The following is a 144179-nucleotide window of genomic DNA, read 5'->3' on the forward strand; positions in this document are numbered from 1 at the left end:
GTAATGAATAATAAAAAAAAAAGAATTAATCAGTTGTGGCAGAGATAATTAACAAATAGAATAGGTTCAAGCAATAAACATTAAGAGAAGGTAACAGGAGGCTTAATCCAAAAAAGTTATATTTTTTCTTAGCTATCGCCCATTGGACAAGGTGGACTCGAGCAAACTCCTCAGTTCAGATCGATGGGTTCTAGTGGGATCATATGATAACATCTTCTAGAAAGTTTTCTCATCGCCTCTTTGATGTAATGAATGATGGGAAGAAAGTCTGCGGTATTATTGAATACTTGGGTCTTACGGAAATTTGCATAATAAACTTATTGGAAAGTCTACTTGACTATACTGCCTCCATTTAACCTAGTAGATGTAATGTAGTATTTGGGAGGCAGATTAGCACCTTTTGAAACAAATACAGTTTATCCATACAGCCCCATATACCTGCTCTAGACAATATGGTTTATCTATAAAGATCCACGGATCAGGGATCGTCATTCTATCTCAATATATGAACGCAGATTCCTGCCACCTAAGGATTCGTGCTATTGATACATCTGAAAATATTTAATAGACAAATTTAGGATTAGCAGCTGAAATAGAATCTATGCATAACTGTATCGTTTCGTTAAAAGTTTTTGTACAGTTAAACAGAGTTTGTAAATGTTTACTGAATCCAAACTTGCTAAATTAAACATGTAATTTAATTTGAAGCTGTTAGATATTGTTTTTAAAAATTTAATCTCTGTGATTATATGTTTGATGTTTGGAATCCTTTGACTTGACTTGGCTCATAGAGCACAGGGGTAGAGACAGATAGAAGCTTTCCTCGGCCTAGTATAAGCTGGACCAATAAAAGTTAGTTATGATTGGTTAGATTGGTCTCTTTGGGTTAATATAAATGTGTGCTATTTGTGAATGTTATTATATTGACGTTAAATTTTGATGCTCTGGTGTAAAGTTGATCTCGCCTACTAATTGCACTCTCTTTTTACCTCTATAGCGTACCTGCAGATCCCGTAGAGGAAATCTAAGCTCTATACACAACTATCTGGCTAATAACCGAGTGAAATGTCTGGGAAAGTGTGTTTGTACAAACCAGCAGTATGCATGGATTGGTGTGTACAAAGCCAACACTGTAAGTGGCACAGGAAGGCAACTTTTCACATAGGTACATTCACAAGAGGTTGGTCCATATTACAGCCACACACTCCACATATTTATGAAAAGAAAACATAATTTTAAAGAAAGGATTGCAGACCAAAGATTATTTGTCGGACATTTTTTTCCAGTGGCATATAGTGTGGTATAAATATATATATTATAATATAGCAAGTTAACAGGGCCAACTTCTCCTGGGTTTAAAGATTACTTTTTTTAGTCTGTAAACATTATTTTTCCCAGCAACCTTTGGGCACGTTTCACATATTGCAGTTTAAAGTATTGAAACACAAACCAGAAGAATAAACCTACACTATGGGCTAGATTTGAAAAAGTGGGGGTGTTGCCTATAGCAACCAATCAGATTCTAGCTGTCATTTATTTAGTACCTTCTACAAAATGACAGCTATAATCTGATTGGTTGCTATAGGCAACATCCCCACTTTTTCAAACCCGCAGCTTAGTAAATCTAGCCCTATGTCTCTCCAGTGCTAACTCACCTTAGTTTATTATAACCTTTAACTGCTATTTAGTAACCTCTCTGAACACAGCACCTCCTGATTGGCAGGATGTTTTACAGGTCAGGATATCTCGCTACTGTACCTCACTTCACAGGCACAATCACTTTTTACTTTGGCAGAGTTGCAGGCTGAAACCTTGACCGATATGCAGAAACCCAGATTACCCAAAATTAGCAGTGACCTCTTCCAAGTATTCACTTTAAGGCCTTCTTTTCCAGCTTTTACTAGAGCCACATGCAGTCTCACTGCCACACCAACTGACACCTTAGAGTCTATATTCATAATCAGATCTCTGCTATGAGCTGTGCCGCCATCACAGACCCTGTGTCACATCGGCCATGCCAGATTTATGTACTAGATTTTACACACTTTACTTATAGGAGGAAAAAATGTTATATCATAACTGGAAAGAATTTTACATTGTATTTTCTTGAACTTCCTCCATCTTTTAGTGTAGAAGATACGCTAATGTGGATAGAAGCAGGGTGGACTACACCAACTGGGATAAAGGACAATTTCGGAGATGGGGAAAATGGTGCACTGCAATCAATTTGTCAAGTAAGTGAAAGTGAAGAATATAAAAAATGCAGTGAATTAGAGGGAAAATCATTGTGGCCAAATGAAAATTGAAACATTCTGAACATTTTCTGGACTTTGGCCTAGCAAAATTACTTATATGAAAATGTTTTAAAATAATATAGCACAATATACAGTATTCCGAATGCAACATTTTATTTTTTTGAAGACATAGTTTGCCCTTTTATTTGAATTGTATATGATTTATTTTATTCAATTTTCTTTGGTATTTTGCTTTTTTTCACAAAACTGCTTTGACAGCTGCAGTGAAGCTGTTTTGATGTATATTGGTGACCAACTTTGAGAGCATTTAGAAGAAACTGTAATGTGGGAATATTCTGCTCTGTCATTAAAACCTATTTTTTTTTCTTCTCCTATCAGATGGCAAATGGCGCTCTTTAAACTGCAAATTTCGACTGCCATTTATCTGCACTGTCCCGCAGTGAGCGGAACCCCTGAGTCCAAAGCTATGGCGTTCTAGACCAATTTAATGCAAGTTCTTTTAAGCTCTGTTTGCACTTGTATTGCAATAACTATTTCAACATTAATGCTCTGGGAATAAGCTACGTATGATCTGCACCTCTCACTTCAATCTGGACCTGCAAATATTCATTCTCTCTCTTAAACATGCTCTATTTCTCCTGCTTTGAAGATGAAATATACAATAATAAAAAATCACAATGCAATGTAAACTGGCCTATGGTGTATTTGTGTATGAAATAACTAATGTACATGGTCTTTATGTACAATGCTGTGTAAAATATTGGTGCCTTATAAATAATAATAATAATAATAATAAATTATATTTTGCACTATGCTAGAGAGATCTAGAATCATCTGCACCCTATCTATGGTGCCATTCTATGCCTCCCAAAATGTAGTTTCCACTCATAGTCATCAAGCCTTATTTATAAATAAGATTGTGTCTATTTGATGGAACTTGGATATCCTTTACTCTGTGCAGTCAATCTTCATTTTCTGCATTTATAAACAAGTTGCAGCTGAAGACATATGAACCATCCCGAGAACTTGGATACGTTTCAAAAAACATTTGAGTCAATTGTCACGCAAATATTAGTCTACTTGGATACTCAACAGAAAGTCATCTCTATAACCTACCTATTATACTTTTACGTTCACCTTTATACTCCCACAGCATCCAGCTTGGTGACAAGGAGCTGCAGGAAGATTGTGTTACTTACACTACTACCATCACTATTACATCATTTCACAAGACCCTTTTATCGTCTTGTGGTTAAGCGTTTGTAATGGGTCTATTTGCGAAAAGGAGAAAAGCCCTTTCTCTAGCACAAAAAAGGATATTTTTGCCAGTGTTAATGCTTCTTCCTATATATTAATGGTTTACTACTGGGTCTATCAGAATTTCCCCTAGTCTGTACAGCTTCAAACGGGCAATGATAACTCACCTATTCTTGGCCTAATAGCATTTACTTAACCATTTCTCTATGCTTGGTTGCTTCACCCTCTCTAATTCCTTATCCCATCTCTTGACCCAGATCCCTTCACAGACTCCCCCTTGTGTCTGCTGTCTGCCTGCAATCCCTATTTTTCTGCTCCAGTTACACTGCCCACCTCCTCCTTGGGCTTTCTGCCCTTGTCTGCACTCCGGCATAGCTTTGCACCTCTTTCAGTAGCTCCTTACCGGTTATCACACTTCTGGGAACAGATTCTCACCTTGTGACGACTTTCCCCTGCTCACTTCTCCCCTTCCAACCTTCTTATAGCAAGATACTATTAGCTGTACTTGGAACCCTCGGTGTTATAGTGTTGCTTGTTTATTGTTCTGTGCTGTTATACCTTATACAGTCTTATTGTTTGTAATCTCTACGGTGCTGCAGACATCTTGTGGCGCCTTATAACTAAAGGCTAATGATAATAATATCTCTGCTGATTGGCTCCAAAATAATTTTTTATTTTTAAATATTTTTGATACATTTTTTGAACATTTAATTTGCAATTTATTTATTTTACTAGTGTGGGTCACACAGATGGACCCAAGTGTATTATTACCGCTGCTAATCAGTATCCCCAGGCAGCTGAGTATCACATTTTCTCAGTAAATTGTGGCAATAGGAGAATTTCTACCGATATAATAAACATTGATGGAAGACCAGCACTATTGCCACATAACAGTAAATAGGCTCGTGAGCATCTTAATGCTATATCTGAAGATCTCACTTTAAAACAGCAACACATATGGACATTGTTTTTCAAAATAAAACAAAACATTTATGGACTTTTAACAGCAGCCAATTAACCTACTAGTATGTTTTTAGAGTGTGGGAGAATACAGGAGCAAACTTATGCGGAGAACATACAAACTCCACGCAGATAAGGGTCCTGGGCGGGAATGGAACTCAGTGCTGTAAGGCAGAAGTGCTAACCACTAAGGCGCCGTGCTGCCTAGACACATCATTTATCCATTATGTGACTCCTTACACAAACAGTGGTCACTTTATCTAGCTGTCTATTGAAAGTGTTTAAGAGATTTAGGGGTATATTTACTAAACTGCAGGTTTCAAAAAGTGAAGATGTTGCCTATAGCAACCAATTAGATTCTAGCTGTCATTTTGTAGAGTGCACTAAATAAATGAAAGCTCTAATCTGATTGGTTGCTATAGGTAACATCTCCACTTTTTCAAACCTGCAGTTTAGTAAATCTAGCCCTTAATGTTCTTACGTGACTGACTTTTAAACAATATGTGCAGTCACAAGCAATTTATGGGAAAGATATGTCTGTACCAGTAAACATACACCCCACCTTGTTATACTATATTCACTGACCCTGCCTTGTTGCTAAATAAGTGTCAGTATCCAAAGCGACAAATACCTTATAACAGTACAATGTACATCAATTATTTTGCAGAAATGATCTCAATATGCAGGGATTGTCCTATTCCAAATGGTTTTCTGCATAAGTGTTGTAAAGGTGTATATAAAAAAGAATGAAGTGGTCCTAGCTTCCTTACCACATAGAGCAAAGTGCAGCTAATATTGTAGCAGAGATTCAATTCTTTCGTTCCCATCTTGTTTGGTTCTCAGGGAACATTCCACTCACTCACAAAACTCTTTATATCTTCATTTGATGCTGCCATTTTCAGGGAGCTCCTGCCCCATAGTTCCCATCAGTGATGTGGTTTGTGCCAATAAGCTGCCACTAACAAAAATAAATCCGAACATGGTATTTATTATACATGTGCACTGACCCTCGTGCTTCGGAACTGGTGTCAGTTCTAAACCACGTTTATGTTTCGGGTTTGCTACTGGTTTTGCAATAAAATTGCGAAAGGTTTTGATTTTGCTTTTGGATCCGGTTTTATTTTAAAATTGTGAAAAATGGGGAAAATAATGTCATTTCGAGCTGTGTTTGCTCCAATATTACTATTTATAGCATTAAAATTAATTTCCAATCTATCTTCTAATGATCCCTTCACAACAGTTCCAATTTTCACCAATGTTGGCCAAAGTCTGCAGCGAGCTGTCTTAATGAAGGATTTTGTAACTTTGCCATCATTGCATTTGCTGTCTCTGATTCAATTAAAAAAAAAAAAACTGAATAGTGTTGATATCCCACTTTCATTGCACTCAAACCTCCTTCGCATGTTCAGATTTACAATTAATGTAATTGAATAAATAAATAACCACACGGACACCAATGTAAATTTGGCAAAATGTCACAGTTTTAATTTAAACAACATTGGTGATGGAGAGAGCAATGTGAGTCAGCTAACAACTAATAGCAAATCCAAACAGTGCAAGGTCAAATTGCCATTACACTATTGGTCCCAGGATATAATCCCTCAGGATGTTACAGTTTCCTAGTAACTGTCCTAAGCTTTTAGAACTAGCAGGACAGGTCTTCACCTAAAGCAGCACCTTTCCAGTAGAGTAGGACGCACTCAGAGGTACTCAGAGGCCCCAGGATTTAACTTAACGTTGTAAAAGCTTATGAGCAGGAACCGGCAGCACAGAGAAATGGGCCAGTAGCACGCCCCCACGTCCACTTAGGAAGCAGCAATAATTTAATTACAGCCGCTTGCCCCGACTGCCTGTTACTAGCCAGGATGCAGTGATATTGCGAGGCGTCCCGATTGCCCTGGCATCAGAGTGAGTACATCCTTTCTTGGGGACCGCCTCTGCTGCATGTCTCGGGCAGTCCACTTTACCCCGGGGTTGGACGAAGCTTAACCCAGGGGAATGATTTTTCAGCCCTCCCTCCCTCCCCTTATAGATTTCCGAGTCCCCTGGTTTGATTCAGAAAGGCAGCATTACAGCACATAACATAAGATTAAAACAAGGTTCTCTTGGCTACGGGTATGTAATCTTTGAATTTTTATAGTATGGGTGCAGGCCACCTTAGTCTATTTACTTTCAAAAATGTCTAACACTATTCATTCATACTACTGTCCATCCAATGACCTCTGCATGTTAATTTAACTACAGTCGTGCTCCTTGAATGCCTATTACTAGCAAAAAATCAGCGGTAGTCTTAGAGGTGTCCTGGCTGCAAGGGCGACGGCTGGTATGCGGATGTGGTCTGGAAACACTCGAGCCTTCGAGATGGCTCGTGACATATGATTGGCTGGTGCAAAATTTGGTGTCAGAGTGAATACACCCCTTCTTGAGGGCCACCTCTGTGTCAAGTCTCGGGCAGTCCCCTTTACCCTGGGTGTTGGGTGAAGCTTTCCCCCTGGGGACTGATTATACGGTTCTCTACCTCCATCACATAGCGAAAAATCATTAGCCACCATATCGTCATCTCACCATGCATTCTTTGCCTGTGCCAAAATCTGTCCTCTTAAATTTCTCAGAATGTGGACTATCAATTGCATTGTCAAGACATGTTTTGGGCACCCAAATCTGCATAAATGTGAGTATTGTACATAATTACATGTGTGGCAAGGGCAACTATTGGCCTATATGAACTGTTTGTTTTACATATTTCTTAAATGTCACTAACAGAGCATAAAATTATTATTTATATACATTTCATATTTATATATATGGGTCTTGGGGATCACTTTCGCAGCATTACAGCAAAGAGCCTATAACTAAAACAAGGTAGGTAAGCCCTGCTCTTGGCTATCAATAAATGCTCTGGCAATGGACTGTGTGCGTAATCTTTGAATTTTTGTAATATGGGCGTAGACCACCTTCATCTCTCGGCATCTTCATTTATTTATATTGCGCATGGTTAGGAAAGCCCTGCTTTTGGCTACCAATGAATGCTCTTGCAATGTTTTGTGTGCGTAATCTTTGAATATTTGTAGAATAAGTGAAGGCCACCTTTGTTTCTCAGCATCTTCATTTATTTATATAGCGACAGCCAATTAGGTAACTCTTTACAATTGAGTGTCTACTTGTCTAAATTTTTACTGATGCCTCTGTACATCTAATGAAATCTGATTGTTACAGCCTCTTCCCTCTACATGATGCATGCTGTGTAGTTTGGATGCAGTAAATATTGCTAACATGTTCAGATGGTACCAAAATACACTTGGCAAAGATAGTGTCTGGTGACCCCAATAAATGCAGAGACAATTCTGACCAACCAGAATAAATGCAGAATTAATGTGAAATCTTTCACAATGTACAGCCTTTTTTCATGACCCCAGTAAATCCAACAGTTATTCTGGTAACTCTTGTAGATGCAGGGAGCATTATTTTGACCCTTGTAAAATCAAAGTCCACTCTGGTGACTCTGTTGCATTGTAGAGCAGTGGTGGAAGTTGGGGTGTATACAATAGTATGTCATACCACTACTTCTCCTACTGCCTTCATTGTAAAACAATAAACTTACATTCATTTACATTCCTATTACATTTTCCATAGCACCACTTCCAAATTTCAACTTTGACCACTGATGTAGAGCCTAATCAAGTCGCCCCAATAAATGTCCAGGCCAACTTGGTGACCTTAGTGAGGTCTAACTTATTCTGCTTACCCCAGTAAATGCAGAGCCCATTCTGGTAACCCCTTGTACAATGTGCAATCAATTACGGTGGTCCCTATAAATGATTATCCCTTTTACAAGGTATAGCTCATTCTGATGACTCCAGTACATACTGAGACAATTATGATGTCCCCTTTACAATGTCATTTCCATTCTGGCAATATTTTTACATTAGAAAGCCAATTTTGATAATGACAGTAAAATGTACAACCTATTCTTGTGGCCCTAGTACATGCAAAGGCCATTCTGGTGACCCCACTAAGTGCAGGGCAAATTTTGGTGACCCCATTAAATCCTGGTGACCCCAGTACAATCTACAACCCATATGGATAAAGGACAATGCATACCCCATTCACTGGAGCATATTACACACCAGTACTGCACTTGTTATAACACCCACTAGGGTCTTGGAATGCCTATTAGAGTTTTAGGCTGACACAACTCCTCCAGTATTGCCTTGAGCACTCATTGGCTGCAGAAGTTCACAGTAAAAGAGAAAAGCGAGTGCCCAGTGGCAACCAAACACAGAGTTTCTAGAGGGGAGTTTTCAGGTGTCAGAATAAAGCTTATTGCAATAAGCCAGCAACAAACACATTTTTATACTGAAACTGTTTTGCTGGAAATAACATTTTATAAAAAAGTATAAAAATAGTGTAAGATGTTATCTCATAAAATGACTGAGGCTAACAGTATAAACTCTCTGTAACCTTGTAGAAATAACCATATTACATAAATACAGATATGATCTGAGCAGTGTGTCTCACAATGATTAACTGACATGCCGTTGATGGCTTATTATTATATGGTGTATAGCCCGTGGAAATCTCCAGATCATTCAGGTAGTTAGATCCATCACAGTGAATCCTTTTTTTAGAGTTTATATGTTCTACAGTCATCAAAGTTTCATCAGTTCCATAACTAAATTTATCTTTATCTTCCTATCTTAATTGTCATCCCCTTATGTAGTCTACTTACAGGAGATGTACGTAGAGGGAGCTTTAAACTAAAAAACACTTTTGGGACACAACACCTTTGCCACTGATATGTCACATTACAGACTGAAATCCCCTTTATGAAGTACTCATGGCACGAAGAGTTCTGGCTGTTCTAACCAATACTATAAAGGTGGATCTAATAAACTGGTCACTGAATGTATATGTTTTTGATAAGCCATCAGTGGGATTTCACTTTATTATTGTGAGACTCTCTGTTACAGCCTTACAGGAGACCAGAGATGTGAGCAACATTTCAGAGGCCCTTATCTAAACGGACTGCAATTCTCAACCACTGAGGAAGTGAGCAATTTCATCTCAGGGACCTCAGAGGGAGCAAGTTATTAAGGTCTAATCCAACACACAGGAAATGTGATCCAAGTGCTCAAGAGTGGGGGTTCTGTGCAAGTAAAAACCCCACCTTAGTTTGTGCCTGGCAGCATCAGCCTATTTCTACTCAGAATATTAGATGGAAGGACAAACCATCATATAGCACCAGCACCTGTTGACTGTGATTATTTTAGACAGTTGTTGCAGAGTATCACAGCTCATGGTGAATCCCGTCAATGTCTGAGAATCTCTACATGATCTGATACTCAGGCTTTCCTGAGTCTAATGGACCCCCTACCCCGGTCCTCACCAAAAACCAAGACAGGATGGATTTTGCTGCCGGGAATCCGCAGATCGCGGCCCTCAGGGCAGCCCACTGATGTGAAAGAGGATGATGAATGGATACAGCTCAATAAACACAGGCATTTAACATAATTCACACATATAAGTACAAAAACAACAAAATGGAGATTAGCTGCTATTTTTATAGGCCTGTCACGCATGGGTTTTCTATGGGATTAATATATGATTATTGAGGTTTTTTTTTTAAGACTTCTTTTCCTTTCTTGATATATCTATAGTTGAGCTCCTTTTCAATTGTTATGATATTGATTCATACAATATACAGGATGGTGTACCCTGTACTATAAAGTGTGAAGATACTGGGTTTTCTGGCCCAATTCTATCCCCCTTCACACAGGCTGGCCACCCATGGGTGTCTTACTATGCCAAGGAAGCCTACCCAGTACCTTCTAAGGTTCATATAGTCAATCAGCCAAATGCAGTTAGGAATTAAAACAATACATTTATCGTAATAAAACCAATCACTAGAATATTATATACACAGTAAATAAATGACAGGCAGGTTTACCACATCATCTGTCCCTTACCCCACTAGTCTAAGGAGTTACAGTCACCTGGCTGTCCTGACTTGATGACCCATGGATCTTCTGATGTATTTCACTGGTAGAGAACGGCAACTCAACACCAGATCTTGCACCTTCCAGGAATCAAATCACAGAATGAATATCCTCTCCCCCCATCGAGTGGCTCCTTTTATCTAGGGTCAAATTTCCACAGTGTTTTCCTCTCCCTGGGCAAACCCCTGGCTCTCTCCCTCTTTAATCATTGGTGGGTGCTGAATCAGGGGGCTGGAGGGGGGAGTGGAGATGAGCTGTGCTTTCACAGAAGCCCCCTGCTGGGTTGCAGACAAAATGCCTGGACTAGTCTTATGGAGAACAATGGATATTAATTGGCCTCCCCCACCTACAAAGATAGGGTGGCAGTCAGCCCCTCCTAAAATTACCCATTACACTACTTTGTGATTTCACAGGGTCCCTAGCTATCCCTTGCTTCCTGTAAAGAAAAGTAGAATTAATGTAGCTACAGCCCCCTCACCTGTATCCTGGAAACTCATCCTTACCCATAACCCACCTGGCTTCACTTTAAGAACAATCAATAACAGCTTCACTGCAATATCAACAATATACAATAAACAATATACATATTTGCAATGAGCTACAATGTCCCTTTATCCACATGTAATTAGACACTGCAGTTGTACTCTGTTGAGCTGGGGAACAAAAGCAAGGGCTATATAATATATATGCTATAATCCACATTTTGCGATAAACGAGGGACAGGCTGGTTAAGGTGTTATCAAGCTCGTTTCGTCACATAAAGTAAAAGAATATTAGATGCCACCAATCTGGTAAGATGCCCTAGAGCATCATCTTAATGTCAGAACGTTCTATTTTCAATTGGTTCCCGTCCAACTACAATACACCGGACCTATTTTACTAAGCAGACTGGATGTACACAATAAATCCCCTTGGTTTTATACCGGTGTACCTTGATGGTCTGTTGAAAACCATACTGCGAGCTGGGACTCAAGCGCATAAGACACAAGGATATTTGTGTTCCATTACCTCTTTCTACCTACTGAACTGTTCTCATCGTGCTGTGTTTATTATCATTTATATTCACATGCGTTAGCTAAAATGTACAGTTATATTTTCCTGCATATTTTAGATTACTGATTGTGTGGTAGATGGGTTTATTCTTAAATTTGCCAGATGGAATAGTTAATCATGGATAAGACAGGATAAGGGGCCTGGGCTAAATAGGGAGAGTAAATAAACTCCATATCATCCCTTTTTATCATTTGGCCAACAAGGTCATTTCATGATAGTACCCTGGCCCAGACTCCTAGGTACTATCCCCAGGGAACCAACGGTCACAAGCCAGAAGGGGAGAACACTCCGGGATTTGCCTAGTCATGTTGCCACCTATCACAAGCGAGATACCGTCCTAATACACCTCCCAATAGCCCCATGACCATGGGAATAATGAGGGTTATATAAAATGTGTAAAATGATCTTGTGTGGCGACTAGGAACTGCGATCCGTCACGTGCATATGCTGAGCTTGTAAGGAACTATTCTGCCTGCTATCTGGACATTGCTCTGCCAGTTTTGCCATCTGCTGAATAATTTACATTTGGTTACAACGATTCACCGAGGTGAATTAGAAAGAACATACCGGGACACGCGGTCTTCACAGTCTGCGTAGCACAATTCCAAGTGAACACCTACTCTCTGCTTCCGAGAGACACCTACGCAGCCGCGCCTAAGGGAGACAGAAAAATCATAATAAATACGCTGTGTGAACACCACAAAGTACAAACACTTACCACTTTAGAACCACTGCATTTATAAAAGTAAAATTTTCTGTTCCCCTAAAATACTGATCGGTTTTATGGTTTAAATTAATCATGAAAGTGAGGAGACGAAGCGACATCACGTGTCAGGACCACCTTTTTTACATGTGACATTTTTGTGTGTTGGAAGTTTTTTTTCCTACTTTGAGCAAAATATTGATAAAACTTTTCTTGCCTCTGCTACCACCTATTGAAATATCCCTGTGTGTGCCTCTTCTCAAGGAATACCCATTTGGTGTTACATCTTAGTTTAATTCATAAGGTGTACTTATTTCATAAGGTGTAAAACAAACCACTTCCTATTACCACTGCAGAAAATACATTCACACTGTCCCCCTGACAACACACATAACTACGGAGACTACCATTAATATGGTAAAACCAATGATCTGGCTGTACACTAGATTTCTAACCATTTCTAACCTTTGGTATATATTATTAACAGATCAAGATCTAGCTGAGAGATTGGACCAAAGGGTATCTATAAGCTGGAGAAGAGCAACCAATATAAGACATACTATCATACACAGTCATTATGTCTCTAAATTAGACAGATTTAGACAAAAGATTAAGGGCCTGATTCAGGGTATCATTTGCAAAATCACCCTGCGCATGCCCAGAACCGAGTCATACACCAGCAAATGCAGCCACGTCCTATTCATCTTCATACACAAAGCACACTTACTACAGCCTACGATTTCCAGGAGGAATTGGGGCGGAGGAAGAGGCGTTTGGCCTTAGTCAATTTACAGTAAAGACCTGACAAACTCGGGCGCACGCAGCTACGGCCGAATCAAGCTTTGGGCATCTCAAAGCTACTTGTTTATGTGCCTTATCTCTTGCTCCAGCTACAGGGCTAGTCTAAGTCCTGATTAGGAGTGATGACAGTCTTCTATGCATGCTATAACATGTGTTTGCAATCAGGGGCAACTGTAAAATGTAGTTTATGTTCAGTAGACATTAAGAACTACCTATTTACATATACATATTGGATATCACAGAGGATTAAAAGCTTATATCATTGGAAGAGGTTACTTTGGGCAAGGGGAGGTGATTCACACCACCATTATTTAAGAGAGAGAACCAATACATTTTTCTAATGGGTACAGTATCACTAAGAGGATTAAATAGAGATAGTAATTGTTCAGCTGTTTTTTTTTTTACATACGTATGACATTTAAAAAAAGTATTCTTATTTGTCAATTCTTTAAAAATAATAAACATACTCAACATCTTTTTACAGGAACAATTTACACATGCATCCATTATTTCTTTGAAATCAACGTTTTATTTGCGTTATTATTATTATTATTTATATTTTTACTATTATTAATATTACTATATGACACTTAATTAAAGCACATTAATAACATTCATATTTGTATTTTTATTATCATCACCTCAACAACTTGACTGTTTATCACATTAATAACGTAGCACCATATTTCAAAGTAATAAACAAAATAAAATTATTTTTATTTCAATTTGTAAACATATAATTGGCTGAACATTGAAATGAGATAATTATTACCATTAATTTAATTTCCTTGAAATACTCCGTGGTAGCCTACATGAATGGGTTACCGCCCTAGTCAGCTGAGTAGTATATTGTGTACCTCCTCTGCTCCCCTGGTGTTTTCGAGAAGCTTCCCAAGCCATTTCCTAAAACTTAAAACAGACAACAAGATTGGGAATATTGAGGTGTGATGGAGTATTTCAAGGAAAATAATTAGCAGTAATAATATTCTCACTTTCTTTTCAACTACTTGGTTGCCTACATGAATGTGGTGTACCAAATAAATACATTAAAGAATGGGCAGGCTCAAGAACAAGTCACCCTGATAGTGGGTATTGAGTAAGTGCTTGAAGGATTTTCTTTCTGAACTGAGCATCAGTAGAGGATGCCACATCCAGCAGATCTAGTCAGATAAAGGTGTGAAGCGTTGACCACGCTGCTGCTCTGCAGACATCTTCCAATAAGGCCTAAGCCCTGTGTGACTAGGAGGCTGTCATCATCCTTGTAGAATGCTCACTTAGGATCTCCGGCACATCACATCCGTTCCCCTGTACAATGACATTCCTAATCCATCTTGCAAGAGTTGGCTGCAAACAATATCTACATAACATGACATGACCACTGGACAAGATCATTATACAATTCTTTTACACTCTTCAGGCATAGGACAATGGACATACCCAATGTCAGCTGACCACCGGCCATGACTGTAATGCAAATCTATTATACTCTACATCGGTTATGGGTGACAGGTGGCTCTAGGTGCACGTGCAGCCCTCCATGTCTTCACCTGAGGCCCCCCGGCACCTTCTTGCTTTATTGGCAGATTTGTTTGTTATAACTTGTGACACTTACATTATCTTATATTAAAATGATTGTTGTTTTTAGAGACAAGTGTCTCTTTCTTTGATTAAATGTATTGTTTTAACTTATTACTGAGATTACGGGTAATGTGCAGCAGTTTTGAAAGTTAAAGGGCCACCCATGTGGTGTTCCGGGTTGTCCATCATTGATCTAGATTGACATAAGATATTTTTTATTCGTACTCATATGTACTCTTGTATTTTATCAGAAAGTCCGGGTACATAGGACAATACAAATATCCGATATGACATAGTCATCATATAATAATATTACGTTGTATACAGCTATAGAATACTACTCCCACCCAACAGGACATGACCACCGGATATGGTGATGATACAATTACATTACACTCTGTACAGACATTGGGCCCTACACCTACTTAACATGACAAGATCACTCGATGAGATAATAATGTAATTCTGTTATATATAATACAGACATACTACACTATGCCAACAAAATGCATATTTTTTGATAAAAAGACAACATAAAATTAGTATTCATTATTAACATTTATTTATATAGCCCTGACATATTATGTAGCGCTTTACAGAATATATGCAATCTGTTCTTACTCAAGTAGAGCTTACAATCTATATTCTACAGCATGGACACAGGCAGACAGGGGTTGATTTTGTCAGAAGCCAATTAACCTACCAGTATGTGTTTGGGCTGCGTGAGGAAACCGGAGCCCCTGAAGTAAGCTCACGCAAACATGTGAAGAACATACAAACTCTGGTCAGAACTGAATCCATGGCCCCAGTGCTGTGAGGCAGCAATGCTAACCATTCTGCCACTATGAATAAAAGAAAAGAAAAGAAAACAACTTTCATATCTCTGTATGATTACAGAATGTAAATCCATCTTAAACTCAATATTTTTATGGGCTTTGGTTTTTAATTTATTTGTTATTTTACTTTTTGAATGTTTCCATTGTATATACTGATACTGTATATAAAAATCCAAATGTAAAGGTTTTTGCTTTAATACATAAAAAGATGAAATTCTACGTAGATTGAGAAATGTCAGTTCAAGTTGTTGCAGTTGTGTAATGAGGGATTGTGTGTGTGGCTATAGATTAGAAAATGTACATTTTCTGCATGGTTTCCATGGTATATCTAAGTTATGTACTAATATATGTAAACCCGCAACTTCCTAAAATCATTGTATATAAGGGAGAACAAAGGAGACATCTGAGAGAAGACCTTCCGAATTGTGAGGACACAAAGGACTCAATTCTCTGAAAAGGTAAAACAACCAAATTTAATGTCAGCTCTGAGAACCAACGAGAAGTGTTTGAAATAACCGCTATTTATTCTTCTCAACAGACATGTTCCGTCTCCTGTTGCTGCTTTTGGTGGGGACCATCTATGCTCAAGAATCTGGTGAGTTGACAATCTATACAATCTACCTGTATAAGAAGGTGCTTGCTGGGAGTATGTGTGCTTTAATAGTTGTTTTTAACATACTGATATTTATACTTTTCATATTTTATAAAATATCAAATATCTTACGGTAAAACAATACTTTAAATGTGTTTTAGTTTCACTGATCTGTTATCAATTGTATTGTTATTGTTTTCCAAATTAAGCAACATTGTGGAAGTTGTGGATCAAATGGGGTCAAAAATGCACCTACATTTTCTAGAAATATGTCTCTTTTCTCATTTACTTTAGTTGTATCAAACGGTATGAATGAATACAAACAGAAAGACAGTTACCTAGTGTAAAATACACCATTGTTAAGTTCTAAAGTCTTTATCTTATTTAGAGAACTATGTGTACGGTGATATAGAAGAAAGAGCTGATCAGGATGACATAGAAGATACAGCTGATCCAGGCAGCCAGGATGATGGAAGTGACATGTCAGATGTCCTGCTGACCTCCGACCTAAGTCACTGCCAGTCGCATGAATGCCACAATGCCACTCTGGTGATTGAGAAGGGATTGGGGCACACTGGTGCTTGTCCTGACAAAGGGTCCTGTCATTATCGTGTTTTTAACTGTTTGAGGGACTTCTGGACGGCTCAGGTTGGTGCCATTATGGAGGATATTTCTATAAATGGATGCTGTGTTTTCAGCTGCTGTAATAAATGTTTGCTGTATAGAGTTAAATTATTGAACATTGAGTTTAATAAGAAAAAAAACAGGTACGGTTTTATTACTTCAAGGTGACATTGAAACAGTCATTACTTTCAAAATGTGTATTCACCCATTTTATGCAATGTTTTGTTGGATAACGTAATACGTTTATGGAAAGTCCTCTATTTTAAAATATAAATTGCTGCATATGAATTAATTATTTCAATTCAGAGCGATTAAATGCTGCACTTTAAATGTGTAGTGAAAAGTCCGCATGTGACACCACCCTAAGGGTCATGTCTACAAAAGAATCCCAATTCCTGTCTTTGTTGGTTAGATACATTCTCTAATAGAGTGGATCCGACAGCTCCTCTTCCTTAATTGTTACAAATTTGAAAATTAAACTGTAGAGCTGTTGGCAAATGTGACTCACGATTACTCATGTCACAGTACACATTACAGTTTAAATGGTTTCCAGATAATATCCTGTTTATCAATATTATTGAATTAAATAATTAGCATGGACTAAAATTGACAATTTAACTTTACACCACCTGTTCCTTCAACTTTCTTACTTGGATTTTTAATTGATTGCAACTGAGTTAAAACAAGCACACGCTGCAGCTGTCACAAAGCAGAGTTGGGGGTAAATGTATCAATGTCCGGATTCTTCAACTCTGGCGAGATCGGCGTCTTCAGCGCTTAAATTTAAAGTGGCGCTGCCTTGTAAAGGGAAACTTCCCTTTACAAGGCAGCGCCGCTTTAAATTTAAGCGCTGAAGACGCCAATCTCGCCGGAGTTGAAGAATCCGGACATTGATACATTTACCCCTTGGTCTACTTTCATCCACTAACGTTTCACTATGGTCACCAACTATACCTTTGGGCCAGAAGAACCAACAGAGAAATAATTTTGCATAGGCAAATAGTTATTAGCAAGTGCATATTTATTTTTAGGTTTAGTTACTAATTAATGAACTTTTAATTCTTTGTTATTTTTACACCATTCTTCTATCTGTACTTTACTTCTTTCAAATTCCAAACATATTATTTGGATATCAGAATCCTTTCACTCCATATGCTGAAGCCATTGTACCAGAGGGCAACTAACACAGAGCCATTGGCAAAATAAACTTAGAAATGAATGGACATATTTTGGGTCTACTCCCCCATAACAAAATGATCACATTTTATGCAAAACTTGCACATTATTATAATTTCAAATCCTCTGTTGCTGTTCACTGGGACACTGCCAAGTCCCTAAAACATAAGCACTAAAAACAACTAAAATAGAACAATGCTAGATTGTAGCTTAAAGAAAATCACGGTAGATAATTAATATATAAAATTGGCTCAATCAATAAACATAAACAAGGTGTAACCGGGTGCTTAATGCAAAAAAAAATATTCTTCCTTGGATATCACCCCCTTGGACGAGGTGAAGTAGAGCAAACACTTCAATTTAAAGTTATAGGGCTAGATTCAAATAGACGCGAGGTGCTGCCGGACATCACCTCCATATTCAGCTGTGTATCTTTTCGGCTAATATGGTACAGAAATATCCGCTCATTTTCTATGGAATGTCTATGGGACTTGAGGGAAAATTAGCAGAGGGAGATTAGATTTTATTTTCTGTCCTATTTGTAGACGCTACTATGTTAACATTAAATTTTGATGCTCTGGTGTATTGTTGATGTCACCTATTAATTACACTTTCCTATTACCTCCATAGCGTTCCTGCAAGTGTCGTCGAGGAAATCTGAGTTCTCTACACAACTTTAGGGCTAATAACCAAGTGCGATGTCTGGGAAAGAGAACATGCAGAAACCAGCATTACGCATGGATTGGGATGTACAAAGCCAACAGTGTAAGTGGCACAGAACGGCAACTATTGACCTAGGTTCATTCACAAGAAGTTACAGCCACACACCCCACATATTTATGAAATGGCTACTTTTATAGGAAGGATTGCAGACCAAGGTTTATTTGGTCCACTACTTCTCTGTTTCCACCTCTGGCTCCCTCTCTCCCCCCTTCCACCCTTCCAGTTGGGGTCCCACAGGGCTCTGTTCTTGGCCCTTTACTCTTTTCACTATACACCTACTCCTTTGGTGAGCTCATTAGCTCCATTGACCTCCAGTATCACCTTTATGCCGACGGCACCCAACTCTACTTCTCCTCTCCTGACCTCTCTCCATCCCTCCTCTCTTGGGTGTCCATCTGCCTCTCTGCCATCTCCTCCTGGATGTCCTCCAAATTTCTGAAACAACATTGCTAAAACCGAACTTATTGTCTTCCTCCATCTAGAACCTCCTCCCGTGGCATATTGTATTGTATGAGTATGTATATTATAATGTAGCAATGCCACCATCTCCTGGGGTAATAAGGCGGCACACAGCAGAGATAGTTCCAGAAATTACCGTCTTCAGTCTGCAAGCTAATTTTTCCAGCCAGCAAGTTGAGTTTCAAATTTACAGTGGATGTGTTTTCTTCAGCATAGGGCACGTTTCACACATTGCAGTTTCAGGGATTGACACACAAACCAGAAGAATAAACCTACACTATGTCTCTCCACTACTAACTCACCTTAGTTCCCCTCTAACAGTTAGGTGAACCTGGAATATATGCCCCGCAAATACACACATTTCTGTATTGTAAGCTTCCTGATTGGCTGGATGTCTCACGGGACAGGATGTCTCCCTACTGTACCTCACTTCACAGTCACAATAACTTTTTAATTTGGCAGACTTGCAGGCTGAAATCTTGTCTTATAGCCAGAAACCCAGATAAGCCTAAATTAGTAGCAACCCATCCCAAGTCAACAAGTATTCACTTCAAGGCACCCTTTTCCAGCTTTTACTAGAGCCACATGCAGTCTTACTGCTACAACAACTGACACCTTAGAGTTTATATTCATAATCAGATCTCTTCTATGAGCTGTGACTCTATCACAGACCCTGTGCCACATCTGCCATGCAATATTTATGTTTTAGATTTTACACACTTTACTTATAGGAGGAAAAAATGTTACATCATAACTGTAAATAATTTTATATTGCATTTTTCTTGACCTTCCTCCATCTTTTAGTGTAGGGGATATGCTAATGTGGATGGAAGCAGGTTGGACTACACCAACTGGGCTTATGGACAATTTCGGAGATGTGGAACATGGTGCACTGCAATGAATTTATCAAGTAAGTGAAAGGGAAGAATATAGAAATGCGAAGTGGATTTGGGGGAAAATCATTGTGGCCAAATGAAAAGTGAAACATTTTGAACATTTACTGGACTTTGGCCTAATAAAATTATGTATTTAAAAATGTTTCAAAATAGTGTAGTACAATATACAGTATTATACATGCCTCAAAGAGACAACTATTTTGGAAAACAAAATGGACTGAATACTAACAACTACAGGATAGCTTGCTGATAAAAAATTTGCTAATTAGTACGTTGGACTAATTTTTCTTTTTCTAACCATATGCTAATACTAGATTGATATCTGCACAAAAACGCAGGGTATAGCTCAAATAGGAACTTGGCTAAAAACTAGAGATGGTCACTGACCCCCGTGTTTTGGTTTTGGATTCGGTTTTGGATCTGGATTACCGTCGTGTTTTGGTTTTGGTTTTGCAAAACCGCCATTGCGTGTTTTGGTTTTGGTTTTGGTTTTGTTTGGTTTTGTTTTGCTATTTTTTGGGAAAATCCATGTTTTTGGGCCTAAATTAACCCAATTTAGTGCTCCAACTGTTTTAGAGACAAGTAATCTAATTGTTGAGGTAATAAATCATCCAAAAAAACAGTTTAATTCTTCGTTGGTAGGCCTATTCTACACACAAAACAGATTGTCTTCCTCTCCATCTATGCATATTGGCAATGCAGCCATCGTCTTTGAATGTATATTACACCCTACACTTATAGTTAAATATGTAAAGAAATGGAAAAAGCCAGTTTGGTTTCTGTCTCTCAAGGCCCCCCTCCACTTGTATAAAATACCAAAAAATTCAGCCATTATAGACTGTACAATATTAATTGACATGGAGAAAGCCAGTTTGGTTTCTGTCTCTCTAGGCCCCCCTCCACTTGTATAAAATACTAAAAAATTCAGCCATTATAGACTGTACAATATTAATTGACATGGAGAAAGCCAGTTTGGTTTCTGTCTCTCTAGGCCCCCCTCCACTTGTATAAAATACTAATAAATTCAGCCGTTATATACTGTACAATATAAATTGAAATGGACAAAGGCAGTGTCACGGGCACTAGGAGTCTTTACCCAGGGATCACCAGATGGTAGGCTTACCAGAGCAATGTAGATGGTAATAAGGTACTCTGGTAGCTGGGTGATCACGGAACATGAAATGATGACCGATGAGATGCTCAGGAAAGTCTATGACTAGCAACACTGGTAATACTGAGGTAATGATACACAAGGAACTGTATGGACAAGGACACGTGAAGGTAGTCAGTGGTCTGCGATAGCAAGTTGTACCACTGCTATAGTGAGGAGGAATGTCCAACAGAAACAAGGAGGTGATGAGAGTCAGCGGTCTGCGGGTAGCAAGTTGTACCGCTGTCTGAGTGAAGGAATGGAATCCAAGTGGAGGTATCCAGGTAGTCAGTGGTCTGCGGTAGCAAGTTGTACCACTGCTATGTGAGAGGATAATGGAACAGGTGATACCGGAAACAGGGATCAGTGGTCTGACATCAGCAAGTTGTACACTGCATATATATGTGAGGAGGTGCACGGGGAAAGACTGCAACACAGGATATACACAGGCACCTTATACACGATCCACAGTAATATGCACAATATAGGTATATATATATATGTAAATGACTGATCAGGTCTGCAATCTAGAAAGTCTCTTGAAGTAGTCCAGCACAATGATAACACAGTCAATGATGGCAATAGACTCAGCGGATAGCAGACTCCAGAGAGAACCAAACACAGTCCAGCAAGATATGCAATACACAGCACAGTCAATGAGAAGTATGCATACCGTGGTTCAGCAGTAGCAGTCAGATGGGATTGCAGCGGTACCTGAGCGGCTGGAGACCGACTGGATAGGAAGTCCCTGGATAGGAGAAGCAGCGGTCTAGCAGGTGCAGCGCACAGGTGAGTAGACCGACAGGGACACGAATCCACAGGAGTCAGCAACACGTGGAACTGGACTCATGGGAAACCCAGGAGAATGGAGATGATCCAGCAGAGGGTAGTAGAAGAGATACAAATCCAATGCTGACAGGAGGGTAGAGGCCAGTGGAACACGTGAAGGCGTGGAGAGTGGATCAGCAGGAGATGGACGATAGCGCTGACCACAGCGGCAGGACTCAGCGGCACACGGAGGTAACCAGTAGCAACCACAGGAACCAACAGCGATGGGAAACAGGAGTGCAGCGCAGGGCAGGAGCTGTAGATCACGAAGTGTAGCAGATGGTAATGAAAAGCGGCAGTCTCGAGGAAGCCACAGCAAAGATGAGATGAGAGTGTAGTGCACGGAGGCAGCGGATAGTAATCAGCTGGCAGTCACGATGTTGAACACAGGCGAGTTGCAAGCAGGAGACTGTAGTGCACAGAGGCAGCGGATAGTAGTCAGCTGGCAGTCACGATGTTGAACACAGGCGAGTTGCAAGCAGGAGACGGTAGTGCACAGAGGCAGCAGATAGTAGTCAGCTGGCAGTCACGATGTTGAACACAGGCGAGTTGCAAGCAGGAGACTGTAGTGCACAGAGGCAGCGGATAGCAGTCAGCTGGCAGTCACGATGTTGAACACAGGCGAGTTGCAAGCAGGAGACTGTAGTGCACAGAGGCAGCGGATAGAAATCAGCAAACAGACTTGATGAGAAGCAGGTGAGTGAGGTAAAAGCTGGAGTACACGGAGGCAGCGGATAGCAATGAGTAAACAGTCACATTGATATAAAATAACGTTGAAGTGGTGTAGAAGACTGTAGTGCACGGAGGCAGCGGATAGGAATCAGCAAACAGTCATGATGATACAGTTGATGGTAGAAGTGGTATGGAACCACAGTAGTAGAAGTGGTTTGGAAACCACAGGAATCAGCAGCACTGAATACACAAGTAATACAGGAACACCTTCAGAGACTCATGAGGAATGAGACTCCAAGATCAGGCAACGTGGTAGTGACCACAGGTGCTTAATATAGGGAGGTTGCCTGATCTGCCAATTAAGTTAAAGGGGTATACACTGAAGTATAGAAAAGGGCTGCGCATGCGCAGACCCTCAGGATGGTGGACGGCCACGGTTCCTAAATGTCCGGGAAGAGGCACTCACGGTCCGGTGAGTGACAGTACCCCCCCTTTTAAAGGTGGGCACAGAACGCCTGGAACCGGGCTTGTCCGGATTTTTGGAGTAAAACTTCTTCAAAAGGGCAGGAGCATTAAGATCTTCAGCTTTGATCCAAGAGCGCTCCTCAGGACCAAAGCCCTTCCAATGAACGAGGAAGTGGAGGACTCCTCGCGAAATTTTTGCATCTAGTACCTCGGTAATCTCAAAATCCTCCTCCTGATGGACTTGAACTGGCTGCGGAGCTGAGGGAGGAGTTGAAAAACGGTTGATAATAAGAGGTTTGAGCAAAGATACATGGAAGGCATTAGAAATCCGAAGACTCTTAGGAAGAAGGAGTTTCACACATACTGGATTGATAACTTGAATGATCCTATATGGACCAATAAAACGAGGGGCGAATTTCATGGATGGAACCTTCAAACGAATATTTTTTGTGGATAACCAGACACGATCTCCAATTTTTAGTGGTGGAATAGCCCGCCTCTTCTTATCAGCGAAAGATTTATATTTGACAGATGTCTTCTTTAAACAGGTTCTAACCTGAGACCAGATATTTTTAAAGGTCTGACAAACAGTCTCCACCGCAGGAACTTGGGTGGGCGGGAGGGCAGGAAATTCCGGAAAAGACGGATGGTGACCGTAAACCACAAAGAATGGAGTTTTGGATGATGACTCATGGTACATGTTGTTATGGGCGAACTCAGCCCAAGGGAGTAACTCTACCCAGTTGTCTTGATTGGCTGATGAAAATATCCTTATAAAAGTCTCAAGATCTTGATTGACACGTTCGGTTTGTCCATTGGATTGTGGATGGTAAGAAGATGAGAGTGCTAATCGTATGCCCAAGGTTTTACAAAGGGCTCGCCAGAATCTGGACACGAATTGTACTCCTCTATCAGACACAATCTCAGATGGACATCCATGGATACGGAAGATCTCTTTAATGAAATGTTCAGCCAGGATGGACGAGGAAGGCAAACCAGACAGAGGGATGAAATGAGCCATCTTCGAAAATCTGTCCACTACCACCCAAATAGTATTATGGTTCTTACTAGGTGGTAAGTCAGTAACGAAATCCATACTAATATGGGTCCATGGTTTGGACGGAATGGGTAGTGGTCGCAGCAACCCTGCTGGGGTTCTGCGGGAGGATTTGAATTGCGAACATAATTCACAGGAAGCAATGAACTCTTTGACGTCTCTCCTCATTGAAGGCCACCAGTAACTTCGAGAGAGGATCTCAAAAGTCTTGTGTTCACCGGCGTGTCCAGAAAAACGAGAGGCATGGAACCACGAAAGGATTTTCCTCCTTAAAGTAGAAGGCACGAGGGTCTTCCCAAATGGTAGCGTTTTGGTGGATGAAGCAGCCAGTGAGATACATTTGGGGTCTAGAATGGTATGGTTGGAAACCTCTTCAATATCAGAGGACGTAGCAAAGGCTCTAGATAAGGCATCAGCTTTTTTGTTCTTGGCAGCTGGTTTGAAGGTAATTATTAATTCAAAACGGGAAAAGAAAAGAGACCATCTTGCTTGACGAGGGTTCAAGCATTGGGCAGACTGGAGATATGACAAGTTCTTATGATCCGTGAAGATCGTCACCGGATGGCGAGCTCCCTCCAACAAGTATCTCCATTCCTCTAATGCGGCTTTGATAGCCAGTAATTCCTTGTCTCCGATGGTATAATTCTTCTCTGCGGGTAGGAGACCCCGAGAATAGAAGGCACAAGGGTGGAATTTTTGCTGTTCCGAGCGTTGGGAGAGAATAGCTCCTAAGCCCACATTAGAGGCATCTACTTCTAGGAAAAAAGGGAGTGTCACATCAGGCTGACGAAGGATTGGAGCCGAAGAGAAGGACTCTTTTAATGTTTGAAAGGCTTGAATAGCCTCAGTAGACCATTGCTTAGGATTAGCCCCTTTACGAGTCAGGGCCACAATAGGAGATGCAATGGAAGAAAAATCTTGAATGAAGCGTCTATAGTAATTGGCAAAACCTAAAAAACGCTGGATGGCACGAAGAGTAGTTGGCTGGGGCCAATGTAGTACAGCATTTACTTTGTCAGGATCCATCTTCAGACCAACTCCGGAAACAATATACCCCAAGAATGGAATCTGGGGTAATTCGAATGAACATTTTTCTAATTTACAGAACAATGAATTTTTCCGTAGCCTGGAGAGGACTTCTGCCACATGTTGGTGGTGAGAAGGCAGGTCCTGTGAAAAAATCAATATGTCGTCCAGGTAGACGACGACACATACATATAATAAGTCCCGAAAAATCTCATTAATGAAGCCCTGAAAAACAGCGGGGGCATTACATAGCCCGAAAGGCATTACCAGATATTCGTAATGCCCGTCTCTGGTGTTAAACGCCGTCTTCCATTCGTCACCGGAACGGATTCTGATTAAATTGTAAGCACCACGAAGATCCAACTTAGTAAAAATACGGGCTCCCTTGATGCGGTCAAATAGCTCAGTGATCAACGGAATGGGATACCGGTTTTTGATAGTAATGGCATTGAGTCCACGAAAATCTATACAAGGGCGTAATGATCCATCCTTCTTTTTGACAAAGAAGAACCCAGCTCCAGCGGGCGAGGTGGAAGGTCGAATGAACCCACGCTGGAGGTTCTCCCGTATATATTCAGATGTAGCTTGAGTTTCAGGTAACGAGAGTGGATAGACCCGGCCTCTGGGAGGAGTCTTGCCAGGAAGAAGATCAATCGGACAATCCCAAGAACGATGAGGAGGAAGACGTTCAGACTGAGCTTTATCAAAAACATCGGTAAATGAAGCATATTGAGGAGGGAGTCCCGGTGAAATAGCTGAAATGGAAGCTTGCTGTACCTTGAGAGGAATGACTTGGGAAAGGCAATGATGGTGACATTCAGGCCCCCAAGACGTGACTTGAGGGGTGCGCCAGTCAATCTGGGGAGAGTGACACTGAAGCCATGGAAGGCCTAGGACAATCGGACTTGTAGTAACAGGAAGAATTAAAAACGATATCTCTTCATGATGCAGAGCACCAATCTGAAGGGTTACTGGAGACGTACTCTGGGTGATGAGACCGTTGATGAGACGTGATCCATCGATAGCCGTCACAGTAATGGGAGTTTTTAAGGTAATCATTGGTAGAGACCATTGATTAACTAACGATTTGGAAATAAAATTTCCTGCTGCTCCGGAATCAATCAATGCCTGTGACTCAAAGGTCTTGGTAGCAAAGGAAATAGTCACATCAAAAGCGCAGACTTTAGATTTCATAGACGATGGAGAGGACTCCAGGGACCCTAACTTCACCTCTCCAGAACTAGTTAGGGCCTGGCATTTCCCGATCTCTTAGGGCAGGAGCTGAGGACATGAGTGGAATCAGCACAATAGATACAGAGTCTATTCTTGACTCTTCGTTTCCTCTCCTCAGAAGATAACTTGGAACGTCCAATCTCCATGGGAATCACAGCGGGTGACACTGGACGAAATTGAGGGTTAGAGCGAAAAGGTGCTTTAGCAGAAGTCGTTTTCTCAGCCTCTCTTTCACGAAATCTCATATCAACACGATGGCATAGAGAGATCAAATCTTCAAGTGACGAAGGAAGCTCTTGGGTAGTCAGTGCATCTTTAATTTTATCGGAAAGCCCCTGCCAGAAGGCGGCAACTAGGGCTTCAGTGTTCCACTGAAGTTCAGAGGCTAAGATCCTAAATTGAATGACGTACTGGCCTACAGTATGAGATCCTTGTCGCAGACGGAGGATGCTGGAAGCAGCGGAGGTCACACGACCTGGTTCATCGAACACACTTCGGAATGTAGAAATGAATTTGGCACTATCTTGTAATATTGGATCGTTCCTCTCCCACAGAGGGGAGGCCCAAGCCAGGGCTTGTCCTGAAAACAAAGAGATAATATAGGCCACTCTGGAACGATGGGTAGAAAAATTTTGAGGTTGGAGCTCAAAATGGACTGAACATTGGTTAAGGAAACCCCTACAAGTTTTGGGGTCTCCATCGTACTTTGACGGAGTAGGCAGGTGAAGCGTGGAAGCTATAGACACCTGGGATGGCAATGGGGAAACGGAGGAAAGCACAGGAGCTTCAGTAGTAGCTGTCACAGTCTGTCCAGATGTTCCTTGGGAGGTTAATGACTGATAACACTGAAGTAACAGCTGTTGGCGGGCATCCTGTTGCTCCACACGGCTAACCAGATGTTGCAGCATCTCTTTGGCGGTAGGTTCCACATCTGGGTCTGTCATGGCCTGATCTTACTGTCACGGGCACTAGGAGTCTTTACCCAGGGATCACCAGATGGTAGGCTTACCAGAGCAATGTAGATGGTAATAAGGTACTCTGGTAGCTGGGTGATCACGGAACATGAAATGATGACCGATGAGATGCTCAGGAAAGTCTATGACTAGCAACACTGGTAATACTGAGGTAATGATACACAAGGAACTGTATGGACAAGGACACGTGAAGGTAGTCAGTGGTCTGCGATAGCAAGTTGTACCACTGCTATAGTGAGGAGGAATGTCCAACAGAAACAAGGAGGTGATGAGAGTCAGCGGTCTGCGGGTAGCAAGTTGTACCGCTGTCTGAGTGAAGGAATGGAATCCAAGTGGAGGTATCCAGGTAGTCAGTGGTCTGCGGTAGCAAGTTGTACCACTGCTATGTGAGAGGATAATGGAACAGGTGATACCGGAAACAGGGATCAGTGGTCTGACATCAGCAAGTTGTACACTGCATATATATGTGAGGAGGTGCACGGGGAAAGACTGCAACACAGGATATACACAGGCACCTTATACACGATCCACAGTAATATGCACAATATAGGTATATATATATATGTAAATGACTGATCAGGTCTGCAATCTAGAAAGTCTCTTGAAGTAGTCCAGCACAATGATAACACAGTCAATGATGGCAATAGACTCAGCGGATAGCAGACTCCAGAGAGAACCAAACACAGTCCAGCAAGATATGCAATACACAGCACAGTCAATGAGAAGTATGCATACCGTGGTTCAGCAGTAGCAGTCAGATGGGATTGCAGCGGTACCTGAGCGGCTGGAGACCGACTGGATAGGAAGTCCCTGGATAGGAGAAGCAGCGGTCTAGCAGGTGCAGCGCACAGGTGAGTAGACCGACAGGGACACGAATCCACAGGAGTCAGCAACACGTGGAACTGGACTCATGGGAAACCCAGGAGAATGGAGATGATCCAGCAGAGGGTAGTAGAAGAGATACAAATCCAATGCTGACAGGAGGGTAGAGGCCAGTGGAACACGTGAAGGCGTGGAGAGTGGATCAGCAGGAGATGGACGATAGCGCTGACCACAGCGGCAGGACTCAGCGGCACACGGAGGTAACCAGTAGCAACCACAGGAACCAACAGCGATGGGAAACAGGAGTGCAGCGCAGGGCAGGAGCTGTAGATCACGAAGTGTAGCAGATGGTAATGAAAAGCGGCAGTCTCGAGGAAGCCACAGCAAAGATGAGATGAGAGTGTAGTGCACGGAGGCAGCGGATAGTAATCAGCTGGCAGTCACGATGTTGAACACAGGCGAGTTGCAAGCAGGAGACTGTAGTGCACAGAGGCAGCGGATAGTAGTCAGCTGGCAGTCACGATGTTGAACACAGGCGAGTTGCAAGCAGGAGACGGTAGTGCACAGAGGCAGCAGATAGTAGTCAGCTGGCAGTCACGATGTTGAACACAGGCGAGTTGCAAGCAGGAGACTGTAGTGCACAGAGGCAGCGGATAGCAGTCAGCTGGCAGTCACGATGTTGAACACAGGCGAGTTGCAAGCAGGAGACTGTAGTGCACAGAGGCAGCGGATAGAAATCAGCAAACAGACTTGATGAGAAGCAGGTGAGTGAGGTAAAAGCTGGAGTACACGGAGGCAGCGGATAGCAATGAGTAAACAGTCACATTGATATAAAATAACGTTGAAGTGGTGTAGAAGACTGTAGTGCACGGAGGCAGCGGATAGGAATCAGCAAACAGTCATGATGATACAGTTGATGGTAGAAGTGGTATGGAACCACAGTAGTAGAAGTGGTTTGGAAACCACAGGAATCAGCAGCACTGAATACACAAGTAATACAGGAACACCTTCAGAGACTCATGAGGAATGAGACTCCAAGATCAGGCAACGTGGTAGTGACCACAGGTGCTTAATATAGGGAGGTTGCCTGATCTGCCAATTAAGTTAAAGGGGTATACACTGAAGTATAGAAAAGGGCTGCGCATGCGCAGACCCTCAGGATGGTGGACGGCCACGGTTCCTAAATGTCCGGGAAGAGGCACTCACGGTCCGGTGAGTGACAGGCAGTTTGGTATCTGTCTGCATCAGATCCTCTCTCCACTAGGAGTAAAATAGAAAACTATTCAGCCGTTATATAATCTAGAATATAAATAGAAATTGAGAAAGGCAATTTGGTATCTGTCTGCATCATAATCATCAACATCATCATTAGCGCCCTCCTCGCCTACACAAATCTCCCCCTCATCCTCTTCTAATTCCAAAGTGGCATCCTCAATTTGGGTATCACCGGCTACACTCGGGCTATTAAGGCACACATCAGCAGAATGCTCACGATTAGACATCCCACTGTTGGATGGACTCTCCACAGGGATTGTTGTCATTTGTGAATCAGAGCAAATATTCTCCTGTAATGCCTCACTGTTATCTTGCAGCTCGGCTTTGACGCGTAACAGTAGTTGTGCACCAATTGTAGGCTGGGTAACTTTTTGGGATCTGCCACTAATAGCCAAAGGTGAAGGCCTCATTCTCTCTTTGCCACTGCGTGTGTAGAATGGCATGCTTGCAATTTTTTTTTTATCGTCACTTAACTTTTGCTCAGTTACACTTCTTTTTCGCTTCAATACAGTAAAAATTTTTTTGGTTTTTGTTTTTTGCACTAATTTGAAAACACTCTGTTGTTTGACATCGCCTTGGCCAGATGACGTACTGGGAACACTAACATCAGGACTGGTGACAGAACCTGGTTGCTCATTTAGATCATATGTGGACTGCTTTGAATCCATTCTGAGCGCAAACCGCTGGGGAGTGCTAAAAATTATTTAGTAGATTCTGCTGACAGTTATGACTTTTGACAGCCAGAAATATTAATGCACAATTAGGGAGGACACCCCAAAAGCACTGAGGAGTGCTAAAAATTATTTAGTAGATTCTGCTGACAGTTATGACTTTTGACAGCCAGAAATATTAATGCACAATTAGGGAGGACACCCCAAAAGCACTGAGGAGTGCTAAAAATTATTTAGTAGATTCTGCTGACAGTTATGACTTTTGACAGCCAGAAATATTAATGCACAATTAGGGAGGACACCCCAAAAGCACTGAGGAGTGCTAAAAATTATTTAGTAGATACTGCTGACAGATATGACTTTTGACAGTCAGAAATATTAATGCACAATTAGGGAGGACACCCCAAAAACACTGAGGAGTGCTAAAACTTATTTAGTAGATACTGCTGACAGATATGACTTTTGACAGCCAGAAATATTAATGCACAATTAGGGAGGACACCCCAAAAACACTGAGGAGTGCTAAAAATTATTTAGTAGATACTGCTGACAGTTATGACTTTTGACAGCCAGAAATATTAATGCACAATTAGGGAGGACACCCCAAAAACACTGAGGAGTGCTAAAAATTATTTAGTAGATACTGCTGACAGATATGACTTTTGACAGCCAGAAATATTAATGCACAATTAGGGAGGACACCCCAAAAACACTGAGGAGTGCTAAAAATTATTTAGTAGATACTGCTGACAGATATGACTTTTGACAGCCAGAAATATTAATACACAATTAGAGAGGACACCCCAAAAGCACTGAGGAGTGCTACAAATTATTTAGTAGATACTGCTGACAGATATGACTTTTGACAGCCAGAAATATTAATGCACAATTAGGGAGGACACCCCAAAAGCACTGAGGTGTGCTACAAATTATTTAGTAGATACTGCTGACAGATATGACTTTTGACAGCCAGAAATATTAATGCACAATTATGGGGGACACCCCAAAAGCGCTGGGGAGTGCCAAATATGAAGAAAAAATAATAAACCTCTATCCTCCTCTCTGCACTAGCGATTTTGGTTAGAGCAATTGCAAGAACAATATTGTATTCTCTGTCCCTGCTCTAATTAGCCTATGACTACACCCTGCTCTCTCCCTCTGTCAAATGGCGATGGATTGCTGTGGAGGCGTGTATTTATAAAGTTGAAGTATCGCGAGAACCGAGTCCCGAGATCCGACAACGTCACAATGACGTTCGGCCTCGATTTGGATTCGGAATGGGCGGGAGAGTACCGAGCTGCTCAGCTCGGTACTCGGATACCCAAAGTTCGGGTGGGTTCGGTTCTCGGAGAACCGGACCCGCCCATCTCTACTAAAAACAGACAGTGTTAGCATTCATGTGAAATGTGAATTCATATTCAAATGTTGGTTGATCTGTATTTCTCAAGTGATTAACCATAGAAGAGTCCGTATACTATTGATTATTAAATGTATATATTGATTATACACAAACATGAAATATTACCTATCAAGCGCTTTGAAAAACATATTTATACCAATTTTGGCAATTCAATTCTAGTTCTTTTATAGCATTTTTTAGCATAAGTGGTAGTGATAATTATAAAATATTTGTTTAATATAATTATTCATCATTGTTTATTGGGGATGGTGCTTTAAATAAAAAGTTATATTTTACTGATTGGATACACAATATTATTTATGAATAATAGAGTGGAAATTAAATAAACCTCAGTGCAGTAGTTTACAATTCATAGTATTATGAAGGCAACTTTTTATTTTTTGAAGACATGTAGTTTTCAACTTTGTTTAGTTTATTTGATTTGTATATGATTTCTTTTAATTCAATTTTCTTAACATTTTTTTGTTTTGCTTTTATCACAAAACTGAATTGACAATTGCAATGCGTCTGTTTCGATATAGATTGATGATCAGTTTTTGTGGATATGTTCTGTTCTGTCACTAACAACCCTCTCTTGTTGTCTTCTATTAGACGGTCAGTGGTTCTCCTTGAGTTGCAACACTCGACTGCCTTTTGTCTGCACCATCTGAGAGTCAGCCGAACTTCTTTAGCTCACAGCTCTGGCGATCTAGACCTATTAAAATCTACTTTTCATGCAACTTCTCTTAAGCTCCATTTGCGCTTGTATTGCATTTGCTATATAAACATTGAAGCTCCAGGAATAAAGTATGTAAGACCTGCACCTCTCAGTTGAATCTGGAACTGCACATATTCAGTCTGTCCCTTAAACATGCTCTGTCGCTCTCCTGCTATGTAGATCACTTATTCAATAATAAAAAATCACAATGCAATGTAAACTCTTGTGACTTGTGTTGTTATTGTGTACAAAATACCTATAGTACATGTCCTTAACGCACAATGCTGTGCAAAATATTGTATCTTACAAATAATGAATAATAATAATAATAATAATAATAATAGATTATATTCGCTCTGAGCTGATAGAGAGTACAAGGGTCAACTGGGCCCTAACTAGGGTACAAGTCTATGGCCCCCAAAATGTAGTTTCCACTCCAGTCTTAATCACACTGCATCATGTTCAAATATTTAACAGCCGCCTTTCATGGAAATCCATACCCGATTGATAGGTAGGATTTTAAGTGAAAGAACTTGGATATCCTCTATTCCGTACAGCCAATTTTCTCCATGTGCGAACAGATTGCTGCTGAAGGTAAATGAACCATTATGAGCAATTGTAGGATACATTACAAATAACATTTGAGTGAATTGTCACTCAAATATATGTCTTCTTAGGTTGCTTAACAAAACATCATCTATATAACCTACCAAATATACCTGTAGTTGTCTAATCAAAAATCCACATTTTTCTTTATACTACCACAGCATCCAGCTTGGGGACGGGAAGCTGCAGTCAGTGCAGACAGATTACATCACTTCACTGCAGCACATGACACCTTTATAGCCTTGTGGTGAAGTTTGTTTTTAGGAGCTGCTCCAGTGATATTTTCTCAGCAAATTGTGGTGATAAGAAATTCTCTGTCACTGTGATATGCGTCAATAGAAAACCAGCCCTGTCATTACTTAATAGGAAATGGGCCCATTAAAACCTCCTTGCTACATTTACAGGTCTCATATTTAGACAGCACCAATAAAACAGAACATATATGAAATGTTAGTCATGGAATATTGAGATATATATATATATATATATATATATATATATATACAACAAACAGTGCGCACAGCAAAAACTATAATAACAGTTAATTTAGATATTGTGCCAGTTCATAGTAGATAAATGTTCCACAAGAAATCCAACACCAGCAGATTGTGTTCTGCGAATCCTTCCCTTTTTACCACTCTATCTCCACGGGGGAACAGCAAGATCCTAGAAATTCAAACAAACAGGGGCGCTTCCATGGTGTATTATCCAAGCTATAAGATTTATTCAAAAGAATAAAATTGCACGTACCAAAGAGTAAAAGGTTTCAGGTATATGAAGTCTTTTGAGATGAAACGCGTAGAGGTGCTTGTGGATCTATGCTGATTTTAGCTACTTCGATTATGACGTCCGTTTATGGAGACTAGAAGCTAGCTGTGTTGTAACATATACCTGAAACCTTTTACTCTTTGGTAGGTGCAATTTTATTATTTTGAATAAATCTTATAACTTGGATAATACACCAAGGAAGAGCCCCTGTTTTTTTGAATTTCTAGGATATATATATATATATATATATATATATATTGTTCTTGGACATTACGTCAATATTCTATTCATGTGAAGGGAATGTATCCATTATGTGACCCCTAACACAGACGATGCCCACTTTATCTAGCTGTCTCTTGAAGGTGCTTAAGTAGATTTAATTTTCTTACTTGACTCTAACTCTTAAACAATGTGCAGTCACAAGCAATTTCTGTCTGTATAGGTAAACATACACCTTACACAACACACAGTTACACAATATTCACTCAATCCTGTACCTAAATAGGTGCCAGTATCCAAAGCAACACCGGCCTAATAACTGTACAATGTGTAACAATTATTTTACAAATAAATGCAGATATGTTCACAGTGTGCAGGGATTGACCTAATCTAAATAGTTTTCTGTAGACGTATTTTAAATGTTTATATAAAAATAAAAATTGGTCGTAGCCCCCTTATTACATCTAAGTGTAGCAAAACATGTAGCAGAGATTCAGATCTATCATTTCCATCTTTGTTTGGATGTCAGGATACTAGTCCATTTATGTCTTCATATGATGCTGTTATTTTCTGAGAGCTCCTGCCCCATTGTTAACATCAGTAATATGGTTTAGAACAATACGCTGCCCGCTAACAACAATACATCAGAACATGGTGTTTCCATTATCATGGTATTTTTGCTCTTGTTATATACAGCGCACCACAGTATCGCTCACTTTGAGAGATCTACATGACAGCAAAGGCTGACATTATAGATCAGATGTTAAGTCCGTATTTATTATTTAAAAATAAAAACAACAGCAACCCTGGAATAAAATAGTGAGCCAATATAAAATGTTAACATATACATTTATTTTAAAATGCAACCAATTTGGACGATAATTATTATAGGAAATAATCAGTAAACAAAAAATATCAGTTGTCAGCCCAAATATGCCAGATATGTCAAAGAAATGGAGATATCTGCACATACTGGTAATAGATCTGATAATGCCTAAGGATCACTGGTTATACATATGGAACAAATGTAGCCACCAGCAATGAATTAGAGGAGTTATATTAACAATAAACAGCATTATTGCATAAGGGTAGTTTGGATGTAGTACATATTGCTAACACATTCAGATGGTACCAGTATATACTTGGCAAAGATATTACCTGCTGACCCCAGTAAATGTAGAGGTCACTCTGACCAACCAGAGTAAATGCAGAATTTATTTGGGTGAACCTTACACAATGTGCAGCCTATTTTCATGATCCCAGTAAATGCATCCATTATTCTGGTAACCCTTGAAAACGCAGAGAGCCTTATTTTGACCTTTGTAAAATCAAAATACATTTTGGTGATTATTTTACAATGTAGAGCAGTGCTGGAAGTGGGGGTATATACGTTGGTATGTCATACCGCCCCTTTTCCTTATGTTATTTTATTTAAGCTTGCAACCTAATACAAACAAACTAAACAAAGTGTAGCACCCAAACATAGAAGAACTTAAAAAAACATACATACCAGGGGTTAATGCCCCCTAAAAGTCCAGCATAAGTCCATAATAAATATGATAAAAGCAGAACATAAAATCAAATAAGGGTGCCTACACCAAATAAACAAATTACAAAACATATCAAACCATATCACAACTCATATAATAAATATTTACAGTTTTCAAACAAAGAAGAAGTAATCGAAGCTTGTAGACATATGCAAAACCATATTTGAAAAAAAAAAAATACTTATATCGTAGAAATTCTATTGGGAATGGAAAAGAGATAGAGAGGTATACCAGACTTTGGCCCCCTTATGGGGGGCCAGTTTGTATTAACTATCCAGCGACTATTATAACTCAGTATGATTACAGAGTTTAGGTCCATCTTAATCTATTTATGGACTTTCATTTAATTTGTTTGATATGTAACCATTTGTATGTTTCCAATGTATATACAGATACTGTATGTAAAATTCAAATGTAAAGGATTTTGTTAGATTACATTACAATGTGATATTCTACTAAGATTGAGCAAAAAACAGTTGAAGTTGTAGCACTTGGGTAATGAGGGACTGTGTGTGTGGTTATAGTTTATCAAATTAATACTTTGCATCATTTTTGGCATGATAACCAAGGTATATCTAAACTGTGATCTAATACATGTAATCCCACAACTTCCTAAAATCATTGTATAAAAGGGAGAACAAAGGACACATCTGAGAGAAGACCTTCCGAATTGTGAGGACACAAAGGGCTCAATTCTCTGACCAGGTAAAACAACCAAAGTCACATGTCAGCTCTGAGAACCAGTAAGAAGAGCTTGAAATAACCGCTATTCATTCTTCTCAACAGACATGTTCCGTCTCCTGTTGCTGCTTTTGGTGGGAACCATCTATGCTCAAGAATCTGGTGAGCTGACAATCTATACAATCTACCTGTATTAGAAGGTGCTTGCTGAGAGTACGTGTGTACAATTATTTTTAACATATTCATATTTGTGCTTTTCATTTTTAAAGACATATAAAGTAGGCTTACAGTAAAATAATACTTTAAATGTGTTTTATTTTCACTGATCTATTGTCAGTTGTATTGTTATTTGTTTTCCAAATTGAGCAACACTGTAGAAGTTGTGGATCAAATGGCTCAAAAATGCACCTACAGTTTCTAGAAATATGTCTTTTTTCTCATTTACTTCAATTGTATCAGACCATATAAATAAATAGTAACTAAACGACAGTTAACTAGTGTAAAATACAATGATTTCAACCATTGCTAAATTCTGAATGCTTTATTTATTTTTAGAGAATTATGCTTATGGTGAGGAAAGATCTGATCAGGATAACACAGAAGATACAGCTGATCCAGGCAGCCCGGATGATGGAAGTGACATGTCAGATGTCCTGCCAACCACCGATCTAAGTCACTGCCACTTACATAAATGCCACAATACCACTCTGGTAATTGCGAAAGGATTGGGACGTGCTGGTGTCTGTCCTGACAAAGGGACCTGTCATTATCATGTTTTTAACTGTCCGAGGATCTTCTGGACGGCTCAGGTTAGTGCCATTACTGAGGATATTTCTATGAATGGAAGCTTGTGTTTTCAGCAGCTGTATGGAGTTGTATAGAGTTAAATTAAATTAAAATTAAATGAAACACATGTTATTTTAGTTGTTACTGGCAAATATAGTTCTTAAAAGTATTTTCTATGAGAATTAGTTTTTAACTATGTAAGATGATTGGAATCCTTTAATGATTTGTCTCATAGAGCACACGGGTAGAGACCAATGGTAGCTCTCCTTAGTCTAGTTCAAGCTGGAGCAATAAAAGTTAATTGTGATTGGTTAGATTGGTTTATTTGGGTTACTGTATAAGTGTCCTATTTGTAGATGTTGCTACATTAAATTTTGATATTTCAGTATAAAGTTGATGGCACCCAATAATTACTCTTTCTATTACCTCCATAGTATGCCTGCAGATGCAGTAGAGGAAATCTAAGTTCCATACACAACTATTGGGCTAATAACCAAGTGCGATATCTGGCACAGAGAACATGTACAAACCATCATTATGCTTGGATTGGTGTGTACAAAGTCAACAGCGTAAGTGGCACAGAAAAGCAACTTTTGACCTAGGTACATTCAGAAGAAGGTGGCCCATGTTACAGTCACACAGCCCACGTATTTATGAAAAGAAAACATAATTTTATAGGAAGGATTGCAGACCAAGGATTATTTGTCAGACAATTTATCCACTGGCATATAGTGTGGTATAAGTATGTATGTTATAATGTAGCAGGTTAACAGGGCCACCATCCCCTGGGATAATAGGGTGGCACACAGGAGAGACAGTCCCAGAAATTACTGTTTTCAGTCTGCAAACATATTTTCCCCACCAGCAGGTTATGTTTCAAATTTTACGTGGATGTTTCTTTATTATCAGAATAGGGCACATTTCACAGATTTCAGTTTCATGTAATGAAACACAAACCAGAAGAATAAACCTACACTATGTCTCTCCAGTACTAACTCATCTTAGTTCCCCTCTAACAGTTATGTGAACCTGGAATATATGCCCCACAAATACACACATTCTTGTATTGTAAGCCTCCTGATTGGCTGGATGTCTCACGGGACAGGATGTCTCCCTACTGTACCTCACTTCACAGTCACAATAACTTTTTAATTTGGCAGACTTGCAGGCTGAAACCTTGCCTTATAGACAGATTAGCCTAAATTAGTAGCAACCCCTCCCAAGTCAACAAGTATTCACTTCAAGGCACCCTTTTCCAGCTTTTACTAAAGCCACATACTGTCTTACTACCAAATCATCTGACACCTTAGAGTTTATATTCATAATCAGCTCTCTGCTATGAGCTGTGCCTCCATCACAGACCCTGTGTCACTTCAGCCATGCCAGATTTATGTACTAGATTTTACACACTTTACTTATAGGAGGAAAAAATGTTACATCATAACTGGAAATACTTTTACATTGTATTTTTCTTGACCTTCCTCCATCTTTTAGATTTATGGAACCGCTAATGTGGACAGAAGCAGGGTGGACTACACCAACTGGGCTAGTGGACAACTTACGAGTTGCACTGCAATTAATTTGTCAAGTAAGTGAAAGGGTCGATTATAGAAATTAGTGAATTAGCAGGAAAAGCATTATGGCCAAATGAAAAGTGGAACATTCTGAACATTTTCTGGACTTTGGCCTAACAAAATGACATTTTTAAACATGTTTTAAAATTGTGTAGTACAATATACAGTATTACGAATACAACATTTTATTTTTTGAAGACATATAAATGTCATTGTTGTTTAGTTTGCCCTTTTATTTGACTTGTATATGATTTATTTTATTTAATTTATTACATTTTCTTTTACCTTGACATTTTCTTGTTGTTTTTTCTTGTTGTTCCTGTTTTGCTTTTCACAAAACTGCTTTGACAACTGCATTGAAACTCTTGATGACTACATTTGAAAATCTGTTTTGTGGGTATATTCTGCTCTGTCACTAAATCCCATCTCTTGTTTTCTCCTATCAGATGGTCAGTGGTACTCTTTAAACTGCAACACTAACCTGCCATTTATCTGCACCATCTGAGAGTCAGCGGAACCCTTGAGGTCATAGCTATGTATTACAGTATGCTTTTCATAAGTTCTTGTAAGCTGTGTTTGCACTTGTTTTGCAGTAACTTTTTAAATATTAAAGTTCTTGCATAGTATGTGTGGGACAAGGAAGTATGTGACCTGCACCTCTAAGTTGAATCTGGAACTGCATATATTCATTCTCTCGCTTAAACATGATCTATCTCTCCTGCTGTGTAGATCACTTATACAATAATAAAAAAAAATCACATTGCAAAGTAAACTGTAGTCACTGGTGGTGTTATTGTGTACAAAATACCTAATGCACATGTCCTTAATGCACAATGCTGTGTAAAATATTGGTGCCTTATAAATAATGAATAATAGTAGATTATATTTGCTTTGAGCTGATAGAGAGACCGAGAGGTAAATGTATTAAACTGCGAGTTTCCAGCAGGTTTGAAAAGTTGAGATATTGCCTACAGCAACCAATCAGATTGGGATCACCAGAATGGGCTTTGCATGTAATAGGGGCACACGAATAGGTTGTACATTTTACTGTCATTATTAATATTGGCTCTCTAATGTAAAAATATAGTAAGAATGAATATGACATTTGATTTTATTTGATTGGAATGTACAAGGGTCAAAATAAAGCTCTCTGCATTTACAAGAGTTATCAGAAAAACCGTTGCATTTAGTGGGGTCATGAAAATAGGCTGCGCATTGTGAAAGGTTCACTCAAATGAATTCTGTATTTACTCTGGTTGGTCAGAGTGACCTCTACATTTACTGGGGTCACCAAGCACCATCTGAATGTGTCAGTAATATGTACTACATCCAAACTACCCTTATGCAATAATACTATTTATTGTTTATATAACCCCTCTAATTCATTGCTGGTGGCTCCATTTATTCCATCTGTATAACCACTGATCCCTAGGCATTATCACACCTATTACCAGTTTGTGCACATATCTCCCTTTCTTTGACATATCTGGCATATTTGGGCTGACAACCGATATTTTTTGTTTACTGTTTATCTCCTACAATAATTATCGTCCAAATTGGTTACATTTTATAATAAATGTATATTTCAACATTCTATGTTTTATTCCAGGGTTGCTGTTGTTTTTATTTTTAAATAATAAATACGGACTTAACATCAGATGTATAATTTCAGCCTTTGCTGACTAACAGCTGTCATGTGGATCTCTCAAAGTGAGCGATACTGTGGTGCGCTGTATATAATAAAAGCAAAAATACCATGATAATGGAAACACCATGTTCTGATGTATTGTTGTTAGCTGGCAGCGGATTGGTCCAAACCACATCACTGATGTTAACTATGAGGCAGGAGCTCTCTGAAAATAACAGCATCATATGAAGACATAAATGGAATAGTATCCTGACATCCAAACAAAGATGGAGATGATAGATCTGAATCTCTGCTACTTGTTTTGCTACACTTAGATGTAATAAGGCAGCTCCGACCACTTTTAATTTTATATGTACATTTAAAATATGTCTACAGAAAACTATTTAAATTAGGTCAATCCCTGCACACTGAGAACATATCTGCATTTATTTGTAAAATATTTGTTATACATTGTACAGTTATTAGCTATTTGTCGCTTTGGATACTGGCACCTATTTAGCTATAGGATTGAGTGAATATAATGTAACAAGGTGCGATGTATGTTCACTGATACAGACGTTTCCTGGGCATAATGTGCTTGTGACCGCGCATTGTTTAAAGAGTTAGAGTCAAATAAGAAAATTAAATCTACTTAAGCAACTTGAAGAGACAGCTAGATACAGGGGACATTGTCTGTGTAAGGGGTCACATAACGGATACTTTCCTTTCACAAGAATAGAATAGAATAGAATATTCATCTAATGTCCCAGAAAGATCTATCTATAAATGCTCCCTAACCAACATTCCATATATGTTCTGTTTTATTGTGAGCTGAAAGAGAATGGTCACACATGTTGTCTAACAGTGAGATCTGTAGATATAGCATGAAGTCTCTAATTATTTACTGTTAAGTGGTGATTGGACTGGATTTCTATTGATGCTTATCGCAGTGGCAGAAAATCTCCTATTACTACAATTTACTAAGTAAATATCACTGAGCAGCCGAAGCCCATTCTGGTGACCCCAGTAAGTGCAGGGCCAATTATGGTGACCCTACTAAATCCTGGTGACCACAGTACAATCTGTAACCAATTCTGCTGACTTCATTTCAATTGAGACCCAATGCATTGGTGGCTAGTGGAAAATGCAGACCTCATTGTTTTGTGGATAAAGGAAAATGCATTTACTGCAGCCTATTATACACCAGTCCTGAACTTGTTGCAACACCCACTATGGTCTTGGAATGCTATTAGTCTGAGTTTTAGGCTGACACAACTTCTTCTCCAGTATTGCCTTGAGCACTCATTGGCTGCACTTGCAGAGAAAAGACAGTGCCCAGTGACAACCAAACACAGAATTTCTAGGGAGGAGTTTTCAGATTTTGGAATAAAGAATAAAGCTCGCTGCAATAAGCCTGAAACAGACACATTTTAATACTGAAATTTTTGACTGGAAAAAATATTTAAAACAAAAAGTATAAAACATTGTAAGATATTATCTCATAACAAGACTGAAACTAACAGTAATAACCATTATGTTTAATTCTCTGGTAGAAGCAGATACTCTCAGGTGTTGCAGAGTATCACAGTTTGGAGCTGATGGTGAAAGTCAACAATGTTTGGGAGTCTCTACAAGCTCCACTGCTTTCATTTTCCTGCATGGCACAATTGGCGGTCTCTGACCAGAACCCAGATTCAATGGGACCCAAATAGTGACTATGAAGCTGAACCGGACCTCCCAAGTCTGGACTGTCATGGTGACCACTGGACGGGTGGGGTACCTTTTTACAATGCCCATCTCGCCGATATCAGATATGCTGACAGGAATACACCGAAGGTATTTTAAGAAGTTGCTGCCTGTACAATGTTATTTAGAAAGCCTAATACATTACACTGTGGGGCCTCATTAAAATACCAGGTTAAAAACAGCAAACATAATGTGCGGCATGAAAGTGACGTCATCCTTAGCAGCCGCCTTCTTCATTCGTATCTGGTATCGGCGAGATGGGCATCGTTTTAATGACTACCACCGCACTGGGCAGGTGGAAACCCTACAGATGGCACCACACAATGTCATGGCCTAACAAGCAGTGCTATTCTGGATCCTTCTGGGATTTTTAACAGCTCTATTTTTTATTTATTTTCTATATGTTTAATATATATTTTTGATTTTTTTTTTAAGCCTTTTTAGTCTTCTTTTCCTGTCTTGATATATATCTATAGTAGATCTCCCTGTACTGTAAAATATACGAATATTAGATGCCATCCATCTGGTTAGATCCCCTATATTTTTTATAAAATTATTTTGAAATAAATCTTTATAAAACTGATTTGGAATGTTAAATAATCACTTTTTAATAAATTAAATAGAATTTGGAATTTTTGTAACAGTTACTGTGAATCTACAAAAAGAGCCTCTTGTCTCTTTCTTTTCTTTATATATTATATGCTCTTGGGCACCTCCTGCAACACTAATTATACATAGGATTATTCCTTAAATACTTTCTTGATAAATGAGTGGAACAGTGTATTTCACATTTGATATGATATATAATATGTTCTGTGCGGATGTTAAAAAAACATTTTTCCTAGACGAGATCCTCTATAGCATCATCTTATGTGTCATAACACATAACAACAAGCTGCCCAATTACTGCCAGGGAAAAGCTGACGTTTTGGTGCCTTTTAAAGTCAGAAGTGCTCCATAGTCTCTTAAAGTCCAGTTTATGTGTGCTAATGTATATAAATTAAATGAGCAAATAAGGAATAAAATCTGTATTGAAATTAAACTTTACATGCCTAGATTTATGTAAGGAAAGCCTACTTATTTACAAAATCAATGAACAATAGTTTAATAGGCAACTAACCAAAAACAGAACCGATTTGGTACTAAAACAGAGCAGAAACACTCTCCCATGTGAGAGCTTCTCCCACATATTGAATTGGTTCCTGTCCAAGTGGAATACACCGGACCTCTTTTACCAAGCACACTGGATGCACAACACAAATCACCTTGGTGTTATACCGGTGTACCTTGTTAGTCGGCATAGCACACTTCTAGGTGAACGCCTACTCTACGCTTCCGAGAGACACTTCTGCAGCTGCACCTAAGGGAAATAGAAAAATCAGAAGAAGTGCGCTGTGTGGACATCACATCAAAGTCCAAACACTTAGGGGTAAATTTATCAAGCTGTGGGTTTGAAAAAGGGGAGATGTTGCCTATAGCAACCAGATTCTAGCTATCATTTTGGAAAATGTAGTAAGTAAATGATAATCGGAATACGATTGGTTGCTAAAATACTGTTCTGATATATGGCTTCAATTAATCATGAGAGTGTAGACACGTCAGAAGTCAGGATTACCTTTTTTACATGCGGTATTATTGTGTGTTGGAAGCCTTTTTTTTTGCTTTGAGCAAAACATTGATAGAACTCTTCTTGTCTTTGCTATCACCTATTGACATATCCCTGTGTGTACCTCTTCTCAGGGAATACCCAATTTTTGCTACATCTTAGTTTCATTCATAAGGTAGAGTTATTTCATAAGGTGTAAACCAAACTACTGCCTTCTATCCAGTAGACATTACCACATTCACACTGTCCCCCTGAATACACACATAACTATGGAGACTACCACTAACATGGTAAAACTGATGATCTGGCTGTACACTAGGGCCTGATTCATTAAGGGAAGGAAAGAAAAGAAAAGGAGTAACTTTGCACCTTGACAAGACCATGTTGCATAGGAGGGGGAGGTAAACTTAAAATGTGGGAACAGATTTATAGTTTGTCAGGGCTGGACTTGGACTAAAAATCAGCCTTGACATATAAAGAACACAGGCCCCCTCTGTTCCAGATAATAATAATAATAATAATAATAATAATAATAATAATAATAATAATAATAAATTACTGCACTTTTTGCAAAGCTCATTGTTATTCGGTGTCCCGTGAGATATAAATGTATTACGCGCAGCTTGACTGTCTATTTGCAGCATAGGTCGCCAGAAAGGGCGTGACCCTATTGTGTTGGAGGCATGGTCAAAATGGGGCTTTGATACATTCATTATAATAAAATATTACGTTTATCACACAAGCCCCAGGCACATCACGGCACATCCCCCAGGCACATTATGACACCCCTAACCCACTGTACTTATCTATGCTTCTGGTGTTGCTGAACGTCCTGTAGAGTAAGCAGAAAGCTCTTAGTCTCACGAGATTACCAAATCTGTGTCATATCCAGGGGCGCACCCAGGGGGGTTCATGAAGCCTGGAAATCCACCACTCAGCCTGGGGCACCGTATGCTTGCCCGATGTATATGATAGGGATGATAATTACCTGTGTGTATGATGCGGATATAAAGATTTGGAGAGCAGCCCAACACTGTCTTAAATTACAGACATACTCCCATGCATACTGGTCATGCTCACTGTCAGCATGGCGTGAAAACCCCTCTCTATAAATCCTGCATTTGCCCCTGCTATCGGCTCCCTTCCCCTAAGTAGAGCTGGATAAAGGCTCGGGGGCCCTAGGGTATTTAAGACAGGTAGGCCCCTATTATGTAACATGGTTTTCATTTTCTACACATTTTCGACAAATACACAGGCAATACTGTGTTCACTACTGTTCGGCAGGGGCGGGCTGGGCCGGGGGCAGGGGGCATCGGTCCCCTGGGCCGCTCAGTCTTTCATATTACCTGTGGCCACATCACAAAACAAGCGATGCGGCCGCGTCAGCGCACAGGCGGCCGCATCACATGACAGGCAATGCGGTCGTGTCATCAATGAAGCGGCCGCATCGCATGTCATGTGATGCGGCCGCCTGTGCGCCCCCCGGGCTGAACTGTGCCAGCCGGCGCCTGCTGTTAGGTGCACACAGCTCTTCCTTCATAAGCAGTGTGAAGCGGGACATACCTCCCAACTGTCCTTACAGTCAGACCAAATTCTGACTAAGCGAGACAGTCACCCAAATTCTGGACTGCCCCACCAGATTCAGGACAGTTGGCAGATTGTCCTGCTCTCTCTCCTACCTGTTTTTGTCACTTTCACCACTTGTGGCTGCTGTTGTCTTTAGATCAGTTCCTGCTCATCTGGATCCTGGAATGTTGGATGCCCTATTTGGAAAAAAAAATGGGTACATGAGATTTAGAAAACTCCAACCAACCCCGGCATTAAATCAATATAACATCCATGTTTGATTATTAGGCCTCCTTCCTGCCCCAGAATTAAAATAATAGTACTCAAAAAAATAGATCCATTTCCCTCAATCCAGCTCGGATATTATATTAATAGCACACACATTTAAAATATACACAGATTTTCCTCCAACCAGCCCCAACATTAAATGAATAGTATTTCTATTTAATAAACCTATTTCCCTCCCTCCAAACAGCCCCACCAATAAATTAAAATGTCCTGCCTGTCACGCTTCTGGTATCACAAACGAACCCAATAGCCAGGTATTTCTGAATTCAAAAGGATTTATTTTGGTATACAAATAAATCTCCAGTGTCCAACAAATAAAGTCCAAAGTAACAAGAGGTTAAAGGTCTGGTGGAAGTATCAAGTACTTGTAGTCCAAATCACAAGGAGGCAAGGTTCTGTGGAAGCATCTGGTTCAGAGACAAACACAATACTCGTGCAAAGGCTTCATAACAGGAAGTGCCTTTTCTAGGCCCAAACAGGAAATGGGATCCAAGATGGAATCTTCATGAGACAGTCCCGGCCATCTTGGATAAGGGCTATTGTAAGGGCAAGTTCATAACAGAGATCCAAGATGGAAACTTCATGATGCAATCACGGCCATCTTGAATGAGGGCAAAACTAAGGGCAAGTACATAACAGGATGCCCCCTTCTCAACGACGTCCTCTGGACGACTTAGGACCAGGTTTCCCAGGATGCTGTCTATGAAATGCTTTTACCAAAAGTGGGGCATGAACATCCTTTGCAGATTGCCAAGAGTCATCTTCTGGCCCATAACCCTGCCAACGTAGCAGATACTGTAATTGGTTTCGAAACATACGAGAGTCCAGGATCTTTTCGACAATAAATTCCTCATGCTCATCAACTTGAATTGGCTCAGGAGGAGGCAAAGAGCGACCAGGAAATGGATTCTTAACTGAAGGTTTTAGTAATGATACATGAAAAACAGGATGTACCTTCATGGAATCAGGAAGATCCAATCTAAAAGCCACTGAACTAATCTGTGCAATGATCTTATATGGACCAATAAACTTACTTCCCAACTTAGCAGATGGTACCTTCATTCTTAAATGTCTAGTTGACAACCATACTTCATCACCAATACTAAAAGTTGGAGCAGCCCTTCGTGATCTGTCAGCATCACGTTTATATCTTTCTTGAGCAGTTTTCAAAGTCTCTTTTAATAATTCAAGATTATTTTGCATAATAATCAGTCTATCTTCCACAGCAGGAATTGGAGAGTCACAAGGTAGATTGGGACAAATATTTGGATGATATCCTAGATTAGCATAGAAAGGGCTAAATCTTGTAGATGAATGTTGAGAATTATTGTATGCAAACTCAGCCATGGGGAGGATATCAACCCAATCATCCTGTAGGTGACAAATATAACATCTGAGATATTGCTCAAGTGTTTGGTTTGTTCGCTCCGTTTGTCCATTTGACTGTGGATGAAATGCAGTGGACAAGTTCACCACAATGCCAAGGGATTTGCAAAACTGTTTCCAAAATCGTGATGTGAATTGAACGCCTCGGTCTGACACCACATCATTAGGAACGCCATGCAAACGAAAAACTTCTTTTATAAGTAAGTCGGCTGTTTCTTTTGCTGTAGGAGTACCCTGGCAGGGTATAAAGTGAGCCATCTTTGTCAGTCTGTCAATTACCACAAAGATAGTGGTCATATTCTTAGATCTCGGAAGTTCTACAATAAAATCCATGGAAATGGAATCCCATGGACGTGTAGGTATTGGCAAAGGTTGTAGTAGTCCAAAAGGAGAAGCACGAGGAGTCTTAAATCTGGCACACGTTGTACAAGAGGATACATATTTTGCTATATCTTCCTTATAGTTGGGCCACCAGAATGAACGGCTTAACAGTTCTTGAGTTTTCTGAAGTCCTTTATGGCCTGCTAATTTAGAGTCATGGAATAGTTGCATGACCTTTAACCGTGCTTTTTCTGGAACGTATAGTTGATGTGCCATATGCCAGACTCTGTTGTCATAAGATAATTTAACATTTTTTTGGAGGATTCATGAGGGTAGAATCCATATCATATCCATTCTTGATCTCTGTTAATAACTCCGTTGTACAAATAACCCCCAAAAAATTTGAATCAGGAATTATTGTTTGAACAGGCTTTACCTGTTGAGGATTCTCCGCATAAGCTCTTGAGAGGGCATCGGCTTTTCCATTCTTCGATCCAGGTCTATAGGAAATTAGGTAATCAAAACGGCTTAAAAAGAGAGCCCATCGAGCTTGTCGGGGAGATAATCTTTTTACTGATTTAAGGAATTCCAAATTCCGGTGATCGGTGAGGACTATCACTTGATGCTTTGCACCTTCTAAAAGATGTCTCCATTCTGAAAAAGCAGCTATAATGGCAAGAAGTTCTTTATTTCCCACATCATAGTTTCTTTCAGGAGCAGTCATTTGCCTTGAATAAAAAGCACAGGGGTGAAGTAACATTTTTTCTCCTACTCTTTGTGAAATTACTGCTCCTATAGCTGAATCTGATGCATCAGTTTCCAAAACAAATGGGAGTGTAGGATCAGGATGAATTAATATAGGAGCTGACGTGAACTTAGTTTTCAAAATGGAAAAAGCTTTATCAGCTGCTGGTGACCACTGAAAGGAGGAAACCTTTTTTGTGAGCTGAGTAATGGGGGCAGCAATTCCAGAAAAGTCCTTTATAAAACGTCGATAGAAATTAGCAAAGTCCATAAATCGTTGCACATCTTTGATGTTTTTAGGTATGGGCCAATCTACCACAGCATGCACTTTACAGGGATCCATACACAGTCCTTGAGGGGATATAATGTAACCCAAAAATTTTATTTGAGTACGATGGAATTCGCATTTCTCCAACTTGATGTATAATTGGTTTATACGTAGCCGTTGTAAAATAATTCGAACATGTTCTTGATGTTCTGGTAAAGAATTAGAAAAGATAAGGATATCATCAAGATATACAATAATGAACAGATCAAGCAAATCTCGAAAGACATCATTTATAAAATGTTGGAAAGTAGCAGGGGCATTACATAACCCGAACGGCATCACGAGGTACTCATAATGTCCATACTTTGTTCGAAAAGCCGTTTTCCATTCATCACCTGGTCGAATGCGTATTAAGTTGTACGCTCCTCTTAAATCAAGCTTTGTGAAAATACTTGCTGTCTGCAGTCTTTCCAATAATTCTGGGATGAGAGGAAGTGGATGTCTGTTCTTTATAGTAACTTTATTTAATTCTCTATAATCAATGCATGGCCGCAAAGATCCATCTTTATTTTTTACAAAAAAAATAGGAGCCCCTGCTGGAGATTTTGAAGGACGTATAAAACCTTTAGTTTCATTTTCCTCCAGGTAAGTCTTTAGTGTCTTTAATTCAGGATCAGCTAATGAATAAATCCGACCAAAAGGAATAGCAGCCCCAGGTAATAGATCAATGGGACAATCATATGGTCGATGGGGTGGTAATTTGTCAGCATTTTGTTTGTTACAGATATCTGCAAAATCCTGATATTGAACAGGCAATTGTTCCTCCACAGAAGAGGGGGACACTGAGATCTGACTCTCCTCCTGTGCAAGCAGGACCATACCGATAGGATCTTGAAACGTTAGGGTTTGAGACTCCCAGTTAATGGCTGGGTTATTGTTAGTGAACCAAGGGAGACCCAAAATTATGGGAAAATTTGGAGAAGAGATGAGAAAAAAAGTGAGTTCCTCCTTATGATTGGGTTCTATCATCAAGGACATAAGTTCTGTCTCATGTGTGATGGGACCAGAATTCAGAGGGGACCCATCAACTGTCTCCATCAATACAGGGGTCTTTCTTTCTTGAAATTCTATATGGTTTTGTTTAGCAAAATCTATATCCATGAAATTACCATTGGCTCCTGAATCCAGCATTGCCATGGTTGAAATAAGTTGAGAGTTTATCTTAAGTTGTATTGGTATTGAAAAATGATTCTTTATTCTTCTGTTCTCTCTCTCCAATGTAGACAGTGAAGAGATTTGAGGAATAATAGCATTCAGTTGATGTGAGCAGCATGAAATAATAGATTCCTGGTCAGAGTCTTTAGGTTCCATTAATGTAGCAACTGTCTTGCGAGGTCGTTGAGAACAATTAGAAACATAATGTCCAGATTTACCACAATACAAGCAGAGATTTTCTTGTCGTCGTTGATCTCTTCTTTCAATAGAAATCTGTTTGCGAATGGTATCTATTTGCATTGGCTCAGACTCCTCAATTTGTTGTGTTGCAGGAGTTCCAGAGTAATTTGATATTGCTGGTTCTGGATAATTAGGACGAGTCCACATGGAACCCCATCTATCTTGTTTCCTCTCCATTTGACGAGCATCAATACGAATACAATGTTTAACAAAGGCTTCAAATTCAGTGGGTGCATCAGCTCTAGATAATTCATCTTTAATGAACTCAGATAACCCCTTTCGATAAACAGACAGCTTAGCTGCCGAATTCCAATCAGTGTCCAAAATCCATCTTCGGAAATCAGAGGTGTATTCAGCCACTGAACGTCTTCCCTGACGCATTTTTAATAAAACTGACTCAGCAGTAGCACTTCGATTTGGATCATCAAATATCTGGTTCATTGCATCCATAAAATTAGAAAGATTTTGTAATATGGGACTTTTTGCTTCTATCAAAGGAGAAGCCCATGCCAAGGCATCATCTTTCAACAATAAAAGAATACAACGTACTTTCTGTACATCAGTCAAAAAATAAGTAGGATGTAAATCAAAATGCATATTACATTGATTAATAAAACCTCTGTATTTTTTACGATCACCTGAGAATCGGGCCGGAGGTAGTGGGAGTGTGGGCTGATGTACTGCAGCTGAAGGTGCTACAGCATTAACTTCTTGAAGCCGCACCTGTAGTTCTGTAATAACTCCATTTTGTAGCGCTATTTGATCTTTGAGTTCATGAACATTTATTTGCAACTCCGTTACGTGTTGATTTTGCTGTTGAAAATTATTTGTACACTGGGTCTCCAGTTCTTGAAATTTTGCATGAAATTCCTGTAGCTGTCTTGAAGCAGAATGCATGTGGAAACTCAGATCCGCAAGTCGCTGTAAAGCAGATGGTTCTGACCCGGCGGGCTCCGTCATTTTGGGCACGAGTATCCTGTCACGCTTCTGGTATCACAAACGAACCCAATAGCCAGGTATTTCTGAATTCAAAAGGATTTATTTTGGTATACAAATAAATCTCCAGTGTCCAACAAATAAAGTCCAAAGTAACAAGAGGTTAAAGGTCTGGTGGAATTATCAAGTACTTGTAGTCCAAATCACAAGGAGGCAAGGTTCTGTGGAAGCATCTGGTTCAGAGACAAACACAATACTCGTGCAAAGGCTTCATAACAGGAAGTGCCTTTTCTAGGCCCAAACAGGAAATGGGATCCAAGATGGAATCTTCATGAGACAGTCCCGGCCATCTTGGATAAGGGCTATTGTAAGGGCAAGTTCATAACAGAGATCCAAGATGGAAACTTCATGATGCAATCACGGCCATCTTGAATGAGGGCAAAACTAAGGGCAAGTACATAACACTGCCATTACCCCACAAATAAAACAGCACCAATTGAATAATTAGCCCCCACCTTCACTCCACCATTAAATTATTAGCCTATCTCCCACATTATATTTCCCTCCTTCCTCATACTTTCCTCACGCCTGAGTGTGTCCCTCCAATTGATATTAAGAAAATAAAGCAACTTTTATATCTATGTATGATGTAATATGTATGATTACAGAGTATAGGTCCATCTTAAACTTAATCTTTTTAAGGACTTTGATTTAATTTGTTTGTTATGTTACTTTATGTATGTTTCCAATGTATATACAGATACTATATGTAAAATTCAAATGTAAAGGTATTTGCTAGAATACATAACAATGTGAAATTCTACTTAGATTGAGCAAAGACAGTTGAAGTTGTTGTACTTGGGTAATGAGGGACTGTGTGTGTGGTTATGGTTTATCAAGTTAATACTTTGCATAATTTTTAGCATGATTACCAAGGTATATCTAAACTGTAATCTAATACATGTAATCCCACAACTTCCTAAAATCATTGTATAAAATGTAGAACAAAGGACACATCTGAGAAGACCTTTCGAATTGTGAGGACACAAAGGGCTCAATTCTCTGACCAGGTAAAACTACCACAGTTACATGTCAGCTCTGAGAACCAGTAAGAAGAGTTTGAAATAACCGCTATTCATTCTTCTCAACAGACATGTTCCGTCTCCTGTTGCTGCTTTTGGTGGGGACCATCTATGCTCAAGAATCTGGTGAGCTGACAATCTATACAATCTGCCTGTATTAGAAGGTGCTTGCTGGGAGTATGTGTGTACAATTGTATTTAACATATTCATATTTATGCTTTCACTTTTAAAGACATATAAAGTAGGCTTACAGTAAAATAATACCTTAAATGTGTTTTATTTTCACTGATCTGTTGTCAGTTGTATTGTTATTTGTTTTCCAAATTGAGCAACATTGTAGAAGTTGTGGATCAAATGGCTCAAAAATGCACCTACAGTCTCCAGAAATATGTCTCTGTTCTCCTTTACTTTACTCGTATCAGACCATATAAATGAATAGTAACTAAAAGACAGTTACCTAGTGTTAAATACATTGATTTCAACCATTGCTAAATTCTGAATGCTTTATTTGTTTTAGAGAATTATGCTTACGGTGATGAAGGATCTGATCAGGATGATATAGAAGATACAGCTGATCCAGGCAGCCAGGATGATGGAAGTGACATGTCAGATCACCTGCCGGCCACTGACCTAAGTCACTGCCACTTACATAAATGCCACAATGCCACTCTGGTAATTGAGAAAGGATTGGAACGTGCTGGTGTCTGTCCTGACAAAGGGACCTGTCATTATCAAGTTTTTAACTGTCCGAGGAACTTCTGGACGGCTCAGGTTAGTGCCATTACTGAGGATATTTCTATGAATGGAAGCTTGTGTTTTCAGCAGCTGTATAAAGTTAAATTATTGAATATCAACTTTAATAAGAAAAAAAAACAGGTACGATTTGATTACTTTAAAGTGACATTGCAACTAACAGTCATTGCTTTGAAAATGTGTTTTCACCCATTTTATGCAACCCTATGTTGGATAACGTAATCGTTTATGGGAAAGTCCTCTATATTGAAATATAAATTACTGTATATAAATTATTTATTTAAATTTGGAGCAATTAGATGCTGCCCTTTAAATGTGTAGTGAAAATTACCCATGTGACACCAACCTAAGGGTCATGTCTGCAAAAGAATTCTTTGTTGGTTAGATACATTCTCTAATAGAGTGGATCTGACGGCTCCTCTTCCTTAATTGTTACAAATTTGAAAATTAAACTGTAGAGCTGTTGGAAAACGTGACTCACCAACACTCTTTTCACTGTCCTGACATCACTGAGGGAACAAAACACCAATTGTTCTTTGTGCTTACAGAATCCTGTATCTCTGTTCTGTCAATGACATGAGATAGAGGGTCAAGGTTGTATACACAGTTTTACATAGACTTTTGTAAATGAATCTGCCCCGTGAAGTGTAATCGGATAATTTGATAAAATTTGTTCAAAAGTTTTATCACCTAAATGTCTCATTGACTCTTTGATGTAATGAAGGAAGGAAGTTTGCAGTGTGATTGGACGCCTGGTTCTTCTGGAATTTTGCATAGCAAACTTATTTGAAAGGCTATTGAATTATACTGCCTCCATTTAACCTAGGAGATGTAATGTAATATCTAGGAGACAGATCAGCAGCTTTTGAAAGAAATACAGTTTACCTATACATCCCCATATACCTGCTATAGAAAATAAAGTTTATCAATATAGATCCTTGGATCTGAACTAAAAGAGCGAACATGAGAAGAATAAAACAGTGCTGGGGGATCTCTGTGTGTTTGTTCCTTTTAGGATAACCCCACCCTTTCACGCACCTGCTATAGCCTATAAATTGATTGAGCAACTTCCATTTCTTTTTTTGTCTGAGAGGCATGTTGGTGTCAGTAGCTGAGGGAGAGTACTGACATTGGATTGCTATTTGGAGGCTTCTGGGGTACCTCTTTGGTAAGTTATCTCTCAATTTTAAAACACATATGTATGGTCCAAATATATGGGACTCTCATTGTTTAGAGTTAGGACCATCCTATTAGCAAAAGCGCCGTGGAGAGGCGGGTGGCTTCAACATATATTTGCAAATGTGTGCAACTAAGACTTTTGCATTTTTATCTACAGTAGAAATAACAGATCTGTTGCTGGCTATAGCAGTGTGCTGGGGGAAATCTGTGTGTTTGCTTCTTTTAGGATAACCCCACCCTTTCACGCACCTGCTATAGCCTATTAATTGATTGAGCAACTTCCATTTCTTTATTTGTCTGAGAAGCATGTTGGTGTCAGTAGCTGAGGGGGAGTGCTGACTTTGGATTGCTATTTGGAGGCTTCTGGGGTACCTCTTTGATAAGTTAGCTTTCAATTTAAAAACACATATGTATGGCCCAAATATATGGGACTCTCATTGTTTAGAGTTAGGGCCACCCTATTAGCAAAAGCGCCGTGGAGAGGCGGGTGGCTTTAACATACATTTGCAAATGTGTGCAACTGAGACTTTTGCATTATTATATACAGTAGAAATATCAGATCTGTTGCTGGCTATAGCAGTGTGCTGGGGGATCTCTGTGTGTTTGTTCCTTTGAAGAATTAAACATTGCAAGATTTCACAATTCTATATGATAGCAGCTCTGACTATCTGTATCAGGGAAGGGCAGACTATCTTAATATATGAACATAGATTCCTGCCACCTTGGATCCTATGCTATTGATACATCTGAAAATATTCAACAACAGGCAAATTTAGGATTAACAACTCAGATATTATCTATGCATAACTGTATAGTTAAAACGTTTTTGGAAATGTTTGCCGAATTCAAACTTGTTAAATTAAACATATGTTATTTTAGTTGTAACTGGCAAATATAGTTCTTAAAAATGTTTTCTCTGATAATTAGTTTTTAACTGTGTAAGATGATTGGAATCCTTTAATGACTTGGCTCATAAAGCACACGGGTAGAGGCCGATGGTAGCTCTCCTCAGTCTAGTACAAGCTGGAGCAATAAAAGTGAATTGTGGTTAGATTGGTGTATTTGGGTTAATGTAAATGTGTGCAATTTGTAGACGTTATTACATTAACATTAAGTTTAAAGTTGATCTCATCTATTAATTACAATTTCCTATTACCTCCACAGAGTGCCTGCAGATGCAGTAGAGGAATTCTAAGCTCTATACACAACCTTTGGGCTAATAACCAAGTGCGATGTCTGGCACAGAGAACATGCAGAAACCAGCATTATGCATGGATCGGGATGTACAAATACAACACCGTAAGTGGCAGAGAAAAGCAACTTTTGACCTAAGAACACTCACATAAAGGTGGCCCATGTTACAGCCACACAGCCCACATTTTTATTAAATGAAAATGTACTTTTATAGGAAGGATTGCAGACCAAAGATTATTTATCAGATATTTTCTCCACTGGCATATAGTGTGATATGAGTATGTATATTGTAATGTAGCAAGTTAACAGACCACTGGCTCCAGGGGTTAAAAGGTGCCAAACAGCAGAGACAGTACCAGAAATTACCATCTTCAGTCTGCAAACATATTTTTGGCACTAGTTGGTTGAATTTCAAATTTACTGTGGATGTTTCTTTATTATCAGCATAGGGCACATTTCACACATTGCAGTTTCAAGTAATGACACACAAACCAGAAGAATGAACCTACACTATGTCTCTCCAATACTAACTCATCTTAGTTCCCCTCTAACAGTTAGATGAACGTGGAATATATGCCCCACATATAAACACATTTCTGTATTGTAAGCCTCCTGATTGGCTGGATGCCTCACGGGTCAGGATGTCTCACTACTGTACCTCACTTCACAGGTACAATAACTTTTTAATTTGGTAGAGTTGCAGCCTGAAACCTTACCAAGATTAGTCTAAATTAACAGCGAACTCTCCCAAGTCAACAAGTATTCACTTCAAGGCCTCCTTTTCCAGCTTTTACTAGAGCCACATGCAGTCTCAATGCTACACCTTAGAGTCTATATTCATAATCAGATATCTGCTATGAGCTGTGCCTCCATCACAGACCCTGTGCCACATCAGCCATGTCCGATTTATGTACAAGTTTTTAATCACTTTACTTATAGTATGAAAAAATGTTACGTCATAACTAGAAATAATTTTACAGTGTAATTTTCTTGACCTTACTCCATCTTTTAGTGTAGGGGATACGCTAATGTGGATGGAAGCAGGGTGGACTACACCAACTGGGCTTGTGGACAATTTCGGACACATGGAACATGGTGCACTGCAATCAATTTGTCAAGTAAGTGATAGGGAAGAATATAGAAATGAGTGAATTAGATGGAAATTCATTGTGGCCAAATGAAAAGTGAAACATTCTGAAAATTTTCTGGACAATTGCCTAACAAATTGACATATTTCAAAATGTTTTAAAATTGTGTAGTACAATATACAGTATTATGAATGTAACATTTTATATTTTAAAGACATAAAAGTCAACGTTTTTAGTTTGCCCCTTTATTTGACTTGTATATAATTTATTTTAATCATATTTCTTCTACCCTGAAATTTTGTTGTTGTTATTTTTGATTGTTGTTTTGTTTTTTTCCACCAAACTGCTTTGACCACTGCATTAAAACTGTTTTGATATAGATTGATGACCAGCTTTGAAAAACTGTTTTGTGGGTATATTCTGCTCTGTCACTAAATCCCATCTCTTGTTTTCTCCTATCAGACGGTCAGTGGTACTCTTTATACTGCAGCACTCTCCTGCCTTATGTCTGCACCATCTGAGAGTCAGCCGAACCCTTCATAGCTATGGTTCTCTACACCAATTACAGAATGTGTTTTATGCAAGTTATTTCAAGCTGTGATTGCACTTGTTTTGCAGTAACCTTTTAAATATTAAAGCTCTTGAATAGTATATATAGGACATGCAAGTCTATGACCTGCACCTCTCAGTTTAATCTGCACCTGCATATATTCATTCTCTCGCTTAAACATGCTCTATCTCTCCTGCTTTGTAGATCACTTATACAATAATAAAAATTTACAATGCAATGTAAACTTTTGTGACTTGTGTTGTTATTGTGTACAACATACATCATTGTATGTCCTTAAAGCACAATGCTGAGTAAAATATTGGTGCTTTATAAATAATGAATAATAATAGATTAGATTTGCTCTGAGCTGATAGGGGAGTTGATCCAAGATGTCTCTATTTGTGGTGCAATTTCTATGGCCCTCAAAACATAGTTTCTACTGCAGTCTTAATCGCGCTGTCTCATGATCACATATTTAACAGCCGCCTTTCGAGGAAATCCATACCCTATTCATAAGTAGGCTTTTAAGTGACCTTGGATATCCTTTATTCCATACACCCAATCTCCATGTATGAACAAGTTGCAGCTGAAGGGAGATGAATCAACATGAGCAATTGCAGAATACTGTACAAATAGTGGACCTGAGTCATTAAGGTGAGCAAAGCATAAAAATGAGTAACTTTGCACCTGGGCAAAACCATGTTACGTTGGAAGGGGGTGAAAATGTAAAATGTGATGGCAGATTTATATAATTTCCCTGCAGCACATAACACCTTTATAGCCTTGGGGTGAATGTCCCTTTAGGAGCTGGGAGTCATTTGGCTGCTCCAGTGATATTTACTCAGTAAATTGTGGTGATGAGAGATTTTCTGCCACTGCGATAAGCATCAATAGAAATCCAGTCCAATCACCACTAATAGTAAATAAGCCCATTAGATGTTTAATGCTATATTTACAGATCTCACTGCTAGACAGCATCTATGGCCATTCTTTCAGCTCACAATAAAAGAGAACATATACGGAATGTTAGTTAGGGAATAATGATAGATAGATCTTTCTGAGACATTAGATCAATATTCTATTTCTATTCATGTGAAAGGAATGTATCCATTATGTGACCCCGAACACAGACGATGCCCCCTGTATCTAGCTGTCTCTTCAAGGTGCTTAAGTAGATTTAATTTTCTTACTTGACTCTAACTCTTAAACAATGCGCGGTCACAAGCACATTATGCCCAGGAAACGTCAGTATCGGTGAACATACATCGCACCTTGTTACACTATATTCACTCAATCCTGTAGGTGAATCAGTGCCAGAATCCAAAGTGACACATAGCTAATAACTGTACAATGTGTAACAATTATTTTACAAATAAATGCAGATATGTTTTTAATGTGCCGGAATTACCTAATCCAATAGTTTTCTGTCTAAGTATTTTTAATGTGTATATAAACATAAATGTGGTCCTAGCTGCTTCCTTACATTTAAGTGTAGCTAATATTGTAGCAGAGATTCAGTTCTACTTACTTAGAAAACATTTTATATCTTCTTTTGATACTGTTGTTTCCAGAGAGCTCCTTCCTCATATTTCATGTCAGTGATGTGGTTTCCATTATCATTGCATTTTGGCTCTTATAATATACAGCACATTATAAAGGTAGGACAAGGGGAATGGGAATAGTTGCACCAGTAGTTGATTGAGTGATTATACCCTTCTAATGTAGTAATTAAATTAGGATAATTTGAATCCTTAATTTATTTTTAGGGGTGCATCAAAACCTTAATTATATTGAGAAAACAAGGAGAGAAAGAAAAATAGATTGATGAGACGCACTAAACACTCTATTAATAGAAATATATTGGAGCAACTAGGATTAATTATAAAACATAACTTTTATTATCATTCTTCTCTAAAAACAGCGAAATCTCCCATAAAATAAATAAGTGAAAATGTGATTTTAAAAGCTGGTCACATCTCTTGCATCTCTATATCCATCAATCATATTGAGGCAAATAACTGAATTACTATCTAAATCTATGATAACTAATATAATTGTCCCCTGTGGAATGTAAATGTAGTCCAGGTATTATTCGTATAATGCCTTAATAAAAGTGGACTAATACAAAAACCAAAACCAGTGCTATGTTATGCACTAAATTAAGTTGTTGAGACACTAAAATTATTGTGTCAATAATGATATAATTTGTGTTTGTACACAATAGAAGGGATTATAAGCGTGTTACTTTTAGGTATATTTAAAAATACTGATATACAGGTCGCAATTTAAGTTGACATCAAAACAGGCTGCCGTTATTACAGCTGATCGTGATTTCTTAGCACACTGTTGGGGACTTGATTTGTCATTCTTAAGCTCAGTCAGCATTTATTATCAGTCAGGCAAGTGAGTTTTGTTTATTTTTTTTTTCGTCCTACTGCCGGTTTTATCACCTCCGTAAATTCGTACCCCACCCGCTTACAGTACATTCCACGATATTAGACGATCAAGGAAGACACACGATTTTAGTTGGATCTATCTCATAGACATCTATTTCTATAGCTACTCTCTATGCTCAAAACATGGGACAGGACCCCTTTTTTAAAGTGATTACTTCTGCTAACCATAGTTACATGATTATGATTTAAATAGTTGTGATCAGTATAGAACCAAAATCAGATAATAGGAACTGCCATGCTATTTGGTTTCTATACTGATATGACATTAATCAAATATGTTAATTTCTGTATCAAGTTTATATAGATTACACAAATCAATTATATAATTTGATTTATCATTTAGTCCAAACTATATTTTATGCTATACCATATTATTTATAGAGTATGGTACGTATTGTGTTACAAACTTTTTAAACTAGGATTTGATAGTAGAATTCGGTACACTGTTAACTTAAATCATTATTGATAAAGTTTTTACATTCTTAGATTATTAGACAACTAGCTATTGATTATTGGACATCTGAAATTATTTATATTATTTATATTTTGTTGACAATTATTATTATTAATGGTTATAATAGATACCTATCTGTTTTTTGGTAGTATCCACTCAACCATCTCCCATGTCCACTTGTGGGTCTATGCAGGCTAACTTGGTCCACTCTAGACATGATAGGTCCCAAATGGCGGTGTCCCCACCACCGGTACTCCTGGCGTGACAATTGGGGCATTTGCTCTTCTCCAACAGTTGCCTCTTGAAGTTCTGCCACCTCTCCTTGATCATGGTGATATCCTAGCAGATAGGTGCTACCCTCTTAGCTATCACCTCTCAAACCCTCAGCTCTTCTGGAAATGTTATTTTCTTTTTTTAAAACTATAGCGTAATAATACGTTAAATTTGTAGTTCCAATGACATTTTTCTAAGTTCAGGAGCTGCATTTTGTGCCTTGCTGTTAGGAAAGGTTTCTTTCGTGAAACTCTTACATAAAACTTCTGGTAACGGAGATAGCGTCAGTGGATTTTGAAATTTTATAACCCCAAGATTCAACTAAACTGTGCAGTTCTGAAACTGTGATCTTTGGGTTACTCTTTGCCTCTTTAACCATCCTCCTCACCATACTGTATGTGGAGAACATGAATACTCTTTATGGCAAATTTCAACTGCTCCATGCTTTTCTTTTATTGCACTGATTGTGCTTAATGGTAGTTTCAAATGACTACTACATTTTTTTATAACTATTTTGTGTCTGTGCAGGTCGACATTGTTTTGTCTCATTAGAGTTTCCAGCTCTATGGTTTTAGCCATGTTGATAGATGACAAAGGGATTTTACATGTGTGTAACCTGATATTTATACTCCAGGGAAACAGAAAATGGCCATAACTACAATGGAGTTCGTGGAGATTAGAAGCCATAAAAAATATGTTTTTGAAAGAATTCACTGTCCTTAAAATAAAACAAGACTTTGGTAGGAATAATGTCTGTTGTATAAATGGTAAGCAACTTCTCCTAACATTTTCCGAGGAACATTTGAATAATTATATGTATTTATTTGTTTTTGAGGGGTGCCAATAATTCTGGTGTTACGTAGAATCAAAGATTTTGATGGCAGATAAGAAACGCTTGGCCCATCTAGTCTGCCCATTTTTGAACCTATAGTAACCTCAAGCTCTATTTGATCCTTGATTATTTGTAAGAATATCCTTATGTCTATCCCAAGGATATTTACATTGCTTTACTCTATTAACCTCTACCACCATTGATGGGAGGCTATTCTACTTTTCCACTACCCTTTCTGTGAAGTAATTTGTCCTGAAATTTCCTCTGAACCTACTTCCCTCCAGTGTCAGTGCATGTCCTAGTGTTCTAGTACTTCTCTTCCCCCCAGTGTCAGTACATGTCCTAGTGTTCTAGTACTTCTCTTCCCTCCAGTGTCAGTGCATGTCCTAGTGTTCTAGTACTTCTCTTCCTTTGAAAAATACTTCCCTCTTGTACCTTGTTAAAACCCTTGATATATTTGAAAGTTTCTATCATACGATTCCCCCCCCCCCCCTCTATCCCCGTTGCCTTCTCTGCTCCAAACTATACATATTAAGATATTTCCAGGTAGGTTTTGTGATTTAGGCCATGCTCCATTTTGGTTGCCCTGCTTTGTACAGTCTCTAATCTATTTATATTCTTATGGAGATATGGGGCCTGAGTCATTAAGGGATGCATGCTGAGCGCATCGTGCAGTTGTTCTCAACGACACATAAATCAACTCTGCATATTCCCAGAGTCAGCAAGAAACAGATATCAATATACGTGGGGTGTTGACTATGGGTGTAGGTTCACTCTGCTGTACTAGACCAGACTCTGCAGGATGCGGACAATATGAAATCTCAAAAGAATGCACAGAAAAAAAATATATTGATGAATTACCTGTCAATAATATAGTCATTTATGATTTGAAATGGAAATTGTATAAAAAATATTTTTATATAATGTTATTTTCCCATGGAAAAACATTAGGGTTAGGCTGTCCTTAATGTCTACTGTACATAAAATATTTTTTTACAGTTGCTCCTGATGGCAGACACATGTTATAGCATGAATACAATACTGATGCTGGACTTAGACTAGCCCCTTAGCTGGTGCAAGAGATACGGCAGAAAAACAAGAAGCTTTTACACACGCAGAGGTCCATTCCGACGTGACTGCATTCGCTTGAGTTGGCACACCCACAATGTGCATCGAGTACGGGCCCCGTTGACTCTCCGTAATCCAAGACCATCATAACTGCCATTTGCGTTGGCATACGCAGCGGGCTTGCTTTCGGTGACGGCAGAGTGTCCTCGTTCTGGGCATGCGCAGAAGGGAATTGCATACGATACACTCAAAAAACAGAGATACGTTTCTTAATGACTCAGGCCCATGGCCTCCAGAACTGGACATAGTAATCTAGATGAGGGTGTGTTCGGTTCTCGGGGAACCGAGCCTGAGCATCTCTAGTGTATATAGGGATGTTGACTGACCCCTGCGTTTTGGTTTTGGTTTTGGCAAAACCGCTCTCACGTGTTTTGGTTAATTTCCAGTAATTTCCAGTCAATTTTAGCCACCTCACAGGACACAATATTATTTTCATCCAGTTTAGGCCAAAGACTGCAGCGAGCTTGCTGGTTACTAAGCAACAGAGCAACGGCACAAACACACAGCAGTTTATTGCACATCTATGAAACATATCCACACAGCAGTGACAGAAAGGAAAAGTGGTGCCAGATAGAATTGTCCTCCCACCCTTATGTTGGATATTAAAAAGGACATGTACAGTTTAACAAGCCAAGCACTTCGGCGACAAGGACTGCCACTGAAGTGGCTGAAGTGGCTGAAGTGCTTGGTATGTTTGGGCCCCCACAAAACAAGCTACCAATGAGCTTAAGGCAGCTAAGCGAACAGTGCTGTCAATGAACTCTACAGTGACAAGATGTTGTCATCATCCTCATTCTCATCAGTGTGTACATCATCCTCACACAATATTAATTCCTCCCCAATGATGTGATTGCAGGTAAAGGTCTTCCTTGTGGAGTTTGTAGTTTATTTTAGGGAAAACTATTTCTGAGTACACACTGGAGGATAGGCAGCTTAGGTACTGCAAAGCGAGTTTGTAGATTGGTCTCCAAATTGCTTTTTTTCCTCCCAGTATGTAAGCCCTCTTGTGTCTGTGTGAGCAATGGCGTTGTATCTCCTGGGGAGGGAGGGACATATGGAATTCAAAACCTGTGATATCCGACGATGAAATGATGACATTTTGCCTCATCGTAGGATCCGAGAAAGCGGGAGAGTGGGAGAGTACTGTGCTGGCTCGGCTCAGTACTCGGATCTACACAGTTCGGGGGGGGCTCGGTTTTCTAAAAATCGAGCCTGCGCATGTCTGATTCATACTTCTCTGCTGTGCTATTAACAGTTGCATCTTTAAAGGTGTTACCTGATAGTTTTCTTCACTTTTTCTTCCCTATATTTAATTCAGAGATGCATCAGGGAAACAGAACACTGATCAAGAGTGTTATTCCAGCTCTCTAGTAGGTGTTTAGCATCCAAAATGGAAAGATATTTAAAAATGTTGAAACTCCTATGTATTTTTTAACATGATAGTAACAGGTACTATGTGATTATGGGAGGTTCGGCTGGAGGGCAGGGGGTCACCTATCCTCTGGTCCGTTCCCATAGTGGTCTAGCTTGGCTGGGTTCCTGCATTTTTTTTTTCCTTTAAAATAGGCTGCTGAGTTGAATCTTACCCCCCGGGCTAAATTTTTTCAACCCTCCCTTGTATGTGATGATGTTTTCATTTTTCTGAACCATGTGCAAATAGAGCGGTATTTTGTAAAAATGCGAAGAGCAATGATGTGTTGTAACCTACACCAGTCAGATATCAGTCTCAGGTAGTGAGGCTAATGAAAGCCAACATGTGACTTTTTGCTATGGGTTACAGAACATTATTGCATTTTAAATAAGTTTCATAAAGTATTCAGTAAACATTTACCTAGAGCACATACTGTGTACAGTATAAGAGCTGCACCATTGTTGAACCTGTTTATGTTTAACATCTGCCCCTTATATCTCTAACCTCCTCTCCATCCACCCGTTCCCTGCGTTCAGCCAATGACCGTCGCCTTTCCTCTGCACTGACCACCTCATCCCATGCCAGAATTCAAGACTTCTCCCGTGCTGCCCACCTCCACTGGAGCAACCTCCCTCCCTCCATCCGCCTGTTCCCTAATCTTGGCTCCTTCAAACAGGCTCTCAAAACCCATCTGTTCCTTAAGACCTACCAGTCATCCATATAACCTTCTCCTTCCTTGTTCTTATCACCTCCCACTTTCCTGCCCCCTCTTGTACTTGATCCCCTCTACTGACTCCCCTTGTGCCTGCTGTCTGTTTCCTCTCCCCTTAGTATGTAAGCTCTTATAAGCAAGGCCCTCTTCCCTTCTGTCTCAATACATTTATTTTACTTCTAAACCCCTGTATTTGCAGTGCTTGGAGATATTGAAGTCTTGGCTATATTCGTTTTACTCTGTACTGTTGTACTTTGTATACTGTCTGTACTGTATTTTGTATGGCGCTGCAGATACCCTTTGGCGCCATATAAATAAAGAATAAGAATAAGAATAAGAATAATAACTGTATACTCCTTAAAACTGTTTAAACATTAAAAAATAAAATAAACAATTTAATGACAGTGTGTATATCTACCCATAATGTATGATCTTATGTCAGTTACTAAGATTTAGTAATGGGCTCTTACACAAGTTGCAAAGCTGTTGTGCTTTAACATTAATCTCTTGGGGTTCTGATGCCACAGCTGTACAGTAATCTGATATGAGCTGAGACACAATGATACTTACATCAGTTCCTCAGTCTAGTAATCTTGGTGGCTTCACAGATAGTGTCTTAGATAAAACAAGCAGTGCACACCATTCCCACTTCAGTGGATAACTGCGTACCAGATATATAATCTTTAAAGCTTATCTGTATATAATCCAATAGTCTGTAACAGGTCCACTTTCTTTCAAATCCACATTATAGCTTTATACCGCAGGAGCTGCCAGTGATGTTGCGCTCCCCGCCCTGGGGATATATATACACACAGAGTATAGTGAAATTTATATTACAATACCTTTATGGCATGTGCACTGGTGCATTGAGGCAGAGTAAGTGCACAATGACTTTGTATATATCCTGAAAACATTTATATATGTCTCTTCTTGAATGAGCTTCCGTTGAGAGTGTATTGTTGGTGCCTGTATTGAAGAATCTGAAAGTTGTTCTCTACCCATAGCAAATTAAAGCAATACAAGAATGCACTCACACAGAGCATCCAATGTCAGTAATTTGAAATGCATATAGTGCACTACATCATACTTTGAATTTAATGACATTTTATTCTTCAAATTTCATTTTGCTTTATATATATGTGTTTTTCTTGCACTGTTTGGTGTTTGATAAAATGTGCATTAAACTCAATTGTTTATCTATGTATTAGGATAAACTGAGAGATTTAAGAGAATTCAAAACTCTCTGACAAACTTACTTAGAGATTGATGTCATGTTATTGACTCTAGCAATATAATACACTTATACACAAGTATAACAGTTTAGATATAAAGGTATTTTCCACTTTAGTTCTTCCTGTATTTTTTGTATAGTTAGTACCTCTAACTTTACATACCAGGGGCTGGTATGTAGAGGAGATGTCAGACTGACATACAAATAGCTAGTGCCGTACGGGGGTGAAATCCAGAAGGCACCAGAGTAGGTATAGGAACAGAAGGGGGTGAGGGGGGCAATGACTGGAAACTGTAAGAGGAACCACAGACAAAACACAAGCAGGAGTAAGGGATGGTTGGGAATACACAGACACAGTTTTGGAGGAGAATCAAATCTAAATTTCCACTTTGACCATTGTCCACTACCATATATTTCCTACTGTCTAACGTAGCAGCTCGTGTTGCTTATAAATACACCTTCATAGTTTCATTACAGTTAGTTGCCTCTTATAAAATGTTTTAGTGCATCTTACCCCCATCACGTATGATCCTGTGTCAGTTTGAAATGGTTTAGCAATGGGCACTGTGGCAACAAGTTGTAAAAGCCATTGTGCACTAACATTTATCTCTGTGGGTCCTGAAGCCGTTCACTGCTGGACAGTTATCCGATATGAGCAGTTATACTTACACAAGTTCCTCAGACTAGAAAACCTGGTGGCTTCACAGAATATTATCTTATCTGTGGTTTGACACCTGCCACTCATGTAATAACGACAAATGTAAAATAAAAGAAGAAGATAAAGTTTGACTGTACTATTACTATTATTATTATTATTATTATTATTAGCCTTTATTTATAAAGAACCAACATGTTACACAGTGCTCTACATTAAACGTTTTACAATGACCGGAAACAGAAGGCAAGAATGTCCCTGCCCAAGTGAGCTTACAATCTGAGTACATACAATTGTAACTGGTGATGAGGAAAGTGTGAGTGGCTACTGCAGAGTTTGTATGAGAACAGTGAGTATGGGTCACAGGATGAGGGATAGGCTTCTTAGAAGGAGAGTCAGGGACTGATATTGGGAAGCATGGGTAACAAGAGGCATAGAGGAGATCATAGTTCACTTGGAATGTCTATGTCTATGTAGGTGGACAGGTGTCAGAGAAAGTGTGGGTAAAGCAGAGATATTGAAGATAAGTAGGTCATGGTCAATAAGCTAGACAACTGAGCTAGATAGGAAGAATTGGAAAAATTAGATCAAGTATCTGACCAACATTGTTTGTCTTTTATATCAAAGAAATTCACAGTGATTTCTCATAATGCTTAAAAGAGTTTTGGGAGAGATTTTCAAGTATTTTTTCGGAGGGCCCTGTCTGAGAATTTTTTAAACTTGCTATGTTTGTAAAAAGTACTGTTACCAGTACTAATACCTGGAAGGGCAGCACTGTGGCACAGTGGTTAGTTTTGCTGCCTCAGAGCACTAGGTTCATGAATTTGATTCCGAACAGGGCCCTACTTTTTTGAGTTTGTATGTTCTCACCATGTTTGCATAGGTTTGCTCCTGGGGGCTCCAGTTTTCTCCCACATTCCAAAGCATGCTGGTAGGTTAAGTGACTGACAAAATTGACCCTAGTCTGTCTGTGTGTGATAGGGAATTTAGATTTAGCCACAATGGGACATAGACTGATTTGAATGTCTAAATATTCTCTACACAGTTCTGTGATTTGTGCTAAATAAACAATATTGATAGTAAATAAATAAATTTACAATGCTGCCTCTGATCTTTTAATCCATGTCCAGGCACCCCTTACTATACTGACTCTGGTTCCTATGGTAGAGAGTTCTGGGAGGGAGCCAGTCGGTTTCCTTATCCCAATTGGTAGGTCTTTTTTTTACTGGATGGCTGGGAGTCTCTGCCCCTTTTCCCCCTTCTCCCATGGACCTCTTGTTGGTTGTGGCTCCATACAGTCTAGAGATAAGGGATCCTCACAATGTCTTAGTATCCAGCGAACAAAGAGGCATAATCAGGGGTTGAATTAAAGTCTTAACAATGAGCCAGTACCGAGCACACCTTGGACAAGAGATATACTCAAGACAGTATTTGTTAAGTTGGAATTCCTAAGTACAGTTTAGGCTCTTTCAGTAAAAATGTAACATATAGCATAATTTTTGAATTGTGATATTAATACAGTGCATCCACTCTACCCTTTTTTTAAACAAAATGGGTTCCAATCTCCCACCCCTTGTCACAAATGCCCTCAATCCCCCTTTCCTCTTTACATAATGTCAAATTCCTTCTAAACATTCAATTTCAACTAATTTACAGCATATAAAACAACATATTAGCAAGTACTGGTACATAGTTCAACAAGTAAGTAAACTTACAGGAAGAACAAAATAGATTGTAGGGGTTACAGTCTGATTTTGGGAAGACCAGTAAGGGGGGAATTGCAATAGTCATTGCGGGAGATGATGAGTGCATGAATTAAGGTTTTTGCAGTGTCTTGCGTGAGATATGTGCGTATTCTGGAAACGTTCTTTAGATGTATGCAACATGATTTAGATATAGTCGATGTGGGGAACAAAGGATAGTTGTGAGTCAAGGATTACACATAGGCAGCGAGCATGCGGGGTGGAATTTATGGTTATGTTATCAACAGAAATAGAAATATCAGACAGGAAGCTTCTGTTTTTGGGTGGGAATATTACTAATTCAGTTTTTGAAAGATTGAGTTTGAGTTGGCGAGAAGACATCCAAGATGAAATGGCAGAAAGACAGTCAGTAACGCGATACAGCACAGATGGTGAGAGAGCTGGAGAGGATAGATAGATTTGTGTATCATCCGCTTAGAGATGATACTGAAATCCAAAGTAGCTTATTAGTTTTCTAAGAGAGGTGCTGTAGATAGAGAATAGCAGAGGACCTAGGACTGAGCCTTGTGGAACTCCAACTGATAAAGGAAGCGGAGCAGAGGTGGATCCAGAGAAATTAACACTGAAAGAGCGATTAGATAGGTAGGATGAGAACCAGGATAGGACAGTGCCTTCAAGACCTAAGGATTGTAGCATTTCTATGAGGAGAGAGTGGTCAACGGTGTCAAATAAAGCAGTGAGATCCAGGAGAATTAGAAGAGAGTAATAGCCTTCAGTTGTGATCAAATCATTGACAGCCTTGGTCAGAGCAGTCTCTGTGGAGTGTTGAGAGCGAAAGCCTGACTGAAGAGAATCCAATAGGTTGTTTGCTGTAAGAAAGTGTGTGAGGCTAGTGTAGGCAATTCTATCAAGAAGCTTGAAGGGGCATGGGCACTGAGCGATGGGGCGGTAATTTGAGAGAGATTTTGGGTCAGAATTTTGTTTTTTCAGAATAGGAGTATTCACTGCATGCTTAAATAGTAATGGAAAAATACCAATAGAGAGAGAGAGATTACAGATTTTAGTTAGAGGTGGAATGAGCATAGGAGACAGGGATCAACCAATTTGTGAGGGTATGTGATCAAGAGGAAAGGAGGTATAGTAGGAAGATAAGAAGAGAGTAGAAACTTCCTCTTCATTTGTGGAATCAAATGAAGAGAGAGTGTCAGAGGGTGCTACAAAGGAATTGAGCTGATTGCTTGTCGGGGGAGATGATACCATTTCAAGTCTGATCTTATAAATTTTGCCCTTGAAATAGGAAGCAAGAATCTGGGTACTGATGGTAGTCGGAGGGCCTGGGGAGGGAGGGTTTAGAAGAGATTTAAATGTGTTAAAGAGGTGTTTGGGGTTAGAAGCCTGAGCATAGATGAGAGATTGGAAGTATGTTTGTTTTGCAGTGTCCAGAGCATTTCGATAGGAGTGGTAGATAGCAGTATATGTGACGAAATCATTAGAGGTACAAGATTTACGCCAGTGACGTTCTGCTTTACGAGAAAGTTTTTGTAGAGTTCATGTTACTTTAGTGTGCAACAGTTGGCAATGAAGTCGGAGCGGAGTATGGAGAGTCGCTAGAGCCACTTGATCAAGGGCAGTTGCTAGGGTTTGTTGAAAATCATAGCGTTAATCATGCGGGTGTGAGGAGGCTTGGAAGAGTTTGACAGTGGGGAGGGTAATGAACTGGGGGGTGAGCGAGTAGCTAATAAGGTTGTGATCTGAGAGGGGGAATGGACTGTTAAGGGAATGAGAAACTGAGCATAGTCTAGAGAAAACAAGATCAAGGCAATGGCCACCCCGATGAGTAGCGGATTCAATCCACTGGGAGAGGTCAAATGAGGATGTTAGAAAGAGTAGTTTGGAAGCAGCATTGGAACATGGATTAGCAATAGGGATGTTGAAATCACCCATGATGATGGTGGGGATGTCAGAGGATAAGAAGTGAGTGAGCCATGCAGAGAAGTGTTCAAGAAATTATTGGTGTGGTCCAGGGGGGCGATAGATGACAGCAACACGCATAGAGAATGGGTTAAAAAATCCTAAGAGTATGTACTTCAAAAGATGTGAACGTGAGTGATGGGAGATTTGGTAGAACTGTGAACATGCACTGTGGGGAGAGAGGTAAGTAGTCCAACCCCACCTCCTTGTTTGCCTCCAGGTTTGGGGGTGTAGGTAAATTGGAGACCCCCATGTGAAAGGGCTGCAAGTGAGGCAGTATCTGATTGCGTGAGCCATATTTCTGTTATTGCCATAAGGTTTAGGTTGTTTGAGAGGAAGAGGTCATGTATGGAGGTAATTTTGTTTCAAACAGAGCGTGCATTCCATAGAGCACATTTAAAGGCTTTGGAAGAGAGGGAAGACAGGTGATGCGTTTGAGGTTTGCTGGATTTCTGTAGCAATCAGATATATGTCTGTTCAATGGAGAGTAATAAGGCACAGGTGATAGAGTAGCTGAGTAATTGCAGAGTCGTGAGAGAGGAGAGTGGTTCAAACTCAGTTTCATTTCTTCATACTTGTGATGGCAGAGAAAGCCTTGAGTAGAATTGAAAGTACAATGATGAGATATAGGACTGAAATAGCTGTAGAATGGGTAGGGAGTGGCTGAGCAAGTAGTACAGCAGGATGAATAAACAGAAGGCATGTTGCAGGGAAAATAAATTAACAGATAAAACAAACTTTCATGAGTTGAGTAGAAAATAAGATCAGAGTCCAAAACATGGACATGTTGTGTGAAGCTTGTAGCCAGGGAGAGATGGAAACATCAGGAGTAGAAAATGGAGTTTCAGGTGAATACTCACTGTTGTCCTTGTGTAGCTGTGATAATAGGCAGACTCATAGCAAAACTCAGAAAGGATCTGCTATGGGCATTGCTCAACTTAGCTTGAGCTCATCACCAGAGGCCTCACTGCCCTTTGTTCCCACAGAGGAACGACCCTCTAAAAAGAAGTATTGAAACCCTGAGGGTCTGAAGAAGAGCAATCCATTGTCTCAGACAACACGTGTTTTGAACTATGCCACAGGCCAGGTGACAGAACAGCCATCACTATGATGGGATTAAGAAAGGGAAGGCTTGTTACAAACAGACACGGTTAGCAAATCTTAAGTCTGTTTGGACCCCCTCCCCTCTCATATGGTGCAGGAGATATACCTCTCTGACATTCTTAAATATCCATGTGTTGGAGTGTCTATTTATGGAAAAAAATGCATGCGTCAACCCCTTTCTATAAGAAAAATAAATTCACCCCAGTATATCTTGAGAGTGTAAAGTATAATAATCATGATTAGATCAGTTTTTACCAGTGCCTAGGTGTGTTAATACCCACATAACAATACCATGAGGAGTATGGGCAATAATATGTCCCAATAAAGTGTCAAAAATATGCAGAGTTGTTCTTGGTAGGCACTGGATTACTCACGACTGATAGGCTTGGGATAAGAGCTAAAATTCACACAAATAGTGCCACACACATACAGAACACTGTGCAAATCCACATGACCTATCCATTGGACATCATCATAATATGCTACTATTAACCTATATAGATATAGAACACTGTGGAGATCCAACATGAGCTAACCAAGGAGCATGATATTAATACAAGGCAATTATACTCTATACTGTCTATACATAGCTCACCTCAAATACCCAATAAAACATTAGAATTAGATATTAGCAAAATATGCTACTATTAACCCATATAGATATAGAACACTGTAGAGATCTAACATGAGCTGGTCAATTAACATGATATTAATACAAGTCAATTAAACTATATACTGTCTTAGCTCACTTCAAATATTCAACATAACATTATAACTGGAAATCATCATAACAAAATACTTTTATGCTCTAAACAAACAGACTACACCTACCCAATATGAAATGATTACTGGATGTGATAATAATATAATATGTCATGTGATAGTAATATAATTCTATTTCATTCTGGACATAAGAAAACAAATTCTATGTATGATTACTGACAATAAGTCCACTTCAAAGTTTTTTTATGGCTTTGGTTTAATTTGTTAGTTCTGATACATTTTATAGGTTTTCAGTTCATCTAAATATATGTATAATACAAATGTAAATGGTTTTGATATAAAACATGCAATAAATTTAGATTGAGCCTGTGCAGTCACAGTAAAAGCTGTAATTGGGTAATGTGCGTGGTTTCAGATTATTGAATTTACGCTTTGCAACATTTTTATCATGGTTAATGACGTTAACCACAACTTCCCAAAATTACTGTATAAAAATTGAGAATGCCGGCGTCTCAATACTAAGGACACATCTGTGAAGACCTTCAGAATCGTGAAGGCCTAAAGGGTTCAAATCTCTGGAAAGGTAAAACAACCACAGTAACATGTCAGCTCTGAGAACCAATGAGAAGGGCTTGAAATGATTGCTGTTCATTCTTCTCAACAGACATGTTCCGTCTCCTGTTGCTGCTTTTGGTGGGGACCATCTATGCTCAAGAATCTGGTGAGCTGACAATCTATACAGTCTCCATGTATTAGGTGTTTCACTTACTGAGAGTATTTGTGTTGTACTTTTTCTTTATAGATGGGCTCAATGTTATATCTACTGTTCCTCAGAATAAATCTCCCTCTTCTTTTCATTTACTTTAATTGCAATAGAAAATATCAATTACTAGTAACACTAAGACAGTGACCTAGTTAGTGGTAAATGCTTTAACTTTTCAGAGGATTGGGCTCAGAATGATTTTGATTTTACAGAAACAACTGATCAGTGTGACTTAGAAGAAACAGCTGATCCAGACTGCCAAGAGGATGGAAGTGACCTGACAGATGACCTGCTGACCTCCGACCTAAGCCTATGCCACAACGCAACAGTAGAGAAAGGAACGGGTCATACTGATATCTGTCCTGACAAAGGCACCTGCTCCTTTCATGTTTTTTCTATAAGAAGATTTTTCGGGAGGGCTCAGGTTTGTATGATTACTGAGGGCCATTATTGAATGAAGGCTTGTCTTTCAGGTAGCTGTAAAATATGTTTATTGTATAGCGTTAAACTATTCAAAATCAAGTTTAATTACGGAGAAAAATACGTTTTGATTAATTTCCTTATTTTTAATTATTTTTCTGTAAATGTGACTTAAAGCAAAACATGAACAGCAAAGACGACAATGAATCAGATATCGTCATGCCATTCAAACATTCAAATTGTGATTTTACCAATTTTAACACAATGTTCACTTGTTCCGTCTCTGCCTCCGTTCTCCCCCTTTCCTCCTCCTACCCTTGCGTCTCTGTCCGTCCTACCATCCCCTTAGATTGTATGCCCCTTCGAGCAGGGCCTCCTCTCCTCCTGTTCTCCACCATGTTAACTCTGCTCTCCAGCTCCTTGTCTCTTCCCTGAGGTCCTCCTGCCCTTCTACCCCTCCATTTACCCCGCTGGGGGCTCTCACCTCTCATCTAGCTGTACATTGAGCTTCCGAGTTACTGTGTTTTTTGTTAACTTTACCGTGCTGTCTCACCCTGTATTGTGTTTCTGTCTGTCTCTGTATGGCGCTACGGATACCTAGTGGCGCCCTATAAATAAAAATTAATAATAATAATAATAATAAAAGGACAAAACCCTATTTAAAAGGTAAAAATGGTTACTCATGGTTAGACCCTAAGGGACTGGGTCATTACGGAGAGCAAAGCAAGAGAAGAGGAGTATAATTGATCCTGGATAAACCATGTTACAATGCAAAGGGTGCATATTGGTTTATTAGTTTCCACATAAGTTAAATACTGGATGTTTTTTCATGTAGCACACAAATACTTGATAGCTTTATTTTACATGAAAAAACAATCAGTATTTAACTTATGTGCAAAACAGAAATCTAGTTTGCACCCCTTGCATTGTGACATGGTTTTGTCCAGGAGACTGAAATAAGATACCTCTTCATGTAAGATCCTTAATGAATCAGGCCCCTAATTACTATATCACACACTGCAGTTGTCACAAAGTAGAATTAGTCTATTTTAATCCACTAGAGTTTCACAATAGTTATTATGCTAGTACACAAAACCAAACAAAGAACATTTTAAACATCAGACAATCTTAGCGTTAACATTTCACGCATTAACATTTGTCAAAGGATAAGTGACCCAAATTAGTTAGAATTATTAGCAGTTGTATATTTATTTTTGGGTCCTTGTTAAAGAAATACACATGTTATTATTTGTTTTTACACCAGCCTTTCTTCTCTAGTTTCTGCTTCCAAGCTCCACACATAATATAGGGATTAGCACTTCTGTCACCCCATATGCAGTCAATGCTCGAAGTCAGAGGGCAACTAACACGAGGGACACAAAGCTTAATGATTTACTACATATAATAACAAGTCGTTACCTGAAGTATTACTCATAGCTAGTTGTGTTTTACTTCATCTAATTCTGCTACACATCCACTGTGAAATGCCTTCAAACTTTACGATTTAACTCCTAAAGTGGATGGGGCCTGTTTTTCTGACTGTAGATTTGTTGTTTTTTTAGTTTGTATGATTTTACTTTGCTTTGCCAAAATAATCCTTTCTGACTGTAGATAGTTGTTATTGCTTCTTTTATCTATTTTGCTGTATTTTGCCATTGCCAAAATAATCCTTGAAACAAAAACCTGTTTGGGGTAAACATAGATAACTGTGACCTATCGTAGTTGGACATGGAGAATATGGAACCACAGCCATCTATCATATTGATTAATTTTGTCTACTAGTCCACTATTTCATTTAAAACACAATGCCTTTTTTCCAGAGGAACACATTTTTTTCATTCTATTCCTTAATCTATAAATGAACACAGCACTCTTTAAACACAATTTACAATAATACAGAGCATTTTATTAAAAGTTCTTCTGAACTAACTACCAATATGAGGTCAATAAAGGTATTCCTTAACCCCCTATTAATGACACTTTGCTACATTTCTATTTAGAGTTATTTTGGCTTTAAGTACCAAAAAAATCATTTTTTTTTTGTAAACCATCTGACATTTATTTCACTGCACCCCAAAAAAGTGTCTTACCCATCTATAGGGATTTTTTTCCTGAAAACCATTTAGAATATTTGAAAATGATTTAGGATGATTGGAATCATTTAATGCTATAGATTGAATAGTAGATAGTAAAATATATTAGCTTTCTTCAGTCTAGTGTATGTTTGCCCAATGGATAAGTGAGATTGGTTTGGCTGTAAATTATGGATTTTCTGTAGAATTGATCTTGCATGGTAATGACTTTCTTATTGCCTCCATAGAAAATCTGCCGTAGACATAGAGGGACTCTAAGTTCTATACACAGCTGTAACGCTAATAACCAAGTGCGTTGTCTTGCAAAGAGAGCATGTGTCAACCAGAACCTGGTATGGATTGGTGTGCGGAAACATAGAAGAGTAAGTAGCAAGGTAGGGCAACCCATGGTTCTCCCTATCCACCATGCCCTACATATTTATGAAATAAAAATATATTAGGAGTGCAGACTAATGATGATCTGTGAGACTTTTTGTCCTGTGGTATATATAGTGCTGTGTAAGTAAGATGGAGATATCTGTGTAAAAATTTGAAATGAGGCATAGTGAAAGCATAGCTGTGACGCATACGTTAAAAAAGCATCCCATCAGAGTCTGGTATATAAATACCAGAGTGTCCTGGTTGCCTAAAATTATAGCTAGAACAGCTACAAGAGGAGAATTTAGTGATTATGAAAGAGGAGCAATGGTTGGGTCAAGTTTAGCAGGAACTTCAGTGGCCAGGACAATTCAGCTTGCTAATATTTCATGAGCAACGGTGTCTCAAGAGTTGTTCGCATGGATCTCTGAAGGAAAAACATCATCCGTAAAGGGCAACAGGGGCAGAATCGCATTCTCCACAATCATTATGTCCAAGCAATCATTGTAGGTGCAAAAAAAGTGACTAACTACAGATCAGTTGACTGTAAATGTCAACCTGAGAGGAGAGCAGCCAGTTTCATTAAAATGGTCTGACAAGAACTCTGCAGAGCAGGATATCATAGACTGGTTGCTGTGTATTAACCACTCACCACACCTGGCAATGCACATTTGAGAGTTAAGGGGTGCAAAGAGCACAGGTAATGGAGAGAGGTCAAGTGACTCATCCTTTAACATGTTCTCGACAAATGGATGAGGGCACGAGTGGCGCCAACCTAGAGAACACTACAGCCCTGCTGCTTGTTTCCAACAATGAAGGGTTCAAGTGGTTCTATAATGTTGTACAATGCACTTTCCTGCATGGTTTGGGTGCAGTCTATCCCTTACATGGCAATGTCAGTTCTAATGGACACTTAAAAGTACTGAAAGGATTACCTTCACCATCTTCTGGGGTAAAAGTATACCACACCCCACCCAAGCCAATGAGCACTCCCTTCAAGACACCCTTTTCTAGCTTTTACTGGAGACACATGCAGTGAAAATACACCGTCTGTTATAATGACTAGGTATCTTCAATCAGCTGTGCCTCCATTGCAGTACATGTATCATATCTGCCATGCAAGTTCCATGTTCTAATTTTTACGCACTTAGGATACAAATGTTATGTCTTAGCTGGAAACCTTTTGACATTGTGTTTTTCTTGACTGTCCTCCAACTTGCAGAATTGTAATTACATAAATGTGGATAGGAGCAGACTGAACTACACCAACTGGGCTTGTGGACAACGTAAGAGATGTGGAAAATGGTGCACAGCCCTCAATTTGTCAAGTAAGTTTAAAGTGAAAACTACAGAAATGCAGAGAAATAGCCCTGGATATATGAATGCATTGCACAGCAGAGAGCAAGAGGAAACCACTGCCATCTAGTGGCCTCATAAAATGCCCTAGTACATATTTCAAAATGCCTTACAATAGCATAGAAGAATTTACAGTGTTTTGAATGCAATATTTATTTTTGCTGCAAAACTTACAAATTTATTACAACTTTGTTTAGTTTCCCTTATATGTATTCTATTTTTTTCTACACCGACATTCTTTTTTTGTTTAGTTTTTTTCATGAAACTACTTTGAGACATTAATGAAACTAGTTTTAAATAAAATGTTGATCAGCTATTCAAAAGACTGAAAGCAATTAGAAAAACTGTTCCGTGGATATAACCTGCTCTTGTTTTTTTTATCTCTCAGCTGGAAAGTGGGTCTCCCGCAGATGCAGAGCTCGACTGCCCTTTGTCTGCACCTACTGAGAGTTAGCCAACTCCTAAATGCACAGCCATAACACGCTTAACCAACTATATCTATGGGTTGTTGTTTTTTTAATACTGCATTTCTACTTTCATTGCTCTAGTTTTTTATTTTGCATTATAGCATTAGGTGTGTACTATGCATAGTTGCCTACTTTTTGGACGACTCATCCAGGAGGGGCACAGCTCCTGTCATTGTGAGGTGGGGAGGGCCATGATGACACTATTTACATCAAGGTCCCGCTTACCTCTGAAAAATGTGAAGAGATTCCGCAGGGTGGTCTGCTCTGCCGGGAGTCAGGGAGAACTTCTAAAAATTTGCAAATCTCTCGTCCATTCCAGAAAAGTTGGCATGTATGGTGCTGTCAGCCGATGACCTCCACTTTAGCCTGGCACTGTGCATAATCATTCTGTCTCCCCTGCTACGTAAATCACATATACATAATAATAAAAAAACAATGCAATGTAAATTATTATGACTTGTGTTTTTACTATATATAATGCTTAATGTGTATGTAAAGTATTGGTGTTTTAAAAATAAATGAAAAATACTAAGTAATTTTTGGCCCTGAGCTGAGAAAGAAATCTAGAATCAAACTGGGCCCTATGCATTGTGCACTACTGTACCCCTAAATGTAGTTTCTGTTCCAGCCTTACCACTATGAGAAATTGCAGGTACACTAATGCTGTAATAGGAGGTGGTCTATGTATATGCTATAAAAACTCTGTGCGCTCCACTAGTACACCTAGAAACAGTTACACTTATCCCTTGTGCGGATTTCCATGTTGTCCAGTAGATTAATGTGTGGGGTGGTGTTATGGAGTCTGAGGTTTTATTCAAGGATGAGGAGTGGGAGCTAGAGAAAACAAGGAGAAACCTGCTATATGTGTAAGTAATTATACTTATAGAATTGATTGGGAAATGCAGACAGAGTAGAGGAAAAGTAGAGGTGACGACAGAAGGAGATACGGGAAGGAAGAGGAGATGATTAAAAAGCATTATAATATAAAGGTATAAAAGAGAAAATAATGGAAATCCAGAGGGATGACGGTCAGTGGGGAGTAGAGTAGAAGAGAGATGCTATCAATTAGCATGCTGTTATTACAGCAGCATTGAAGCAAAATAAATTATAGTTAATGCCAGTGTTGAAATAAAATTTGGGTTATGGAAGCATTAGGGTTTTAAGAGAATAGATGTGCAGAATAAAACTGAGTATAGCTGATAATAAATAACACAAAAGGGCAATATAAAAGCAAATGTAAACAAACAGGAAGGTGCAATTCGGAGGTCTATATCAGGTTCCCGGATGCACTGGAAGCTGGAGAGTGAAGCAGAAGCTAGAAATGAGCAAACAAACTCATGTTTAGATCTTATTTCCAAAACTATCCTTGTGTTTTGGTTTTTCCCCAAAAATGTAAATTCAATGAAAAAAATATAGAAAGGATGGTGATTCAGCGCTCCCTACACATATGGATCTGTGTATACTGCAGCCACGCGGGACCGGAGGGGAAAATGGGAAGGGGAAGGGGAAGGGGAAGGATGAAGGGTGGCTCAACCCTTAGACACAGTATTAATAATAATAATCCCTGGGCGCATAGACAATGTACCTTGTATAAAACAATTTAATAAATCATATAATGGTATATTTATACAGTGCTGTACATAAACACATGATTAGCAGTAATAAATGACCTTTTAGTGGTAGATCACTACCAGCCCCTTGCATATAACAACCATAGGTAGCAACCTTAGAAGGGCAATAATGAAAAAAAATACATATGATAATTGTATATCAGCTAGTAGCCAACCGGGCTGACCGTGTGTGCAACAACGCTGAGTTATAGTCCAACAAGTATCTTGTATTAATCACAAACAATGTCCAAATGTGGATTCCATAAATCCATACCTCCTGGGTGAGGATATGTAACAAGTAAAATTGGTGCAGGCAGTAAATGATCCCCAAATAGGGATAGTTCAGTCCCGAAACAAATCCTGGTTTATGAGTATTTTTATGCCAGACAGGTCCATCGGGTGAGCCCAAATATGGAGACTGGTTGAAGGACTTACCCTTAGTGAAGCGGATTGCGAATCACAAAGTTGTGGATAGTCCTAACCTGAAAACGCTCCCTTGTGTTTTTTGGGCCCATTGCCGTGGAGATGTTGTCACGTCCTGTTGCCTGGCGGAAGTGTCCGTCTTGAAATGAATGTTCTTGCGCATGCGCATGCGACTGTGATACCGCCGCTCGTAGCGGTGGGTTTGGATATGGTTGTTCTCAGCGATAACTGCAAAGAACAGTGCAGTGTGTTATTATGTGGCTTCAACCAACGCGTTTCACCTTGGGGCTTCCTCATTGATTGTTTTATACAAGGTACATTGTCTATGCGCCCAGGGATTATTATTTATTAATTTAATGAAAAAAATGGCTAAAAAAACACGTAATTTTGAGCTTTTTGTTCCTACAAGAGTATTTGACATTAACATTAATATAAACTCATTTAAAGTAAAATTTATAATGATCACCTCACAATTATCTATATTAGGGGTCATTTAGTAGTTGGACACATTAGCATCTAAAATGTACAAGTGAATTGCCAGCTGCAAAAATGCCCATTACGTGCTTATTTTGAGATGTATGTATCTTAAGATAAGTGCAATTCAAAACAGTTTGTTGTGTCATAAACAGACACATCTCCAGCGTATTCAGCACAGGGCTGAGCTGCCTATGGGAATCAGGACTGAAAAAAAATAATTAAGGGGGGAAAAAAAACCCTCTCCCAATCCTTAGTTCTCCCCTTTGTTATACTGCCAAATATCAGTGAAATAAAAACCATTTGAAATAGTGCAGCCAGGACAATTAAGCCTACTGTGCATGTGAAAACAAAAGAAAAGCTAGTCTAGCGCTGTAAAACAAACAATATATAAATCACTATGTGTCATGTAGACCTATTTTGGGATAAGCTGGGCTTCCCCACTTCTTTTCCATCTTATTTTTTTCTTTTATAGTAAACCAAAGTTTAAAGAGTAAAAAAACATACTAAACAATGCGAACGTGGTCCTCTTGGAGCCATGACGCGTAAGACAGACTGGCATGCTTGGTAAAAACTGTGACGTTATATAGCTACAGAGTGCGTTGGTAGTTAGTCAGCGGTGATACAACATCATGGATTTTTCCTCAAACTCCATAGTTAGCAGTTGGAGGCTTTGTACTGGTATCCAAAGATCCCAACAAGCCGGGTTACCAACCAAGTCCCCCAATGGTACCCAACATTAACACTAGGGTTCAGTGATGGCTGAGGGACTTTGAGATAAGAAGGTTGAGGATGGATGGAAGTTTTCAGAAGATGAAATGTGTGATCCTGAGTGCACAGGAGATGGGGAGTGAGAGGAGTGGGAAGATGTAGTTGAGGTTAGAATGATATAGAGGAGTAATGGCATGGAGAGAGGGGTGTGAGAGGATGGTGGGGATTGCGCAGGGTCCAGGTTTAGATAAGATGTCACAGTAGTTGGAGAAGGAGGATGGGTTCGGAGAAGGGCATGGGAGAATAATATATAAGTGAGGGTTTTACTTTGGTAAATACTGAATGGTGAGGTAATGCAGGAACTTAGGTTTATTGGGTGCAGGAGGGCAAAGATGAGGGGGTTAGGTGGTGTGGAGGAGAGATAAAGTGAGGAGATGTGGAGAAATGAAGGGAGAGAGATGCAGAGAGACAGAATAGTAGAAGTAGATGAGGTTGTCAGAGTAAGTAGATGGAGCATGTGGGGGGGGTGCAGGAAAAATAATAAAGTGTGATTAGGGGGTGTTTAGGGGCAGCTGATTGAGATAGCACAGGACAATGGATGAGGAGGATGTGTAAGAGGGTAATACTGTGGAAGGGAAGGAGAAGTGGAGACACAGCACAGACAATAGATATGCACTAAATTAGAATAAGATTAATGAACAAAACTTGGAAGAGCATGAAACTCTGGAGATATGAGGAACAAAATAGTACAGGATTAATAACTATAACATGGCAGATAATAAAAGCATAGAGAGAATATGATAACGAGAAGATACTGAGTATAATAAGTAACAACAAAATGGCAAAATAACAGAATAACAATGTGGTGAAAAAAATATAACCAAACATGATACAGCAGATCATGAAAGTAATGGCAAATAATATAGTAGAACATGATTAAAATAACACAATGGGCCTCATTTAGAGTCAGGAGTAATGTACTTCAATTTAGAGTTGAACCTCTGTCCTCACATTTTACACTTCCCCCAGCAGTGCAACATGGTTTTGGCAAAGTACAAATATGCTTCTTATTTGCTTTGTTCTGAATTTTAAATATAGTCCAATGTGGCAGAGTATGAAGGCATAGGGAGTTTATACAGTAATGTAGAGCAGGCAAAGCATAACATAGCAGAGGAAGGTTACATGAGCAGATGTGCTGTGGAGCTGGTCACAGAGAACATTGAAGGACAGAGTGAAGTAGTGATCACGGTGTCAACAAGTCAGGACTTATCTCCTGGAGCTGTATATGCTCTTTCAAACCCTCCAAAGCACCTTCCTGATTGGACCACCAGGCGAAGGAACACCAGATATCTTCAGATGGACAAATAATAAACTCTCTGCTTTCATTCCATAGTAAAAAAAAAAAAATACAATGAACATAGCGTAATCCTGTTTAACTTGTGAGCACTTATCTTTTATTGGCACACTCACATTCATAAATAAATCGATAGGATAAAAACCACAATAACAAGCGTCCACAATTAACAAGCAACTGTCACCCGGGATTAAGCTGTGATACTGCTATCATGACAAGCCTTCATCCAAATATCACAGTTTATGTGGTAACGTTATTCCCCCAGCTTCACATTGACGCGTTTCAGCTCCTGTGGAGTCTTTCTCGAGACCTCTGGACTTAAAACTATCTATATCTCTGGTTATATGTACTGCAATATTGAAAGATTGTCTGTATCCCCTACAATTGGGAGGAGGGAGCGCCAGTGTTCACCCTCTTTTGGTTTATTTGTTATCTGTATTTGACAATTGTTTGGTGTAGTTGTCTTAAGGTGAGGATGGGCAACAACTTTCATAGGGCGCTGGTGGAGTCTTTATTTGTTTATATATACTAAGTACTTCATGTTTATTCTAGAAGCTATATTATAGAGTTTATATTATGGCAGACTTTAACACATATTTGTTTTTAATTATGTATAAATATGTACTCCTGCTGTTATTTATACCACACACCTGCCTGCCCACCTCTCCTCATAGATCCTAGGGGTCCTTCCTCCCATTATGTAAATGAAGCTTTTGCTTTTATGTCCCCCACAACCTCTACTTACAGATCTCTTGGCTCTATCCTCCCTTCATAGACACCTGTATTGCTATATATTGTACCTCCCTCAATGCTCAGCTCTTTTCAGAGGCCCCGCAACATACTATTCAACTCTGGAGGATAGAAAGGAGGAGGAGAAGGAAGGAGGAGGATCGAAGACAGATGGGTGAAGCAGACCTGGAAACAGGGCCGGATTAACCATAGGGCTAACTGGGATACAGCCCAGGGGACTATGGCATCCAGGGGGCCCTTGAAAGTGCTCAGCAGCAGTATAGATTGGTCGGGGCGGGGATGCCCCCGGCGCGATCAGTGCTGCTGAGCACTTTCATTGCTATCCTTCTCCGGCGCGCTGTAGTCTCCTTACTGAGGAGATCTCCTGAGTCTCACTCTCACGAGATCTCCTCCGCCGGAGAAGGAGGTAAGTGCCGGGGGGGGGTTTGGGTGGGCAGCTCGGATCACGGGGGGGGGCCTCACGGGGGAATGGAGGCCTCCTTAGCCCAGGGGCCTCCATTCCCTTAATCCAGCCCTGCCTGGAAATGTATGCTCGGTGGCTAGTAAAGGGGGAGGGGTCAGCCACCGGGAAGCACAGAAGACAATCCACCAACGTGTCTAGAAAATGTTCTAAGATTTTAAACTAAATCTTGAAAAGAGATCCCAATGAACGGATCACAATTCATAGAGCTCACAGAGTGTTGAGACACAGATGCCTCTCAACAGAGGGACATAGAGATGTCATCTGCAGATTTCACTATTTTACGCAAAAAGAAGCAATTCTCAAATAAGGGTAAGAGGGCATAGACTCGTAATGGAGATAAAATACCATTTCCAATATCTCTCATGGCATACCATACAGCAACATAGACTCCCTCATGGATGAACTTTGCAAATCCCAGATCAAATATTGTTGGGTCATTCCATTCAGCCTACAAGTGGTCCATAAGGAGAAAGTGACATTACTAAGATTACCCTCTGATTTAGAAGGCTTCTGTTCTACCCTAGCATTAGAAAAGGTTTCCCTGCCTTATTGGAAAGAGGGGTTCTCTCAAAATTGTACAAAAAAAACTTTTTTCTCCCAAAGGTGGAGTAGGGAGATTTTCTCCCAAAATCTACTACCTACCATGTTGTATAATAATCATTGGCACACAGTTTAGAAAAACAAAAAAAATCAAGAACTTCAACTATTGGTTCAGTGATAGACAGCACCTGAGTTTTTCTATAGATCATCCAATGACGGCCTACTAAGGATGAACACAATTTTCTTGAGGTTAATTCGAATGATTGGAAGAGTTCCTCAAAAAAAGACCAAATATCTCACACTAATTGACAGATGCTAAGTATATATTTACAAGGTCTTTATCCTATTCTACAGTTTAAAGGTCTTTTATTTACTTCTGTTCTATTATATCTCACTATAGAGAGAAGTATAATAGCGAATTTGATCCCATTTATATATTCTCATTATTATTCGATTTGAGTTAAAATGCAGATTTATGTATAACAGATTATTGATTGTTTAACTCATTGATTCTCTTATCCATCCTAATTTCAATATCCTCCTTTGTTAATCTTTGTATCCAGTTCTATATATTTATGCTTAGGTTGCCAGAGTTGTAGTCACCAAATGACCCCTGACCACATGTACATTCGTCTCGGTCCATGGGTTTGGCACTCCCTCCCATGGTCCCGGGAAGCTGTATTTTACCTTCTGTGTTTTGTTTCTTTTCCTACTATTAATATATATAAGGAACAGTAAGATGCCTGGGATCTGGAAAATGGCTTAGAATATGTCAAGAAACTATGGAAACCTCTCATTTAAAAGAAGATAGTCCCCTCTTTCAAATCATGTACACCCTAGTAGTTATTGTCTGTTGATCACACCTTAGTGTAACAACCTACACTTGACAAAGTGCGAATAAGTCCAGAGGTGGGGGGCGTGTTCTAATGGCCATATTTCCCAAATTATTGCTTCAATAAACAAAGGAGTACTCTCACTTTATGCTTTAGGTTGTCTGTTTATAAACATGAGCTACCCATATTATTCCTGCACAGTTTATGCATTCCATTCAAGACCGTACAAAAGTGCAAAAAAAAAGTCGACACACAAAATTTCGACAGGTACAATATGTCTACAAATCAAAATGTCAACTACCAAATCGTTGACATGGACAAAAGGTCAACATTGACAAAATGTTGACAACCAAAATGTTAACAGGTACAATATATCTACAAATAAAAGTGTTGACTATTTAAATAGAGATCTTTTGATATGTTAACTATCTTAACATCCATAAGTGTATATATCGAAAGTCTAGCGCTCAGGTTAGGTGCACACTCGAGAATTTTCCGACCAATCTTATCTACAATGATTGAACCTACGACTGAAGGTCCGACCAGTGGGGCGATTCATGCATACAGACACCACACAATTTACCTTCAGATCTGTGCTCTTCATCTGGTCCTATAGTCGTTTAGAGAATGACAGCACAATATCATTGTTTTAATTCATTCATTCATTCCTGTCACACTATCCACATGTCATAACGAGTTTCATCGGCTTCTGTGACTCTGAAACAAAATATGCAGTGTCAGAACGAATAAATTGTTGCATATAAAGTAATCTCTACATTTAGTGACCAGGACATGTTCATTGGCGGCATGGGCTGAAAAGACCATGATCATGAGTGCATACACCCTACATGATCAGAAAGGTGATTGGAATGAGATTATTAAACAGTACAATCAACCAAATGAAATGACAATCTGCACTTTGGAACAACTGTGGTTCATTCTGTAAGTATGCACACTAACACAATATGTGGCCGAGTGGTGGTTTATTGGGTGATTGGCACAATAATTGTATGAAAATAGTCTATACAATTATATAATATTTTTATTTTATATGTATTATTATCTACATTACATTTAGGGCTAGATTTACTAAGCTGCGGGTTTGAAAAAGTGGGGATGTTGTCTATATCAACCAATCAGATTCTAGCTGTCATTTTGTAGAAGGTACTAAATAAATGATAACTAGAATCTGATTGGTTGCTATAGGCAACATCTCCACTTTTTCAAACCCGCAGCTTAGTAAATCTAGCTCTTAATCTGTATTCTAAATCACAGCCTCTTTAATGTTTATTAATAATAAAACATAGATTTGCACGCTAAGAACCTAAACTGTATTATTTGTTTATTATAATAATTTATTTGCTTGAATACCAATCAAGTGAAAATTATAATTTAATCTCCATATTTTATTAATTGTGTACAGTAATTATTGCTTTTTGGGAATTGTAACCTTATTCCATTATATAATATTTTTATATTTTATTGTATTTTTGTGAAATGTTTTCATTTATATTACAAGTGTTGTAAGGTATTTATTATAACCAATATCAATAAAAGCTGAGGTGAGCTTAACCCCAATATAGCTATATTGTGCACAAAATTCTCCTTTATGTATATGCTGACAAAAAGATGTATTATATTTTGTTTCAAAAAGATTACTTTCACTACAAAAAAACATTTTAAAAGAAATAGATCTATTTGTGTTTTTGGATTCTTCTGCTACGGTTTTCCTCCACTAAATATACTACTGAGTTCAGAATAATATCTAACTCAGTCTATATACTAGTACTATTATATGCAAATCATTAACAACAACCAGTAGCCACTAGTCTGTGTAAAGTCTCTGAAAGATTGAAAATTAAACCATTTGATCAGCAAACTATTCTAGTTGACAAATCTCTACACAACTGCTACACAGTAATGACACAATTATATTGCTTTCTATGAACCCTAATTTCAGAACAGAGCATCGCAGCTAACCTCCTTCCTAAACTCTGTTTGTTCTATCATGGCACTTGAGAAAATGAGGGAGAACTAGATATATCTATCTATCTATCTATCTATATATATATATATATATATATATATATATATATATATATATATCATGAGTCTTGCAAAACATTACACTGGAAATGGTGTCTTGCCTCGTATTGAGATCCGAATTTGGTGCACAAACCCGAGCCTCGACTTGTTTTCACTCGGATCTCCAACGTCGAAATCTTGTCGGATTTCAACCAATCCGATCCGCTCATCTCTTTTAAACATACATCACATATATCCATGTTTTTACTCCTTTCTTCCCTTTCGGTTGCGTGTGCACTTGGGAGTTCATGGATAGAAAGTTCCAAATGCCTTGTAATAGGGGAACGTCTTTATCGCAAGATCTGGGGGGTATATTTACTAAACTGCGGGTTTGAAAAAGTAGAGATGTTGCCTATAGCAACCAATCAGATTCTAGCTGTCAATTTTGTAGAATGTACTAAATAAATGATAACTAGAAAATGATTGGTTGTTATAGGTAATATGTTCACTTTTTCAAACCTGCAGTTTAGTAAATATACCTTTTGGACTTTCCCTAACAAAAACTTAAAGCATTTGTACCTGACTGTCATATCCCTCAGTCTCTTCACGGCATCTCTCCTTTGCTTATTTTTTTCTTGTAAATCTCTAAGAGTTCTTATTAGTTTTTTTATCTGTCAAACAGTTGTTATCTGGATCAGACTTTTTTCTCAAATCCCTAGTGTATCTGTTGTTTTCTCTTTTTATGAAACTTTAAAGGTGTATCCTGATACTTTGCGAGAGAGTTCATAACAATCTCAATTTCTCAATGGTTTTGTTAACGTTTTCTTCATTATATTTAATTAAGAGTTGCAACGGAACACTGATCAAGACCATAATTCCAGCTCTCTAGTAGCTGTTTATCATCCATAATGGACAGATATTGTGTAGATGATGATGTTTCCCATTTTCTGAACCATGTGCATATAGAATGGTATTGTCTAAAGACGAGAAGAGAAATGATGTGTTGTAACATACAGCAACCAATCAGATATCATCATCGTCATCACCTTTTATTTATATAGTGCCAGCAAATTCCGTAGCGCTTAAGATATCACCTTTTGGTTGTCTCAGGTAGTGAGGCTAATGAAGGATGACATGTGACTTTTTACTATGGGTTACAGAATATTATTGCATTTTAAATAAGATTCATAGGCAGCACGGTGGCTCAGTGGTTAGCACTTCTGCCTCACAGCGCTGGGGTCATGAGTTCAATTCCCGACCATGGCCTTATCTGTCAGGAGTTTGTATGTTCTCCCCGTGTTTGCGTGGATTCCTCCAGGTGCTCTGGTTTCCGCCCACACTCCAAAAACATACTAGTAGGTTAATTGGCTGCTATGAAAAGTGACCCTAGTCTCTCTCTCTCTGTCTGTGTGTGTATGTTTGGGAATTTAGACTGTAAGCTCCAATGGGGCAGGAACTGATGTGAATGAGTTCTCTGTACAGCGCTGCGGAATCAGTGGCGCTATATAAATAATGATGATGATGATGTTCAGTGAACATTTATCTAGAGCACATATGAGTACAGTAGAACTGCACCATTAGTGAACCTGTTTACTCCTTTGAAACTGTTTAAACATGAAAAAACCTACAATAAACAAGTTAATGATAGTGTGTATCTCAATCCATCACATATGATCTTATGTCAGTTTCTAAGATTTAGTAATGGGCTTTTACACAAGATGCAGAGTTGTTGTGTTTTAATATTTATCTCTTGGCTTTCTGAAGCCACTCACAGCTGTACAGTAATCTGATATAAGCTGAGACACAGTGATACTTACACCAGTTCCTAAGGCTAGTAACCTAGGTGGTTTCACAGAATGATCTCTTATCTGTGGTTTGATAATAAAATAACATTAGAAAGAGACTTGTTCCTCTTTACAGTTTATCACTTGTGTAATAACTACAATTATTAAAAAAGAAAAATATTGTTCTTACTGGTGTATTAATGTGTATACATTCAAAATAGTAAGTACCTTATTTACAATAAAGCATATAACATCACTTATGACAAATATTCTCATTTTATATCATTTATATAATAACATGTATGCACTGAAAGGTCTTGAAAAGCAGTTAAAATATTTTAATTTAAAGGTCTGCTAAACCTAAAATACAAAATACAAGTTGGTTCAAAAACTACTAATAATTAGAGATGTGTGAGGACCATCCTCATGTGTTTTGGTTTTGGATATGGATTTAATAAAAAAATTGTGAAAACAGGTAAAATCATGTAATTTTTAGTTATTTTCGATCCTTTATTAGTATTTATATCATTAACATTAATTTACATTCATTATAGTCTATTTTATAACGAGCACCTCACAACTGTCAACATTTTCATCAATATTGGCCAAAGGCTGCAGCGAGCTGGGTGGCTAAAAATAGTGACAAAGCAGCGGCACAATTATATGGCAGTTTAATAAAAGATACGATCCCTATTAAACATAGTGGCAGAGCATTGGCTGATAGGATGCTCATTTTAGAAAATAAGATAGACTAAGTTGAGCCTCACCCAGAAGTTAAATGGTGGGAGAGAGACCACGAACACAATATTTTCAACATTAGACAGCATGTGACACAATCTAGAGAGGCAATAATAAAAGCTCATTAGAAGGATAGCAGCATCAATAGATATTTTAGACCAATAGATAGACAAAGATGGACTGCACCCAGAAGTTAAATGGTGGGAAAAAAACCACCAACTTATTTGTAATTCTCAACAATAGACTGCATGTGTGACACATTGGGGAGAGGTAGATCAGCAGCAGTACTGAAAGCCCATTAGATGGATAACTGCATTAATAGACATTTAGACAAGTAGATAGACGAAGGTGGGCTGCACCCAGAAGATAAATGGTGGGTGAAAAACTGCCAACTTATTTGCAATTCTCAATATTGGACAGCATGTGTGACGCAATGTGGTGAGGCAGTAATGAAAGCTTGTGAGATGGATAGCAGCATCAATAGACATTTTAGAAAAGAAGATAGACCTACCTGGTCTGAAACCAGAAGTGAAATGGTGAGCGAAAGAGAGAAAGAACATGGCTAAACTATTTGAAATGTTAGACAGCATGCGTGACACATTGTAGAAATGCAATAATAAAAGCTCAGTAGATGGCACAGCAGTGGAATCAATAGACATTTTAGAAAAGAAGATAGACCTAGGTGGCCTGTAGCCAGAAGTGAAGCGATGGGAGGAAGTGAATGCCAAAAATGCCCAGAAATTTTATGGGCCACAGACAGCATCTCCTGCACTGACCTCACATTTTTAAAGAAATTCTGTACTACCAAATTTATTGCATGTGCAAAACATGTTAGTCGTAATATACACACTGCTCACACCACCATCGGCAATGAAGAATTCTGAGGAGAGTCTTAGCAAGGTGAGTCATTTTTCTATGACATTCCAACAGATTTTTCAAACAGATTGACACCGGTATGTTTCTTAGTGAAGCCAGCAATACAGAGAGTTGCTTGCCTGTGAATGACTTGGCATTGTGTGCTAGCGCTACTATGCTGAAAGGATGAGGAGGAGGATTATAATGCTACCAGCGCTGCTACTGCTGCTGCTGGTAATACACCTACCCAGTTGGCTGTCACAGTTATGTAGTCTTTTACTTGACCAGTATCGCTTGTCCATATATCCGTAGTTAAGTGGATAGTCGGTACAAAGGGATTTTCTAGGGACTGAATTACTTTTTTGTTTAACCTCCTGGTACAGCTGAGGAATTGCTTTTCAGAAGAAATAAAATTGAGATGAAATTTGGTATCGTGAACAGATGACATCAACTAATCTGCTAAAACATTGTGTATTCATGGCGGAAATCGGACGCACTTGAATGCTAAATTGGTACCACTGCTACCTTACTTGGACACAATCATCATCATCATCCTCCTCATTATCTTGTTCAAGTACAACACATTCATCATTTTCAGATCCACAATTATCCTCATAATTCTGTTGCATATTTGCAAGTTCCAAAGTAACATCCTCAATTTCTATGTCTAAATCATCATCATCATTGCAATTCATCATCACATTTCCAAATGATTGATACATTTTGGAAAGAGGCTGCTCTATAATTACAGTGTCACAGTCTGAAATGGCAGACTCACAAATAGCACTCATGGACACCCTTTGACTCTCTGCAGGATTCTCTGAATGCCTTTTTTGTTCTTCAGCCTCAGTGTTCCTTTCATGCATTGATGTGGCTGTTTTGGAGATGACAGACCTACACTCAGAGGGAGAAGGTGGTGCATGGGAAGTTCCAGTAGATGCATGACAATGTTGGGCACTCTCTTTTGCAATGGTCATTCTGGTATGTGCATCAGGAGTATCAGGATCACTACTAGTAAAATGGGGGCAATGTCTAAGCCTTTCCTTGCCACTGCAGGTGGTGTATAGAATGATAGCTATTTTCATTTATTTAGACAAATGACCACATGCATCAGTAACTTTTTCTTTAATCCTTACATCAAGAGATGATGTTTTCTTTGAGATTGACAGCATTTGGATTTTGAGCATGCTTATTTACACTTTCTTCCTTTTTCACTAGTAGAGGTTGAAAAAGTACTACTACCGCCAGTACTAGTACTGGGAGGATCCTGGTCTGTAGACTGATCCATGATTGACAAGAGGATTAAAGCTACTTGAAGTTAGACCTACCTGTAGCTGCCACAGCACCAGATGAACGCCCAATGAGATAAGGAAAGGAAGGATTATTACCTTGCAATTCTGCATACATTGCTCCATGATATCATTCCAATTTATGCAATTGGTATATATATATATATATATATATATATATATATATACGTATATATACACTCATTGGTTGAAAAACTTGGGGCTTTAAAAGCAAGAAGCATATATTATATATATATATATATATATATATATATATATATATATATATATATATAACAAAAACAGACGTAGATCATCTGCACTCTCCATGTACAGACTGAGGTGCAAGAGGGGGTTATCCACATTGTGTAGACAAAAAACAGGGATAAGGAAGGTTATATACCACCGCACTAAGTATTTTTATTTACATTTCCAGACTGATATTTTTATCACATTTATAATTATATCAAATGGCTGAATTGGTGCACCTCTGCATGTGAAATATTCAGTTTAAAGACACATGTGATAGAGGAAAGCATGCTTAACAAGGGCACTCTGTAATGATCATTTTATTTAAAATATACCTTTTATCAGTTAAATTTAAAATATACTTTAAAATATTTTAAATTTAACTAAATTTTTAACTAAATTTTTCTATATTAAAAACAGGGGAATGTTAGTTCCACATAGTACAATATATGTTAACAGGGCCGGACTGGGACTAAAAATCAGCCCTGGCATTTCAAGCATACAGGCCCATCTCTGTTGATGAGCATGAAAAAACTGGGTGCCGCTAAGGGCGTGGCCACATTATGCAGGGGGTGTGGTCAACATGGGGCATTGAAACATACATTACATACATTATAATAAAACATTACATTTATCAGGCCCTCCCTATCATGCCACCCCTCCACCCCAGAAGCACATTACAACACCCCGAGTCCACTGTACTTATCTATGCTTCTGATGCTGCTGACATCCATCAGAGTGGGAACGTCCTGTAGAGTGAGCAGGGAAACTCTTAGTCTCACAAGATTAATAAATCTCATGAGACTTCGAGCTCCTCGGCTTGCTCTGCAGGCTGTGTCTTGTCCGGGAACTGGGAGTAGCTATCCGCTCCCTCCTGCTAACCAGAGCTGGACTTAGTCTCAGGGGACCCTAGGCACTTAAGACAGGGGGCTCCTATTATGTAATATGGTTATTAGACACATTTTCAACAAATACATAGGCAATACTGTGAGCACTACTGTTAGGTGCACACAGTTCTGCCTTCACAAGCAGTACAATGTGAAGTAGGACATACCTCCCAATTGTCCTTGCAGTCAGACCAAATCCTGACTAAGCGGGACAGTCACCCAGCAAATTCAGGACAGTTGGCAGACTGTCCTGCTCTCTCTTACCTGTCTTGTCATTGTCACCACTTGTGGCTGCTGGTGTCTTTAGATCAGTTGCTGCTTGTCTGGATCCTGGAATGTTGGGGGCCCTATTTGGGAAAAAATGGGTACATGAAAGTTAGAAAACTCCAAACAGCACCGGTGTTAACTCAATATAGCACCCACGTTATAAAATTAGGCCTCACTCCAGCCCCAACATTAAAATAATAGTATTCCAATTTTATAAATAAATCTATTTCCCTCCCTCCAAACAACCTCAGCAAGAAATTAAATAGCATTTATGTTTAATAAAAATAACCATTTCCCACAAACATCCCAGGCATTAAATAATTCATAATCACATTTAATAATTAGACCTCATTTTCCCCAAACAGCCCGACATTCACTTAATAGCACACATTATAGTCATAAACTGTCCCCCACACACATTATAGTCATATACTGTCCCCCACACACATTGGCCATTTTTATTTTCCCCCTCCTACAGCCATTGCTTTCCCCCCCTGCAGATATTTTCAATCACCCCCTCTCCCCCGAAGACATTTATTGCCCCTCTTCCCCCCCCGCAGACATTTATTGCCCCTCTCCCTCCCCCTGCACACATATTCCGTTTCTCTCCCCCCCCCTGCACTCATATTCCGTTTCTCTCCCCCCCTCACACATATTCCGTTTCTCTCCCCCACTGCACACATATTCCGTTTCACTCCCCCCCTGCACACATATTCCGTTTCTCCCCCCCTGCACACATATTCCGTTTCTCTACCCCCCTCCCTGCACACATATTCCGTTTCTCTCCCCCCCTCCCTGCACACATATTCCGTTTCTCTCCCCCCCTCCCTGCACACATATTCCGTTTGTCTGCCCCCCCTCCCTGCACACATACTGCGTTTGTCTCCCCCCTCTCCACACATACTGCGTTTGTCTCCCCCCCGCCCTGCACACATACTGCATTTGTCTCCCCCCCTCCCTGCACACATACTGCGTTTGTCTCCCCCCCGCCCTGCACACATACTGCGTTTATCTCCCCCCCCCTCCCTGCACACATACTGTGTTTGTCTCCCCCCCTCCCTGCACACACATTCCGTTTGTCTCCCCCCCTCCCTGCACACATATTCCGTTTGTCTCCCTCCCTCCCTGCACACATACTGCGTTTGTCTCCCCCCCCTCCCTGCACACATATTCCGTTTGTCTCCCCCCCCTCCCTGCACACATATTCTCTACACTTACCAAAGCACTGACTGCTGCCTCCACTGCAGCTAGTCCTACGCGGGAGCCGGGCCGGCGCACAGAGCCGTCATGACGTCACACGTCATGACGGCTACACAAAAAAAAAAAAAAAACATTTTTTTTTATTTAATCTGGGTATCGCAGGGACCGGACCGGCCCACACTGCCATCGGCCCTTCTGGCATTTGCCAGAAGTGCCAGATGGCCAGTCCGGCCCTGTATGTTAAGCTGACCAACTCACGCCAAAGTGTTCCCATTCTGGTCAGTCCTAACATGATCAAATGCTATGCTATTTATAAAGGCTTTACCTGCACACAGCTTTTAAAGGCAAGTCTTTCCCAAGCACTAGCAGCCATGGGAGACCTGGGACTCACCTGACACAAGTTGGAATTTATTAATGCAAAGAATGCACCCCAGTCTGTACATGGAGAGTGCAGAGGATCTACGTCTGTTTTTGTTTATACAATGTAAGTCCCATCTCTCTTGCACCCCATTATTTACATTAATTAATTCCAACTTGTGTCAGGTGAGTCCCAGCGTACCCACGTATGATCCTGTGTCAGTTTGTAATGGTTTAGTAATGGGCACTGAGGCAACAACTTGTAAAGCCATTGTGCACTAACATTTATCTCTGTGAAGCCGTTGACTGCTGGACAGTTATCCGATATGAGCAGTGATACTTACACAAGTTCCTCAGAGTAGAAAACCTGGTGGCGTCACAGAATATTTCTTATCTGTGGTTTGACACCTGCCACTCATGTAATAACAACAAATATAAAATATAAAAAGAAAAAAAGATTTGCTGTGCTATTATTATTATTATTATTATTATTATTACCCTTTATTTAAAAAGAACTAACATGTTACACAGTGCTCCACATTAAAGGTTTTACAATGACCTGAAACAGAAGGCAAAAATGTCCCTGTCCAAATGAGCTTACAATCTAAGAGGCATAGGTAACGCATGAATATTATTATTATTATTATTATTATTATTATTATTATTATTATTATTATTATCATTTATTTGTTAGGAGCCACAAGATTTCCGCAGCGCCGCACACAGAACAAACAGTAGACTATACAGGGTGAAACAGTACAGAACAATAAACAAAAAGTACCAATAATTCAGAAACTCCAGGCAGCCTAATGCAATAACTACGGAGCAGAAGAACAGGTAAGGAGACAGGAGGGAAGAGGGCTCTGCTCATACGAGCTTACATCCTAAGGGGGGGTAAACAGACCAGGCACAAGAGGAGCCAGTTGAGGCAAGGGGGAGAGAAGGGAGAACGAGTGGAGGAGATGAGGGGGTTAAGTAGATGGTCGGTAGGCGTTGAGGAAGAGGTGAGTTTTGAGTGCACGTTTGAAGGAGCATAGAGTAGGAGAAAGACGGACGGAACGAGGGACGGATGGAACGCACTTTTCCCGTGCTGCCCCCCTTCATTCCAGTGAAGGGGGACCGCACGGGAAAAGTCTTGTTTCTGGAGTGGGAAGAGGTGATAAGAGTGGAGGAGAGGCGGCGATCATTGGCCGAGCACAGGGAGCTGGCAGGAGTGTGAATGGAGAGGAGGTTAGAGATATAACGGGCAGTAGAGTGGGAGAGAGCTTTGTAAGTGGTAGTGAGGAGTTTGAAAAGAATTCTGTAGGGGAAGGGGAGCCAGTGTAAGGCAAGGCAGAGAGGGGAGGCAGAGGAGGAGCTGCGTGAGAGGAAGATGAGTCTTGCGGCCGCATTGAGTATAGAGCGGAGGGGGGAGAGACGGGAGTGGGGGAGGCCAGTGAGGAGGAAGTTACAATAGTCGAGGCGAGAGAGGATGAGATCGGGGATGATAGTTTTGGTGGCCTCCTGAGAGAGAAAGGGACAGATGCGGGCGATGATGCAATTGTAACTGCTGATGGGAAAAATATGAGTGGCTACTGTAGAGTTGGTATAAGAATAGACAATATAGGTCACAGGAAGAAGGATAGGCTTCTTAGAAGAACAGTCTGAGACTGTTGTTTGGGAAGCATGGGTAACAAGAGGCGTAGAGCAGATCATTGTTCACTTGGAATGTTTATGTATATTTTGTTTGTCTTCTTTTTACAGAAATTCATAGTGTTTTCTATTAATGCTTGAAAGAGTTGGTGTTTTGGGAGAGATTTTCAAGTGTTTTAGAGGGACCTGTCTGAGAATTTTTAAAGCTTACAATTTTTACTGGTAGAAGTACTATTACCAGTACTAATACCGAGGTGGGCAGCACTGTGGCACAGTGGTTAGCTTTGCTGCCTCACAGTACTGGGTTTATGAATTTGATTCTGACCAGGGCCCTACATTTTTGGAGTTTGCGTGGATTTCCTCTGGGTGCTCCGGTTTCCTCCCACAATCCAAAGCATACTGGTAGGTTAATTGTCTGACAAAATTGACCCTAGTCTGTCTGTGTGGTTTAGGGAATTTAGATTGTAAGTCCCAATGGGGCAGGGACTTGCGCTATATCAAGAAACAATATTGATAGTAAATAAAATTAAATTTACAATGTTGCCTTTGATTTTTCAATCCATGACACTTCAGTGGGATCTGCAAGTGATTCCCACAGTTAATGCCCTGGCACCACTTACTATACTGCCTCCGTATCACAATTGCAGACAAAACTTCTGGATCCTTTATGATCTGCGTGGTTTTGCGCTACCTACCACAGAGATGCAGAAGTTTCTGATTTTCCCAAAAGCTTCCCATGAACTTTCTTCAAATGGCGCAACATGGATGAGGTTCTTAGATGGTTAAGATCCCTATCTCTACTGACTGTGGCTTTACAAATGGCTAGCACACTGTTGTCAGAATTTGGGTAAATATAATTCCACACATAAGAGGTGGATTTTTTCGTCTTATGCCCAGACATGACAATGGTTTTCTTCTTATCATTAGCAAGAACTGCTTCCACTGGTGCAGGACTTACACAAACATCATTGTAATCAACATCCTCATTAGCGCTGTTGTCAGCTACACAAATATCCCCCTTATCCTGTTGCAATACCAAAGTGGCATCCTGAATTTGTGTGTCACCAGCTACATTTGGACTACTCGTCCACACATTTGCAGAAATGCTGAAAGGAGGCTTCTTTATGAGTACAGTCAGGGCTGCCAAGAAGAATTCAGGGCCCGGGTACAACAAATTCATGGGGCCCCCCCTCATAGTCAAGTAAGCCCCCAAAAATTTTTCTAACATCAAAACCACTAGGCTCTCAATTCGCCGGAGCGTCACATATGTTCAAGCACTCCTGACTTTCAGGACATCTACCACCACAGTGTAGTATACAAACAATGCAGTGTGTACACAAACAGTTCAGTCTTGGCCTACACCTTACATTGGGCACAACATTCACCAAAAATTGGTATTGTCCCTACTAGAATCACAACATTTCACACACTGTGCTGCTCTCTCTTACCTGTTCTTCTCACTTTCTCCACCTGTGGCTGCTGGTTTCTTTAGTTGTGGCTTGTCCGGATCCAGAAATGTTGAAGGACCTATTTTGAAAAAAAAAATGGCTACATTTAGAAAATTACAGCCAGCCCCGGCGTTAAATCAATAGCACCCACGATTAATAATTAGGCCTTCCTCCAGCCCCAACATTAAAATAATACTATTCACATTTAATAAATAAACCTATTTCCCTTCCTGCAAACAGCCCCAGAAATACCTATTTCCCGCAACCATCACTGCCATTAAATAATTCATAGTCACATTTAATAAATAGACCTCATTCTCCCTAAACTCACCCCAAGATTCAATAGCCCCCAAACCACCCCATCTTAAATTAATAGTCCCCACTATTAAATTGCCTCACCATCACCCTACAAACAAAATAGCGCCCATTAATTAGCCGCCACCTACCTCACACACACTACATTGCAACAAGCCCCCTGTGCCATCACACACACAATACTGTGCCCCTTCATCACAACTACACTGTACCCCCTTATGCTCACAATGTGACCTCCATGCTGCTTTTCTTCCTTCTTTTTTACTTTGTGGCTCTCCCCCACTTTTTTTATTCCTCTGTTCCTCTCTCCCACTTTTTTTCCCTCCTCTGTTCCTCTCTCCCCAATTTTTTTTTATTCCTCTGTGGCTCTCTCCTTTTTTTCCTCCTCTGTTCCTCTCTCCCACTTTTTTTTCCTCCTCTGTTCCTCTCTCCCACTTTTTTTCCCTCCTCTGTTCCTCTCTCCCCAATTTTTTTTTATTCCTCTGTGGCTCTCTCCTTTTTTTCCTCCTCTGTTCCTCTCTCCCACTTTTTTTTTTATTCCCCTGTGGCTCTCTCCTTTTTTTCCTCCTCTGTTCCTCTCTCCCATTTTTTTTTTATTACTCTGTGGCTCTCTCCTTTTTTTCCTCCTCTGTTCCTCTCTCCCACTTTTTTTTCCTCCTCTGTTTCTCTCTCCCCTTTCTTTAAAGTACTGTCCCTCTCTGTTTTCCTCCCCTAGCCTCTCCGTTACTTTACTTACCTTTTGTCAACGTCTTTCTTTTCTTTTCTGCTCTTCTGTCTCCTCCTCTGTCTTCTTTCTTCATGCTGGCTGTGGCGCTCCTCACTGACTGACAGGCGTGACTTGATGACGTCACGCCCGGCAGTCAGTGTGAATGGAGAAGAGGAGAGGAGGGACACGGCGCCGCGTGATCACGTGAGTATTGGGGTTTTTTTGTTGTTTTTTTCTTCCAGCTCCCAAGAAACCCAAGACCCCCCCCCCCCTCCCCCCGTGGGATAAAAAATAAAAAAAGTTTTAAAAAAAATATCACAAAAGAGAAAATGAAAAAAAAAAAATTAGCAGCGAGGGCCCCGGCCCGGGCCCCCTGGCATGGCCGGGCCCGGGTAAACTGTACCCGCTCCCCCCCCCCTCTCGGCGGCCCTGAGTACAGTATCAGAAAGGTCAGGCTTACACACTTAAAAGTATTTGGGCACCACTTTTTGAGTCTGAATGACAAGGTCTTGCATTATCATGACTGACCTTACAAGAATATGCCTCACTGATAGTTGCAGAACTTGCACACATACAGAAAGGCGAAGGTCTGATTTTTTCCTTTCCACTGCATGTGTAGAATGGCATTTTGGCAATTTTATTGTTTTCTGCAGTTAACTGCCTTGATTGTGGGTGCTTTTTTTCTTTACCAAGGTAAAATATTTTTTTAGATATTTTTGTTTCCCTGACTTAGAAACACTATGCACTTTAACATAGGCTTTATCTGATGACATAGAGAGATTACTATCATCATGACTGGTGCCAGCAGCTGCTTGGTGCTCCTGGTCTTCTGTGGACTGATGTGAATCCATATCCATGGCACAGAGCAATGTGATTGGAGACTTTTAAGAACACTGCCACCCCTCCTCTTTCTGTTTCATCAATGACGCTGCCCAACTGCACTGGAGGCTGCCAAGAACCCTCCTACCCCTTCTGTGTCTGTGAAATGACACCGGATCTCCGTGGAGGGCGGTACTTGTAGAATCCAAAACTCGCGAGATCCAACAATGCAACAATGATGTTTTGCCTCATTTTAATTTCTGAGGGCGTGCAAAAGTACCGAGCCAGCTCGGCTTGTTACTCGGATCTACAATGTTCAGGTGGGCTCGGTTTTCAGAAAACTTTACTCCATAAACTGTTGCACCTTGGCTTCTTCCATAGTTCCCAGTTAATAAAAAATAAAATTGTCTGAGTAACCATGTTAGGAGGGCAACAAAGGTATATTGCCATGGTCCGGATAATGATGGGTCCATGACAAAGGCATTATTAACATTGGCTATGGATCATGACATTACCAGTAATGCCATATTAAGTTCATTTTATTGCTACCAATAAACATTGTCCAATTCGATTATTGCACAAAGATATTTAATTGCAAAATATAGCAGGATATACAACAAGCCATCATAATGCATAAAAGATATTACAATAAAGCAGGGAAGTATAAAAATAGAATACATTACATTTTTGCTAGCGCTTCACCTGGGCCCAGGTCCATATAGTTCTGTAGTCAGGAATGTAGAGAGAACAATGGCCCAGGGAAGCTTGCTTATATGCAGCTTCAGTTTACAGAAAAATACTGATGATGTCACTATGTACACAGATAACACTAAGAGAGGTCTTCATTGGTACAGGGCTAATGATGTTCCAGTTGTCTGCTGGTCATAGGTCAGTTAATTTGATCTTCAACAAAGGGTGGGGGGCAACTTTCCCCAACTGTTGTCTACATGTCTTCCCGCCGAATAACCAGTTCAAACTGTCCCGCCAAACAAAGTACTTTTGAGTATTAATCTCATATTGTTCATAACGTACGACCACTAGATGCGATCGCTACTCTGTCAAAACCGGGTTAATGCTGGTGAAATAAGCTTTAAAATGAGACTGAACTCCTTACCTTTTAGAGGACCTGAACCATTAATACCTTTACTATAGTTTTATCTATGCATATATAATCTCTAATACATTTTACTAATAAATAAATGTGTATTGGAACCTTAATAAATGTTTATTATTTACAAGTGCAAGTGTGAAAGTAAAGGTGTGTGTTAGTAATCCGTGAAATTAGGTCATTACATGTGGCACACTAATCGCAATCGCATTGGTAAAACAATATAAATTAATTTGGATTGCTTCATCCAATTATTTGGCTTTCACAGCTATGACCCATAGCAAAACTCATAAAGGAACTGCTAAGAGCATTGCTCCACTTAGCTTGACCTCATCACCAGATAGACCATTGCTCTTTGCACCCACAGGGAAACAACCATGAAGAAAGGAGCAGTGAAACCCTAATGTTCTGTTCTAGAAGAAGAGCAATCTATTGTGTTGAAGTGTCTGTTTATGGAAAAATATATCTGTCAATCACTTTCCTTAGGAAAAATAAAATTACCCCGGTATATCTTGAGAATGTAAAGTATAATAATCATGATTATTGAGTTTTTACCAGTGCCTAGGTTTGAGTTAATTCCCGCCTAACAATACCATGAAGAGTTAGGCCAGTGGCATAGTCCCAATGAAGTGTCACATCTATGCAGAGTTGTTTCTGGTAGACACTGGATCATTCATTACTGATAGGCTTGGGGTAAGAGCTAAAGTTTTCCCAAGTATTGTCACACACACATAGAACACTGCACATATCCACATGACCTATTAATTGAATATCATCATAATATGCTACTATTAACCTATATAGATATAGAATACTGTAGATATTTAACATGAGCTGAACAATGAGCATGATACAAGTCATTTATACTCTATCATGTCATAGCTCACTTCAAATACCCAACATAACATTATAACTGGACGTCATCATAACAAAATACTTTTATATTCTAAACAAACAAACTACACCTACCCAATATTAGATGATTACTGGATGTGATAATAATTTAATTGTATTATACTCTGAACATAAGAAAACAAGCAATAAGACTAATATTATGAAACTTTTATATTTATATATGACTACATAAAATAAGTCCACTTTATTTTATTTTTTTATGGCTTTGGCTTAATTTATTAGTTCTGATACATTGTATAAGTTTCCAGTTCATCTAAAGGTATGCAGAATACAAATGTAAATGGTTTTGTTATAATACATAAAACAAATGTTGATTGAGCCTGTGCAGTGACAGTTGAAGTTGTAATTGCGTAATGTTTGTGGTTTGATATTATTGTACACTTGTCATTATTTTTAACATTATTACAAATGTATATGCCATAATCTAATCCCTTTAACCACAACTTCCTAAAATTACTGTATATAAATTGAGAATGCAGGTGTCGGAAAACTAAGGACACATCTGAGAAGACCTTCAGAATCGTGAAGACCTAAAAGGTTCAAATCTCTGGAAAGGTAAAACAACCACAGTAACATGTCAGCTCTGAGAACCAATGAGAAGGGCTTGAAATGATTGCTGTTCATTCTTCTCAACAGACATGTTCCGTCTCCTGTTGCTGCTTCTGGTGGGGACCATCTATGCTCAAGAATCTGGTGAGCTGACACTTTATACAGTCTCCATGTATTAGGTGTTTCACTTACTGAGAGTATTTGTGTTGTACATTTTTTTTATAGATTAGCTCAATGTTATATCTACTGTTCTTAGGAATATGCCTCTCTCTTATTTTCATTTACTTTCATTGTAACAGAAAAAAATCAATTGCGAGTAACATAAAGACAGTGACCTAGTTAGTGATAAATGCTTTATCTTTTCAGAGGATTGGGTTCAGAGGGATTTAGAAGAAGCAGCTGATCAGGGTGACTTAGAAGAAACAGCTGATACAGACTGCCAAGAGGATGGAAGTGACCTGACTGATGACCTGCTGACCTCCGACCTAAGTCTATGCCACAACGCAACACTAGAGCTTGATAAAGGAACGGGTGATTCTGATATCTGTGCTGACAAAAGGAGATGCAAGTATCATGTTTTTAGACGCAAGAGGGTGTTCTGGAAGGCTCAGGTTTGTATGATTACTGAGAGTCGTTTTTAAATGAAGGCTTGTCTGTCAGGTAGCTGTAAACGATATGTATTGTATAGCGTTAAACTATTAAAAATCACGATTAATTAGGGAAAGACATATGAAGAGTTTTGATTCGTTTCCCTATTTTTAATTATATTCCTGTATATGTGACTTTAAGCAAAACATAAATAGCAAAGGTAGCAATGAAACAGGGAGTCATTACTTTCCAATTATGAGTTCACAGATTTAAAGCAATATTCACTTGGATATTGTAAGAAATGAAAGAACAAAACCCCTATTTTAAAAATATAAATGGTTAAACATGGTTAGACCCCAAGGGTCATGTCTAATAAATAAGCACACCATGTGATCACTGGTTAGATACACCCTCTGGTTAGATACACCCTCTAATTTCTCCTATTCCTTAATGGTTTACAAATGTAATAATTGAACTGTGAATTATGGGTATACAGGACTCAACGTATTGTTATAGTTGTGGCTGAAACACACTCACCCCAATGCTGTCAAGAGAACGACATGGGCTACGGGGGTCAGGATGTATATGACTGTTGCACCACAGTTCAAACTGTTTCCTGATGAACCATTTTATAAAATGTGAACCAAGTTAGTGTACCTAACCAATGATACAGGGATGTAAGTAAATCTATAAAATACATATTGTGGGACCATGCATCATATGTATTTCGTGTCCAGAATTACATGGCTGAATTGCTAACCCTTTGTTTGCTTGGTTTAGTTTAGTTATTGCTTCCTATAATCTAATCATATGTCATGAATTTTAACATATCAGTATTTTATCTTTGTATCCCCTAGGGCAGGGAAGGCTCGGCCAGGGGGCAGAGGGGCATTTGCCCCCTAGGCTGATCCCATAGTGGGCTACTTTGGGCTGGGTACTGCCCAAGGTTTTTTTTCCCTTTAAAATAGACTGCTGAATAGAGTCTCGTCCCCCAGGCTAAAATTTATAACTGGAGAGATATCCCCATAATATCATATTTTCATGGGTTTGTCCTTCCATAATTTGCATGTATGTCTTTTCTTAATTCCCTAAGTTTGAGAATTTAACTTTATTCTATCGCCTGGTATCAAGGCCTACATTTTTATAATTGATTACAATGGAAACACTGTTGTCTTTGTCTACCATAAGTTAAAATCCTGCACACTGATCAGCGAAATCCCAGTGTGCACCTGGTCCTTCTACTATCTTACTGAGATATTTACTGATTGCAACTGAGTTAGTGATAAATGTTATATCACACACTGCAGTTATCACAAAGTACAATTCGTCTACTTTAATCCATTAAGAGTTTCACAATAGTTATTATACTAGTACACAAAACAAAAGAACATTTTAAACATCAGACAATCTGAGCGTTAACATTTCACACATTAACATTTGTCAAAGGGGAAGTGACCCAAATTAGTTAGGATTATTAGCAGTTGTATATTTATTTTTGGGTTGAGTTCTTGTAATAAAATACACATTTTATAATTGTTTTACACCATCCTTTTTTCTGCTTTTTTAAGTTCCACACATAATACAGGGATTAGCACTTCTTTCTCCACATATGCAGCCCATGCTCGAAGTCAGAGGGCAATTTATTGCAAATATAAAACAACTTGTTACCTGAGATAATACTCATACCTAGCTGTGTTTTACTTCATCTAATTCTGCTACACATCCACTGTGAAATGCCTTCAATTTAATTCTGAAAGTAGATCGGGCCTGTTTTTCTGACTTTAAATAGTTGTATTTTATTTTGCTGTATTTTGCCATTGCCAAAATCATCCTGTTTGGGGTAAAAGTAGATAATTGTGACCTACTGTGGTTGTAGAAGGGGAATATAGAGCCACAGCATCTATAATATTGATGAATTTGTCTATTTCATGAAAAATTAGCATATTTTTTTTTTCATTCTATGCCTTAATCTATAAATAAACACAGCACTCATTAAACACAATTTAGAATAATACAGAGTGGTTTCATTTTACAGAATCTTCTTCTGACCTAATCAACAACACAAGATCAATAAAGGTCTTCTTTAACCTCCTAATAATGAGACACTTGGCTACACTTCTATTCAGAGTTATTTTATTTCTAAACTATATTAAATTATCAAAGGTATATATTTTTTAAAACATCTGACATTAATTTCACTGTACCCAAAAATAACTCAAAACCATTAAGAATGTTTTTTAATTTTTTATGATGATTTGAATCCTTTAATGATATAGCCCAAATAGCAGATACTAACATATATTAGCTTTCTTCAGTCTAGTGTAAGATGGACCAATGGATGTTAAGTGAGATTGGTTTGGTTGGTAATTATGGACTATTATGGATTTTCTGTAGACTTGAGCTTGCATAGTAATGACTTTTATATTGCCTCCATAGAGATCCTGCCGAAGACATAGAGGGAACCTGTGTTCTATACACAGCCGTGTGGCTAATAACCGACTGCGATGTCTTGCAAGGAGAAGAGCTGCAAACCAGAACCTTGTATGGATTGGTGTCTGGAAATCTAAAAATGTAAGTAGCAAGATAGGGCAACTTTTGACCTAAATGCATTCACAAGTAGGTGTCCCATGGTCCTTCTACACCACCATACCATACATATTTATGAAATTAATACTTATTATTATTGGAAGGAGTGCAGACTAATGATGATCTAGGAGACATTTCTTACTTTTTGGTATATATAGTGCTGTATAAGTAAGATGGAGATACCTGGGTAAATAATCAACACCATGCGAAGTGAAAGCATAGGTGTGACGTATACGTTAAGGAAGCATCCCAACATGATCAGTGACTTTTATATAAATACCGGAGTGTCCTGGTTGCCTAAAATTATAGCTAGAACAGCTACAGGAGGAGACTTTAGTGATATTGAAAGAAGAGTAATGGTTGGGTCAAGTTTAGCAGGAACTTCCCTGGCCAAGACAATTCAACTTGCTAATATTTCATTAGCAACGGTGTCTCAAGAGTTGTCCGCATGGAGCTATGAAGGAAAAACATCATCAGTAAGGGCAACATGGGCAGAATCACATTCTCCAGGATCATTATGTCCAAGCAATCATTGTAGATGCAAAGCCAAAAAGATGACTAACTACAGATCAGTTGACTGTAAATGTCAACTTGAGAAGAGAGCCAGTTTCATTAACATGGTCTGACAAGAACTCTACAGAGCAGGATATCATCATCATTTATTTATATAGGGCCACTAATTCCGCAGTGCTGTACAGAGAACTCATTCACATCAGTCCCTGCCCCATTGGAGCTTACAGTCTAAATTCCCTAATATAGACACACACTCACACACAGACAGACAGAGACTAGGGTCAATTTTGATAGCAGCCAATTAACCTACCAGTATGTTTTTGGAGTGTAGGAGGAAACTGGAGCACCCGGAGGAAACCCACACAAACACAGGGAGAACATATAAACTCCACACAGATAAGGCCATGGTCGGGAATTGAACTCATGACCCCAGTGCTGTGAGGCAGAGGTGCTAACCACTAAGCCACTTGTGCTGCCCTATATCATACACAGGCTGCTGCTTATTTCCAACAATGTAGGGATTCAAGTGGTTCTATAATGTTGTACAATGCACTTTCCTGGCATGGTTTGGGTGCAGCCATTCCCTTACATAGCAATGTCAGTTCTAACGGACACTTAAAAGTACTGAAAGTTTTACCTTCTCCCCATGTTGCAGCATTTTTTCCTGGCAGGAGGGATGTCTTCCAGGATGACAGTGCGCCCTTCCACAGAGCATGTGTGGACGCTCATCGATTTGATGCACACGACACCAACATTGCCCATAAGTCACCAGATTTGAACCGAGTCAAGCATTTATGAGATATTTTAAAATTATGCTTTTCACCACCATTAAGTAGGAGTCAGTTAAGTGACTAATTTCTAGAGGAATGCTGCTGTGATTCTCCAGCACAATTCCACACATTAGTAGGCTTAATCCTATGATGAATACAGGTCATGCTGGTCTCATGTGATGGCCCAAGACCCTATCAAGTGATTTTGTTATATTGGCATTTCAATGTTTCCGTTTTAAGGTGGCAGGTTAACAGGGCCACCATCTTCTGGGGTAAACGAATACACACCGCTCCTAAGCCAATAAGCAAATGAGCACTCACTTCAAGTCACCCTTTTCTAGCTTTTACTCGAGACACATGCAGTGAAAATTCACTGTCTGTTATCATGACTGGAATTAGCTGTTCCCCTTATTGGAGTATATGTATATCATTTGCCATGCAAGTTCCATGTACTACTTTTTACTCACATTGGGCCTAATTCATTAAGGATAGTAAGACAAAAAAAGAGGAGTCAATTTTCTCTGGGACTGACCATGTTACAATGCAGGGGGTGCAAATTAGTTTATTATTTTGCTCATAAGTTAAAAGCTGGCTGTTTTTTCCATATAGCACACAAATACTGGAGAGTTTTAATTTTATACTGGAATGAAAAGTTGAACTAGGACATGCCCTACTCCAATTTTAAATCTGTCGCCACATTTTAAATTTACATCCCCCTCCAATACTATATGGTTTTGCCAAGGTGCAAAGTTACTCCTTTTTTTTGCTTTACTTTCCTTAATGATTAAGGCCTTTTATTTTTAGGATAAAAATGTTACATCTGAACTGGAAATCGCTTGACATTATGATTTTCTTCTCCATCCTACAATTTCTAGATTCGGCAATACAAAGATGTGGACAGGAGCAGAATGAACTACACCAACTGGGGTTGTAGACAACGTAAGAGATGTGGAACTTGGTGCACAGCCCTCAATGTGTCAAGTAAGTTTAAAGGGTAACCCGTAGAAATGCAGAGAAATAGCCCTTAATAAATAAATGCATTACACAGCAGAGAGCAAGAGAAAACATTGTCATCTACTGGCCGAAACAACGCCCTAGTAAAATTACATATTTCAAAAAGCTTTACAATAGCATAGAAGAATATATTTTGATTGCAATATTTATTTTTGCTGCAAAACTTACAAATGTATTTTTACTTTGTTTAGTTTCCCTTATATTTATTCTATGTTTTCTACACTGACATTCTTTTTTTTGTTTAGTTTTTTTCATGAAATGCCTTTGGCACAGCATTGAAACTAGTTTGAAATAGAATGTTGAATAGCTGCTAAAAAGATTGCAAGCAATTAGAAAAACTATTCCATGGGCAGCACGATGACTTAGTGGTTAGCATTTCTGCCTCACAGCACTGGGGTCATGAGTTCAATTCCCGACCATGGCCTTATCTGTGTGGAGTTTGTATGTTCTCCCCGTGTTTGTGTGGATTTCCTTCAGGTGCTCTGGTGTCCTCCCACACTCCAAAAACATAGTAGTAGGTTAATTGGCTGCTATCAAAAATTGACCCTAGTCTCTCTCTCTCTCTGTCTGTGTGTGTATATTAGGGAATTTAGACTGTAAGCTCCAATGGGGCAGGGACTGATGTGAATGAGTTCTCTGTACAGCGCTGCGGAATCAGTGGCGCTATATAAATTAACGATAATCTGCTCTTGTTTTCTTTTATCCATCAGCCGGAAAGTGGATCTCTATCACATGCACAGCTCATCTGCCCTTTGTCTGCACCTACTGAGAGTTAGCCAACTCATGAAGGCAGAGCCATGGCACACTTGACCAACTATAGCTATGGGGTTTTTTTTTCATCTAAGTTCTTTTATATAGTGCTTCTACTTTTATTGCTCTAGTTTTTTATTTTGCTTTATAGCATGAGGTGTGTACTAATCATACTTGCCTAATTTTTGAACCGCTCCTCCGGTACGAGCACAATTCACATTATTATGAGGGGGGTCGGGTCATGATGACACTATGTACATCATCAAGGCCCCGACAACATCTGAAGAATGTAAAGAGAGATCCCGGAGGGTGGTCTGCTCTGCCGGGAGTCGGGGAGGGCTTCCCAAAAATTTGCAAATCTCTGTCTCTTCTGCTGTGTAGATCACATATACAAAATAATAAAGAACAATGCATTGTAAACTATTATGACTTGTGTTGTTACTGTATAAAAATGACTTAATGGGCATTGATGTGTAAATTATTGGTGTTTTAAAAATAAATTAATAATTTAAATTTTTGGCCCTGAGCTGAGAAAGAAATCTAGAATCAAATTGGGTCTTATGCATTGTGCACTACTGTAGCCCTAAATGTAGTTTCTGTTCCAGCATTACCACCATGTGAAATTTCAGGTACACTAATGTGCTTGCTGTAATAGGAGGTGGTCTATGTATATAACACTGTGCCCTCCACTAGTACACCTAGAAACAGTTACACTTATCCCTTCATATCCGTGGAGCATCGTGCGGATTCCCATGTTGTCCAATAGATTGATGTCTAGGGTGGTGTTACACCAGAGACAGGGGTCTGAGGCTTTTTACAAGGATGAGGAGTAGGAGCTAGAGAACACAAACCTGCTAGGAGAGAATATGTGTAAGTAATTATACTTGTAGAAATGATTGGGAAAAACAGACAAAGAGAGGAAAAGGACGGGATGAGAGAAGGAGATACGGGAAGAAGGAGGAGAGGATTAAAAAGCATTACAATATAAAGGTATAAAAGAGAAAATAATGGAAAACCAGAGGGATTAGGGTCAGCGGGGAGTAGAGTAGAAGAGAGTTGTTCCCAATTAGAATGCTGGTATTACAGCAGTATTGAACCAAAATAAATTATAGTTAATGTCAGTGTTGAAATAAAATATGGGTTATGGAAGTATTAATCTTTTCAGAAAATAGATGTGCAGAATAAAACTGAGTATAGTTGATAATAAATAACATAAATAAGGCAATATAAAAAGATAATGTAAACGAATAATACATCAATATAGAAAATAACAGACTGTGCCTCTAGTGGTCCGTGTAGAAGTAGTTACAATCACATTGCACCACTTGTATTTGGACTCCTCAGTGGTTATATATCATTATAAATTGGGATAAGATTATTTATTATTTTGCCAAAGGCTAAAGAATAAAAAACCATGTTACACAATGGGAACATGTTCCTTGCAGATCTGTGACACGAAAGACAGACCATGGTGCCTGGAAAAATCTGTGTTGTTATACAGCCGCAGAATGCCTCTGGAATACGGTCACTGGTGATACATGGATTGTTCCTCACACCCCATAGTTAGCAGTTAGAGGCTTATACTGGTACACCTTTATCCAAAGATCCCAGTAACCCAGGGTACCAACCATGTGCACCTATGGTACCCAACATTAATACTGTAAATATACTGATTGCATTAACTAGCTAGTTTGAGGACGTGATAGACTGTGAGGGGTGAAACGTACCATTGTAATATTTCACAGACATAGGGGGTTTATATCCCAACCTTTACTGACTGGCTGTGGTGTCACTCAGCCCTACCCTCTACTTGAGTGAGAAGTCTTCTTTGCTATTTGAGAAGTAGTGTTGAGGGAAATTTGAATCAATCTATTCTTTCGCATTATCTTATTCTATTCAACTCAATACAATTCTATTCAATTATTTTCTATTCTATGGTTGATCATCTAGTTCAGTGTTGGCTAACCTGTGACACTCCAGGTGTTGTGAAACTACAAGTCCCAGCATACCCTTCCAGCAATAAGCTGGAAGGGTATGCTTGAAGGGTAAGGGCAAAGCATGCTGGGACTTGTAGTTTCACAACACCTGGAGTTTCACAGGTTAGCCAACACCGATCTAGTTTAATTCAGTTTGAACATTCTTCTACATACTATAACTGCTGATCAGGCTTTAGTGTTTGATTTGTGTCCTTGGCTGTGACCGTCAGTGTGGTTGGACTGAAGGGACATGCACGCCTTTAAATTTATCTGATAAAGTAAATAATTATGCTGATTCATTGTTCTTTTTGGTGTCCAGTTGTCATCTACATCCCTTTTAGAGTTATTGTTTTACTGAGATTGATGTGATCCTGTGTATTCTTTTTGCTCATACTTTCCACTGTTTACCGTTCTATATTAAGAATACTTTGGCTACATCACCACCAGTTAATTTATAACTCCCATCATTGTTCCTTCATTCTTTAATAAACATACACATGTGTTTTTCTACAAACTCCTGTGTATGTGGTGTTGTCTCTGAGGTTTGTGTAGGCACAAGGGGGTCTCGAAAAGTCATTCCATGGAATACAATGCTCCATATTCCCGCAGACCACAAGAGTTGGGTGGAGACTCTGCATCATTAAAAGAGGTTAGAGAGAAGAGATGTGGACGAACACACAACAGAGCGACAACACCCCTCTCAATGCTATTTTACATGTTAATACTATGAGAGGATGGTGGGAGAAGGTTCTTTGGGACCACATTCTCATTATACTGGGACAACGGTGGTGGCAAAGTTGCCACTCAAAGGGTCCTCGTTGTTTTCTATTACCACAGTATCCACAGCCCAGGGGTTCTTGGAAGTACTGTTTTATGGCAGCAGAGACTGAGAGATCATCTATGGGAATGCTGAGGTTGAGGGACTTGGAGATAAAACAGGTGTAGGTTATAGGTTACAGAAGACGAAATGTGTAATCCAGAGTGCACAGGAGATGGGGAGTGAGAGGAGTGGGGAGATGTAGTTGAGGTTAGAATGATGTAGAGGAGTAATGGCATGGAGAGAGGAGTGTGAGAGGATGGTGGGGATTGCACAGGGTCCAGGTTTGGATAAGATGTCAGCAGAAGTTGGAGAAGGAGGATGGGATAAGAGAGGACATGGAAAAATAATATATAGGTGAGGATTTTACTTTTTTAAATGCTGGATGGTGAGGTAATGCTGGAAGCAAGGTCATCGGGTGCAGGCTGGCAAAGAGGCGAGGGTTAGGTGGTGTGGATGAGAAATAAAGTAAGGAGATGTGGAGAGATGAAGGGAGAGGGATGTGGACAAGGAGGATGTGTAAAGGGGTAGTACTATGGAAGGGGAAAAGACATGGAGAGACAGCACAGACAATAGTTATGCAGTAAAGTAGATTAAGATTAATGAACAAAGTTTGATCTGCAAAAGGCACAAAGACTCTGGAAAGGATAAAAATAGAACAGGATTAATGAGTATAAAATGGCAGATAATGAAAGCATAGAGAGAATATGATAATGAGGAGATAATGAGTATAATACCAAACAACAAAATGGCAAGATGACAGACTAACAAGGTGTTTCAAAATGGCAAAATAATATAGTAGCCAAGGGTCATTTCTCCCTACTCATCCTCCTTGACCTTTCCGCAGCCTTTGACACCGTGGATCACCCCCTCCTGCTGCAAACTTTTCTCTCTCTCGGCCTCTCTGGTTCTGTCCATGCCTGGTTCACCTCATACCTCGCTAACCGCTCCTTCTCTGTATCCATGTCTGGTTCTTCCTCCTCCCCCTACCCTCTCGCTGTAGGAGTCCCACAGGGCTCCGTTCTCGACCCTCTACTCTTTTCGTTCTATACTTCCTCCCTTGGTGCTCTCATCTCCTCCTATGGCCTTCAGTATCACCTTTATGCTGATGACATTCAACTTTACATCTCTTCACCTGATCTTTCCTCCACCCTCCTCGCTCAGGTATCTGACTGCCTCTCCGCCATCTTCTCCTGGATGTCGGAGCGCTTTCTCAAAATCAACATTTCTAAAACTGAACTCATTGTCTTTCCTCCTCCCAGCCTCCCATCCCACCATGACCTCTCCATTGTCGTTAACAACACCACCATCTCCTCTGTCACCCAACTCCGCTGCTTGGGTGTCACCTTTGACTCCTCTCTCTCTTTTGCCCCCCACTTTCATTCTCTTGCCAAAGCCTGTCGCTTCCAACTACGCAACATCCCCCGCATCCATCCCTTTCACTCTCAGGAGGCCACCAAAACCATCATACACGCACTCATCATCTCCCGCCTGGATTACTGCAACCTCCTCCTCACCGGCCTCCCCCACTCCTGTCTCTCGCCCCTCTGCTCTATACTCAATGCGGCCGCAAGACTCATCTACCTCTCACGCTGCTCCTTCTCTGCCTCCCCTCTCTGCCTTGCCCTACACTGGCTCCCCTTCCCCTACAGAATTCTTTTCAAACTCCTCACCACCACTTACAAGGCTCTCTCCTACTCTACTGCCCCTTATATCTCTAACCTCCTCTCCATTCACACTCCCGCCCGCTCCCTGCGCTCAGCCAATGACCGCCGCCTCTCCTCCACTCTGATCACCTCTTCCCATTCCAGAATCCAGGACTTTTCCTGTGCAGCCCCTTCACTGGAATGACCTCCCTCGCTCCATCCGCCTCTCTCCTACTCTGTGCTCCTTCAAACGTGCACTCAAAACTCACCTCTTTCTCAAAGCCTACCAACCATCCACTTAACCCCTCTCTCCTCCACTCATTCTCCCCTCTCTCCCATTCCCTCAACTGGCTCCTCTTGTGCCTGGTCTGTTTAACCCTCCCTTAGGATGTAAGCTCGCTTGAGCAGGGCCCTCTTCCCTCCTGTCTCCTTACCCGTTCTTCTGCTCCGTGTCTATTGCATCTGCCTGCCTGGAGTTTCTGAAGTATTGGTACTTTTGTTTATTGTTCTGTACTGTTATACCCTGTATAGTCTACTGTTTGTACTATGTGCGGCGCTGCGGAAACCTTGTGGCGCCTAACAAATAAATAATAATAATAATAATAATAATAATAAGTAGAACAGAATTAAAATAACATAATGGGCCTCATTTATAGTTAGGAGCAAAGCAAAAACAGATACAAAATTGTCCCTGGACAAACCATGCTGCAATGCAAGAGGTAGAAATGGCTGGCGGTTGTACATGTAGCATACAAATACTGGACAGCTTTATTTTTACACTTCAATTTAGAGTTGAAATTCTAAATCTGTCCTCACATTTTACATTTGCCCCCACCCTGCAGTGCAACATGATTTCACAATGTGTAAATTTGCTCCTTATTTGCTTTGTGCTAACTCTAAATACGGTTGAATGTGGCATGAGTATGAAGGGACGGGGAGGTAATACAGTAATGGGCAGCAGGGAAAGCACAATATAGCAAAGGAAGGTTACATCAGCAGATGTGTTGTGGAGCTGGTCATAGGAATGAAGTAGCAGGGAGTGGTAGACAATAATTCTAAACATAGGAGGCCAGGAAAAATAATGTTACTAGTATATGAATTAACAATAACTATATTTCTTTTCATATAATGTTATACTAATACCACCAGTTCCCATACAACATTTTGAAACGACTTGAAGCTTGATACCGTACCTATACTAAGTTAATTCATTATATTCATTGTCTTTATCATTTTTCCACACTATTATATCAATTGTCTCCTTTCTTTTGCAATATTTTTTACAATGTCCTCTCTGCCCTTCTTTATAACTAATTGCAATTAGTAATGTTTCTTTTATTTGGCTAATATTCAAAATGTTTAAATTGCTGGTTCATGAATCTGGTATGTTCAAAATGAGTCTCATGAAAAGTGTAGGGTGAGAACTGATCTCCATCGGGTCTGACATGGTGCAAAATGTGTTCTTTTGCAGATATATATATAGATAGATATATATATATATATATATATATGTATAGGAGATGCATATTTATGTAGCGCAAATGCACTTGTGTTCAACTCTTAATCAGGCATCCTATGTGAATATGTGAAGACAAAGCATATTTATTTAAGACTAGTTGTACAATTCAGTAGCCCCCGAAGCTTTCCTACAGCTACTGTTCGATAATAGTAGTTCTTAACAATATATAGTTTTTAAGCAATATACATAGATATATGGATACCCTTTAACAAATTATGCAATGAATTCATTGATAAATGAAACAGTGTTGTTAATCATTCTAGAATGTTGTATATCTCACAAGGTTTTGGATGTCCGACACAGCCTCAACCATGATCCATTGGTGTAAGTGTTGAGGTTGTCCCATTTTGTCACACAGCAGCAGTAAATAATTTATACACATATGTAAAATACTATTGGCTCACCAAAATTAGCCCGAATCTCGTGTTAATTAATTAAGTAAACGAACATGTCTTTGTCAGATCTGTATGTACAAATGTGCATGCACATATATTAGATTACAATTGCCTTTATGTAAGGATACATTGCCTTAAGGTGTGAAATATCAGTCACCTTGGGATGACACAATACATCCCAACCATGGAAACACCACAGAACATGGTCCCAGCTTGAGCGCAAAGAAGACTAAAGACAACATATTCAGCTCTTTAAATGTTTGCTATGTTCTTTCACAATTCAAGTACCTATATAAAAAAAGTCAAGTGATATTCAAGGGCTATATTTCAGGATAACATTACAGTGAAGACACATTAAAATTGAAAAGAACACGAGGTAAGTCTTGTAATTATTCTGAAATGTTCATTTTTGGTGATTGAGGGAATTTTAAACAGTTAAGTTTAACAATAAGGTTAAAAGAGTCATGAAATATTTTTGAAGGCAAATGTGTGATATCTGTTTACCACTTTGCAAGTATGTGTATTTAGAGGTGTTGAGCAAGTATAAATGCACAGATGTACATATAGGGCCTGAGTCACTAAGGAGAGCAAAGCAAAAAAGGGAGCAAGTTTGCTCCTGGACAAACCATGTTACAGTGCAAGGGGTGCAAATGAGTTATTATTTTGCACATAAGTTAAATCCTGGCTGTTTTCTCACGTAGGACACAAATACTTGATAACTTTATTTTTACACTGAAATTTAAAGTTGATCTAGGAAATTCGACTGCCCTATCCCATCTATAAATCTGTCCCCACATTCTAAATTTACGTACTTCTCCAATGCAACATGGTTTTGCCTAGGTGCAAAGTTACTCTTTTTTATGCTTTGTTGTCCTTAATGACTCAGGTCCATAAGGGTTTATTTAATAAAATGGTGCAATGAGCACAAGTGTGATAGGAATCAATTAGATTTTGCTTTCATATTCTAAGATGTACAAGGAGTTTTACATCTAGAGGGTGTGATTATCTTTTTATGAGTATGTGCTGCTGATATTTATATGATTATTTTTATTAGATTTATGTTTTAAACCAATCCTTTTATTGATTCTACCATATTAAGAACGTGTTTTATTATATGGAGTTTTATAAATGTTGTTCACGTGCAGTGAGTGCTTTTTCTTAAATCGTGATCTGTAAAAGGCACACAGATCCATCAAACGGTGGTAACAATTGCACAATAAAACTGTTCACGTGATGTGAGCATTGTTTCTGAGTGTTACAGATTTTAGGAGAAAGTGATAATGACAACTTTACTGAATCACCCCAGAATATGAGTGGTTGGTATGGGTTACAACATATTCTGCACACAAAGCAATATTTCATTAAATAAGCTATTTAGTTTGAATACTTACCCCTGTGTTCCAATAAAGATATGTGCTGTACACCAAATTTAAAGAAGTGATAATGAGTGCTGAACAACGGACTATATGATTCTTATGGTGTACCTTAAGTACAATTCCCACAATCTGTTTTATTATGTGGGTTTTATAATGTTTTAGTACATAGGTATGTTGCAAAAACATTGCAAAACATCATTCAACAAGACCTTTGCTCATGCCAACTCCAGCTCACCCCATCCACCTCCTACACTCCCCAATCCACCTCAGTTCATTCACTTCCATAACTTAAGATGAAGTTTCTGCACTCATCATCTCACCCTTTAACCTTTTACCTTGACCCTATTTCCTCCCAACTTCTCTGCTCCCTTCTCCCCAGTGCAGCCAATCATACACTTAGGGCTAGATTTACTAAGCTGCCCGGTTTGAAAAAGTGGGGATGTTGCCTATAACAACCAATCAGATTCTAGCTGTCATTTTGTAGAAGGTACTAAATAAATGAAAGCTAGAATCTGATTGGTTGCTATAGGCAACATCCCCACTTTTTCAAACCCGCAGCTTAGTAAATCTAGCCCTTAGTTTCCATTAACTAACCTCCACTGCATTGATCAAAATGAATGTATACTTTATTGTTATGTATTACTTAAAATTTGTACTTGATTAATAAATAACCTATGTGGTATTTTAATGGTTTTAGTACATTATATCACACAAGATAATAGTTATCTCATGGAGGACACCTCAAGACTAGAGATAGTTCCACAGTGGAGCAGGCTATTTTGCAATGGTCAATGGTCATAAACTAAGTATTTAGGACATAAATGGTGATTGCAACAATCGCAGCTGTGAAGGATTAGTGAGATCCTAAAATATAGATAGAAAAAATATAATAATCACAGTCAATGTTTTATGAGACCAAATAGATCAGTGCACTGATCATAAGATTATGTGATTATTTAGTGTTTACTATTGTTTTTTATTTTTATGTATTAATAAACGTTTTTTATTATATACTCTGTATTTCACAGATTTATCTCATTGAGTGAATGTTACTCTCTGCGCTGTGATTATTATATTTTGCAATGATGCTGTGCGAACTAGATTTTTGATTCACCGTTCTGCACTGTATTTGTAAATTCACACTTAGTAGAATAAATATAGCTTGAATGACGGTCAATTAATTTTGCCTTGTGGCATGGTTTGGGTTGGATCGGGAACATTTAAGTCCAAATTCCGATGCCTGCTCATCTCAACTAAGTCTTGTCACTGTGGCTGGATGAAGCAATTTATTATTGGATCTAGAACCCGGCATAAAAATAATTCACTTTTAATAAATAGATCGCCTCCCCAAACACCCACATTCAATTAATAGCCCTATACCAGCCCAGCATTAAATTGAAGGTTCCGTAACCTCACCATAAATTAATAATCCCCACTATTAAATTAAAGAGCCCCACCATTACCCCACAAATAAATTAACAGACTATAAGCTCCAACACCCACAATTAAATAATTAGCTCTGACCCACAATCCACCATTACCTCCCACCCACATTGCAGAAGAGACCCCCCCCCCCCCCCCGATCCCAGCAACAAGTCTAATAAATTACTTATTTCCCACAACTATCACTGCCATTAAATAATTCATACTCAAATTGAAAAAATAGATTTTCCCCAAATCAGCACCACATTCAATTAATAGTCCCCAAACCACCCCTTCATTAAATTAAACGTCCCATCACTCCACCTTAAAGTAATAGGCCCCACTATTAAATTAAATAGCCCCACCATCACCCAAAAAATAATATAGCACAACATATTAAGACCCCATCCTTCCCTCACACATTATATTAAGAGTCCCCCTCCCTTCCCTCACATATTCTATCATGACCCCCCCGTCCTTCCCTCATATATTATATTAAGAAACCCTCCCTTCCCTCACACATTATATTAAGATACCCTCCTCCCTTCCTTCACACTTACCTTGGTCCATCTTAACTGTGTTGAAGAGACAGACTCTTCTGTCTGCCTCTCTTGCAGCTCTGCACACATGGGACGGCAGCTGTCATGCGGCGCTCATCCCATGAGACTTATCAGTGATGGGGAATAGGAGGAAGCTACTCTTAATGGAAAGGTAGGTGCTCCTTCATGGTTCTTCATGTGGACATGGGTCCTAAGTGCCACAAAAGCATGAAGGAATGTGTCTGTGAGTGTGTGTCTATGTTAGGGAATTTAGACTTAAGCCCCAATGGGGCAGGGACTGATGTGAATGAGTTCTCTGTACAGCGCTGCGGAATTAGTGGCGCTATATAAATAAATGATGATGCTGATGATGATGAATGTGCCCCCAACTTAATACAGCTCTGACGAACACCAGTCTGTTCTAGTTACAGCTAATAAAGGGATGGGGGGCTGGAAAACATCATGTTTGATAGCTGTCATAGTCTAGTGCACATGTTTACAATGTTCTATAAATGACTGCTTGTTTTTTTAAAGGAGATAAAGTAACAATTATTCTTATGTGTCAAAATTTTACATGAGCATTTGGGACACTTTTTCTAACTGTAGATGCATCATTGTTAAGGATATTTGCTAAAAGCTTGTCTGATACTTTCTTAATAAAATACATGAATTCTATAAAGGGCTTTGACATTCATTTCATGCTGCTTTAAATATGTGTGTGTTACCCTAATATGTATATGGTACATCAGGCTTATCCAAACAGATGTAAAATCCCACTGCTCCTTTGTCTGTGCCTATATTATAACATTATGGTAGTAAGAGACCATGTTGTTCAATAAATATTGATTTGTAATCGCTATATCATCAAACACGTATATTATTTAATTTGTTTATAACCTAGAACATTATATTTTTTTTGTCTCTTCCAGAAAGTTTTAATATGGCCCTAGCATTGAATGCAGCAAGGGTGCCAATTCTGATGTCCTCCCAATGGAATCTGCCCTTACATCCTGGCTTGGTGGAACCAACATTTTACCAGATATTTCAAAAAGGACAACCAAGAGCTTTGGGGGTGAGAATAAATTAATGTGGACAAAAAGAGATGATGGGTTATAAAAATGTTCAAATAAGAATACTTAAAGGGGAAGTACGGCAGTAAAATACTTTCACACAGAGGTATCCTGCAGCTCAGGACACCAACTTCCAATTCCCCAACTTCCCCCGTTGGACAGTAGTAATTTATGGTCCAATTAGGGGACAAAACTAGGCCCCCTATTGAGGGAATAGCTGTGGAGGTTAGCAACTGTTAAAGTCGGATTTATAAGAATAATATAACTTATTGTGTGCTTCCTGATTTTCAATATATATATATATATATATATATACGTATATATATATATATATATATATATATATATATCACACCCAAAAAATTCTTTGAGCTAACCAGCGCTTAATAAAAGTGACCACAGTGAATTATTGTAAGTATTATACTTAAATGTGATAGGCAGCTCCCCAGTCAATCAACACCTGTCTGCAAGTGTCATACCTAAAAGATAAAATACAAAAAGACAGGGGGCGCCACACATAGTGTATTAAAAGTGATAGACAATATAGAAATATCTCCACAGATAATAAATCCCCGTACCGGGTATTCAAGTTAATGGAGCCAATGTAAAGATCTAGCTGACCGTACTAGGGATCCACCTCAGGTCTGGATATCAGGAAATCCCTCCGAACATGAACCAAGTAGTAAATGATGATCTGCGGACTCAAATATAACCACAATAGTGTAATACTATATAGAAGGAGACCAGTCAAGTCTCAAAATTGCACAAATTTAATGGCAACATATAAAAAATAAATGCCCGTACATTGAGCACAATGAAAACAAGCTTATCTGTCCTCTGGCACAATCATGGAGAATAAGGGTAGCAGCCGGCAACGCCTCAGACATCCAGTAGTGAGCACAGGAACCAAGAAATATATATATATATATATATATATATATATATATATATATATATATATATATAGTCAAACCTGAGTCTCTCTGTCGGCCTGGAAAATGAAGGAGCAGGTTGTATGCAAACTGTATTGTGAACTTCAACACACTACTGTTCAATAGAATGAGAACAGACTATAATAACATCTGGACATTAGTTAAAAAATCACATATATATCCAAGAGTATTTTCCAGCTTCCGTGCAAGGAGGTATTGCTCTCCTCTCTTACAACTTATAAACAAAATCTGACTGCACTCTGGAACAAACCTCCAATTAATCAATGGATTCTAAAAAGAAATTACTGAATCCTGTGTATTTAAAATGAACTTTGTATACTAATAATATGGCAGAATTAATCTGATAACACACAAAAAATTGGCTTGACAATGTTAAAATAAGCATTATAATTTATTTATTATAAAACAAATTCAATTAAGACAAAACGACACAGAACATTCATTTGCTCATAATCTATTACTGTCCTGTCGTCAGGTGAAAATAAATATACTAAATTAAAGGTAATTAATAAAGACCTCTCTAAGGAAAAGAGGACATGATGGCCATTCTGTTTAACATTAACATATTCTAAATTCTGCACGTGTATCTAGAAACAAAACAGTGATCCCCCTTCCCCCATACAACTATGAATAACTCAGCAACAGAGCAACCCTAACGGACTAATTCACAGTGTTATCCCCTTCCCAGTAGTGTTCTGTGAGTAAAGACTCACACCAAGGGGTATATTTACTAAACGGCGGGTTTGAAAAAGTGGAGATGTTGCCTATAGCAACCAATCATATTCTAGCTATCATTTATTTAGTGCATTCTACAAAATGAAAGCTAGAATCTGATTGGTTGCTATAGGCAACATCTCCACTTCTTCAAACCCACAGTTTAGTAAATCTAGCCCCAAGGGTGGAACTCTACATTGCTGAGCCCTCATAGCAAAGTTTTGGTAGGGACCCGGCAATGCATCTGTAACCTCTTGGGCTCCCCGCTCTAGGCAAAATAACCACAATGTGTACGGCAATACAGACATGGGAATACATACCATAAAAGAAAGCCTCCTCAGAGATATAATGACCCACGATGGTCTAGCTTATAATTAAACCACTGTTAGTGTGACAGCTGCTCAAACAAAGTATCTCCACACTTTAGACAGGTAGACACCACAGCAAAAACCTTAAGGCTTTCCATGAGTAATTAGGTCAACTAATTTCCTTCTCAGCAGCACCAGTCCTGTGGGAACCATAATCACAAGCCGGAACTGTCTCAACAGATACTTGTCTTCCTGGGACTTCTCTCTTCATAGCTCCCCCAGTTTCCAGTTTGCTTTCAGTATAGGGAAGAGTTAGCCCCAGTAGGGAGAAGCATAAGGCCTAATTGTCATGAGGGGCTGGCAGGAGAGGTTCTGTCAAGTCCCCTTCCTGAGTTTACCATGGCTCCAGTGAATATGGTGTATGGTGATAACAAGTTGGGACAATACGGAACAATAATCCCTTTAACATAGGGAAGATTTCCCTCTTCTGTAGCAAGCAAAGAACCGATGGAAATGAAGTAGGTAATCATTAAGTATAAAGGAATTATTTATCCAATTGTTTTTATATTTGTTGTAACCTAATCTATTTTTTTTCCTCAGACTCTACAAATTTCAATGGCATTCATACAAATTGTGCTTGGGATGATCCTAATTTTCAGCTCCAACTATTCATATGAAAATGTTACACTAAATAGTGGGATTCCATTCTGGGGACCTGTGTTAGTAAGTAACATAATATAATGCCGTGACCTTGAGATTTTCTCTGCTCTGACCTTGATTGTATATACTGTCTTCTATTACTGTGCTGTATTTCCTTCAGAGTCTTCATCCAAAATAAAAAAAAAACAGAAACAATAATGCATTACTTGATGCTCCTTTGCAAGTCTCAAAAAACAGGTATTTATTTTTACTTATATGTTCCTACAAAGCATGACATGAGATACAGAGAGAATAGAGGTGCTTGAAAATCGCTATCGGCCACATGTAGGTAGAAATTCCCATTTAGTCGTGTCAATTTTTAAATTATTAACATTAATTTGCCAAACTGGTTCGAGATGTGAACCATAACTGGTTCAAGCATCTCAAAGAAAGACATATATGGGCTCATTTAAAGTTAGATGTAAGCCCTTTTGTAAATATATACCGATCTGCACATGTGTACCAAAATACATCCCTATTTAGAATTGGGCATATCTTAGGCATTCAGCCCATTACACCTGGAGAGATGCAAAGGGGGTGGGCAAACATAAATAAATGATGATGATTATTTGAGTAACTTAAGAGCATGTCCAGGTACGTACAAGTATCTTCAGCTGTAGAAGAGAATGGAGAGAGAAGGTGGGCTCCATTAATCAGGCCCAGTCTGGGCCATCTGATCTTCTAGCCTGATAGCAGACTGATTAATGGCTGCACTTGCAAGGTGCTGATAAAAAGCTACTAGGCAGGTTCCTCCAGCTCTGAGCCTGGGGAGCAGGTCAGATGCCTGCAGTTGCAATTTGTGACCAGTAAGTGCTGATGCTTTGTGTGTGCGGGACACAAGGTCCTTCACTTGAGAGAGGGAGTTCCTGTGTAGTAATTGGAAGCTGGATAGGCTGGGAATTTTGTTTATATTTTGTTTTATTTTGATGGGTGGTGAATAAATCTGGCTGAGGCTAGTTGAATCAAGACAGTGGACTGGTGTGTTATATCTGGATGAAGTGCAGCCATCTACCCCAGTTTTTGAGTGTTTGCATTTAATGAAATTTTCTATGGAAAATATGACTTTGACATTTATAAACAGTGTCTAGACACTGTTCTGTCTTGTATATATGACACTTCATTCAATTATATAGTGTACAAATACGGTTGTGCTACTTTGCATTTATAATTAACACTATGAAGCCACATTGTTGGGCATAAGTATACAGATTTGTACACCCGAATAAGAAATATGGCAATGTTTTGAGTTGGATGTATCATGAGATACATGCATCATAGTAGATCATTAATTGTGAGGGCAGTCTCAGTGAAATGATTGCAGAGACCGGGAAGGAAGTGAGAGTAAGAAAGGTGGGTGAACGCAAGTTGCTCAGGTAGTTTGGATACAAAGAGGAGGAGAGAAATATGGCAGTAGTTGGAGAGAGAGGCTGGGTTGAGAGATGGTTTCTTTAGGATTGATGAGATTAGCGCATGTATAAAGGAGGATGGGAATGTGCCAAGTGGAGAGTGACAGGTTGAAGAAGTGAGATACAGATGGGCATGATGTGGCGGATAGGGAAAGAAGAAGTTGTGGGAGAATAGGGTCAAAAGGATAAGTTGTAGGTTGAGATGATGAGATGAGTGCAGAGATTTTGACAGGAGAAAATATATTAATGAACATGGCAAAAACAAGGGCTGAGAAGGTGGCAAAAAAGCATCAGGGATAAGAAGGATGAATATTATAGAGTGAAGAAAGTTTGGTAAGGGAAAGGGCAGAGCTGTCAGATTAAATGATTAATTTATTGTGGAGTAAGTCGGATTTGGAGCAACATTTCCACCAGTGGTACTAAGCAGTGTAAGAGCATTTTTGCAGGTAGCAGGTCTGCTTGGTCTGCCATGGTTGAGGTTTGGATCATCAGAGTAAATGACTGGAGGTGTATTGTTTAGGACTCAAGTGAGTCATTCTGAGTCAATGAATCCTTGTAGGAAGAGGCAGCCAGATTGGGACAGGACAGGGTAGTTATAGAGGATATAAATAGTTTTAGTGAATATGAAAAGTGGATCGGGTCAAGTGTCACTGTGTGCGTGTGAATTTCAGTGCAATGGTGGGAAGCATGAGGCAAGGTGAAGCTGAAGGAAAAGAGTTTGTAGTCAAAGAGCGGGAAGGCAGAGTTGGAGAAACTAGAGATGGAACAGAAGCAGTAGAAGACAAATTCAAGTGAGTGTCACAATAGGTGACTGATGAAGTCCATTGGCAGAGACTAAAGGAGGAAGTGAAAGAAGCTTTTCGGCAACAGAGTATGTGGGGTTGTCAATGGGAATGTTGAAAATGCACTGTGCAGTTCAAAGGATAGGAAATCTTTGAACCAGGCTGCAGAATTGTCGAGGAGTTGGGAAAATGGAGCAGGTGGGGAACACCAAGGCCAAGCGGAAAGAATAGACAGATGGTGTGAACTTCACATGAAGATAAAGTGAGGGGGTGTCAATGCTGCATGTAATTGGTAACTTATATAAAGACCATGGCCTTACGTGTGTGGAGTTTGTATGTTCTCCCCGTGTTTGCGTGGGTTTCCTCCGGGTGCTCCTCCCACACTCCAAAAACATACTAGTAGGTTAATTGGCTGTTAACAAATTGACCCTAGTCTGTGTGTCTGTCTGTGTTAGGGAATTTAGACTATAAGCCCCAATGGGGCAGGGACTGATGGGAGTCAGTTCTCTGTACAGCGCTGCTGAATTAGTGGCGCTATATATAAATAAATAGTAATAATAATAATAATATTAATAATAAAGTATTAACAGCGTTTATGTAACCTGATCGTTTTTTTTCAGTACATCATCTCGGGATCGTTATCTATATCAGCTGGAAACACACAGTCTAGCTGCCTAGTGAGTCAAAGTACATTTTAAATGTGTTAATACATTTATCCATCTATGTAATTATCTTAGTTATGTATGCCTTGTTTTTTTCACAACTTCTTTGCAGATTAGAGGCTGTTTAGCATTGAACATTATAAGTACAACAGCATCTGCACTTGAACTTGCATTTCTCATAGCTGATATGTCGAGTATTACAGCCTACTGTGGTGCTCAAACATCATGTACAGGGGAACAGAACATGACATGGGTGAGTACTACAGAAGGTATTACTAGTGACATAGCTCATTGCACCACAGATAAAATACTGCTGATTTATGGTTACCTATTGTGTTTGCACACTTACAATAAAATACTGTACATGTCATTGAACAGACAGAAAGAGCATAAAACAGTTAAAATGCAAAGTAAAATAAATTCTACAAATAAATATAACATTTACACCTATCCCTATACAGTCATCATTAGTCACAAAACAATGTGCACATGATTGACATTACTCTCATACTTGGGAAATAATTTTTATCAGTGACGGACAATTTAGTTCCAGGCAACAGTTGAGTGGAATTTTGTGGCCCAAATGTACACATAAAAAGTGTGACTCAAAATGACTTGGCTATTTTGAGTCACATATATCTTAAGATGCATGCAACTAAAAATAAACAGTTAGAACGCAGCTGGATTAAAGCACATATAGACACGCTTTATGTGTACGTAGATAGCTTGATGATGATGGCTGGTGTTTCAAATGTGTATAAATAATAAAATAATGAAATAAATAGAAATCCTGACATAGTACCTACCCCTCTGAAATTGAGCTCATAGCCAAGACTCGGGTTCCCCCGCAAAAGCCACCAGCACAAGGCTATACATAATAAGGTCTATATTGTTTTGATCCCTAGCAAATTCAGGAAGCGGCAAACACACATACACACAGTCACACAGACACACACACAGACAGACACACAGACTAGGGTCAATTTTGTTTAGCAGCCAATTAACCTACCAGTATGTTTTTGGAGTGTGGGAGAATACATTGGGCTATTTTCTTCCAGTGACTTTGTAGTGTAGAGGAAATTTAGATATACCAGTATTTTTTTCCAAATTCTGTGTTCCTTTTGCAACTTTTCAGCACCTCAAGAGAAGTCACCTCACAGAAAATGGGGGCTATTTAGGTATTTATCAGCCTTTACATTTTAGTAGGTTCAGTATAGTACCTGTACAGTGGATGATAGACATTTCCACAACAGGTATTACAAGTAGAACATTCTTACTTAACTCTTTAGCCAATCTTAGCCACTTATCCAGGAGAAAGCACAAGGCGATTGCTAAACTGAGAGTATGAGAAGGTGAACGTTTTAAGAAAGTTTGCTTACAGTTTAGACCCCTTAGAGAGTTTTTATCTGAATAATACTTGAAGAATGTTATGGTAAAGTGATTATGTTTTATTACTTTGCTTTGTTTTGCAGATAATCAGATTGGTTGTCTTAATATCCTTGACTATTGCCAGCCTACTACAATTTTGCGTGTCCACTTCTGTCTCCTCCTTTGGCTGTCGCTCTCTGAGTTATAATTCAGTCATTACTCCACAGGTAACAATTGCATGATTTTACAATAGAGGGGGGGGTTGAAGTACAAAAAAAAGTTAACATAAATTTTGACTATCACAGGGGTGGAACAGTGCAACACCGGGGGGATATACTACTAAACTGCGGGTTTGAAAATGTGGAGATGTTGTCCATAGCAACCAATCTGATTATAGTTAGCATTTATTTAGTACATTATACAAAATGATAGCTAGAATCTGATTGGTTCCTATAGGCAACATCTCCACTTTTTCAAACCTGCAGTTTAGTAAATCTAGCCCCAGGCCAAATAGCAAAATTGTGTGATTCAGGGGGGGGGGAGGCTGAAAAGAGCTGATTCTCATCCTGAACCCTTGGGCTATAGGTATATGAGAATTGACAAGATTGGGGCCCATGGAGTGGTAAATTTACTACCACAGTGATCCTAGTATAATGGACAGGGGTCCTAGTTAGCCCAGAATCAGCATTACACAGTATAAGCGATCACATGAGCGCCTTATCTCTGAAGCAATACTCTTGGCTCCCTGAGCTTTAGAGGGCAGTCAGACCCAAGCCTTCCTGCTGGTGATAGTGTTCCATGCTGCTGTACCTGTTGTTACACTCATTCTTTCACTTATGCTGCTACCGTTCTTTGGTTTATTACCTGGATTACTCTTTGACTGCTGCCTGTACTGACCTCTGGTTTGTTACCTGGATTGCTCTTTGACTGCTGCCTGTACTGACCTCTGGTTTGTTACCTGGATTGCTCTTTGACTACTGCCTGTACTGACCTCTGGTTTGTTACCTGGTTTACTCTTTGACTACTGTCTGTACTGACCTCTGGTTTGTTACCTGGATTACTCTTTGACTACTGCCTGTACTGACCTCTGGTGTGTTACCTGGATTACTCTTTGACTACTGCCTGTACTGACCTCTGGTTTATTACCTGGATTACTTTTTGACTGCTGCCTATACTGACCTCTGGTTTATTACCTGGATTACTCTTTGACTGCTGCCTGAGCTGACCTCTGGTTTGTTACCTGGATTACTCTTTGACTGCTGCATGTACTGATCTCTGGTTTGCTACCTGGATTACTCTTTGACTACTGCCTGTACTGACCTCTAGTTTGTTACCTGGATTACTCTTTGACTACTGCCTGTACTGACCTCTGGTTTGTTACCTGGATTACTCTTTGACTGCTACCTGTACTGACCTCTGGCTTGTTACCTGGATTTCTCTTTCACAGCTGCCTGCTTTGACCCTGACTTATTTTTGGTGCTCTCCTGTCTGCACCTCAGTAGTATCATTCCAGTGAGCTCATCTGTTCTCTGCATTAGCATTCAGGTGTCATCTTCCAATATCTGTTCACTAAGATCTCTCCTGGAACTTAAGCTCATTTCTATACTAGTCTCATATACACCCTCAGAAACACTTATATAAGTTCCTACTACTCAGAGTGAAGTCCTGGGGGCATCCAAGTAATGGTGTGTATGTAGTGCTCTATTGGAACAACGGCTCTTCTATTTGAAGACCTCGTCAAGACAGTTATAGGCATTTATTCTGTGTCTGGTTTCAGTCCTAACACTATTATTATAATTTATATCCCTCATCTATTCAAGTGTTTCTGTAAATACCTATCGTGTCCCTTGTGTTGATTTCTATCAATAAAGACTTAATATGACAAGGAGAGTGGATGTACGTGTGTAAGAGTAACTGGTTAATACAATCAAAGAAGGTGAATGCACATGTATATAAATACTCCTCCTAACAGGCGTATGTTCGTGTTTTTGCAGGTCTGCATGGGCTACATTTGCCTAACATGCCTTTAGTGTACTTGCATGCTCCTTCCTCCCCACCCTTCAGGTTCAGCAAGGTGTAAGTGCCAGAGTCTGCATTGGGGCATATGTGTGCTCCCACTTTCTGGGCTTGCACTGGCGTACATCCAAATCTGCACCAGCCCCATAGCATTTAAAGTCTGGCCTTCTCTATTGTTCACAAGAAGTTCAGTGATATCACAAGAGTATGAATAGGTACAATTTTCTTATGTATAAGGAAGTCCAGGGAGCTGCAATGGACAAATATATGAATCCTGCCCCGCCTATCAGCACTGAAAGATGCAATGTAACTTGGATATAAAAAAAAAAGTTTTAGCTGCAGTTTACACTGAACCTTCCGATGTTGGCAATAGAGGAAATCTAAGACAGGCTATCCAGTTACAAAACAATTATTAAAAATTACTAGCAATAGAAAACTAGTCCTATCACTGCCTGATAATAAATAGGCCCCAATATATTTATAGTATACGCCCATGTATCTATTTATTTAATTACAGTTGGAGCCTCATTTATTCCAAATTGATTTATACAGACTGAATAGTAATCTCTGGAGCTATTTTCTAAACTTTATTTCAAGATGTTAATTATAAAAAGATAAACAAATCTCATTTCGCATAACTGAAACTTAGCCTGCATTTAGAATCATTTCATTTGACCCTTACTAGAACTGTTCTCAATTATACAGTAATTATTTAATCTTAATTCAATCTTTACAGGAATCAGTAAGTAAAAATGACTGGAATCTAAATGTGTACTGAAAAGCGGACAAAACATCACAAAATACCTCCTGCCTCAGTAATTACACTGGTTCCTAGTGAGTTGTCAGTCTGCTTTCTCATGAATTTGTTGGTTCACCCAACATAATAACTTATGAATAGTTGGCAAGTTTTGAGATCTCCGCTGCCCTCCCTTCCTTGCTGCCGAGTGCGTGGTCAATTAGGCCCCACCCCTTCAGCTATACATAACTATTTTCAGCCTATTGCAGCTGGGGGGACATGACGACATAAACTGTGTGGCCACGCCCCTATGACCCTGTGAATGGAGGCGATAAGCTCCACCCCTACCCACTTCATTAAGGATGCGGGAGGCTGCCCTGCTCTCCCAGGATTCCGGGAGGACTTCCAAAAATTATGGAGTGTAAATTTGGGGCGTAGAGTTGGGACTATTTTGTCCTGATTATGCCTGAATAAATGTTCATGGGAAGTATGTTCTGTAGTACTGCATATTGTTTTGTTTTGTTTTTTAAATGTATCTGCTATAATATGTAAATTTGTTTTGTTTTTATAGCATGCTCTTTTAATGTCAAATGACTACTTAGCCAGGATTGCTCAGCCAGTTTATCCATATTCCACATTGCACAGCCCTGGGCCTGTAACGGTCACATCTCAGTACCCAGCCCTCCCAACGAATTATGAAAACCAAAAGAATACCGGAATCACTTTGCAGAATCCTACAATGTTACCTCAAGTTGTTTTACCTTAGGGAAAAGGGAATCGTACAAGAAAAATGTTTTACTATATGGGGCATATTCAATTAGCTTTTGGATTCGCGGCAACGCGCCGGAACAGCCGCGAAAACGTAATACACGGTACCGCAATAACGTGGATTTTTGTTCGCAACCCTATGGGCTGCGAACGAAAATCCGCGTTAATGCGGTACCGTAATACCCGCAAGAACGCGCACTTTTCGCGGTAACGCGCGTTACCGCAAAAAGTGCGCGTTCTTGCGGGTATTACGGTACCGCATTAACGCGGATTTTCGTTCGCAGCCCATAGGGTTGCGAACAAAAATCCACGTTATTGCGGTACCGTGTATTACGTTTTCGCGGCTGTTCCGGCGCGTTGCCGCGAATCCAAAAGCTAATTGAATATGCCCCTATATGTTATTTCCTTCTGTGTGCTGTGGAACTTTTTGTTTCAATTATTATTATTATTATTATTATTATTATTGTTATTATCTTTTTATTAAAGGTCCACAGTGTCGTATATGAAATTTACAGTAAATTTAGCGGAGGGCAGGTCATTAACGACTTTAATCATGGCGGTTTTTATGTAGTGGAGGGAGCGAAATTCAGATTGGAGTGGGTCAAGGAGGGCGTGAGAGGAGAGAAATGAGATGACAGGGTTGTAAATAACTGTTTGAGAAGTCTGGAGGCAAAGGAAAGAGAGAGATAGGTTGGCAATTAGAGAGAGGGTAGATTGGTGGTACCACTGTGATGCCTCTTCTTGTAACTCCATTCATGGTGGCATTAATAAATGAGACCAATCATCATTATCAACAACATTTATTTATATAGCACCAGCAGATTCTGTAGCACTTTACAATTGGGGAAATTAATGAAGAAATTAATTAATTGGTTAAATAAAGGAGGAGAAAAAAGGTAGACATAATATAACATATATTATGTCAATCACTATATTTTTATGTATTAAAGTTTTTATTTTAATTTATTAGGGCTTTCATTATTTTTTTTTGTAACTGGAAGCTCAACCAGGGCCACAAATGCCCCGGGCCACCAAAACCTGCTCCGCAAAGCAGACCGGTAACCACCAGAGCGATAAACAAGTGTTATTGCTCTGGGTAGCTTTCATCGTCGCAGCTGGCTATTGCGGAGTATCGCTGTAATGGAGAAATAATATTGTACAATTGTGACGAAAGTACATTTATATCACAGCGATCAGAATTCAGAATAAAAGGTAAACTAATTATAATACGTGCTCGGATAAATAGAAAACATGCGCTGTCAGCCTCCCCCTAAGACATGATTCGAGAAGCACAGCTGGAGTGGATCACGGTTTTACCTACATTAGTTGTACTGTACCGTGCCAATGCTAGTGACCAATGGGCCACATGGCTTATAGAACTGTTGTTTGTTGGCATGGAGAGGAGTTATAAGTCAATTGTGCAGCAGGTCACAATGCATTGTCAACAAATCAATGTGGATATAGCTAGTTTTTTTTTAAAATTAACTCAGAATGCATCGAATTCACACTCATTATGCACCTAACAGGGCTACTGAGAAAAAAATCCTAAAACTTGAGGTTTTTGTAGCCCTTAACATAGAGAGTTGTCAATCCAGCATCATTTATTGTTTTCAAAAATGTATATCAAGCAAATCAGAGTTAGGTTTATTGTTTAATTGATGACCTGATACAGCAACCAGTAATGTGACACCGAGCCCCATAGCAGGACTTGGGGGATGGAGGGATGGGTAATCCATCTGTGCCAGAGCTCCTGCTCTGCTATTATGAGCATGATTGAACTGACAACCCAAGAGGGGCTTCATTGCACATGTATCAGTTCCTCTGCATACTTAGAAGAGCAGAGTGGGTCCACAGGAGATGATAGATCAGCACCGCTAGGTCAATCGTGATCCATAGCGACCTGATTGGCTGCCCCTGTTGTAGTTCTGCACAACCCCCATATATGGCATTTAAATGATTGAACAACATGTCTCACTTTTGTCCTGTTTCATAAATCATTGTACACCTGGTCACAATATTGGGTTTGTATTGAAGAAGGGGGGGGGGGGGTTATTTACAAACCAGAATACAAGGAGCCTCACTGAAAATTATGTCAAATAACACAGTTGTGTGGCAATCCATATCAACCAGGTATTAGCTCTTTTTTAGGTAAAAATGAACTAAAATTTCCACAGTGAATATGTAGTACTTGATCCATATTATAAATATATCTTAATATATCTTAAAAAAGCTGTCACAACAAAACAATCAAATTGATTATTATGATTGTAACCCCCTGTCCATCTGTGGGGTGGTGTGCAGGCATCTACTCAGACATCTACCTCTGTAGATCCTCATACTCACCCCCCAGATCTAGATCAGTCCTCGTCATCCCTGGAACACCGCACAGATGCCCCTGGGCCTGCAGGAAGGTTTATTAATAAGAATAAATGTAGAGCTGACAAAGGCATAGATACGCACTACAATTACAGTTGACACAAAAAAATGCAACAACACTACAACTCCTGAGAAGTGTCGTAAAATTATATCTAAGAGATGAATCTGTGTGAGGACTAACTAAAATGTTCTAAAGAAATACTTCCTTGGGTATTATGTTCCAACTTATGAAACTTATGTTCTCCATCTCTTGGGATCTTTATTAGATGGGGTATTTTTCAAGGGGCTGATCCATATCTGGTGAAATTGCCCCGAAATCAACAAGGTTTCAAACTTATTTAAGATATCACCTGTGTTGAAAAACAAGAAGACCCAAAACATTTCCATCTTCTCTTGCCTATACCTGGGTGAGATCGCTGAATTAGTAAACTTATACTCCTCATTTTAAATGTAAATTGTACAAATGCTCCATCTACAATGTGGTAGTCAGTTTTCCGGCCGTGGAAAACCCGACAGTACTTACCACGGCAGGAGGAAACCGAAGAGCTGCTCTCCGACTCACTGAAATGAGTGACAGCTTCCAAGATAGACTTTTGTCAATTGCAGCCCCTGAAGAAGCCAGCAGCTGTGGCTGACATCAATTGAATATGGTACATATATAAAAGGGAATTCATGATTAGCATTCTAAATAATTCTGCGATATCCTTCGGTGGAGTGTGCTACCCTTGGGGTTCCTTATTTTGGCGTTAGCACACCCTACTCATGAATACTTTTCAACGGGCTATTAAAATAACAATACTATTACTAATATCAAATACTAACAACTTCAGTGCATCGTCTTTCTGATCTTTTATATCTGATTCTAAAAGATTGGCGATAGGTAGAAGGTTCCTCTTGCCCTTAATACGCTTCTAAACCCAAGTTTCCTTCCCCCCCAATTTTCTTTTTTCCATGGATACTCTATAACCCCTTTTTAAAATAAGACTGAGGGGTATATTTACTAAACTGCGGGCTTAAAAAAGTGGAGATGTTGCCTATAGCAACCAATCAGATTCTAGCTGTTATTTTGTAGAATGTACTATATAAGTGATGGCTAGAATCTGATTGGTTGCTATAGGCAACATCTCCACTTTTTCAAACCTGCAGTTTAGTAAATCTAGCCTTGAGGGTCAGTATATGGTCAATTTTATTTTTCAAGTATGTTGCTATTGTTCAGCAAGTGAGTACAGTAAGTGTAGGATGTTTGCAGTTCTTCATTTCTGTTCCTGTTTAATTGTTGAGTTTCTAAACATTGTGAGCCCTGTATCTTTGTCAGATGTATTGCTTAAGACTCAATAACATATTTTTACAAAAATATAAAAAAAATAAAAAGAACTATGCAGAAGCAGACAATGTGATAAGGTGTCTATAAAACAATTACTATTATTTTTATATTAGACATAGTTAACAAAATGACCATCTCAGTCAATAAAAATTACAGTTGAGTTACTTTATTATTGTACGAATCTTGTTATGTTATTTGGTTATTTACAAGTTGATTCCTCAGTTTTAAACAAAACAGCCATGTCTGTATTGGGGTTTTTTTTACACAGGCTTAGTGCACATGTAAAAATTATTATTTTGTCCAAATTGGCAGGATCTGTTTAAAAAAAAAAAAAAAAAAAGTAGATGTGTTCTAAGTGGTTCAAGTACTTCTCAGTGGACTAATAAGTTAGTCTCCTGGCTAGGCCGTATAGTTTCATGTGATTGGAGTTTACTTCATCATCATAATTTATTTATATAGCGCCACCAATTCCACAGCGCTGTATAGAGAACTCATCCACATCAGGCCCTGCCCCATTGGAGCTTACAGTCTAAATTCCCTAATATAGACACACACTTAAACACAGACACGGACAGACAGACAGAGAGGGAGAGACTAGGGTCAATTTTGATAGCAGCCAATTAACCTACTAGTATGTTTTTGGAGTGTGGGAGGAAACCGGAGCACCCAGAGAAAACCCACGCAAACATGGGGAGAACATACAAACTCCACACAGATAAGACCATGGTCAGCAATCGAACTCATGACCCCAGTGCTGTGAGGCAGAAGTGCTAACCACTAGGTCACTGTGCTGCAGTTTACTAATTTTGGTAATAATTCCAAATTTAACAAGAAAATTTCAAAAGCTGTAATCCAGTGCTACAACAATCACCTCCCCCATTTCCCATTCACTGTATCCACACCAGCGGAGCCTGGTGAGTTTCAAAGCCAGCATTGATGACGGAGAAATCTGACTGTAATATCAGGAACTAACATTTTCTACACAGGGCACAAATATTTATTTTTAACTACCAGTAGAGTTAACTAACTTAGACGGTAACTATTATTAGTATTAGCTGTTAGTATTTGAATGCATGTGGTAACTGTTATTATGATTTTGTTTATCCTTAAGTGATCTACTGTTGTTAATCCTGTTGTTTATTTAACCCCAAGTGCAATGAAAGTTTGTATATTATTTCTCGCTTGCAATAATTAGATGCAATGATGACACAGGGTGCATGAGGAATACATTGATATATCGGTTTTATTTCCCAAAGCAAATGCATATTTTCTGTGCACAGTCAACATCTATTGTGCAAAAGTATTATATGAATACATAAGCAAACATCCTAAAGTTGCTTAGGCCATAAACATTCCTGTTAATAAATTGCATGGCTTCAAATGGACTCAGCCGTGTACATATGTCCTCATTAAATGTCATTGTCTCAGCTGAAAAATAAATGTCCAATAAATGTTTTGATTTGTATTACGTAGTCATGAGTGTCTTTTCTTTGTTCCTGCAAAACATGGCTAGGTAGAAATCCATGTAGATGGATGATCAGATGATGTTGTGCTATGTTAAACCACAATACAATCTGTTGACATGTGTGGTGACTCTTTGATATGGGTAAAATGTTCTCTATGGGGCTATAATGATAGATCTGTAGCCCATAAATCCTGCGACAAACGGCCCAGCCAATGGCAAGTTAGAGAATAAGACTAATGTATTAATGCTTTAACACCGGAGATGTCCCCAGGGTTCAATACAATGTTTGATCGCAAAAGCCGTCCGCATAGTTCCCTATGGGGGCAGCCAAACTGAATGCTTATTAATTGCAGGTGAGGTACAGGCAGCCAAGAATTTTGCACTAGAGGACACCTCTTCGTCGGGACAGCCCCTTTTTAGCAATGATCTCTGGCCAAAAAAATTCATAAATAGAACCAAAAAGAAGGAGCTATTGGCGGTCAATAGATTTGGTATGTACTAGAGCAAATATACTAAAGATGATAACTAGGCCCCTATGTCTTGCTTGCTGCACAAATATCTCTGAACGGCAATGTTCCGTACATGTGTTAAAGGGAACAAGTTATTTGTCTAGACCTCAAGGCATCAACAATGTATTGACCATTGTCCGATGTCACATTGTCAATGTGCAGCTGTCTGGAGACTAACCAATGACCGATATCATGATTTATACAAGCAAGAACTTAGGGGCTATTTGTGGCTTAGTAAAATGTTGCAGACAGTGCTGAGAATGATGACGGTGTTGGACATGAGGAAATGGTGGGTCAACATTTTTGTTGGGACTGAAACATCACCCAGTGTGCTGTGACAGTCTTGCATTGCTGCTGCCCATAGTCACTTATTATTATTACCATTTATTTAGCGCCACTAGTTCCGCAGCGCTGTACAGAGAACTCACTCACATCAGTCCCTGCCCCATTGGGGCTTACAGTCTAAATTCCCTAACACACAGAGAAACAGAGACAGACAAATACACAGACTAGGGTCAATTTGTTAGCAACCAATTAACCTACTAGTATGTTTTTGGAGTGTGGGAGAAAACCAGAGAACCCGGAGGAAACCCACGCAAACACGGAGAGAACATACAAACTCCTCACAGATAAGGCCATGGTCTTTATATAACTTAGAAATTACATGTAGCATTGACACTCCCTCACTTTATCTTCATGTGAAGTTCACACCATCTATTGGTGTTCCCCACCTGCTCCATTTATCCAACTCCTCGACAATTCTGCAGCCTGGTTCAAATATTTCCTATGCTTTGACCTGCACAGTGCATTTTCAACATTCCCATTGAGAACCCCACATGCTCTGTTGCCGAAAAACTTCTTTCACTTCCTCCTTTAGTCTCTCCCAATGGACTTCATCAGCCACTTATTGAACTCATGACCCCAGTGCTGTAAGGCAGAAGTGCTAACCACTTAGCCACCGTGCTGCCACTTAAAGAATTATAAAAGTGAGGCTAAAAATGGGTAGTAAAATAGAAAATGGTTTAGAGGTACCGCATTAAAGTGAGGTACTGTATTCGTAATTAAAATAAATACTGTAGATAAACCAAAATAGAGAATATAATACAATGAGACTATACATCATTGCATTGGACTTAAGAGATAAAACATTGTTGCACTATTGGTCATCAATGGATAAAATATTGTCAAAATAATCAGAAAAGTTCATCTTGTAGCTGTATCATAGCTATACAATACATCAAATATTTTTTACATATAAAGTCTCACAATATCTTACTAATAAAACATGCACCAAATAGTTTATGTGTCATTGGAATGGTTTTGAAAGGTGATAATTAATTCAAAGTCCAACTTTGCTCACATATTGCAGTATAGTCCCAAACTGATCAGGAAGGGTCCAGATTTAGGTTGCAATCAATCTCTCCCTCTATTCAGTTGCTCCCACCATCTGGTGACCATAAAAGGAATTACATAAAAATGTACAATTACATAAAAAATGACATAAAAATGACACAAAACTATTTATTATATGTTCTATGTGATGTCATAAGTTACTTGTGACATCACATAGAACATTCAAAACATTAATACATCGCTAATATCAAACAATAACCCTTGACATTGATGATTGTAGCCCTCATTTATTTAAAGTGATGTATTGATGAATACAAGCCGTGAGAAGGATGCAAGTTTGTCTACCGTATAAATCAGGCTACAGGGAAACTACGGGGGGAATTTATTTCCCCGTGATAAGCCTGCGTTCATTTCCAGGTATCCAAACATCACTCATTTTCCTGTGCACCTTTATGGATTGCAAAGAAAAATCAAAGAAGTTACATTGCAAAGGAGTACCTCCAGAACATGAACAATTAATGCCAGTTCACACATGATCAGTAGAACTGGAAGCCTGGACTTGGGAAAAATAAATATAGAAAAAAATAATTATAAAAGGGTTTAGGCCTAACTCTGGTGAAAACAGACTTTTCTCTCTTTCATAAATAGGCCCTAAAGTGATAATGCCAGTGGAGAGTTGGAAGTTCCGATTCACCAGCATGATCTCCAGTTGGTGGGATGATACCTCCTTTTATTCCCAACCTGGTGCCCACAGAGGTGTGGCTTCTGCATGGCAGTCTTTAGAGAAACCACCTGCCCTGGATTGGCGTCTGCTCAACAGAAGGGTTGTCACATAGCCTTCCCAAGTCCTCAGGTAACAGCAGGTACCCTGCTATGAGCAGCTCTCGGCAGTCTAACTGGACATGAAGCTAAACAATGAGTATTCATTTAACCAGACAATGGGAGCATAATCACATTAGTCCCTGGGCACCTGGAGCTCAGCCGCAGTTTAACCCTATGTAGTCTTTTAATGTGATTGTGTGTTCTGGACCAAATGGCACATCCAGGACAACAAGGCCAACCACTAGTGCCGGAAGTTCGGGAAAGTCTCTGTCACCAGTCAGCCAACTAATCGTGGTGCCACCAGTCGGCTGGGTGCCCCGGTGATGGTAACTGCTTTAGGGGACATATTAGGAAATCTATCAGCACCTAAGGAACCCACCAGGCAACATTTAACACATATAAAGCAATCAACCAATACATATTAATTGCAAGTACAGGGGAGAGGGGAGGTCAAGTGGGTTTAACCTTTATTTTATCAAGTCACACATTGGATCTGATGTAAATAATAACAATATTTTTATATAAACAGGCCCAGCTCCTCGCTGCAGGGCGATTACTATGGCCATGCAGTACATATAACTGAAGCACGGTTATAAATAATAATAACGTGTAAGTAAACAGATCAGATTACAATGGCACATTGCTCCATTGCCTGTAGGTGTGGAATATCAGTCACCACTGGATAACAATACATCCAACCATGGAAACAACACAAGACACATAATGTAACATCAGGAGGTAAAGTGTAAAGAACATTGAAGCTGTGTTGTACTTACTATAACAAGAAGATCCCACAGTGAGGACATTTAGAAGGAAAGAAGATTAAGAGGTGAGACTAAAGGTTACAGAGGGATATATCTTAATAATATATTGTGTGAAGAGCAGGGTGGTCATAAGAGGTTTTTATTTTCTTAGGACTCCATTATATAGAAATGTGGTGCTTCATAAATATCTCTACTTGTAAAATAATAGGACCATGTATAGAAGCAGAGGTAAAGTTCTGTAAAAAATGTATGTCCTAATAGCCGGGGTGAAGTATACAGTATAAAAAATCTGCCCATATTACAGACAACTAACTATAAACCTGTATTGAATGGTATTTATTTGCTATTTTTAAAGGCACCTCCGGAACTTTTCAGACATTCCACTTTTTTTTTTTTAAATTGTTGTCAACTAAAACCAAAATTATGTCACCGCATGTATAGAAATAAATGGGACTGAAATTATTGTAGCACAGTCGTTAAGTCTTGTTGAATAATACAGTACCAAAGACATCTTAATATCGATCCCCATAGCAGCCAATCAGAGAGTGTTTTTGATCAATCTAAGGCAAGTTAGACTAATGGGGAAAAAATGAACGCTAGTGGCTACAAGATAGAGCAACTGTATTGTATTTGTTAAAAGGATTGCAAGCCTTTGGACAACTTCCCTGAATAATTATGATACGTCCCGCCCCCCCCCCCCCCCCTAGACTGAAGCTGGGAGCTGCCAGTAGCATAGGAGAACTGAATCTGAATAGATAGCTGCATTCAGCTCTAAGAGGATGGGACATATTCTGTTATCCTTCTCTATGAGCCAACACCATGACTTGAGTGTTCACGTATCTCAGCCTTCTATAAATAGGGTCATTGGGGAAGGACCCCCTCCAATTTTTTACATGCTGAGGCAGGTTATAATGAAAGGGGCTTTGTCCAAATTTGGACAACTCTTTTAAGCATTAATAATAAACTGTGTCTATCTCTACAATATAATTATTAAGCCTACTGCAATGTCAAGATTTACTACAGTGGATTTCAAACCCTTTGATTCTTTGACAGATCTGATGTGATGCCTCACATGTGATACATGTTTGTGTGACACACTAAGCAGGTTATTTTATAATGAGTAAAATATTTACCATTCACTTATTTATAAAGCACCAATATATTCCAAAACTCAAAAATCATACATTAAATACAATACAGGATTACAAAGCAGAATGTGATTTAAGGCAAATAAAGGGTTCTGCTCTCAAAAGCTTACAGTCTAATAGGAAACAAGGGAGTCATTCAGAAGGTACAAGTGCATGTTTTGAGCATTGGACCAGGCACATATATACATAAGTGTAACGTGGCAGCAGTGTTATGTGAACCAGCCACTCAGCTGCTTTCTGTCTGGAAACAGAGATAAAGTGCCTCAGGATTTTCACAAATTCATAATTTATTTTATAGCGCCACTAATTCCGCAGCGCAATACAGAGACCTTACTCACATCAGTCCCTGTCCCATTGGAGCCTACAGTCTAAATTCCCTAATACACACAGACTGAGAGACTAAGGTCCATTTAATAGCAGCCAATTAACCTACTAGTATGTTTTTTTGGAGTGTAGGAGGAAACCCACGCGAACACAGGGACAAACGCCACACAGATAAGGCCATGGTCAGGAATTGAACTCATGACCCTAGTGCTGTGAGGCAGAAGTGCTAACCACTAAGCCACCGTGCTGCCCAAATTGCATTTATTTCAACAACTTAATTTTCCTGTAACACCAAAATTCTGGAGCTTTCACTATTTAGATGTAAAAGTGTGCAGAGGGATGGTGCACAGCTCTGCTGGGATAAGGTAGATAATGAAAAAAACTGAACAGCGCTGATCACTCAATTGATACTTAAATGAAAAGCTAAATATATTCCCAACTGTAGCAGAAAAATTTAACAAGCCACGATCATAAAAACTAGTTTATAAAAGTAAAATTGTTTATTAAAATTACCTAAGCAAACAATCTTTATAAATAGTATTAAAATCAATACAAACTAAATAGCACAAAGTCAATCAGTATAATTCAATTACTCAGGAGTGTTGATCAAACTGCAAAAAAAACTTATCCAGTATAGTGAAAACCAGAGTGCCGTTCCTGTTAGTATAGATGATCCTCTATAGAAAATACATACAATTTAGCAGTGCTCTGTCTCTTCTAATTACTATTCTTTTACTAAGTTGACATTGTCGACACAAATAAATACTAACAAAACATTACATAAAAAATATATACAAAAAGCATATATTTCATTATATGTGAATTAGGGATGTGCACCGGCGACTTTTGAGGTCTCGTGTTTTGTGTTTTGGATCCGGATTTTCATTATTTTTGGGGTTCGGATTTGTCTCGCAAAACACTTGACGAAAGGTCTCGGTTCGGATTTAAGGTTTTGGATTCGGAATTTTTTTGGAAAAAACGTAAAAAGTTTAAAAATCAAGTTTTTGGGCTTATTTTCACTCCTAGGCTATTAGTAACCTCAATAACATTCAATAACAAGCATTTCCACTAATTTACAGTGTATTCTGAACACCTCACAATATAGTTATTAGTCCAAAACGTTGCAACGAGGTATCTTTCTGGACTGCGTAGAGGAGTGGGTCACCACAATATATATAATAAGAAAACCATCAACTTGTATGATTCGCACCAATAAATGTACCTGGACTGCGTAGAGGAGTGGGTCACCACAATATATATTAAAAACCCTGAACTTGTATGATTTGCACCAATAAATGTACCTGGACTGCGTAGAGGAGTGGGTCACCACAATATATATTAAAAACCCTGAACTTTTATGATTCGCACCAATAAATGTATCTGGACTGCGTAGAGGAGTGGGTCACCACAATATATATAATAAGAAAACCATCAACTTGTATGATTCGCACCAATAAATGTACCTGGACTGCGTAGAGGAGTGGGTCACCACAATATATATTAAAAACCCTGAACTTTTATGATTCGCACCAATAAATGTATCTGGACTGCGTAGAGGAGTGGGTCACCACAATATATATAATAAGAAAACCATCAACTTGTATGATTCGCACCAATAAATGTACCTGGACTGCGTAGAGGAGTGGGTCACCACAATATATATAATAAGAAAACCATCAACTTGTATGATTCGCACCAATAAATGTACCTGGACTGCGTAGAGGAGTGGGTCACCACAATATATATTAAAAACCCTGAACTTGTATGATTCGCACCAATAAATGTACCTGGACTGCGTAGAGGAGTGGGTCACCACAATATATATTAAAAACCCTGAACTTTTATGATTCGCACCAATAAATGTATCTGGACTGCGTAGAGGAGTGGGTCACCACAATATATATAATAAGAAAACCATCAACTTGTATGATTCGCACCAATAAATGTACCTGGACTGCGTAGAGGAGTGGGTCACCACAATATATATTAAAAACCCTGAACTTGTATGATTCGCACCAATAAATGTACCTGGACTGCGTAGAGGAGTGGGTCACCACAATATATATTAAAAACCCTGAACTTTTATGATTCGCACCAATAAATGTATCTGGACTGCGTAGAGGAGTGGGTCACCACAATATATATAATAAGAAAACCATCAACTTGTATGATTCGCACCAATAAATGTACCTGGACTGCGTAGAGGAGTGGGTCACCACAATATATATTAAAAACCCTGAACTTTTATGATTCGCACCAATAAATGTATCTGGACTGCGTAGAGGAGTGGGTCACCACAATATATATTAAAAACCCTGAACTTTTATGATTCGCACCAATAAATGTATCTGGACTGCGTAGAGGAGTGGGTCACCACAATATATAATAAAAACCCTGTCTGGATTTGGATAAAAATAACTCCAGACCGAAGAGGTGCATTTTTTGGTCTTCTGACCAGGCATGACGATGGGCTTTTTCATCCCATGGACATCAGCTGTTTCCCCCCCTGGTGCCTCATTTACAATAACCACATCACCATCCTCATCATCAAGTTCCTCCACAGCGCCAGCTACATCATCAATAGCCTCCTCCCGAGCCACCTCTTCCCGTACAGTGATGGGAAGGTCAGGCTTGACAACCACCAACATCCTTGGACTCGCCTTGTGGATTTGTGATAATTTCTCTTTAGAAGGCAGAGTTGTTTGCTGTTTTGTTGCTGACAGCATAACGCTCTTCAATTTTTTGTAGGGGGGGGGAGGAGGAGAAGGGCTAAGATCCGTGGGTGAAGCTGAACCACTAGTCATGAACACGGGCCAGGGCCTAAGCCGTTCCTTGCCACTCCGTGTCGTAAATGGCATATTGGCAACTTTACGTTTCTCCTCAGATGATTTTAAGTTTCTCTTTTTGCTACTTTTTCTTAACTTGGGCTTTTTGGATTTTACATGCCCGGTACTACGAGATTGGGCATCGGGCTTGGAAGACGACGTTGATGGCATTTCATCGTCTATGTCATGACTAGTGGCAGCAGCTTCAGCATTAGGAGGAAGTGGGTCTTGATCTTTCCCTACTTTATCCTCCAAATTTTTGGTCTCCATTATATGTAGCACAAGATACTGCAGAATGTGTGAACTTGGTAATATTGCAGTACCAATGGACTTATACTGCTGGATTGGTTTTGCAAATTTGGTTATAATTATATTTTTTTTTTTTAATTTGTAATTTTTTATTTTTTTTTACTTTTTTTTTATTTTTTAAAAACTTGGGAATAATGGGGAAATAACTATGCCCTTAGAAGCACAGAGCACAGGACACAGCACCACTGGACTGAACAGGACACGGCACAGGACCCAGCAGCACTACGGAACTCAGCAGGACAGAGCACAGGACACAGCACCACTGGACTGATACTGCAGAATGTGTGAACTTTGTAATATTGCAGTACCAATGGACTTATACTGCTGGATTGGTTTTGCAAATTTGGTTATAATTATATATATTTTTTTTAATTTTTAATTTTTTATTTTTTTTTACTTTTTTTTTATTTTTTAAAAACTTGGGAATAATGGGGAAATAACTATGCCCTTAGAAGCACAGAGCACAGGACACAGCACCACTGGACTGAACAGGACACGGCACAGGACCCAGCAGCACTACGGAACTCAGCAGGACAGAGCACAGGACACAGCACCACTGGACTGATACTGCAGAATGTGTGAACTATGTAATATTGCAGTACCACTGGACTTTTACTGCTGAATGTGTGAACTTGGTAATATTGCAATACCAATGGGCTTATACTGTAGGATTGGTTGTGCAAATTTTGTGGTAATTAAAAAAAATTAAATTAGTTTTTGGTATTTTTTTAAATAACTTTTTTTTATTTTTTTAAACACAGGGGAATATTGGGGAAATAACTATGCCCTTAGAAGCACAGAGCACAGGACACAGCCCCACTGGACTGAACAGGACACAGCACAGGACCCAGCAGCACCACTGACCTCAGAAGGACAGAGCACAGCACACAGCACCACTGGACTGATACTGCAGAACACAGCACAGCACAGCACAGAACTAAACAGCACAGCACAGAACTAAACAGCACAGCACGAGATCTACCAGGACAGAGGACCACCTAACACACCCTCCCTCTACCCTGATCAATGCCCGAGTGAAGATGGCGGCGACTAGCGGGGAATTTATAGGATCCGAGTATCGCGAGATCCGACAACGGCGGGATTATGAGTCAGAGCCTCAGTTTCAGATTTGAATTTGGCGCCAATACCCGGATCTGTCTCGGATCCGACTCGGATCGGCAACGTTCGGGTGGGCTCGGATTTCAGAAATCCGAGTGCGCTCATCTCTAATGTGAATGAGTTATTACTGCAGCAGATATAAATCATCAGCTTCAGGTTGTTTGTAGTGGTATATCCCAAGTAGATCACTGAAACATATTACACTATAATAAAGTGCAATTTGCAATTCAATATATCATTGAATGAAACACATACAATAATATCCCTTATAGGAACAAATGGAACTGCTTTCCTAATTTGTGCCACTAGGTGTCAGTGTAAGCATGCGAGCAATCCAATCTTCGAAATTATTTCACCAATGTAATAAGTAATGTAGATCTCTTCTAAAAAAAAAAAATCAATCTCTGGGTTGTTTGTGAAAATCACTGGCTACAAGGTTGGCAATCATTTTCTTTAGTTATTTTCTTTTTTCTCCTTACTATGGATATAAATGGGCAGCACGATGGCTTAGTGGTTAGCACTTCTGCCTCACAGCACTGGGGTCATGAGTTTGATTCCCGACCATGGCCTTATCTGTGTGGAGTTTGTATGTTCTCCCAGTATTTGTGTGGGTTTCCTACGGGTGATCTGGTTTCCTCCCACATTCCAAAAACATACTGGTAGGTTAATTGGCTGCTATCAAATTGGCCCTAGTGTGTGTGTGTTAGAAAATTTAGACTGTAAGCTCCAATGGGGCAGGGACTGATGTGAGAAAGTTTTCTGTACAGCGCTTCAGAATTAGTGGCGCTATATAAATAGATGATTATATGTATTCTATGCTCATTAAAACTTACTTTCACTGATCTTTTGGTTTTACCTATATATATGCTTTCCTCCACAGGAATTTAATTATATAAATTACTTGATTGTGTGTGTAATAAGCATCAAACCCCAGGGTAATATCTAGGCAAGACTCATTATTACAAAATCTTGGTATATTTGACATTATTTAAATTACCTTTACTCTTATCTTTCCATATTATAATTGTTTATTTTCATAGCGCCAATCATCTTATGCAGCGCTGTATGGAGGAGATGTAGTTCCCTTAAAACATTTTAAAACACACACACACCTTAATTTGGCAAAAGCCAATTAATTTTGATTATTGGTTTAGTCTTCATCACTGATTTACCTTACATTGCATGTGTTATCATTACAATAGTGCCATTGTTTTTTTGCTTATTTGCTTGTTTTCTCTTTTTGAGGAATTTTCCTAAAATGGCTAATGCAGGAAATAGCACAGGCATTCCCAATGCCCCTACCCCAAACTGGAATCTACCCTTATATGCTCCTCAAAGAAAATCTACATTCTACCTGATATTTCTTAAAGGGCAACCAAGATCTCTTGGGGTGAGTATTCTTCTGAGACATGACTGACGATAATTATTGATTTGGGGGGATAATATGAAGAATATTGACCAGTTTAATAACAAAAGAATTTAGGTGGAAAGAAATTAGGATATGTAATAGTACATGTGGGTAAGTGGAACATTAGAATGATCACCATTGAATTCAAATGGGCATTCTTGACTACTGCTAAATATTGCTACTGATTTTATTTTCAGATTGTTCAGATTTCAATGGCTTTCATACAAGTTGCATTTGGTATTATCCTGGTGTTCACCAATGGAGTTTACCAGAACAGTATAACCGTTGAATCTGCTATAAACTATTGGGGAGCCGTAGTTGTGAGTATTTTGTGAACAAGCCGACAATCTCTGAAATAATCCACAGATCTGCAGTTTTACCCCACGGGTTCATACATTTACCCCCATGTGTATAAACAGGTAAAATAACAAAGCAGACCAAGGGGTATATTTACTAAA

At 39.2% G+C, this 144179-nt stretch overlaps 7 protein-coding genes across 7 annotated transcripts in view; all 7 read left to right on the plus strand.

Moving 5' to 3' along the window:
• The window catches only part of LOC142160582 (bone marrow proteoglycan-like), a 6000-nt gene extending 3056 nt beyond the window's left edge, over window positions 1-2944 (plus strand). The window contains exons 4-6 of the mRNA XM_075215453.1: window positions 998-1132; window positions 2129-2234; window positions 2634-2944. Coding sequence (XP_075071554.1) covers window positions 998-1132; window positions 2129-2234; window positions 2634-2698 — 306 coding nt within the window. The 3' untranslated portion in view covers window positions 2699-2944. The remainder of the gene's footprint in view (window positions 1-997; window positions 1133-2128; window positions 2235-2633) is intronic.
• A 12915-nt stretch (window positions 2945-15859) lies between these two features.
• On the plus strand, window positions 15860-32376 carry LOC142160583 (bone marrow proteoglycan-like). The gene is made up of 6 exons (XM_075215454.1): window positions 15860-15897; window positions 15978-16034; window positions 16420-16679; window positions 18462-18596; window positions 19818-19923; window positions 32094-32376. The coding sequence occupies exons 2-6, from the start codon at window positions 15980-15982 to the stop codon at window positions 32150-32152; spliced, it is 615 nt and encodes a 204-aa protein (XP_075071555.1). The 5' UTR covers window positions 15860-15897; window positions 15978-15979; the 3' UTR covers window positions 32153-32376.
• Window positions 32377-35982: 3606 nt separating this feature from the next.
• Window positions 35983-39095, plus strand: LOC142160585 (proteoglycan 3-like). Its single transcript, XM_075215455.1, has 6 exons — window positions 35983-36047; window positions 36129-36185; window positions 36579-36832; window positions 37244-37378; window positions 38304-38397; window positions 38830-39095. The coding sequence occupies exons 2-6, from the start codon at window positions 36131-36133 to the stop codon at window positions 38886-38888; spliced, it is 597 nt and encodes a 198-aa protein (XP_075071556.1). The 5' UTR covers window positions 35983-36047; window positions 36129-36130; the 3' UTR covers window positions 38889-39095.
• Window positions 39096-51321: 12226 nt separating this feature from the next.
• LOC142160586 (bone marrow proteoglycan-like) lies at window positions 51322-56416 on the plus strand. The gene is made up of 6 exons (XM_075215456.1): window positions 51322-51396; window positions 51478-51534; window positions 51926-52179; window positions 54505-54639; window positions 55547-55652; window positions 56085-56416. Exons 2-6 carry the CDS (start codon window positions 51480-51482, stop codon window positions 56141-56143), a joined length of 609 nt encoding a protein of 202 aa, XP_075071557.1. The 5' UTR covers window positions 51322-51396; window positions 51478-51479; the 3' UTR covers window positions 56144-56416.
• Window positions 56417-71324: 14908 nt separating this feature from the next.
• LOC142160587 (proteoglycan 3-like) lies at window positions 71325-107208 on the plus strand. Its single transcript, XM_075215457.1, has 6 exons — window positions 71325-71408; window positions 71490-71546; window positions 100976-101193; window positions 103607-103741; window positions 105915-106020; window positions 106764-107208. The coding sequence occupies exons 2-6, from the start codon at window positions 71492-71494 to the stop codon at window positions 106820-106822; spliced, it is 573 nt and encodes a 190-aa protein (XP_075071558.1). The 5' UTR covers window positions 71325-71408; window positions 71490-71491; the 3' UTR covers window positions 106823-107208.
• LOC142160607 (proteoglycan 3-like) lies at window positions 71628-76708 on the plus strand. Its single transcript, XM_075215471.1, has 5 exons — window positions 71628-71631; window positions 71768-72012; window positions 74329-74463; window positions 75681-75786; window positions 76203-76708. The coding sequence occupies exons 1-5, from the start codon at window positions 71628-71630 to the stop codon at window positions 76259-76261; spliced, it is 549 nt and encodes a 182-aa protein (XP_075071572.1). The 3' UTR covers window positions 76262-76708.
• A 36363-nt stretch (window positions 107209-143571) lies between the features above and the next one.
• The window catches only part of LOC142095432 (membrane-spanning 4-domains subfamily A member 12-like), a 12481-nt gene continuing 11873 nt past the window's right edge, over window positions 143572-144179 (plus strand). The window contains exon 1 of the mRNA XM_075178377.1: window positions 143572-143703. Within this exon, the coding sequence (XP_075034478.1) occupies window positions 143572-143703 (132 nt within the window). The remainder of the gene's footprint in view (window positions 143704-144179) is intronic.

The sequence above is a fragment of the Mixophyes fleayi genome, chromosome 6 (genome assembly GCF_038048845.1).
Source record: "Mixophyes fleayi isolate aMixFle1 chromosome 6, aMixFle1.hap1, whole genome shotgun sequence".
In the NCBI taxonomy this organism is placed as follows: Eukaryota; Metazoa; Chordata; class Amphibia; order Anura; family Limnodynastidae; genus Mixophyes; species Mixophyes fleayi.

Coding starts and splice junctions, on each gene's coding strand:
- LOC142160586 (XM_075215456.1), top strand. CDS start 51,480: ATGTTCCGTCTCCTGTTGCTGCTTTTGGTGGGGACCATCTATGCTCAA. Junction 51,535..51,925: donor CATCTATGCTCAAGAATCTG/GTGAGCTGACAA, acceptor TATTTGTTTTAG/AGAATTATGCTTACGGTGAT. Junction 55,653..56,084: donor CACTGCAATCAATTTGTCAA/GTAAGTGATAGG, acceptor TTCTCCTATCAG/ACGGTCAGTGGTACTCTTTA.
- LOC142160585 (XM_075215455.1), top strand. CDS start 36,131: ATGTTCCGTCTCCTGTTGCTGCTTTTGGTGGGAACCATCTATGCTCAA. Junction 36,833..37,243: donor GGATCTTCTGGACGGCTCAG/GTTAGTGCCATT, acceptor TTACCTCCATAG/TATGCCTGCAGATGCAGTAG. Junction 37,379..38,303: donor GTGTGTACAAAGTCAACAGC/GTAAGTGGCACA, acceptor TCCATCTTTTAG/ATTTATGGAACCGCTAATGT.
- LOC142160607 (XM_075215471.1), top strand. Junction 72,013..74,328: donor GATTTTTCGGGAGGGCTCAG/GTTTGTATGATT, acceptor TTGCCTCCATAG/AAAATCTGCCGTAGACATAG. Junction 74,464..75,680: donor GTGTGCGGAAACATAGAAGA/GTAAGTAGCAAG, acceptor TCCAACTTGCAG/AATTGTAATTACATAAATGT.
- LOC142160587 (XM_075215457.1), top strand. CDS start 71,492: ATGTTCCGTCTCCTGTTGCTGCTTTTGGTGGGGACCATCTATGCTCAA. Junction 71,547..100,975: donor CATCTATGCTCAAGAATCTG/GTGAGCTGACAA, acceptor GGGATTTAGAAG/AAGCAGCTGATCAGGGTGAC. Junction 103,742..105,914: donor GTGTCTGGAAATCTAAAAAT/GTAAGTAGCAAG, acceptor TACAATTTCTAG/ATTCGGCAATACAAAGATGT.
- LOC142160583 (XM_075215454.1), top strand. CDS start 15,980: ATGTTCCGTCTCCTGTTGCTGCTTTTGGTGGGGACCATCTATGCTCAA. Junction 16,035..16,419: donor CATCTATGCTCAAGAATCTG/GTGAGTTGACAA, acceptor TATCTTATTTAG/AGAACTATGTGTACGGTGAT. Junction 18,597..19,817: donor GGATGTACAAAGCCAACAGT/GTAAGTGGCACA, acceptor TCCATCTTTTAG/TGTAGGGGATATGCTAATGT.